Below are 118,260 nucleotides of genomic sequence, written 5' to 3'. Positions count from 1 at the left end.
CTCCTCTCTGCTTATAGTAGAGATGGGGGATCTGTGTCACAAAGACACAGGCAACCCCTTCCTTCCACTTGACAGACTTGTAGATGCAATGAAATCAATTTCCTACTTGTCTATATAAAAGTCACTTCTCCAGAACTCTGGTAGTATCTGAATGTGTCATGGATCATAAATCTTATTATCACAACCCGCCAGCTACTACTGCTAGCCATAGCCAAACCTTTTATGTTAATTGCTTGTTCCTGAAACACCTCCAGTAGTTTATCATCCATTTTCTTTCCCATTCAAATGCCCTCTTCTCATCCTCAAACACCTTTACAACTGTCGGTGAGGGAAAGGTCCCAGACAGGTGTTGTGGGAGGAGCTGTGTAGCCCCAAAGGGGGCTGGTGGGCAAGCGGATGTAAGGCGGGAGAGGGCGTTTCCCAGGGCTGTTGCTGCAGCCAGCCAAAGCCTTTAGGAAGGAGAAGAGAGCAAGGGGTGTTGTTGCCCGCTAGGGCCCATGGTGTGGTGTCAACTGGCCATAGGCAGTCTCCTGTTGCTCCATGCAGTGTACAGCCCTGCCTCTTTCTTTGTTAGTATAGTGGTGAGTATCCCCCCCTGTCACTTGGGAGACTGGGGTTCAATTCCCTGATGGGGAGAGCACTACCTTTTGAATGAGGAGAAAGAAATGCCTTGCCCAGCCAGCACATTCCTCATCTTCTCCTTCTCTGGTGACTTCCGCTCACACTTCCCGCCTTGGTGCTGATTTTCGCCTCCAGAGAGACAATTAGCCCACAAGGCCACCCCTGCCCTAGCAAAAGCCTCTGCATCACCTCCCGCCACTGGGCCCAGCTTCAAGACCTGCACGTCAGGGCACGCTTCAGAGTCACAAAGGGAAATACTGTGGCCAAGGGCATGAGGACCATCGCCCAGCCTAACGTGTGGCAGCTGGTGAAAGGGCGAGGAAGAGAGAAAAGCGGACAGGCAGCAGGCTGGCCTCCTGTCTTTTTTCCTTTTGTTACGATTTTAACGGGGACAGGAATGGAGAGACTTGAGAAATAGCTGCGGTCGTAGGTGAGGTCGGCGGCCGACCCCAGAGCGCAGAAATGGGCAGTTCCCACTCAGCTGCTGTGTCACCCAGCGACTGGCCGTGATCTTATAGTGGTGAGGAGTTTGCACTGTGGCCGCAGCAGCCTGCCTTGGAATCCGAGTCACGTCTTTGCTTTTTGGTGGGGGATCTCCTGACACAAGCCCAGTGGCTCAGCCTGATTGCGTCCATTTGCAAAGAGAGCCAAGAGCTGGTGCCTACTTTCCGCTTGGTAAAGGAACGTCAATGAGGTAAATCCATCAGGAAAAGAGTAATGGGGATGAGTAATGGGAAGTTTCCCTGGGCGCCAATGTCTGGAAGCAGCGTGTTCCATCCTGGAAAGGGCTGAGTTTGGACTGCGCGGCCACCGCGTGCTGAAGGGAAGGATCTGCGGGCCTGAAAAGCTACGGTCCTCGAGAGGGGCTTCTGAAGCCAAAGGGAGCTTGGGTGAGTTTGTGATGGTGTGAGTTTGAGGAGCGTCTGGAGCGTGGAATGGGGAGGGTAGAAAGAATCGGTTGTGAGAGGAAGGAGGTGCTGAGCAGCCCGTCGGTGAGGGAAAGGTCTCAGGCAGGTATTGTGGGAGGAGCTGTGTAGCCCCAAAGGGGGCCTGCTGGACAAGCGGATGTAAGGCGGGAGAGGGCTTTTGCCAGGGCTGTTGCTGCAGCCAGCCAAAGCCTTTAGGAAGGAGAAGAGAGCAAGGGGTGTTGTTGCCCACTAGGGCCCACAGTGTGGTGTCAACTGGCCATAGGTGGTCTCCCGTGGCTCCATGCAGTGCACAGCCCTGCCTCTTTCCTTGTTAGTATAGTGGTGAGTATCCCTATGTGTCATGTGGGAGACTAGGGTTCAATTCCCTGACAGGGAAAGTACTACCTTTTGAATGAGGAGAAAGAAAGGCCTTGCCCAGCCAGCACATTTCTCATCTCCTCCTTCTCTGGCGACTTCCACTCACACTTCCCACCTTGGTGCTGATTTTCACCTCCAGAGAGACAACTAGTCCGCAAGGCCACCCCTGCCCTAGCAAAAGCCTCTACATCACCTCCGGCCACTGGGCCCAACTTCAAGACCTGCACGTCAGGGCACGCTTCAGAGTCACAAAGGGAAATACTGTGGCCAAGGTCATGAGGACCATCGCCCAGCCTAACATGATGGCAGCTGGAGAAGGGGTGCCCTTTTTCAAGGATTACCCATGCAGGCACCATTGTGTGGCAAACATGGAGCCCACTCAGATCTCAGCTGCAGTTTTGACCTTTGTAAATACCTTGCACATTATCCAGCAGTATGTTCAGTACCTGCAAAACCGGGTGAGGAAGTAACGGCAGTGCGATTACTGTACTGATGAGGACATGGACACAGACGTTCCTAGATACATGGCATGTGGTGATTGGGAGATCATGGTGGCATTGGGCCAGGTTCATGCTGTGGAGTGCCGATTCTAGGCCCGAGAAACAAGCACAGACTGGTGGGACCGCGTAGTGTTGCAGGTCTGGGATGATTCCCAGTGGCTGCAAAACTTTTGTATGCGTAGGGCCACTTTCATGGAACTTTGTGACTTGCTGTCTCCTGCCCTGAAGCACAAAGACACCAAAATGAGAGCAACTCTCACCCTTGAGAAGTGAGTGGCCATAGCACTGTGGAAGCTTGCAACGCCCAACAGCTACCAGTCAGTCGGGAATCAGTTTGGAGTGGGCAAATCTACTGTAGGGGCTGCTCTGCTGCAAGTAGCCAACGCAGTCATTGAGCAGCTGCTATCAAGGATAGTGACTTTGGGAAATATGCAGACCACTGTGGATGGCTTTAATGCACTGGGGTTCCCTAACTGCGGCAGAGCGATAGACGGAATGCATATCCCCATCTTGGCCCCAGCACACTGTGGCAGCCAGTACATAAACCACAAGGGGTACTTTCCCATGGTGCTGCAAGCACTGGTGGATCACAGGCAGGACCGGTGCTAAGGGTTTGAGCGCCCTAGGCTGATGGCAATTTCGGCGCCCCATGCGCTGGTCCCGCGGCTCCGGTAGAGCTGCCGCAGTGGTGCCTGCGGAGGGTCCAGTGCTCCGCGGCTCCAGTGGAGCTGCCGCAGTGGTGTCTGCGGGAGGTCCACCGGAGCCGTGCGAGGAGCCGACCGTCTGCAGGCACGACTGTGGCAGCTCCACCGGAGCCGCGGACCAGCGAACCCTCCGCAGGCACCACTGTGGCAGCTCCACCGGAGCCGCCTGCCGCCACCTCCAGCAAAACGGCGCCCACCAATTATTCTGGCGCCCTAGGCGATTGCCTAGGCTGCCTAAATGGTAGTGCCGGCCCTGATCACAAGGGACGTTTCACCAACATCAGCGTGGGATGGCCGGGAAAGGTGCACGATGCTTTCATCTTCAGGAACTCTGGTCTGTTTGAATAGCTGCAGGAAGGGACTTACTTCCCAGACCAGAAAATTACTGTTGGCGATGTTGAAATGCCTATAATTATCCTCGGGGACCCAGCCTACCCCTTAATGCCATGGCTCATGAAGCCATACACAGGCACCCTGGACAGTAGTAAGGAGCAGTTCAACTATAGGCTGAGCAAGTGCAGAATGGTGGTAGAATGTGCTTTTGGACATTTGAAATGCTGCTGGCGCAGTTTACTGGCTCGCTTAGATCTCAGCACAACCAATATTCCAATTGTAATTGCGGCTTGTTGTGTGCTCCACAGTATCTGTGAGAGTAAGGAGGAGATTTTTATGGTGGGGTGGGAGGTTGAGGCAACTCACCTGGCTGCCAATTTCGCACAGCCAGACAACAGGGCGATTAGAAGAGCACAGCAGGGCGTGCTGCGCATCAGAGAAGCTTTGGAAGCTAGTTTCATGACTCACCAGGATATGGTATGACAGTTGTGTTTGTTTCTCTTGAAGTTACCCACACCCTATATATATGAAAGGAAATAAAGTCAAAATTGTTTAAAAACTGTTCTTTATTATTTGATGCACATCATATTGAGAGAAATTAGAAGGTAGATTGGGGGTGGGGGTTGGGTTAGGGGGGTGGAAGAGGAGGGAAGGACAAGTCCAGAAACCAAAAGTTCTCATATGCCAGCTTTCTGGTGCTTGGGCGATCCTCTGGGGTTGAGTGTGTGGGTCCCCGTAGCCTCCCCCCTCGTGTTCTTGAGCGTCTGGGTGAGAAGGCTATAGAACTTGGGGAGGAGGGAGTTTGATTATACAGGGACTGCAGCAGAAATCTGTGGTCTTGCTGCCTTTCCTGCATTAGATCCACCATACAGCAGAGCATGTCAGGTTCTCCCCCATGAGCTTGACCATAGCGTCCTGCCTGCTTTCATTGCGTGCCTCCCTCCTCTCTTCATGTTCCTGTAATGCTTTAAGGGACTCCGCAATTGTTTGCCTCCATGCATTCAGCTGGGCCCTATCAGTGTGGGAGGCCTGCATGAGCTCGGCGAACATGTTGTCCCGAGTTCACTTTTTCTACCTTCTAATCTGGACCAGCCTCTGGGACGGAGTAGATAGGGGCCGCGTTGAAACATTTGCACCTGCGGGAGGAGAAAAAGAGAGGGTAGTATTTTTAAAAATACATTGCAGAGAACAAAGGGAGCACTTTGCTATGAGTAAGTCATCACACAGGGCCAGGGCAACAGAATTCATCTTACAGGCAGCCCCTAGGCAGGAGCACGCAGGATTCTGCTGCTTCTATATTCATGTCAATGCTCTCAAACTGCTGGGCCCCCTTTCCCACAGCAAGCAACGCCTAGTGGGTTTGCCATATAAAAGGAGGGCCTGCGGGCTCTCTGGGATGATCACTGCACACAACAACGCCCACTCCCGACCAGGTGGCTCCGGTCAGGCTCAGAGCAGAGATGAGCCATTTACTCTAAACGCGAACAATCCAGCACAGCTGGGTTTCCCCCCCACTGCGTGGCTCCAATCAGGCTCTCACTTACCAGAAGTACCATCTCCAGAGTCATGGAACAGGAGCCCGCCTTGGGAGTGAGGGGAGGCTATTGGCTCCAGCGTTAAGATTAGTTCCTGGCTACGGGGGGGAAAAAGGATTCCCCACTTGCCACCTGTGCACTGTCCTCCTCCTCCTCTTCATCCTCCAACGTCTCTTCCTCCTCGCTCTGTGCAACTCCTTCCTTTCAGGTGTCCATGGACAGTGGTGGGGTAAGGTGGCATCACCACCCATAATTGCATGGAGCTCATAGTAAAAGTGGAATGTATGGGGCTGTGACCCAGAGCACTCGTTTGCCTCCCTGACTTTTTGGTACACTTGCCTGAGCTCCTTGATTTTTGTACGACGCTGCTCTGTGTCCCTGGAGTAGCCTCTTTCCGTCATGGCCCTGGAGACTATAGCGTAGGTACTTGCGTTCCTTTTTTTGGAACGTAGTTCTGCCATAACAGACACGTCTCCCCAACATGTGATGAGATCCAGTACCTCCCGTTCAGACCATGTTGGGGCTCGTCTGCCAATCTGGGACTGCGTGATCGCCTGTGATGGTGGACTCTGCATGGTCGCCTGTGATGGTGGATTGTGCTGATGGTCAGCTGTGCTGCTGGTGACCAAAGGAAATGAAATTCAAAAGTTCCCAAGGCTTTTCCTGTCCACCTGGTTAGTGCATTAGAGTTGAGGGTGTTGACCAGAGCAGTCACAAGGGAGCATTCTGGGATAGCTCCTGGAGGCCAATAACGTTGAATTGTGTCCACAATACCTTTAACCTGGGATTGCAATCTCGATTTAAGCGCTACTCCACTTGCCAAGGTGGAGTACAGAAATCGAATTAAAGTACCCTTTAAATTGAAAAAAAAAAATTTGGTCATGTGGATGGAATCTTTTTTTTTTCAAAATAACTTGGCTAATTCCGAAATAACAGGCTAGTGTAGACCAGGCCTAAGTACTGGCCCTGCTTAGCTGATGGATCACAGCACTTGGTGGTGCGGCTGTAGGCGTTCACACTTTAAGGACTTAATCCTGCAAATATTTATGCAGATGAGGTGACCCAATTTTATCCATGTGAGCAGTCTTACTGACCTCAGTGGGAACACTGGAAGGAGCAAAGCAATGCTCATATGCAAGCACTGGCCTGAGCTAGCCTTTTGCCTCTGCATATTTAACACTTTAAATCTACACATTTTATTTTGAAGGTTATCTTTTCATTTTCGTCATTTATTTTTGATCTATTTCCACTCCATGTTCTGTATGGTTCAAAGACATTTTGTTTTTAAAAAATCCTCTTAGTCATCACCTTACCTTTCTAGGGTCTTTCCACCTGAAGGATGCAAAAGATTTTACAGATTGAATATAGCAGATATTCCTCTGCCCCTGAAATGCAGCCCTTGCTGGGCTGGCATCCTATGGCCTGTCTGTGTTATTGAGATTGCCGTGTATGTGTGTGCTAGGGTGACTCGAGAAGAAGTGTGAAAAATCAAGAGGGGAGGGTAATAGGGTCCTATACACAGGGCCGGCTCCCGGCACCAGCTTATCAAACAGGTGCTTGGGGTGGCAACTCGGGAGCGGCGCGGCACTTTTAGGTATTCTGCGTCAATTCGGCGGAAGGTCGTTCACTCCCGCTCGGAGCGAAGGACCTCCTGCTGAATTGCCGCAGATCACAATCGCGGCTTTTTTTTTGTTTGTTTTTTTTTGGCTGCTTGGAGCGGCAAAACTCTTAATTTGTGCTGAGGCAGCCATGGCACCTCTTGGCTTTGCAGTTCAGAACCCCAGCACCTCTGGGTTTGCCCAATCAGTTATTACAGTACAAAAATTGAGCCCCCGCACCTCTTTCATTACAAATTAAACACTGATCCTATAGAGGGCAAAGCCCCTAAAAAAGGGATGGTCCTTTTAAAATCGGGACACCTGGTCTGTGTGTGTGACACCAAATTGTTGACCAGATTCAGTGGCCTGTGTTGTCAGCAGGTTGAAGTCCGGAAGGCGATTGGAATCACGTTATTCTCAGAACGGTGTGACTGTAGCTGTGCAGTGAAACCGGGCCCAGACAGCACCCTGCAGCGCCGGTAACCTCCTGGCCAGAGACGCTGCTCCGCCGCGGCTCGTAGCCCGAGCGCCCTGCACCGGCCGGGCTCAGGAAGTGACATCGCCGAGCGGTGCATGCTGGATCGTGCTTCGCACAGCCCGCTCCCGGGCAGCAGAAGCGCGGCGGCGGGGGCGGCATGACAGCCCGGTGCCAGTGAGCGGCGGCCCCGCAGGCTGGAGCCTCCCCGGCGGCGGCAGGTGAGGACGCGGGCCGGGGGCAGGCGCAGCTCGGCCCGCGCGCGGCAGGTGCGATCGCGGCGCAGCCCGGCCCCGGGGGAGCGCGGGCTGAGCGCTGCCCGCACGTGCCGGGCGCGGGGCCAGCTGCTGCCGCCGCGGGCTGCTCAGCCCCGGCCGGTGGGGAGAGACCGGCTCGCGCAGCGGCCAGGCCGGCAGGGGGCAGTGGCACCAGCCCGCGGAGGCTCGTTGCTCTCTCGTGGGACGTGGCTTTCTGCTGTAGCCCGCCCGGCGCTGAGCTGCCCGGGGCCCTGCGCCAGCCCCGCAGCGCGTCTCTTACTGGCAGCTCCTGCTTAACGAGCCGCCGCGCCGCCTGCGGTGGAAGGAGCAGGAGCCTGTGCCTGACTTTCCGGGGGCACCACCGTAAGTTCCCGTGATGGCTTGTTCTTCATGGCTAGGCGCAGAGGGGTTAACGGAGAGGAGAGGGTGGATTGCTGGAGAATGATGGTAGCCTAACTTCACGCTGGCCACAAGCCATACTCACTCTCCTAGGCTAGGCAATGCAGAGGACGTGTGGTGTGCAGGGAGCTATTTTGAGATCAAGCTAATAAAATGCAAGCAAATCGCTGGGCTGGATGGGCTTCTCCATGTCCCTTACAGCATCTTTCCTTGAAGTATCTCAGAGTGCTTCATAGACCAGCCTCACAACACTCTGTGAGGCAGCTGTGTTGTTATGCCCATTTTACAGATGGGTAAACTGCAGCACAGCCAAGTTGAGTGGTCATGCAGGCCATGAGTCATAAGCAGAGCTAGGCATAGATCTCATGCTTAATTTTATAATGAAAGAGGTTTTGGGCTCAAACAATTAGGTGCCAGGGCTCAAGAAATTTTTTTACTTTCATAACTGACAGGGCAAGCCCAGAGGTGCTGGGCCTATGAACTGCCAAGGCTAGAGGTGCCAGTGCTCAGCCATGATGCAAATTAAGCACTGCATAGATCCCCGTTGTCTTTCAGTTCCTTGCTCACACTACTGGCAATACTGAATTGAGGAGTTTGGCCAGTACCTGGTACGGTTTTGTTCCTGCCTAAGAGGGTAACTTTCTGATTAGATGTTAGTCTGGTATGTTGTGTGCAAAAAACGGTGTCCTGTTTATAACTATGGAAAGGATTGTGATATTAGATCAGTCCAATGACCTTGCTGATCTATTATTCTGTGTCTCTGATAGCAGCCAAATCTAGATGTTTCAGAGGAAGGCTTAAACTCCCCATAATGCCTCTGACTTTGCATTATTATACCACAAAGGAGGAAGCTTGTTTCTGACCTCATACATCTCCCTCTGAAGGTCTGCTTCTCAGCATCTCTCTGGAGCAAAGTAGTGCAAGACAGGGACTGAAGGCCACCAGACCTCCTTCCCCCCCGTTCATGCCACCTATGGCCTCTGGTATAGGATACGCCTGCTAGACTCTAACAGATGATCTCAGCTGAATGTCCCCATAGAAAGGTGGAATTCACATGGGTTGTTTGTGATGCTTTAATTAATGTCTGTAAATCACTTTGATCTTTCCTGCAGTTACTTTTCGATGTATCCCAATAGATAATCCCTCTGACATGCTTAGGAGAGGTAATTTTCTTTTCCCAGTGTTGGAAGCATGTTACTTTTATAAAAGGCTCTCTTGTTGTCAAACACTGACATTTTCTGTACTTGAATCTCTCCTTTATGCTCACCCACACATGGCACCTATCCTCATATCATCTATGTGCTGGACAACAATTACAGGGAGTACGTGCATTCCATAAAGGGACTCTCTCCTCGGTCACATCATGGTCTCATTTCCCACCCCCCCATGCTCCCCTTCTGGTCATTAAAAAGCAGTTTTTACAAAGGACAGATAGCTTTCAAGATTTTTCACAGTCTACATTGTGACAGAATTATATCCTACTTGTGTGATGCTTGCTGTTCTGTAATTGATGTGTGGATGACAATCAGATGGCTGGGTTTTTCAGAAAGCTGATGGGGAAATGAGAGCTCATCCAATTTCCACACCATTACCACCCTGTGTGATAAGGACTGGCTCCCGCAGGGCTTAAAGGAAAGCTCCATGATTCAACCGTACCACACATGAGCCTTTTAAGGTGCTGCTGATTTCCCTCAAGTGAACCCAAGCCACTAAAATTAAATATGCTGGGGCCAGCTCCGTAGCTGGCATAAATCATGGTGGCTCCATCAACTTCAATTGGAGTGATGCCAATTAACACCATGTGATGATCTGCCCCAGAATATTCAATCAATCTAATCTGCATTTTAAGGGACCATTGAGGTCATTGTATTTAATTATTCCATACCTGTGTTACTAATAATATCTTGTGCTGTTCAGATGTAAAGAAGTGAGAATATCTTGTATAGTTTCCACCACTGATGCTGTTTGTTTTTTTACATTTTGTTCAGCTCGGACACGTCACCTAAATCAATCCATTTCACTGAAGAGGTTTGTGGTTAAAGCAGAGGGCTAGCAAGAGACTTGATGATTCAATTCACTTCTTTGCCACAGACTCTCTGTAGACCTGGGGCGAGTGATTTAATTTCTCTGCCCACTTCCTTATGTGTGTGTATATTTTAAATTCAAGTGGGGATAATGATACATCTCTAACTCCTGGGATGGTTGTGAGAATAAATCCCTAACTGCTTGTTAGGAGCTCAGATAGAGGTAGATTGCAGATTTTCTTCTCATGTACTAGCCAGATGCTGTGGATTTTGAGTTACTGCAGGAGACTATTTAAAGCTTACTGCCCCCCTCTAATTGAATTGAAAATGGTAACCATTCTCACAGCCAGGCTATTCATACTGGCTTTTTAAACACAATCTAAATTGGGAGAGTCAAGTGACCAATTCAGACAAATGGATTTTCTGCTGAACCAACCAGCTGGACAGAGCTGGCAGAGAATATTAGTGGCAACTGCTTCCCCTCTGAAACATCATAGGCCTTTGCTTCCCAACCTTCTCTCTGCCTGAGGTTGTGGCAACAACTCTGCTTCAGCAAAGATTGTTTCAGTGAGAGGTGGGGAATGTGTGTTTCAAATTTCTCCCTCTCATATGATCCCTAAGATGATGAAGACTGAGGCAAGGATTCCAACTTCCAAGTGGATTTTTTTCCTAGAGAAAACACAGAAGAGCATCACCTGAAAATTTCTGCCCCAAGCCCTGTAAACCAGTGGCCTGGTCTGGGTAGGAAACATGTCCACAGAATTCTAACCAACTTGAAACACAGGTTAGCTAATGTGATTTTAAAGTCCTTGGAACTGCAAGCTCCAGGTGGCCTAAACCATTTTCAGAGCCTGCTGGAGGTGGTAGCTCAGTACAAATGGTTCAGATCACCTGGATCCTGGTCTACAATACAGCTCCATAGATTTCAAGGCCAGAAGGAACCATTGTGATCATCCAGTCTGACCTGATTTATGAGACAGGCCATAACAATTCTCCAAAACAATTCCTAGAGCAGATCTTTTAGAAAAGCATAAGATCTTGATTTAAGATGACCAGTGGTGAAGAATCCATCACAACCCTTGTGTAATGGGGTCAGCACATACCTCTCATGAGCACCCCCTCTGGTTGGCTGTGTCCACGGTCTTTAAACCAATCCCAGCTCTGCCATTAGGCCATAGCCCTAGGGCTTCCTCCCTGGGGACAATGTTTTTGCCTTCTTAGTCTGTTTTGGCCCTAGTCTTCAGTTGGGCCTCCGGAGAGTTCAGTCCCCTTCTAGGGGTTTACTAATATCCAATTGTAGGCCTTTCCCCAGTGGCCTGTAGCAGGAGGGCAGCCGTCACCAGTGCCTTACCCTTAGCTCAGGGCTCTTCTAAACTCAGGACCAGTAGCCAGCCAGGAGCACTTGCTTCGCCAGTCCCTATTAGCACTGGGCTGTCCATTGTGCGGTAGTTCCCTCAGCCATCCACCCTCCTCCATCTCTAGCAAGGAATTACTCTGTTTCTGGCTGCGCTGTAGCTCCTTTTTATAGGGCCCTCCTGGGCCCTGATTGGTGCTTCCCCTGCAGCCACTCTAGCCTGCTTCAAGGACCTCTCCACTGCTCCTTACCTGGGAGGAGTGTGGCAAGACCCTGAAGCCTCCAGCTGGGGGCCTCTGGGCCTAGTTCACCCAGTCACATCTTGGTAAATTGTTCCAATGGTTAATTACACCCACGGTTAAAAATTTACACCTTATTTCCAGCCTGAATTTGTCTCACTTCAACTTCCAGCCATTGGATTGTGTTATACTTTTCTCTGTTAGAAGAGCCTGTTATTAAATATTTTTCCCCCGTGTAGGTACTTAATCTTCTCTTTCTTAAGCTAAATAGATTGAGTCTATCTATGAGTGACTCTATCACTAGATAAGACATGTTTTCTAATCCTTTAATAATTCTTGTGGCTCTTCTCAGAGCCCTCTCCAATCTATCAACATAAAAGTGAATTGTGAACACCAAACCTGGACACAGTATTCCAGCAGTGGTCGCACCAGTGCCAAATACGGAGGTAAAATAACCTCTCTATTTCAAATCGAGATTCCCCTGTTTATGCATCCTGGGATCGCATTAACTCTTTTGGCCTCAGCATCATACTGGGAGATGATGCTCAGTTGATTATCCACTATGATCCCCAAATCTTTTTCAGAGTCACTGCTTCCCAGGATAGAGTCCCCCATCATCTCGCTATAGCCTACATTCTTTGTTTCTAGATGTGCACATTTAGCCATACTAAAATGCTTATTGTTTGCTTGTGGCCAGTTTACCAAGCAATCCAGATTGCTCTGTATCAGTGAGCTGTCCTCTTAATTATTTACCACTCCCTCAATTTTTGTGTTATCTGCAAACTTTGTCAGTGACGATTTTACGTATTCTCACAGTAAATAGCATAGAGCCAAGAACTGATCGCCACAAAACTCTACAAGAAACACATCTTCTCAATGAAAGAACAGGAGTACTTGTGGCACCTTAGAGACTAAAACATTTATTTCAGCATAAGCTTTTGTGGACTACAGCAGCTGTAGCCCACGAAAGCTTATGCTGAAATAAATGTGTTAGTCTTTAAGGTGCCACAAGTACTCCTGTTCTTTTTGCGGATACAGACTAACACGGCTGCTACTCTGAAATCTTCTCAATGATGATTCCCCATTTACAGTTATATTTTGAAACTCCTTGATTATCCAGCTTTTAATCCATTGAATGTTTGCAGTGTTAATTTTATATTATTCTAGTTTTTCTTCAAAATGCCAGTATCAAGTTAAAAACCTTATAAAAGTGTAAGTACATTATATCAACACTATTTTAATCTTTATCAACCAAATTTGTAATGTCATCAAAAAAGATATCAAGTTAGTGTGACAGGATCCATTTTCCATAAACCTGTCTTGATTTTCATTAATAGTATTGCCCTCCTTTAATTCTTTGAGTCCTGAACCAGCTGCTCCATTATCTTTCCTGGATTGATGTCAGAAAGACAGACCTATAATTACTTCGGTCATCCTGTTTACCCTTTTAAAATATTGGCACTTTAGCTTTCTTCCAGTCGTCTGGAACTTCCCCAGTATTCCAAGGCTTACTGGAAAAATCAACATTAACAGTCCAGAGAGGTCCGCAACCAGCTCTTTTAAAACTGTTGGATAAAACCTGCTGGTATAAAAATGTTTAACTTTAGTAACTGCTGTTTAACATCCTCTTGAGATACTAGTGGAAAGGAAATAGTGTTATCATCACCATGATGAGACTATATCATCTGCTTTTTTCCCGAATTCAGAACAGAAATATTTATTGAAGACTTCTGCCTTTTCTGCAGTGTTGTTGATAATTCTACCAATTCCATCTAGTAATGGACCAAAAGCATTATTAGGATTCTTTTTGTTCCTAATATATTTTAAAAACTCCTTATTGTCCTCAACTCTACATTAAGTTCTGCTTGTATCCCATTGCTTCCCTTATCAATTTTCTACAATTCATAGCTTATGGTTTATATTAATTATTATGCAATTTCCTTTTTCTTCCATTTGTTATCTATTATTTTTTAATTTTTTAAAGCTGTTTTCACTTCCCCTCTAAACCAGGTCGATTTTTTTTTTAACTAATATGGCCTTCCTCCTTACTTGTAGCTTTTTGGGCATCTAGTAAAGTATTCTTAAATAATTCCCAATTATCATTCAAATTTTTCTGATTAAATTCTTCCTCTCGGCTGATTTGGTTCATAATAAAGTTTTCAGCTTTGTGAAATTGGCCACTTTTAACACTGATTTAGTGAACCAATTTTAGAACCTGTTAGAATTTTGGAGGGTAAATTCCCCAGCATAGAACAGATACGTGTGTGCACATGTCACTCAGACAGATTTAACGGGGTTTATTAGGCTGGAAACGCAAATGCAAAGACTTAAGCCATCTAGCATGTGGGACTGGTGTTCTTTAAACAACAGCTCTTTACGTGGTAGTCTTAAAGGTCAGAAGTCCATTGAGAGTGTTCAGGAGCAAGAAGGCCTGCTGGCAAATGGCAGCACTGCTCACCCTCTTGTTACGGGCAGTGAGCAGCTCCAGCTTTCGTCAGGTTCTCTGAGGGCCAGTCCTCACTATGAAATGTAACCATGTCTCAGCACAGTTGTTGGCAGGCTTATTAGCTGACCTGGGGCTGAATGCCTGTAGACAAGTTCAGCCCCAGGTCAGCGAATGTTATGGCCAACAGCCATGTTCAGACATGGTTACCTTTTGCGCTGGAGATCTGCCCAAATGCTCTGACTCCTCTGAGGCTCTCGTGTCATTTTGTTTCTCTGGACAGGCGAAATGAGCGTATCTGCTACAGGATGAGCAGGACTTCAACCTACTTGAGCAAGTAATCTCCCCCGTTGTCAGTGCAGCTCCCTAGTCCTGGCTGATTCACACTTATCTGAACCAGGTGGATCTGGGCTCTTTGTAGTCTCATGTTCACAGGAGAATTGAACCTGAGCAGGTGGGATCACAGCAGTGTGAGCTGTAACTGTGCAATGTGTCCCCACTAGCCTCCTGTTTCACTGGACCAGTGTGATGAGGTTGGGCAATTTGGCCTCTGGCTCCCTGCTTCTCTTTCCCCCTTGTTTCTCCCCTCAGATAGCTGATGAATTGCTCCCAGACCCCATCAACTCCTCTGTTGCCTATGTCTGCATCTGCTTACATCTCTCCCCGGCAGTGCCTGCCTGTCCGTTGGTTCAGCACTGATGACTCTCCACTGCCCCAGAGCGGGCTGCTGCACACTCTCTATTTCCCTGTCCTCCCTTCAGACGGCCAGTGTCTCTTCATACTGTGCCCCACTTAAAAGGAGTCTGTGGTTTTGGAGACCCTTGTGAAGAAACAGTCACCACAGATTCTGCCCAAGACTTCTTAGCAGCAAAAGGTGGAGGGCCCAGAATAGCCACCTTGGGCAGCAGAAGGAGGCAGTTACAGGCAGGAATTTTTCCCATCCCCTTTCCAGATTGCTGCTGGCAGCCTGGTCGTTCACTGTACAGTCTGGGCTGGGAGCTCCCAATGGACTGACTAGCTGCTACAGACCTCTCCACCCAGATCCCTCTGACATCTCAGCCATGGTCAGTCTGCTCCTTATGGTTGTAGCATCACATGGGAGCAGACAAGGTTGTTAATATAATAATAATAGAGATATACCTATTTCCTAGAACTGGAAGGGACCCCAAAGGGTTCTTGAGTCCAGCCCCCTGCCTGCACTAGCAGGACCAAGTACTGATTTTGCCTCAGATCCCTAAGTGGCCCCCTCAAGGATTGAACTCATAACCCTGGGTTTAGCAGGCTAATGCTCAAACCACTGAGCTAGCCCTCCCCGCAGGGGCAGGTTTGTGGGGGAGGGGCCTTGGAGGGCATTTTCCCCCCTTCAAACTGCAGTGCCTTATCCAGAGTGGGGCAGTCCCGAGGGCAGCTCCCCACACACACGCACACACACACACTTCCTTCTCTCCCACAGTCCCTCTAGACCCCACTCCCTGGACAGGTTGTTGGCTAAGGACACACACAGAGTCGCACACAAACAGGTGTCTGGATCCCAAGTGACAGCTGATGAGCTTTCAGTCCACAGGATGTTCTTTTTCCTCCGATCCAAAACCCGTAAGGAGAATCACAGAGCGTGAGCAGCTGCCTCTGGCTTGGTGGAATTTGCAGCTCTGCTTTGGCCCTCGCTCTCATTTGCAGGAGGCTCTGCAAATGCTCTGTTTGAGCCCATAGCTTTGATCTCCACTGTAAATTTTTCACAAGGGCTAGGCTCTTTGTTGTGCATTGCTTAGTATTGTGCCTAAAACAGTGCATCTACTTTTCACTGGGACCAGAACATTTCTCCTTTGCTCAGCTCCTAAATTGGAGAGAGCCCATGACATTCTCAGGGTTTGTGGAGAAAGCACCTTACATTTTATTATACTGGATGTGATCACTTTGATACTTTAGCGCCTGCAAGAGCTGCCCTTGCCCATAGAGGTCTCAGAAATATAGCAAAAAGCATGCATTTGATTGCAGCCATCAGTTTGTCTGCTCTGTAACTCTCCCTCATGCTGCGCTCAGCGTCTCTGAACCTGGTAGTCTGGCGTGGTGGGACTCTGACTCCTATGGGAGAGCGGTTTACCTGATGATTCATGTTCTGGGATTTGCAGCTACCAGTGCAGATCCCCTGTTTCAGTTGGACAAATTACCTGTTCGGAAAGAATTGACTTGCAGTGTTTGTTACATTGCAATAAAAACTTCAGTCCTGTCAACTGTCAGCCTTTGTCCCTGGAGGGAACGGCCCAGAGGGGGGTGGTTTGGGTGGCTCTGCTGCTCTCCATAATGTTCTTTTCCCTTGGAGAAGCAGACTAGACTCTTGAGAGTGCTCTCAATCCCAGCACCTAAATAACCAGGGACTGCTTTTCTTTGTAGACCTTATCTATCCTGATATGTGCCAAGAAATCTGTGCCCGGAGAGAAGGCACATGTTGACTTATATGTGGACCTCTCTGACCCTCCTTGACGTCTCTCTCATCCCCCACATGAGGGATTACTGAAAATCTAGCACTCCAGGCAGGACCACTTCTACCTGATCTGGTGACATTCTCTATTCTTGTTCAGGGACTGGATCTTCCAGGCAGAGCGAGTTCTGTTATGCAGATCCTACAGTGCCTGTCTTTACTTACCACATACACTAGTGCCATGGTTCTTAACTGGGGGTCCACAGGCTGTTTTCAGGGGGGCTGAAGTCTGGAGCCTTGGTGTCCCCGGGGGGGCTAAAGCTGGGAGCTGCGGGGAGGAAGCCTGGAGCCATGAGCCCTCGAGTCCCCCATGAGACTGAAGCCAGGAGCTGCAGGAGCTTAAACCAAGCCATGGTGTCTGCCGTGGGGCTAAAACCACAAGTGCTGGTGCCCCTGGGGCTGAAGCCAGGAGCTGTGGCACTCCCTGTAGGGCTGAAGCCGGAAGACCAGGGGCAGATTTGAGGAGGAGGGGCCTTGGAGGGCATTGTCCCCCCCCTTCAAACTGCAGTGCCTTATCCAGAGTGGGGCAATCCAGAGAGCAGCCCCTGCACCCCCCCATACACATACACACTTCTTTCTCTCCCTCAGTTTCCCTAGACCCTGTCCCCTGGCCAGGTTGGAGGCTGGAGCTGGGTTCTGCTGCTGCTGGTCACCAGAGTTGTGGCTGCTTCTCAGCTCCCAGCCCCCTTTGACTTCTTGGGCAGCTGGTAAGACCTGCCCAGGCACGGATCCCGGCTCCAGGGCCAGCAGAGCCCTCATGAGCAGCGACTGCAACAAAGCAACAAGGTGTGCCCGCCCAGCACACAGCTCCAACTGCTCCTCTCTCTGCACCCTGAGCTACATGCCTCACTGCACACAGCTCCTAGCTACCGCCTGCCTGCACATGGCTCCGAGCCACCCCATGAGTTACCCCCGGCCTGCACACAGCTCCTAGCTACTCCCTGCCTGCACACAGCTCCTAGCTACCCCCTGAGCTACCCCCTGCCTGCACACAGCTCCTAGCTACCCACTGCCTGCACACAGTTCCTAGCTACCCCCTGAGCTGCCCCCTGCCTGCACACAGCTCCTAGCTACCCCCTGCCTGCACACAGCTCCTAGCTACCCCCTGAGCAACTCCCTGCCTGCACACAGCTCCTAGCCACCCCCTGAGCTACCCCCTGCCTGCACACAGCTCCTAGCCACCCCCTGAGCTACCCCCTGCCTGCACACAGCTCCTAGCTACCCCCCTGAGCAACTCCCTGCCTGCACACAGCTCCTAGCTACCGCCTGCCTGCACACAGTTCCTAGCCACCCCCTGAGCAACTCCCTGCCTGCACACAGCTCCTAGCTACCCCCTGAGCTACCCCCTGCCTGCACACAGCTCCTAGCCACCCCCTGAACAGCCCCCTGCCTACACACAGCTCCTAGCCACCCCCTGAACAGCCCCCGGCCTGCACACAGCTCCTAGCCACCCCCTGAACAGCCCCCTGCCTGCACACAGCTCCTAGCCACCCCCTGAACAGCCCCCTGCCTGCACACAGCTCCTAGCTACCCCCTGAGCTACCCCCTGCCTGCACACAGTTCCTAGCTACCCCCTGAGCTACCCCCTGCCTGCGCACAGCTCCTAGCAACCCCCTGCCTGCACACAGCTCCCAGCTACCCTGCTCTCTGAGCTACCCCCTGCCTGCACACAGCTCCCAGCTACCCTGCTCTCTGAGCTACCCCCTGCCTGCACATAGCAATTAGGTACCGCTCTCCAGGCACCCTGAGTTATACACCTCACTGCACACAGCTCCTAGCTACCCCCTGAACAACCCCCTGCCTGCACGCAGCTCCTAGCTACTCCTCTCCATGCACCTTGTGCTACATGCCTCAGTGCACACAGCTCCTAGGCCCTAGCTACCCCTTTCCCTGCCCCCTCAGCAGTTTTCAAACTTTTTGAGCTGTCCCCCCCCCCTTTGAATTATAATTGTTGGTTGTACCTCCCTACCCTCTGAACCCTGCTCAGGCGATTAAGTGAGGGGAGATCCTAACAGGTTGGCATGGAATAGATAATACCCCAAAGGAGCTAATGCCGAGGCAGGAACGGGAGTGCCACCCTGCAGTGAAATATAGAACTGTTTGGGCTGGAAGTTCTTAGGAGAGTGGCTTTAGGCAGTAGCATAGAACACGGTTGCTAAAGGCAAGTTTGAAGAGTAGGTTAAGCGGCGTTCAGACTTCATTGAGAATAACCGGATTTGGTGAACGGGGTCAGAGCCCTGTCCCATATAGTCTGATATCCCTGTTTCTTGTGCTGGGCAGTTCCTGATGGATCCTGGCCACCATCCTGTTTCTGCCAGTGACTATTGGATGAAACGTAAGAGGCAGTGGCAGCCCTGCCTCCCCCTATTTATGTACCTGTTGTGCAGTGGGGAGAAGACAGGGAAATGGATATAAGACTGTTGAGAAAGGAGCCTCTTCAACAGGAACCCCTGTCATCTGTCCTGGAGATGCTGTTTGGCTCCAGATGTCAGAGGGTTGTGTGGCGTGTGGCGCTGGGATGTGTGGGGAGGTTTGTGCATCTTATCCAGCTCATGAAGTCTTTCTTGTTGTTTTGTTCTGATCCAGGACATCAGCCATGGCTCTGTTCCGGGTCTGCACCTTTCTCTTCACGCTGATGTTGTCCAGGAGCAGCTCTTCAGACACAGAGAAACAGAGCATAGACTCTGGGTTGGAAATCTGTATCCTTCTCTCCAGGCTGCACTTGGGCAGTGAGTGAGGGCGGGCGGGGGGAGAACTGCAAGAGCAGTTGACGGGTATTAGAAGGATTAAGCACCGAAGAGGGAAAGGAGTTATCGAGGGGATCTCAGGGTTAGAATTATGGATAATGACGTAAAAGTGAACTAATGCAGAATATTTAATGAATATTGGGACCTATTTCCTCACTGTGAGATCTAACACACTGGGGAACAGTCCCCAGGGGCAGTGGTGGGAACCACATTAACTGAGTCAGGTAGAGCTGGGCTGAGACGGGGAATTGCAAAGACCAAGCTTGTGTTAGCCAGGTAATAGGAGATGAACTAGATGACCCTGACTCTGATTTCTCTGATTATGGGATAGCATCAGACCTGCTGAGCTGCCACGTCTTCCTTCATTCAGTAGGGAGGATTTATCTAGCCTCAGTAGTTTGCTTATATAAGACCCATTTCGCTTCATTCTTTTATCCTTGGTTAGCGCAGAGGCAGACTCTCAGCTTGGTGCAGAGTAGGTACAGACTGCATTCTAGACAAGAGTTTGAGCCACAGTGTGGTGACCTGTCCTGTGCTCCAGGGAGAAAAGCACAGTGACCCGTAATACACTTCCAGATACTCTCAGTGAGATTCTTGCAGGAATTGTCAGGGTTTGTCCTGTCTTAATCCATATGAATTCTCCAAAAATAATCCAAAATCTCCCGCAGGCCTGGGATCAAAGCCAAAAGGTCCTATTCCTTCCAGGTCTTAGAGATCAGCCGGGCAATTCTCTTACCGGTCAGCACACACCACCCAGTCGCTGTTGATTACTTCTTCAGCAGGTAAACGGACTGAACTTTTCAGCCAGATCATGCACTGATATAGCTTGGTGCTGCTCCATTGACTTCCCTGGAGCTATGCTAGCATACACTGCTCTTCACTGGAGTGTGACAATCTGAAATGCTGTCCTTTAAGTGAACCCTCCAGGAACCAGTCAAAATAATTGCCTAGTTGAAGTGACTTTTAGCTTAGAACTTTAACCAAGTTTGCATGGGGCTATCTTACCATGATTGCCTGACACTGTTGCTGTTGGTGAGGAGCTGCTTTGTACATGGTTTCACTCAGCCTGGTCTATATCTCTTCTGTGTTTGTCATTCTTACTGGGCATCAGCAGCTGACATGGATCCTTCCTGTCTGTACCAGCCTCCCCTGGTGAAGGGTTAATGAGATTGCTGTTGCAGGATGCTCAAAGCCCCTGGTGTATTGCAGGAGAGGCTGGGAATTGACATGAGTTCAGAGTGGTTGTTCCCAGACTGCCAATCATATCAGTGGGTTGTAAATGTTAAGCTCGATGTAAGTGCTTAGTATTTATTAAATGCCCCAAGGGGGTTGTTGGCAGATGTCTGTGTTGCAGGGTTGTTAAAAGCCTGCTCCTGTTTCCCATCTCTGAACTGCTGGAGCAGATAGGCTCAGTCACTTATACGCTGCCCTCAGACACCGTGGAGGCCCCATAAATGATTGGTTGTACTGGCCTGGGTGGTCTCTCTTCTGGAGCGCTGCACGGGTGAGTGCATCTCAGCTGGAAATCATTGAGTTTGGAGTTGTGGGAGGGAAAAACTGTTACAAGCCCATAACATGAATTGTGGGGCTGAGCCCAGCTCTGGGAAAGAGGGAAGTGGCCAGTTTGTGGGAGACTATGCAGGGCGGGGTGGGGGTTCCTAATGGTGTATCTACATTGCCTTTGGGAGTGAATCTCCCATTCCAGGTCCACAAATGTGTGCTGGCAGGGCTTGTGCTAGTGCACTAAAAATAGCTGTGTAGATGCTGCAGTGATGTTGCAGCTCGGGCTCTCAAGCATAGGAGAGCGAGGAGGTTCTGCACAGCTGTTTTGAGCACAATAACACGAGCCCTGCCAACACAACTGTGTGCACCCGGCCTGGGAGGCTCGATCCCAGATGCAATGTAGACGTAACCTCGGATGGCTCAGTGTTGAACGCTGTGGTGCTGTCAAGAGGCAGGGCCTGGTCCAGCACTAAAGTCTGGGCAGTGGGCATGATCCTTGACAGAGCTGCAGATAAGAAGCTGTTTGAGGTGAAGCGCAAGGACCAGATGAACGCGCTGAAGAATCTGATTGAGCTCAACGATGTGAACCAACAATATAAAATCATTGACATCATGCTCAAGGGACTCTTCAAAGTGAGCGTCACCCACTAACTGCTGCCTCCATCCCTCCGGGGCTTTGGGTGACGCTGGGTGCTCTTTGGGAGCCCTCCCAATATCCCATGTTCCTACGGGCATGTCCCAGCCCAGAGCACCACCGTGGGAATGTGACAACGGGAGTGGGGGCAGGAGGAGAGAAGAAGGGGGTTGATAAGAATGAGCAGTGGGGTTGGGAACTGGACCCAAGGTCACTATGGGCATGAGAGGGCGGGGCTATGTTTTAAAACAGGGTGGGAGAGTCGGGGCAGACTGCACCACCAAGCTGCCGCAGCAACAAAAAGGAAGAGGGGGAGTGAGAGGAGCCTGGAGCTGGCAGGACACCTGGGACAGGCAGGAGGAACATCAGATCTGGGAGGCAGATGGATTCACGGAGTTCACTTTCTGACTGTTCAGGTGCTAGAGGACTCCCGGGCGGTCCTTATAGCTGCAGATGTGCCTCCAGATGGGCCCTTCCCTCAGGATGAGAAGCTAAAGGATGGTAGGACTTCCTCTCCTTTGAATCCCAGTTTCCACTTCCAATGCTCTTTCATATTTCTCTCTCCCTCTCAGTTGCCTTTTCAAATGGGCTCAGTGCAGGGGTAACGGGGGAAATTCGATGGCCTGTGTTGTCCAGGAAGTCTGACTAGATGATCTAACGGTCCCTGCTGGCCTTAAAAATCCATGAAACCGTTACCACCTCTCTGGTCAGTCCATGCTGGGAACCCTTTCTCATCCACTTGGCTCTTTGTCCTGCTTCCTTCGTCATTGTTGCCAGTATCTAGAAGATCCTGGGATGGGAGTGGAGCCAGGGGACTCTGCCAGTGATCTGTGAAGCAGAACAGAATCTGGCTGTTTCTTCTGCATGGCTGATGAAAAGTAAGCACTTGGCATTCTGTCCAGTGTGCTGAACAAGGAGGACACTGGAGACCAAAACAATTGATTGGGCCACCTCATCTGGTATCCTGTCTTCAACAGTGTTCAATGCTGAATGCTTCAGAGGGAGGTGTAAAACCTCCCATAATGCATCTCTTTGTGCAATGCTATACAGAATGCGAAGGAAGAAATGTCTTCCTGACCCCAGCTAATGATTAGTTTATGACCTGAAGCATGAGGACTGAGAGCCCTTACATAGTAGAGGAACACAAGAACCTCTATCAATTATCCTCTTTCTAAGCAGTTGCTGGCCAGTAATGGTTTCAGAAGAGAAAATCGCTTCAAGGATGGAGGCTGAGGAGGGTTGTATTTTACCCTGTCCAAAGCCTATGGGCCAGAATCTACGATGGCTGGAGGGTTGATTTATGAGGGAAACAAAGACCATCAGACAACTCCCACTCAGAGAGAGATGCACAGATTGGTATCTGAGGGATCAATTCAGCCCTGTGGGATGACTGAATTATCTTTAAGAATTTGGCTAAATGATGGCAGGTGGGGGGGTGAGGGGAGGCCATGCAAACCTTCTAAAGTACCTGTAGGCTGGAAATGGCAAGCAGAGAGGGAAGGTGAACCAAGGGGGTTTGTAACTCTGACTTAAAAGCAAGAAATTGACCAAGGGAAAAGTTGGGCTGAGTATAAAAAACCACTTCCTAACACCTAGGTCTATAATACAGGAGAGCAGTCTCCCAAGGGGAATGAGGGCTGGAGGCCATATCACTTGAGTTATTTAAAATTAGACTAGACAAGGCCCCTGGAGTTGGTAGTGTAAGGAATAACCCTGCACTGGCCAAGTCTGAGGAGGGTGGAGAAGATGCTGCCTGTTGGGCCTCTTCCATCCCTCATCTCTGTCAATAGGAAAGCTCAGTCTTCTGCCGTGTTTATTAGCCCCCTGCTGAACCAGACCCAGCCAGGGGTGCCCACTCGTTGGGACGTCTGCTGATTGGAGCAGACGTAGACAATTAGAAGTCTCCAGTCACCCAGGGCTTGCTGTGTTTGAGGACATGGCCTGCACGTCACCACTTAAACTGGGATTGTCATGGAGTCCTTTTGGCAGCTTGAGAGGCGTGTTTTCCCCTGGGCCTGGCCACGCAAGTAGGGGCCACACCGAGAGTTTCTTGACTGGAAGGCGATCTCTGCTGGCTTACATGCAGAAGGAAGTGGACATGTGCATGTGCAACAAGACCCTCTGCTGACTGTCCCTGTGACTCTGCCCCCTAGCCTATTCCCATGTGGTGGAGAACACGGCTTTCTTTGGAGACGTGGTTCTGCGCTTCCCCAAAATCGTCCACCATTACTTTGACCGCAACTCCAACTGGAACAACCTGGTCCGCTGGGGCATCAGCTTCTGCAACCAGACGGGCGTGTTTGATCAGGGACCTCACTCCCAAGTGCTTGGACTGGTAAGGTTTGCGCTTATCATCCTGACTCCCAGCATGGCCGGCCCCCCTGGAGGCCGGGGACAGGCCGAAGGGAGGAGGGGATGACTGCGGTTATTGGACTGGAGAAATGGGGAGAGAAGGGAACTGAGAGAAGAGAGTCGAGAGTGGGAGAGATGGGACTGGAGGAGAGGGAGAAATAAGAAAGGTGGGGCAGGGCATGGAGCAGTAGGGTGAGAGATGCTGCTCTCCAGCACTGACTTCCTTTTGATCCACAGATGGCTCAGGAGCTGGGAATTAGTGAGAAATCTCCGGATTACCAGAATCCCTTTAAAACTGACCATTCTGAGGTAAGATGGCAAAACCACGAGTCAGTCCCTTTGCATGTTTCCTCCTCCAACTTTATCCCCTGCTGTCAGGGTTCCTCCTCACTCTGAAGTACAGATGTGGGGACCCCATGAAAGACCCCTTAAATTTATATTCCACTAGTTTAAGTTAAAAACTTCCCCAAAGTGCAAATTCTTTTCCTTGTCCTTGGATCTTAGTGCTGCCACCATGAAGTGATTTAAACAACCATTCAGGGAGGGGCCACTTGGAGCCCAATCCCCCTCAGAATATCCCCCCAAGTCCCTTCACCCCCTTTCCTGGGGAGGCTTAAGAATAATGTACCAACCAGTAGGTTAACAAAGTGAGCACAGACCAAATCCTTGGTTTTTAGGACACTGAAAATCAATCAGGCTCTTAGAAGAATAATTTTATTAAAAAAAAAAAGTAAAAGAATCACACCTGCAAGATCAGGATGGAAGGTAACTTTACAGGGTAAATAAAAAGATTTAAAACACAGAGGATTCCCCTCTGACTCTGCTTCCCAGTTACAAAACAGGAATAAAATTACCTCTTAGCATAGGGAAAATTCACGAGCTAAAACAAAAGATAATCTAACACATTTCCTTGCTATTACTTACAATTTCTGTTTTTTTAAATGTGTCAGTTCAGGATCTTTTTAGGAGCTGGGTTACCAGCTTGGTCTCTCTCTTTGTCCCAAGAGCGAACAAAACAAAAAAAAAAAGCACAAACAAAACCTCCCCCCCCCCCACCCAATTGAAAGTATCTTCTTTTCCCATTGGTCCTTCTGGTCAGGTGCCAACTAAGTTAATTGAACTGATTATCCCCTTACAGATAAGTGATCTTGTACCTCTGGCTAGGAGGGATTTGATGTTACTGCATACATAAAGGTGGTTACCCTTTATATTTATGACACCTGCACTAAAGGCAGCTGGTTTAGGAATGGAAAGGCCAGACTTTCGGGGCTGTTGATGCCTGGGGTAGAGGTAGGGGACGATTCTAAGTTCATGCTTAGTGTTGTCCATGATGGCTGCACCATTTGGTGAGCAATCTGATCATGCTTTTCCCTTCCTCTCTCCCCCGACCCATGGAGCAGTGCCAGCGACCCCTCCCTAGAGGGTCTCAATGCTCTAGCTCCAGAGAGTCAATTCCTTTTGCTGCTCAATGCATGAGATGCACGGCAGTGCGGGAAAGGTGGGTCCATGCACTCTGCCATTTATCTCCCCCTTTGCCCTCAAAGGGCCCGCATCAGGGCCTGTCTGTCCTGTTGGACACAGCTCTTCCTGGACCCTGGTGCTGTGTCCAGATTGACTGCTGAGTCCTGGTCTTTCAACACAATCCCCCCATGGGAAAGCTCTCCATAGCTATTGGCACACAGCGGGTCTGGCAGAGAATGATCATGTGGCAGCAAGGCAAGAAGCCATCCCTGCTACCAACGGGCCCTGCTGCCTTCGCAAACCCACCTCTCTCCCTTCTGTCTGATAGTCTACATTTGGCCCCAGCACAGCGTCAGAGTTCTGCAGTCTGTGTGGCTAGGAGAGTCGGGACTCTGAGCTCATGGGACTGCCTTGGGCAAGTTACATAATTTCTCTATTCCTGAATGTCCCCATTGATAAGATGGGGGCAGTCGTACCTGCCTCACAGAAGTAATTGGGCCTGATTTGCCTCTTGCTTAGCGTCTGATCTAAAGCCCACGGGAGTCATCAGGAGTCTGTTCATGGGCTTTGGATCACCTGCTTTCTCCACTGACATCAGTAAGGCTACAACTGGCAGAAGGGAGTGGAGACTCTCCCCACTTTACGGATAAAGAGACTTAATTAATTAACATTGTCAGGCTTCCTGAGACTGCTAAGGCACTGAGATTGCTTTTCCTGTCTGCACCCCTGTGGCCTGCGGAGCTGAGCTCCTTCTTGCGCTCTCAGTTTTTCCCCAGTGCAGACACGTTCCAGAAGGCCCTGCGAGAGGAGGAGAAACGGAGAAAGAAAGAAGAGAAACGGAAGGAGATCCGCAAGGGGCCCCGCATCTCGCGCTCGCAGTCGGAGTTATAGCGCTGGCACCTGCCTCGTCACTGAGACCCCTGCTGGCGGGAGATGCTGCGCCTGGAAGCAGAATGTCCTACTCCCTCAGCAGCCTCAGGAGAAGGCTGGGCGGGTCACCTTTAATTTGTTTAATGGTTTTTGTTTTCCTTTTTTCTGTGGTGTATCAGACAAGGACTGGATTGAATCCTGAGAAGGGACTGGACGCAGCTCCTGGATATAACCCCCCATGGGGAAGCTCTCCATAGTCATTGGCATACGGAGGGTCCGGCAGAGAACATCCATTGGATGCATGCACTGTAGGGCTTTGCTGATACTAACAATGAGACTGCATGGAGGCAGGGAGGGATTAGAGTGGTACCCGCTCCCCTGGAACCACAGTGCAGGATACACGGCATAGTTATACTGGGCAGGTCTATGTTGCAAGCTGCGTAGTTATACCGGTCAGAGGGAAAGCATGGAAGGGCGTGTGGTTAGACCAGATACCCACAGCCCTTGGGAACCTTCAGTTACTGGAGAAATGCAATGTATCACTGAACATGCTCCCGTCCCCCTGGAAATGGGGGGCAGGTGGTGTAACTCAGCAGCTCCAACGGCGATGGCGCTTTTGTATAGTTCAATTAGCCAGCTAGTCCCTCCCCTGCCACTTATACCAAATCCTGCATTATCGGAACCTCCATCCACCAATCGTATCTCTCCTTTCTAATGGCTGTTTTATTAAAAAAACATAATTTTAAATCTCAACAGACCATTGGCTGATTTGGATTGGAGAGAGCCAACAGGGGTGAACCTCCACCCATGTAGTGGGATGCAGCCCGCTTTCCCAGGGCTGCAGGGGGAAGGTTGTGGGTTTTTTGTGGGGGGAGGGTGAAGGACAGGGGGTCTGCTGTGCTTGCAAGGACAGACTGAGCGGGCTCCAGAGAATGTAATGTCACCGTAAGACCTCCCAGCAAAGGATCTGGAGTAGACTCAGCCTGAACTGCCACCCCTCCTCCCCCCACAAAAAAAGTCTCCTTATGCTGGTGGCTTGCATGAGCTGAGCTTGTGGTTTCTGGTCTCAGCTCAGTTCCTGGCAAACAGGTGCCCACATGACAATCACCATAGCCACTGGCACTCAGTGGGAGCCTTGACAGAAAGACCAAGGATCGAATAAGCTATGGAGGCAGAACTCCTCTTCCTCACCTTCCCCCTAGAGAATCCCACTTGTTCCAGATTTGAGACACGTTGTTGGGGGGATGTGAAGCCCGTGCTGTGACTACCTTTACGGTAGCTGTTTTGGGGCTAAAGAGGGGACCTCAAACTCCGTGGATCCCAGTTTGGCACTTTCAGTCTCACTAAATTCACCTAGTGCTTTGGGTTGTGGATTTTTTTAATTACCTTTATTTTGCTGTGTTAAAATGAAAAGATACCCACCTACTAGATCACCGTGGCAGGATGACCTGCCACTACATAAACAGTGGGAAGAAAGAGTTGATGATCATGTGTTCTGTCAAAAATGGATTCTTTCCATTGGACCAAGCAACCGACTGTAGATGTAATCGTCCATTCAGAGTTATTGTGAGTGCACTGTTACTGACCTGCTGCCTTACCGGCTCAGAGCAACAAGCCTTCTCTTTTGCATGTGCTGCTATTCCATACAAACATGTTCTTGTAAGTGTACTAGAAATATGCTGGTTTCTGACTAATGTTCATTTTAACTGTCATCAGTAAGGTAAAGGTTAGTGATCCAGCCTTGGGCTCAGTGCAGCTAACGCTGTAGTCCAGATCCAGAGCTGGCTGCCAGTTAAATGAATTGGATGGATCTCATCCAAGTCCCCAGTGGATGTTTGCATGTGAGCCAAATTGCGTGGAGGTTTTGTATCAAGTGGTGCTCACTGCACAGGGGCTCACGACTGGAACAGCTGGGATGCTGCAAGTTGGGATTGATGGCCATTGGCACAGCTGTGCATGAGTAGGCTGTGCAGCATTCGCCTGGCTCCAGCTGGCGCTGTCAACCCCTCGCTGTCTTGAGCACGAGAACTCAAATTTACTCTCTCAAGATTTGTTTTTGATGTATTTTCAGTCGCTGATCGAATCGCACAGCCCTAGCTGGTTCTTGCTGGGGGATTATCCTTCTGTGGGGAATAAGGGACTCTGTCAGGGGACTCTGTCAGGGGACGCTGTAGTCTGACTTGCTGCCTTCAGGCTATTTTGTGTGACCAGAGATGGGAAATGTTGTTTATTTTTAAATGAAGAGCCAGTTACATTTGTTTTGCTCCTTGGACATGCATTGAAAGGGGAAGCCGTTTTTTTTCTTGAATAAATCAGAATTTTTAAAATCAAACCATTGTATCTTGTTAGTGTTTCAGTGGGAGCTGTTTTGAATCGGGACATGCCTGGGGGTGTCTCTGGGGTGGGAATAGGTATAGGGGCTGTTGAGAACCTCCCGCATTTTAGAGGCTGGATTGGTGCTGAGATACTATCAGAAGAGTTCCCTTGATTCTATCTTGTTACCTGCTAAATTAGTTACTGTAGCACGTTAAAGATGAATCTTCCTCTAAAATGTACTGTGTCTGTATTCCAAAGATTCTGTTCCACAACCACCACCTTCAGATTGACACAAATACCCATGGGATGTCTCATTTAACATACGCAGTACTATAGCTTCGAGCTTTTTAATGGTACTCTCTTCCCACACTCCACCAACCTTCCTTGGCATCTAGAGCCCAATTTTCAAAGGTATTTAGGGGCCTAGTGGGATTTTCAAAATACCCAAGCAGGCTAGTCACCTAACTCCTATTGGTTTCAGTGGGAGTCAGGGACCTGACCTGCTAAGGTGCTTTTGAAAATCCCATTAGTGCCTACCACTTGCATCTTTAAGCACTAAATACATTCTAATATCTGGCCTCTTGTGGCTGCCGTGCTAGATCAGACTAGTGGTCCATCCCCTATGGCTATCCCATCTCCTGTTATGCACCCTCAGACTTCTCGTGGGGAAGACATACAACCCACAGGGCCTGCACTTACCCCTGCTCCTTGCTTGCGTCTCATGCAGTTGGGGAGAGATTTGTTGCTTGCATCTCTCCTTGTTCTCTTCTCGTACGTATACCTTTGCTCCCTCTCCCAAAGAAAAGATGGGGCTCCAGGAACCAAGGTTCAGGTATTATTTTGTACTGCAGTCGTGGATCAGGACCCCATTGTGCTAGGCATTGTACAAACAGAAGAAAAAAGATGGTCCCTACCCCTAAGATTCTTAGATTGTAAGCTAAGACAAGAGATGATGGGTAAAGAGAGAGGGAGGGGAATACCGGGAAACAATAAGACAATACTGATCAGCATGACGGGAGGGGTTCTCAGCTCACCAGAAGAGAGAGTTTCCAAGAGGGAGCTGGAGGTGGACAGTGAGGTGACCTTGCAGATGTTTATGGGGCTCTGGTCCCAAGTGTGAGGGGCAACACAGGCGAGAGCAAGGATGTGAATGTTTGAAAATGAAACAAGCGGACAATGAAGGCTAGAAGAATGGAAACAGGAGCTGACATCTCAGTAGTGAATGAGAGGCGATAGCGAGGCTGGGGGTATGCTATAAAGGTATCGTGATGGTGCCCAGCTGCTGTAGCACCTTGGGTTATGATTGCCTCAGAGCTCACAAGTGAAATAAGACTATGCTGGATCACTATTAGCCTGATTTGTCAGAGGTGCTGAATACCCTCAACTGGCACTGATTCAATGTAATCTACTGGAGCTCAGCACCTCTGAAATCCAGGTCCTCTATGGTTGGGACCAGGCAAACAAAGCAGCTATTGGAAGTGGTGCTCTCTTCCGTGCGCTTGGTACTGATCTTGTGTCCCAGCATAGTGCTTTGGTTGTGCTGCTGGAGGCACCACCTTTTGAATGGATAATGAAATGGAGACCTGAGTGCGGGGTCACTGAAGATCTGATAACACTCTTGCAAAAGCAGGGATACAAATCCCTGGTCAAATTTCAATTTGAGATAATTTGTTTGCTTCTCAAGCCACTCCTGCTGAGTGGGAAACAGGTGGCCAGATCCTTCAGAGCCTGGGTGTGAGGGGGATGGAGGAAGACTCTCCCATGTGAGGTGGGCCACTGCTTGCAGTCCCCTCCAGAGTCTGTAATGCAGCAAAGATGAAGGATTTGATACAACAGACAGCTTCATGTGTGCCAGCCCTCTGAATGACAGCTCTTCCCACAGCCAAGCTTATGGCCAGCTAGTTCTATTGCTTGCTTCTACTATCATAGATGGAGATGGAAGGGGGCAGGAAGGCCTGACAGAGTATTTGCTTACCAAGAAGGTATGTAGGCTACAAAGCAATGAGCAGGACCAACAGTCAGCAATGATGGCACAGCCCCCCATTCTTGAATCTCAGCTGGCTAGTTGTGATCCTGTCAGCTATTCCACAGTTCCCGCAGTCTCCGCTGCCCATTGGAATTTGGGTTAGGCTCCCAGTGCCTGATACAGACAAAAACGTTGTCGTGGGTGGTTTTGGGTACATGTCATCAGTCCTCCCTCCCTCCGTGAAAGCAATGGCAGACAATTGTTTTGCGCCTTTTTTCCTGAGTTACCCATGCAGATGCCATACCATGGCAAGCATGGAGCCCGCTCAGCTCACCATCACCGCTGCTGTTGTGGGCAAGTCTGCTGTGGGGACTTCTGTAATCCAACTAGCCAATGCAATCATTGACATTCTGTTATCAAGGGTAGTGACTCTTGGAAACGTGCGGGCCTTTTTAGATTTTAGGTGCATCATATTCCTGTCCTTTGTCGCTGGTGAAGAAGTCCTGCAGCCGTACATTCCAGTCCAGTCGGTGCTGTAACACCCCATAGCACTTCTGTGGTTGACGCATGTAACAGCTCCAGGGCTCTTGCTCTTTTGCCTTGGTCGAGTTATCTTGCCCTATCCAGACCTCCAAGCATTCGACACAGAAGCACCTGCAGCAGCTGGCATTGCTACACAGCAGCAGCTCCTTGCCTTCACAGCAGACAGTGCAATAGGACTGCTAACCGTCGTCATCCACCACTTCTGCTGCAACTCTGCTCTCCTGCTCCCCAGCGACGAGGTCGGGGGGGTCCGTACTGGTCCTCTTGGGTGCTGCTGGCAGCAGACGGTGCAGTAGGACTGGTAACCATCCTCGTTGGACATGTAGCTTGGCTGGGGGTTCTGGGAACACCTTCCTTGCCCGGCTCCTAGCAACCCCAAGGGCATGGCGTACGGCTCCATTACTTCCCCTGCAACTCTGCTCTTCTGCTCCCCAGTGATGAGCTCAGGGGATCTGTTCATGAAGCCTGGAGAATAGTAAGGAGCAGTTCAACTATAGGCTGAGCAAGTGCAGAATGGTGGTAGAATGTGCCTTTGGACATTTAAAAGCACGCTGGCGCTGTTGGTCAGACCTCAGCGCAACCATCATTCCCATTGTTACTGCTGCTTGCTGCGTGCTTCATAATATCTGAGAGAGTAAGGGGGAGATGTTTATGGTGGGGTGGGAGGTTGAGGTAAATTGCTTGGCATCCGATTTTGAGCAGCCAAACACCAGGGTGATTAGAAGAGCACAGCAAGACGTGCTGCACATCAGAGAGGCTTTGAAAACCAGTTTCATGACTGGCCAGGCTTCGATGTGACAGTTGTGCGTGTTTCTCCTTGATGCAAACCTGCCCCCTTTGTTGATTTTAATTCCCTGTAAGCCAGCCACCCTCCCACCTTCGAAATAAAGTAACTATTGTTTTGCAATCATGCATTCTTTATTAATGAATTTTAAAAAAATGAGATAATGGACAAGGTAGCCTGGGTGAGGTGGGGGAGGAGGGAAGGACAAGGTCACATTGCTTATTGTAGCCACACTAAAAATCAAACTGTTTGAATGACAGCCTTCTGTTGCTTGGGCCATCCTCTGGAGTGGAGTGGCTGGGTGCTGAGAGCCTCCTCACCCCCGTGTTCTTGGGCATCTGGGTGAGGAGGCTATGGAACATGGGGAGGAGGGTAGGCGGTTGTACAGTGGATGCAGCAGGGGTCTGTGCTCTTATTGGCTTTCCTGCAGCTCCAATGGATGCTTCATCATGTCCGTTTGCTCCCCCATTAGCCTCAGCATTGTGTCTTGCCTCCGCTCTTCGCACATGCTCAGTTCTTTCCTGGCCTCTGCCACCAAGTGCCTCCATGCATTAAGCTGTGCCCTATCAGTGTGGGAGGACTGCATGAGCTTGGAAAACATGTCATTGCGAGTGCGTTTTTTTCCCCCTTCTAATCTGTGATAATCTCAGGGACGGAAATGATAGGGGGAGTGTAGAAACATTCTACGCTCTACGATTCTCGAGGGCCTGCATGGTCACCTGTGCAGCTGAGTTCGCCACACTTACCAAACAGGAAATTAAATTCAAAAGTTCCTGGGGCTTTTCCTGTGCACCTGGCTAGTGCATCAGAGTTCAAAGTGCTGTCCAGAGTGGTCATAATGGAGCACGCTGGGATAGCTCCAGGAGGCCAATACCATCGATTTTCATCTGCACTACCCCAAATTTCAACCCAGCAAAGTCGATTTTAGCGCTACTCCCCTTGCTGGAAGTCGATTTTAAGAGCCCTTTAGGTGGACGGAATGGGGTTGGTTGTGTGGATGCATTCATTATAAAATTGATCTAACACGGCTAAATTCTACCTAACTCTGTAGTGTAGACCAGGCATCTGTATCTGACTTTCCACCAACGTTTGCTCAGAGGATGCCATGAGCAGCATTCCACAAATCATTACACCTATTCTGTCAGTGGAATCCAATCTCTTATGGGTTGGTAACTGGTTACAAGATAGGAAACAAAGGGTAGGTATAAATGGTCAATTTTCAGAATGGGGATAGGTAAATAGTGGTATCCCCCAAGGGTCTGTACGGGGACCAGTCCTATTCAACATATTCATAAATGATCTGAAAAAAAGGGGTAAACAATGAAGTGGCAAAATTTGTAGATGCTTCAAAATTACTCAAGTCCCAGGCAGACTGTGAAAAGCTACAAAAGGCTCTCTCAAAACTGGGTGACTGGGCAACAAAATGGCACGTGAAATTCAATGTTGATAAATGCAAAGTAATGCACTTTGGAAAACATAATCCCAACTATACATATCAAATGATGGGGCCTAAATTAGCTTTTACCACTCAAGAAAGAGATATTAGAGTCATTGTAAATAGTTCTCTGAAAACATCCACTCAATGTGCAGTAAAAAGAAAATGTGCAGTGGCAGTCAAAAAAGCGAACAGAATGTTGGGAATCATTGAGGGATAGATAAAACAAAATATCATATTGCCTCTATATAAATCCATGGTACAACCACATCTTGAGTACGGGTGCAGATGTGATTATCCCATCTCAAAAAAGATATATTGGAATTGGGAAAGGTTCAGAAAAGGGCAACAAAAATCATTAGGGGTATGGAGTGTCTGCCATATGGGGAGAGATTAATAAGACTGGGACTTTTCAGCTTGGAAAAGAGACGACTAAGTGGGGATATGATAGAGGTCTATAAAATCATGACTGGTTTGGAAGAAGTAAAAAAAGGAAGTGTTATTTACTCCTTCTCTTTACACAAGAACTAGGGGTCACCAAATGAAATTAATAGGCAGCAGGTTTAAAACAAACAAAAGGAAGTATTTTTTCACACAACACAGTCAACCTGTGGAACTCCTTGCCAGAGGATGTTGTGAAGGCCAAGACCATAACAGGGTTAAAAAAAGAACTAGATAAATTCATGGATAGGTCCCTCAATGGCTATTAGCCAGGATGGGCAGGGATGGTGTCCCTAGCTTCTGTTTGCCAGAAGCTGGGACTGGGCAACAGGGAATGGATCACTTGATGATTACCTGTTCATTCCCTCTGGGGCAACTGGCATTGGCCACTTTCAGAAGACAGTATACTGGGCAGATGGACCTTTGGTCTGACCCAGTATGGCCGGTCTTATGTTCTTTTTGCCTCCTGGGACGCGATGCAGAGGAGTTGGGAAGACAGATGAGAAGGAGCAGTTGCAAATGACTGAGTAGAGGATCACCCTTTAAATTCAGCTCCTCTGTCTTAGAGGATCTCATTTTTGCATAGCTACTCATGTTACAGATTGGTTGCTCCACTCTGCAAGGGAAGGGGTTTGCCTGGTAAGATTTCTGTCTCCTTGCTCTGGTCAAACATGGTCCGTGGTCCATCTGCACTGCTGAGAATCCATGGGTAGGAATTCATTTTGGAAATGTCTCCATTCACTTGTCTTGTGCTAACAGCTCGTCTTGCAGGATTAAATTTCAGCTGCGTCATATACAGGGAATGGGGTGGCTGTGCCACCTAGTGGTGTGATCACCTCACATCTTATACTAAGCAGAGTTGGGTCTGGTTTGGAAAGTAGTTGGATGGGAGACCTCCCAGGAAAATCCAGGGTGCTGCAGGAAGTATTATTTGTAACTGATGGTGGTCATCTTTTAGGGTCTACACTAGACCAGTGCCCCAGAATAGTGCTAGAAGAGCAGTGTTGTGGTTGTCTTTCAGATGGCACACAAACAGAGAGGCTCTAAATTCTAATGATCATCAGAACTCTAAACAGAGCCCGTGGCACTTGCAATAAACGTAGGGGTGTCAGCCAGAACATTGGGGCTACATTTTAATTGAGAAGTTACATTCTGCGGATCAAAGCTCCCCCTGAAATTTCAATTGGACGCTTTTGTCTTCATGCCTTGTCCTGAACTGTTGTGGAAAGCTGCTGTTAAATGCCTGCTCTATTTCACTTCTAATTATTGTTATTATTTTTCCATATAGTGCTATAAGCTTATGCAGCACTTTACTTCTAGATCTATGTTTTCTACCCCACAGAACTGACTCTCGAACTATGACCAACACAAGGCACAGGCATCGATTCAGGACGGGGAGGATGTGGGGATTATTAATGAGGAAAAGAGGGAGGAGAGATGGGTGGACAAAGATTTGGAGGAGGATACTTGACAGATGCCGATGGAGATAATAGGAAAGAAGGATATAGAGCTGGGGGAGGGGGAAATGCAGAAAAAAGGAACAGTAAAGAAAGAGGACTGGGAAGAGTGTGGTGGGTGGGTGGGTGGGGAGTTGCTAAGGGAAAGTGAGAGCAGAGGTGTAGGTGGGGAATTACATAAGGCCTTGCATATTAACATGAGCTTGAATTAGATGTGTTGAGGCAGGAAGCCACAAGCATATGAAGGCATCGCTATGGAGCAGAAGGAGACGAAGATGACATTACTAGTGGTATTTTGGACAGGTTGAAGAGGAGAAGGTTACAACAATAAGGGCAAGAACCGACCCTGGTTTTAATGGTGGGAACAGGAAGGAAAGGGTGGATTCAGGTGATAATTAAGAGGAAAAAGAAACAGGACTTAGTGAGAGCCTAAGTGGTGGGTGTGTTCCTGGGAACATGAGGAAAAAAGCAGGTTAGAAAAGATCGGAGGCAGTGAACTGAATGTGGTTAGACTCCACAGAAAAAGGGGTCTTAGCAAAGATGATCCAGCATGAGAGCGCTGAATTAGATAGAAGAGGAGCTGTGACAGAAGGGAACAAGGGATGACTGGAGAGCCAGGAGAATGGAGTGATTCATAATACAAAGGCTGCAGTGAGCCTGGAAAGAGGTTTTTAACTATATAGAGAATGTGTGTATTTCAGGACCTATGGGAGGCTCATGTGGAATGCACCATGACCTGGTGAGGCAAAGGCAGCTGCATGAAGCTGGTTTAACATTAACCAGCTAGAGGGCCTAATCTTCTTCTTATTTTACTCTAGTGAAACCCCAACGTACTATTGCCAGCCCCAGACATTCAAAGATCATGAGTCAGGTCCCAAAAAATCATGGAGATTATTTTTTTTTAAATTCTCATGATTTTAAAGCCAATAATTAAATTTGATTTCTGGTTTCTGAGACTTTAGGAGGACAGGTGCCAGCTTCCTCATTTCCCTCAGAAGGGAAAGATCCTTGCTTTGCCCCAGGCCCTGCCCCACCCCTAGCCCCAAGGCCCCACCCCTGTTCCTCCTCCTCTTCTCTAGCATCTTCTGCACACTGCTATTTGGGAGGCATGGGGTGGGAGGAGGAGCTGATTAGCAGGGCCTCCAGTGGGTACTGAACCCCCACTATTTTTTTCCCAAGGGTTCTCTAAACTCAGAGTACCCATTGAGTCAGCACCTATGCACTCAGGTCACATTTGCAATATTTTCTCTGCTACCAGGAGGGCTAGAAATGTACTCTTTTTATATGAAAGCTGAGAGTCTCACATAATCACTTGCCTCCAGGCTCTGCGGCAGTAAGTAAAACACCAAATATTAGGAGACTCATTATAAAAATCGAGAAAATTGGCAACAACAAGACCTCTGACTTCACTAGAATTACTCTTCTTTTCGGGTAGTTTTCATTGCTGCATTAACTTGGGTGATTGGCACCTGAATTAGCCTAGCCCGGGCATGAGCAGCCATGCTGAAAAACCATATCCAAGCTACTATGTCCATACTGGTGCTGCACTGTGGTAGCTCTTGCCATGAGGGCATGCAACTGGGCCAAAATTACCCTGTTGTCATCAGAGCCAGCTTTAGGCCGATTCCCCGGAATTGGGCCTCGTGCATAAGAGGTCCTCATGCCTCGGCGTCTTTTAAATTTTTTTTACTCATCTGGCAGCAGTCCAGGTCTTCAGCAGCGGAGGGTACTTCAGTACCATGGAAGACCCGGAGTGAGCGAAGCACCCTCCACCGCTGAAGTGCTGCCAAAGACCCAGACCACCGCCAGGTATTCAAATCGGGCCCCGCAGTTCTAAAGCTGGCCCTGGTTGTCATTATATTGGGGGCCTGACTTGAGATTTCTGAATACTTCAGATTGGCAATACATCCATGCCTCTTGTCTGCCTCGCCATTGCCCCGTCCACCCCTTCACCTTCCCTGTCCCTTGCCATCACCACACCTGCTGTCCCCCACCTCCCTTGCCATCACCACACGTGCGTGCTGCCTGCTCCCTCCCCATCATCGCACCCGGCTCATCCCCCTCGCTATCACCACCCCCACTGCCCTCCCTAGGCCACTGTTACCACCCCCTGCTCCTGTCACCACAACCACTGCCCACCCTAGGCCACTGTTACCACCCCCTCCTCCTGTCACCACACCCACCCTAGGCCACTGTTACCACCCCCTCCTCCTGTCACCACACCCACCCTAGGCCACTGTTACCACCCCCTCCTCCTGTCACCACACCCACTGCCCACCCTAGGCCACTTCGCCCTAGTCCTTCTTAGCTACTCCTGTCTCTTTAAATCCTACTTCGGGCCAATGACTAATCAGCGTTCTGTCTCCGCCCCCTAATGAATATTCCACCAGGGAAAGGGAGCAGGGTTCGGCCCCGAATGCTAATCGCAGCTGCTGATCGCTGACGCGCAATCACACCACGAGCCGCCTCGCCCGCTGATTGGCCGGCGGAAACCTGGTCTCATTGACAACAAGCCGAGGAAACGCGCGGCCCTGGCTCTTGGCAGGCAGGTGGGGGCGGGGCTAGCCCAACATGGTGGCGGCACCGGCGGGTGCCGGGAGCCTGGGCTGAGGCGGTGCCCGGCCGGGGGCGGGCCCGTGTGCGGAGCCGGGATGGAGAGCCGCGAGCTGGGCATGGAGGCCATGGAGACCCTGACCGAGCTGGGGGACGAGCTCACGCTGGGGGACATCGACGGTGAGAGCAGGGAGTCCGCAAGGCAGGGAGCCCGGGCTGTGCCCGCCCCTCTGGGGGGGGTGCCCGGGGGCACCGACATAGGGGAGCCCCCCGCTGTGCCCTCCCCTCTGGGGGGGGTGCCCGGGGGCACCGACATAGGGGAGCCCCCCCGCTGTGCCCTCCCCTCTGGGGGGGGTGCCCGGGGGCACCGACATAGGGGAGCCCCCCCGCTGTGCCCTCCCCTCTGGGGGGGGTGCCCGGGGGCACCGACATAGGGGAGTCCCCCCGCTGTGCCCTCCCCTCTGGGGGGGGTGCCCGGGGGGCACCGACATAGGGGAGCCCCCCCGCTGTGCCCTCCCCTCTGGGGGGGGTGCCCGGGGGCACCGACATAGGGGAGCCCCCCCGCTGTGCCCTCCCCTCTGGGGGGGGTGCCCGGGGGCACCGACATAGGGGAGCCTGGGCTGTGCCTGCCCTTCTGGGGGGGGTGCCCGGGGGCACCGACATATGGGAGCCCCTGCTGTGCCTGCCTCCTTGGGGGGTGCCTGGGCTGTGCCCACCCCTCAGGGGGAGGGTGCCTGGGGGCACTGACATATGGAAGCCCTGGCTATATCTGACCCTCTGGGGGAGTACCTGGAGGCACTGGCATAGGGGAGCCCCAGCTGTGCCTGCCTCCATGGGGGGTGCCCAGGGGCACTGACATAGGGGAGTCTGGGCTCTGCCTGCCCCTCTGGAGTGTGCCTGGGGGTGGTGCACACACTGCATAAATCACCTGTGGAACTCATTGCTAGTGGATGTTGTGACGGCCAAAAGTGTAAGGTGGTTTAAAAAGAACTAGGTAAGTTAATGGAGGATAGGCCCATCAGTGCTTATTAGGCAGGATGGACAAGGGTGTAAACCCATGCATTGGGTGACCCTGAACCTCTGACTGCCAGAAGCTGGGACTGGATGACAGGGATGGATCACTCCGTAATTGCCTTGTTCTATATGTCTCTTGGTGCTCTGGTACCGGCTGCTGTCAGAAGACAGGCTGCTGGTCTAGATGGATCAATGGTCTGACCCAGCATGGTATCTCTTTTGTTCTTACATGGTAGGTGCAGGGGGGGGGGCACTGACATATGCCCAGGCTGTGCCCAGCTCACTGGGGGGATACCAGGGGGCACTACCATGTGTGTGGAGAGAGATGCTGATGTGTGATTGGGCTGTGGTTGCCTCTAGTGGTGGCCTCAGCATGTATGATTTCAAGTTTTGCCCACTCTCCTCTAAAGTATGTAGTGGGTGTATGGCCAGCTTGTGGCCTTCCTTTCTCTGATGGTGAGAGTGATGTGTGTGGCAGCTTATGCCTGTGTCTTCCTCCACAGAGTAGCTGGCCAGGGAATGAAATGTGTGGGGTTCACTAAGGCACATGTGGCCATTCTCTGGCCATCCACTCTGGGGTGTGTAGCATAGGTGTGACATATATGTGGTAAGCTTGTGATCACCTGCACAGTATCTAGGGGGGCAAAATCATTCATTAGACTTGCAGTGTGTGAGATAAAACTTGCTCCTTTAGATATGTCACTTTCTCTTATGATATGTGTATGATGTGAGGTCCCCCCTGTAGTCCTGGATACATGTGCCTGCCTAGACAACATGTATGTGCCCACCTAGGAATGTCTGCCTGTTATAGATATGAGTCATGTGTGGTGAAACTGTCCCCATCCCACCCCAGGCAAGCATGCAACATGTGTGTCCTATTCACTGGTCTTCCCATGATGTGCCTGCAGCATCTTGTGTGCCTCCCTGTGAAACAGCACTGACATGGTATGGCTAGCATGGTAGCTGCACCCTAGAAACCTGCCTTCTGTTAGCATCAAGGGACTTCCTTGGGGATAAAGGTGTGCCTGCTTGCTTCCTTCCTGTATCCCTGCTGACTACATTGTTGTATTATGGGTGTGTAGATTGTCTCTCAAAGCGGCATGTATACCACTCTGGCAGTTTAAGACATTTAAGAGTTTACAGTGTGGAATTCTATCTAAAAATGTTGCTACTTTGATGTGTGGGAGCAGTCCTGTCACTTGAGGAACAATCTTGTTTAACTTGTACCCATTGTGTTTTTTTTAATGTTTTTAGAGGAACTGACTCACTATGGGTGGTGCTTAGATACTCTGGTGGTGTGTGGTATAAGAACTTATATGGAAGATATTAGAATAGTGCCCTTTCATTCTAGGACAGGTGCTTAGTCCCAGGTCTAGTAGGTTCCGTCCCTTTTTGCTAGTTCTTGCTTTTAGCTTCTTGCCAGTACTACCCTGCAGTAATAGGGATTAAAAATATCTATCTTAGAATCAAAGAAATTAGCGATGGAATACCCCAGTGAAGTCACATCTTCTTTCTCCCAGCACCACCTTTGTTAATATCAAGGCTTGGCTGTTTTCAACAGCATATTCCCCAGGGCTTTTTCAAAATCAGTTTCAAATGACTCAGGTGATTAAGTTTCCACTAACTGCTATGAGAGGTTATTCTACAGAACATGTACCTTACTATTAGAAAAGTTTTCCATTTGTTCAGTTTCATCCTGTTGCCCCTTGTTACATCTCTTTGGATCACTCTAAACATTTCCATCTCTTCCTTACTGTTTATACTCTTCATGTTTGTAGAGAACTCGAGTGGTGGGGCAGTGCCAGAGAGGAAGGGAATCTACTTTCCAACAACTTAGGGCAACCAAAATCTTAGCTTGAACAAATGAGAGCTGATTACTTATTGCTTGACAGACAGCTCTTGTTAACTCCCCAGGGGCTGAAAAAGAAAACTGACCTGCAGAAGACAGTGGAGATTTGCCAACCTGGCCTGCTGTTGGGCTGACTGCCTTTTCTTGCTTTGCTCACCAGTTGTGCCCTTGGGTGCATGTGGCTGAGGCAGTGGGTGTCTAATGGGTGCAACACAGGCTTGAGTCAAATGTCCTTGAATAATAACTGCATCTGATTTGCAGTGTAGCCTTGGGAAAATCAGTTATTTCTCTCTGCTTCCCAGTCTGTAAAATGGGGATCATATTCTTACCCTACAGGATTGTGATAAGACTTAATTACAGTAATTAATGGTTGTGATGTACACTGAAGATTTAGTGTTACTCCATGTGAGTATAAATAATGTATGGTCTCCCCGTGGAGCTGCATGGGATGCAACTTGCAGCTTGGACCCTGAGGCAAGACGCATTTTCTAATCAGTCTGTAGTCAGATGTTCTGGTTGCACTCATGATTAAGTGCAGTTCAAAGCAAAGGAGAAGCTTATCATGGAAGGAGGGAAAGGAAGCCCAGGAGCCTTGCTTCCTTCAACAAATTGTGGTTCTAGGTGTTAAGCCACTGATTTCCACGAGCTCAGTGGTTTGACTTTCTTTAAAATTTGGCAACAATGGTGCTGTTTAATGTTAATTTTGTTGTATTTAATAGAAATCATTTAAATAGATTATTTAAAATTAAATTTGACATTGGCAGATTTATTTTTAAAAATAAAGCTATATTTATTTAAATAGAAAAACCAAATTCCAGACACTATCCAAGAAGGAGAGAGAACTATAATTGAAGCGTTGGAGTAGTTCTTTGCATTTGTTTAATTGATAAAGAGCTCAGCTTCTTCACTGATGTGATTTTGATATTAAATCATAGGTGGACTCAATGTCACAACGTTTTGTTGACATTTTACTGATACTGGGTTGCGTAGAACTGTGTTCTGTAGTAACTTGTCTTGTTCCTCCTTAGTGGTGCACTCCTTTCAAACACAGAAGGGCCTATATAATCTTTGCAAAATAGGTTCATCATTTAGTTGCTAGCTGTTGGCAGCCTTCCATATTTCTGAAATCTTATTTTCTGGCCTATGCCGTTTGTGTGGTTATTTTGCAGGTTTCCTCTCTCCTTCTTTGCTTTGGCAAATAGGTTTTAGGAAGGAGAGTTGTCATCTGGCTTTGTGTTTCTTACAATTCTTTGTATTTTATTCTCCTTATTAAACTTTTGCTAGCAAAGCTATATAGTTTTTGGAAAACGTGTTTGTTCCATATGCAGCCTAATGTCCTGAAATTCATCCTTTGGGGTTTTTCTGTTTTTGACTTTTTGGTCAAATTCAGGTTAAATAACACTTGGTTACTGATAAAAATGGGATTGGACTTGTTGATGAAGCAATATATTAAAAAAAAAAAAAAAAAGACTTCCTAAGATTCCAAGTCAGTAGCTTCAGAATTGTGAATAAATGCTCTTTAATATAAAATAGTTGGAAATCAGCTCCTAAATAGGAACTACTGTGCCAGAACAAAACCTTGTCCAGTGTAGACCTGTCTCCTGCCTCTAATAATAGCCACTGATGGATTCTTCAGAGGAAACTGAAAAGTCTTGTTGTGTAAGACTGTAGTGATAAGCATGGTGGGTATTTTATTCCTGACCCCAGCGAGTGATCAGTTTGACAGGTTGTGTGGATAAATATCTTTTGTCACTTTATCCACGTTAGCACTGCTGTAGCTCTTCTCCTTATTTACAAATGTTTAATTCTCTTGACATTTTCCTATATGCTTCAGTAGTATTTTGTGACAGGTTCATTGGATGCTGCACAAAAATGTATGTCCTTCATTCATCAGGCCAAAACTGCAGTTAGTTTTAGTAGTCTTTTGCTCCATCTGGTAGCTGTTTCCCTCAGATAGTTGATGTGCAGATGGAAAGTAAATTATTGGGCCTCTTGCAGCCAAAGTAACAGCAACTTATTCCCAGTGTGTAACTAGGCTGAGAGGGGAAAAGTAATCCGTTTGGGCCTCCTAGACTTGACGGTTTTTTTCTTTAAAATAGATTATCCTCACTCTTGAGGAATTATCCCATCAATTTACTGATACGCCCATTGGGTAGAAGTGAGAAAGATTAATATGGTATAAGGCATAGAGGATGCAAAGATGTGGGATAATATTTACTTGCTTTTCTGCCATGGAGGCTGTGAAAATGAATTAGTTAATACGTACGTGGCATTTAGGAGTGAAGTCTTATATAAATGTGGAGTATTAAGAGCTCTTCTGCTGTGTCTGTACAAACTGAGCCAACCTCTTATGAAAAACTGTTTTTTCTCCTCTCTACAGCCCTACCTAGCCACCAAGGCAGCCTTATGGGCTTGTTGCACTCTGCAGGATAAAACGGAAGGATCCCTAGGTTAGATCCTTTTAGGGAGCAGCGATGCTTTCATTTCTAACGTCTTATTCTTTGTTTTCATTGTTAATGGATCAATCCTTGCATTAAATTAGCGGTTGCTGTAGAACTCTAGCCTGGTTAGAAGGGACATGTATTGCAGGACATCATGAGGCATGTTTGATTTTTTTTTTTTAGTGGTGTTTGTTTAAAAAATAATCTAAGAACTAAATGTGGGCATTGCTTCCTCTCATCAAAACCCTGTAGGATGATGGGTCTGCTAGGTTTTTGTCTTTTCCTTAGGTTTAAACTTTAACTGAAGCTGAATTCTTGTCCAAATTTCCCCACTTCTGAGGAGCTTATTGAGACAGCTACCATTTATTCCCTTATGCTTCCCTAAAAGCTTGGTGGGAAAGTAACTGTTGGGTGGGGCTCTGCAATTGTTTTGTTCCTATATGACATCTGATTGTCTCGGAAGGTAGCTGTGTTAAAAAAGTGGGTTTTGTAATATCTGTGCTCTTTTTGGAGATGTCTTTATTAATTCTTGTTTGCGTGGGAGTTGCGGAACAGGCTGCCATCAGACTCAGCATGGGTAGGTGCTGTTGCAGACTCTTCTTCTGCAGCTCTTCCTCATCTCACTCCTGACTTGCAACCTCCTCCCCACCACTGTTCCAGATGTGACCCCTTGCTGTCTGCAAATACTACTAAGTGTGTGTCATGTAGCTTCTCTCCTATTCCAGTCCTGGATCATCTTGAACCTCTGCCCCCTCCCTCCCACGCTCACATAAGCTTCTGAGTTCTGACCTAATGATGGTGGAGGAATGGAGCAGCATGAAGGTAACACTTACAAATTTTTCTTATTCTTTTCAGAGATGCTGCAGTTCGTCAGCAACCAGGTGGGGGAGTTTCCGGATCTGTTTTCAGAGCAGTTATGTGGCACCTTCCAGAGCAGTGGTGGAGGTAGCACTGGTGGAACCTTGGACCATCCTCTGCAGAGCTCATACAGCCAGGCACAGCTGCAGTCCTTCTCATCCACAGCCGCCTCTCCCCAGCTCCAGGCTGTGCAAGTCAAAGTGCCCCAGGCAACAGCACCTGCCCCTCAGCGGTCTGCACCCCTCCTTCAGCCTCGTCCCCAGCTCCAGCCCCAGCTCCAACAACAGACTGTGATGATTACTCCAACTTTCAGCTCTGCTCCCCAGACCAGGTTCATTCAGCAACCGCTAATATACCAGAATGCAGCCACGAGTTTTCAAGGTAGTGCCTGCGGGCTCAGAACACTGTTTTTTGTATTGTAGTCACGAAAAAAAGCTACTTTTCAAAGAAAACTTCGTCATGATGGCTCCGGAGGATGCTGTTTGCCCAATAATTCTAATTAATGACCTGGTCTTTGGGAAATCACTGGTACTGCATGAAGAGTTTCAATCTAAATGAAGGGTACTTTCACTCAAATTCAATGGGCAAGACAGGAAAACTCTAGTGCAGGGGTGTCTAGCTCTTTTCGTATGATCTACTTGTGACTCATTTATACTTGCTCGCCTCAAACGTGGCCCCACAATCCTTTGCATTGGCTTCTTGGGGGGGCTTTGTAAATGGTACTTTAGAAATTGTCATAGTTCACGTTTGTAGTGCTTCTAGCTATGGGAGCAAAGGATAAACCCAGGGCCTGAACTCTCATTTTCTTCCACATGGCAGTGTGTTTTGCCGCTAGAAGGTTGGACTGTCTTCCCACTGTGACACTGCATCCAGGGCAATAAGATAAGGGACTAAGGCCTGTGGTACGAGGGTTCAGGTACTCACAGTTAATGTGTTTGGTGAGTAGGGGCACTTCCTAGAAGGTTCAATTGGAAATCATCTGACCTTAATGTCTGGGAGCCCTCATCATGGACCAGGACTCCCCTGGGTAGGTGCTGTACAGACACAGAACAAAAAGCCCCTGCCCCAAGGGGCTAAACTAATAAAAATGAGCTCTCATTAAGGACAGTCATAGTTCTCTATTGCTGAAGCATCGGATTCTGTTCTCATTTCAGGTGCTAAGAGCTGATGCAAGGGATAAGTCACAGAGAGTACTAATGGCAGCATTGTAGGGAAGGCCGGGCCAGAGACTGTGGTATAATGAAAACGTTCAGCAGACAAAAGGGTACCCAACCGCTTCCTCCCATGCTCTTGCCGTTTAGCTGCTCCCAGCTGGTCCCCAGTGCACCCCAGATTCTTTTGTACTAGGCCCAGTGCCATCAAGGGAATTTGTATGATAGTTCACAAGGTATTGGTGGTGCCATGAGTTACCTACTCAGCCATTTACAATCTTCCTGGGTTTATAGCCCCCAGACTGAGAGTCTCTCTGCTGTGCTGTCCCTCACGTCTTTTTCTTCTTTTCAGTGCTTCAGCCTCAAGTTCAGAGCCTCGTGACATCCTCCCAAGTTCAACCAGTCACCATCCAGCAGCAGGTGCAGACTGTGCAGGCTCAGAGAGTGTTCACACAGGCTGCCAATGGCACCATCCAAACACTAACTCCTGCCACAGTCCAGACAGTAGCTGCTCCTCAGGTCCAGCAAGTTCCGGTAAGTAAAAATGTGGAATATGCAAAGAAGAGAGTGCCTTGTGCCCTCAGCAAATGCAGTGTGGAGGGCACAATTGGCAGAACTCCCCAGGATCCATCGGCAGGGGCCGGCACCAGCGAAGGAAGCAGGTGCTTGGCGCAGCCAGTGGAAAGGGGCGGCATGTTTGGGTCTTCGGTGGCAATTCAGCGGCGGATTCCTCAATCCCTCTTGGAGTGAAGAACTTGTTGCTGAATTGCTGCTGAAGAATTAAGTGGCGCGGTAGAGGTGCTGACGAAATGCCGCTGATCGTGGCTTTTTTTTTTGCTTTTCCACTTTGCCAATTGGGGCGGCAAAAAAGCTGGAGGTGGCCCTGTCCCTCGAGGGTGATATTGCAGGAACCGGCTTAGTTGCTTGACTGATCCAGGAATGGGGTGTGGCAGGTGGGGCTGGCTGAGGCTCAGTTGCTTAATTGGTGCTGGGCTTAGTCGGGGATCCTGAGTTGTTGGATATGGAAAGTGATTCTAACAAATCTTTCTACTTTCCAAAAACATTTTGCTTTATTTAACCCAGGCAAAATTGCTCCTTACTGTGAACATACCACTTCGAATGTTTTGGACTTCACCCTCAGCAAGTTTGCAGATGACGCTGAACTGGGAGGAGTGGTAGATTTGCTGGAGGGCAGGGATAGGATACAGAGGGACCTAGACAAATTAGAGGAATGGGCCAAAAGAAATCTGAGGTTCAACAAGGGCAAGTGCAGAGTCCTGCACTTAGAATGGAAGAATCCTATGCACTGCTACAGACTAGGGACCGAGTGGCTAGGCAGCAGTTCTGCAGAAAAAGGACCTAGGAGTTACAGTGGATGAGAAACTGGATATGAGTCAACAATGTGCCCTTGTTGCCAAGAAGGCTAACGGCATTTTGGGCTGTATAAGTAGGGGCATTGCCAGCAGATTGAGGGATGTGATCATTCCCCTGTGTTTGACATTGGTGAGGCCACATCTGAAGTACTGTCTAGTTTTGGACCCCACACTGCAAGAAGGATGTGGAGAAATTGGAAAGAGTCCAGCGAAGGGCAACAAAAATTATTAGGGGGTTGGAGCACGTGACTTATGAGGAGAGGTTGAGGGAACTGGGATTGTTTAGTCTGCAGAAGAAAAGAATGAGGGGGGATTTGATAGCTGCTTTCAACTGCCTGAAAGGGGGTTCCAAAGAGGATGGATCTAGACTGTTCTCAGTGGTACCAGATGACAGAATAGGGAGTAATGGTCTCAAGTTGCAGTGGGGGAGATTTAGGTTGGATATTAGGGAAAACTTTTTCACTAGGAAGATGGTGAAGCACTGGAATGGGTTACCTAGGGAGATTGTGGAATCTCCTTCCTTAGAGATTTTTAAGGTCAGGCTTGACAAAGCCCTGGCTGGGATATTTAGTTGGGGATTGGTCCTGCTTTGAGCAGGGAGTTGGACTAGATGACCTCTTGAGGTCCCTTCCAACCCTGATAGTCATAGAATATCTGTCATGTCACATAGCACAATTAAATGTAGCACTGGGCAAACTTCACAGGTTTGTTTGACTAAGCATCAGAAGTCTGGCTGCATAGTTATAGTTATCCTGTGTGTCTGGTTTGGCTGACCAAAGCAACTTAGACTGGAAATCTCGTGCTAGCAGTCTTTTATGGTAGATTTCTAATTGTTCCTACTTTGGTTAGGCTGCCAATAACCTGTGTGCTTTTTCTATTCCTGTTAGAATTTCACCAATGCAGCTATTAGAGCATTTTCCACTGTGAACGTCTGCCATATGGAACATCATCCAGTATTTCTCTGCTGCTTCATCTCCTATCAAATCTCTTTTGAAAATATACCCACAGGAGTAAAGGGATCTGTTTTCTCCCTTTGCTATAATGTGAAGTGCTTCACCGTAGGGTATACACTCTGTATGAAAGATTACTGAGGTTAAGCCAAACAGTAACGTGTCCCTTATTGTCCTACCCAAGATCAGGAATGGCGAAGTAGCTGCAAAAATGGAAAAGCAAGGAAGAATATTTTAGGGTAAAGGGTAACCAGCCTTTACCGTTGGCTTCAGTTTGAGTGAAGTTTGGGTTAACTGATTATTTCAGCCAAATGAGGTAAAACCTGACCTTAATTTTCAGGCCATAGGTGAGAATGATGGAATCCTAGAAATGTAGGGCTGGAAGAGACCTCCTGAGGTCATTGAATCCAGCCCCCTGCAGGGCCAAGTACATCTAGACCATCCTGGACAGGTATCTGTACAACCTGTTCTTAAACTTCCCATGATGAGGATTCCACAACCTCCCTTGGAAACCTACTACAGAGCTTAATTACCTTTATAGTTAGAAAGTTTTTCTTAGTATGTAATGTAAATCTCCCTTGCTGCAGATTAAGCCCATTACTACTTGTCCTACTTTCAGAGGACATGGAGAACAATTGACCACCATCCTCTTTATAACAGCACTTAACTTACTTGAAGGCTGTTATCAGGATCTCCTCAGTCATCTTTTCTCAATACTAAATGTGCCCGGTTTTTGAACCTTTCCTCATAGGTCAAGTTTTCTAAACCTTTTATCATTTTTGTTGCTCTCCTCTGGACTTTGTCCACATCTTTCCTAAAGTATGGCACCCAGAGCTGAGTGCAGTACTCAAGTTGAGACCTCACCACTGCCAAGTAGAGCAGAACAGTTACCAAATGCTATTAGACTTTCACAATTGCACCACATTGACTCCTATTCCATTATGTGATCCATTATACCTTCCAGATCCTTATCAGAAGTACTACCACCCAGTAGTTGTGCATTTGATATTTTCCTTCAGTGTAATAATTTGCACTTGTTTTTATTGAATTTCATCTTGTTGATTTCAAAACAACTATCTAATTTGTCAGGGTTGATTTGAACTCTAATCCTGTATGCCAAAAGCATTTGCAGCCACTTCCACCTTGGTGTCATCTGCAGATTTTATAAGTATACTTTATACACCATTATCCAAGTCATTAATTGAAAATACTGAATTGTATTGGACTCAGGACTGACCCCTGTGGGATCCCACTAGGTACAACTCTTTGTTTTCACTCCAAATGGTTGATAACTACTTTCTGAGTACAGTCTTACAACCTGATGTGTGCCCACATTAGAGTAATTTTCCCTAGTTTGCTCATGAGAATGTAATGTTGGACTGTGTCAAGTGCCTTACTAAAATCAAGCCATACCATGTCTACAGTTTTCCCTTATCTTAGTCCAGTAACCCTGTCAAAGAAGGAAATTAGGTTGGTTTGGCATGATTTGTTCTTAACAAATCCATGCTGGGTATACTTATAACCCTATTGTCCTTTAGATGCTTACACAGTAATTTTTAATAATTTGTTCTAGATCTTGCCAGGGATCAGTTAGGCTGACTGATCTATAATTCCCCAAGACCTCTTTGTTCCTCTTTTTAATGATAGGTACTATGTTTGTCCTTCTCCAGTCCACTGGGATCTCACTCATACTCCATGAATTCTTGGAGATGGTTGGTAACTGTTCAGAAATTGATTCAGCCAGTTCCTTAAGGACAGTAGGATTAATTTCATCAGGCCCTGCTGACTTGAACACATCTAACTTGTCTAAATATTCTTGAGCCTGTTCTTTCCCTATTTTGGTTTGCTTTCCTTCCCCCTTGTTGTCAATATTATGTTGAGTATCTGTTCACCATTAACTTTGTAGTGAAGATTGAAGCAAAATAGGCATTAAACTCCTCCGCTTTCTTGGTGTCATCACTTATTAGCTCTCCTTCCCTGTTAAGAAGAGGACCTATGTTTTCTTCTGTCTCTTGCTCCTACTGTGTCTGAAGAACCTCTTCTTACTCCCTTTTATGTTCCTTGCTAGTGGAATTCATTTCATGTCTTGACCATTCTGATTTTGTCTCTACATGCCTGTACTTTCTTTGTACTCTTCCTTAGCACTTTGTCCACATTCCAGATTTTTTAGGATTCCTTTTTGATTTTTCAGGTAATTAAAGAGCTCCTGGTGGGCCATATTGGCCTCTCACTATTCTTCCTATCTTTCCTTTGCATTGGGATAGTTTGCAGTTGTGACTTTAATATTGTCTCCGTGAGAAACTGCCGTATCACTTGAACTCCTTTATCCCTTAGATTGTCTTCCCATGGGACCTTACCTAATAGTTCTGAGTCTGTTAAAATCTGCTTCTTTCAAGTCCATTGTCCTTGTTCTGCTGCTGTCATTCCTTCCTTTCCTTAGACTCATGAATCTCTCATTTCATGATCACTTTTCACCCAAATTACCTTACACTTTAATCCCACAATCAAACCCTCCCTATTGCCGAGAATCAAATCTAAAATGGATGCCCCTGTTATGTCCTCCACTTTCTGAAATAAAAAGTTGTCCCTAGTAAGTTCCAGGAACTTACTAGAGATTTTGTGTGTTGCTGTATTACTTTTAACTACCCAGACATATTGGAAAAGACCTCCATTACTGTCAGGCTTGTGTTTTGGAGATACGTTTGTTCACCACCACCATTGCATCTTCCTGACTTGGTGATCTATAATACCCCCAGCAATGCTGTGTTCAAACCAGCATTTGAATGGCTGCCAGAGGCTGTCTAGCCCTGTTAAGTACTGAGTGCTCACTCCAGTAAAATAGGGTACGTTCCCACGGGAGCCAGTTATAGGTGCAGCCACTGCAGAGGGGAGACTTAAACCCACCCTTTTAGTTTTGCATGTTAATTTCCCCATAGAAATAGCCACTGGTTTTCAAGTCATGTCTGTCTTGTTCCTTCCTTTCCCGTCTTCCAGCCTTGCGTACAGGTTGTCTCATTGTGGAGTTTGCGTTGGCTTCTGGCATTCGGAGAAAGTCCTGGTGGTGTGGAGTGAGGGAAATAGGGTTTCCAGACCTTGGGCTTTTGCTGCTTACCAACTCTTTATGCAGTCGGATAGGTCTGTTATGTGACAGGTTTGTGGTTACTGGAGACAGAGCTGTATTTCCTGATGTTCACCTGCTGTGTTCCCATATTCTGTAATCCCTAGGTCCTGGTCCAGCCTCAGATCATAAAGACAGATTCTCTTGTCTTGACAACTTTGAAGGCAGATGGTAATCCAGTTATGGCTGCAGTTCATAATCCAGCCCTGACTACACTGACCACCCCTATTCAGACAGCGGCGCTGCAGGTACCGGTATGAACCTTTCCTCTAAGTTGTTGCCTCTCTTTTGTTAAGTGTTTTGGTGCTCTCCATGAGTGACAGTGGGAGGGAGTTGGAGTGCTGCCCTGGTCATGCCTGAGATGAGGAGTAGCCTCTCTCTCCCACCAAGGCTACATATGCAGTTTGTGCTTTTTTGGCAGTGTCTGCTGACCAGAGAGCAAAGATCAAAGGTAGACTCCTGTTTACCTCTTTGCTGCATTAGCCAGAGACGAACATGACCTGATAATCCACTGCCATTTTAAAGCTAATTGGAACAGGAGAGCACTCATAATTACAAGGTAGCAAACTTAAAATAGCTCAAAGAAACCTTAATGCATACTCTGTGAAACTTGCTACTACTAGATATTATTGAGGCAGATGGCATGGTAAATTTCAAAAACAGATGTCTATATGAACAGCATCCTCAGGGACACTTAACTGTAGCAGCAGCAAAGACTCCTGTGGCACCTTATAGACTAACAGACGTTTTGGAGCATGCGCTTTCGTGGGTGAATACCCACTTCCTCAGATGCATGTAGTGGAAATTTCCAGGGACAGTTCAGTCAGGGAGGATGAGGCCCTGTTCTAGCAGTTGAGGTGTGAAAACCAAGGGAGGAGAAACTGGTTTTGTAGTTGGCAAGCCATTCACAGTCTGTGTTTAATCCTGAGCTGATGGTGTCAAATTTACAGATGAACTGAAGCTCAGCAGTTTCTCTTTGAAGTCTGGTCCTGAAGTTTTTTTGCTGCAGGATGGCCACCTTAAGGTCTGCTATAGTGTGGCCAGGGAGGTTGAAGTGTTCTACAGGATTTTGTATATTGCCATTCCTAATATCTGATTTGTGTCCGTTTATCCTTTTCCGTAGCGACTGTCCAGTTTGGCCAATGCCCCTCTGCTATGTACATCGGCCAGACTGGACAGTCGCTACGGAAAAGGATTAATGGACACAAATCAGATATTAGGAATGGCAATATACAAAATCCTGTAGAACACTTCAACCTCCCTGGCCACACTATAGCAGACCTTAAAGTGGCCATCCTGCAGCAAAAAAACTTCAGGACCAGACTTCAAAGAGAAACCGCTGAGCCTCAACTGCTAGAACAGGGCCTCATCCTCCCTGACTGAACTACCTCATTATCTCTAGCTTGCCTGCATATATATATACCTGCCCCTGGAAACTTCCACTACATGCATCTGAGGAAGTGGGTATTCACCCACGAAAGCTCATGCTCCAAAACGTCTGTTAGTCTATAAGGTGCCACAGGATTCTTTGCTGCTTTTACAGATCCAGACTAACACTGCTAACCCTCTGATACTTAACTGTAGTAGCGATTACAGGAACTGTCAGGCATGCTTCATGGCATACACAGATCACTGACTCTCAAAGAAAATCTCCTGGAAAGGTTCTAGTATTGCATAGACTGGTTCATGATGGGAGGGTTTCTTTTTCTCCCAAAGCATCCATAATTGGAGACAAATTTACAAGCCTAGATTAACCATTGGCTTATTCTGGCATGGTAGCTAGGCTTATTGGGTAGTTGTGAGCAAACTGTAAATAGAATTGTCAAAATATTGGCTCCCTTTTAAAAAAGGAGTTGCTATCCTAGCTTGCAAAGACCATCTGGCCAAGCAGCTCAAAGATTTGAAGAGGTAGTGGGATAGAAGCCTTGGGCGATACTTGTTAGCTGGTGGAATTATGCGTTTTTTTTCACTTCCCCCATAAAGGGATTCTCAAAGAGCTTTATTTCTCATTGTGTAAAGGTAGCTTTGGAGATCCATTGGTTAGTACAAAGGATTTTGGGAGCCAGCAGGATCCTGGGTTTGTTTTTCACATGTTCAAATGAGTGACTCAACACTGGTGAGAAGTCTTAGGTCAGCAATCCTGGAGAATGAAGTACTTTCTCTCCATATAGATATTGACATGGCTGATGGTATTGCCCTAAAATGTGTCTTATCCTCGACTTGGGGTGTGTATTGAGGTGAGGGAGTGTATTTCCTTGGTCTCTGTAACCCTTTTATTTCCTAATTCCACACTTCATTTTTCAGACTCCTTTTTCTCATGTGGCACATATATCATGTGTAACTTGGCTGTTACTAGTAATGCTGTGTGTTCTCTGCCTTTTTAGACCTTGGTTGGCAGTAATGGGACCATTTTGACCACGATGCCCATGATGATGGGACAGGAAAAGATGCCCATCAAACAGGTGCCTGGTGGGGTCAAGCAGCTGGAACCGCCCAAAGAAGGAGAGAGGAGGACGACCCATAACATCATTGAGAAGCGGTATCGGTCATCTATAAATGACAAGATCATTGAGCTGAAGGACCTGGTCATGGGAACAGATGCTAAGGTAAAGAGATGAAAGCTGCTGTCATTAAGCTTGTGTGGTCTGCAGCCATCTCACCTCCAGATATGTTATATAATGGTAGACTGCCAAGGAAAACGCATGACTAAGAATACTTCTGGCTCTGTGTTCCACGGTGATGCTCGGGGTACTGTTGCTGGAGACTGAGGTAACAAAACACATGACCTAACCTGTCTTTGTGGTTAAAGATCCTCTGGGCCTTTTGTAAGAGTTGTGTTAAATAACTCTCTGGTCAGATTCCAACCTGGCTAACTACAGTGTTACACCGTTCCCTAGTAGTTTCAATAGGGTATTCTTTGCTTCCTTTCTTAACTGTACTGTGCTGTTAAGTAGCTGCCTGGAAGTGGCTGTATTTCCATGATGGGTAAATGAATCCTATAAACTGTCTCAAAAGAGCTTTGGAATGAAAGTTGTAGAAATATAAAACTATTTTTTAGACGGAACTGGGCAATTTGATTCCTTGTTGGTTTGGTTTGTGAGAACTACTATTTGTTCAAATGCTAAAGGCGTGCTGTGAAAGGCTTTGCTACCGTAATAAGACCTGAGTTCAGGGTTGTGCCCTTTCATTCATGCTATTTGCTGACATCACTGTTGCGGATCAGGGAGCTGCAATTCTTAACATTGCTTCTGGTGTTAGTGAGGTCATCAGCTGTTGCCTGGGGAAATGAGAAACTTGATTTTTGAAAAAAAAGTGATACACAGTGCTTCCATAGCTCTTTGTGTCCGGTTCCATGTTCTTTACAAGCTAAACCTAGCAGCATCCCCTAGGAGGCAAATGTTTTCACTCTACAAATGAAGGTGTATTAGGAAGTCTGAGGCACGAAGAAGTTACGGGACTGGCTCAGGATCTCCTAGTGAGCCAGTGGAAGAGTGAGAAATGGTTGTCGTGTTAACCCCTAAAAGCATGTTCCTCCTGAAAAGACCCCTTTTTACTTATTAGCTATGCACTTTGTATCTTTTCTGTTTAAGGCTAGACCTGAATTCTGTAACTCTGATTGGGGTTCTTAAACTGTTTGTAATGTTTGTTTCCCATAAATATTCACCCCTGTGGTTCTCAGACACAGTAACTCCCCCTCTAGTTAGCAAGCCACTCTGCACTTTAAAAAAGGTAATCTTTCCTGACCTCAGCACTGACACTTTCAGTGGCTGTGTTGGTGCTACTGGATGGTCATTTTCCCACCCTCTCTGTATATCACATGGTGAAGAGGGTGGCACAGTTCAGGGTGGATGGGCCTCTGGTTATGTGATTGCTCTTATAAACTGCTTTCCATATGTTTTGCTTCCATGCAGATGCACAAATCTGGAGTACTGAGGAAGGCTATTGATTACATTAAATACCTACAGCAGGTCAACCATAAGCTGAGACAGGAGAACATGGTTCTGAAGCTGGCTAATCAGAAAAACAGTAAGTTATCAGAGCCAGGCAGGAGTGGGTCAGGAAGCAGGAGCATGTGCTTCCTCCTGCCCATTTGCACCAGTGGTGAAAGATTGCATGTGAAATCACATCAGTGTTGACCCATATATCTGAGCAGAGTGGGCAGGGAACAGGGCATGGTCGAGAGGTGTGTAGTAAATGGAATCTCTGATCTTTGCAGAGCTGCTGAAGGGCATTGACCTGAGCAGTCTCGTGGACAACGATGTGGACCTGAAGATGGATGACTTCAACCAAAACGTTCTCTTGATGTCTCCCCCGGCCTCTGACTCGGGGTCCCAGGAGGGCTTCTCCCCCTATTCCATTGACTCTGAGCCGGGAAGCCCGCTCCTGGATGATGCAAAGGTAATCGTAGTTAAAAGGAGAGCAAGGTGGGTAGCCTCTCCATGGGTACATCATGGCCAGGACTTTAGATCCTTGTGAGTCTCAACAGTGCCAACTGCTTGTCATTCAGGAGCAATGCTGACAGAGCTCTGAAGGGTAGGGCTGCAGGGAACGGAGAGGTTCTGTAGGGCAAGGAATGGTGTGGGAGGAAAAGCAGATTGTCATAAAGGATGCAAGATACTCTCCCTGGACGGGACATGATTCTCACCTAAAAGAGCTCTACTTCAGGGGGAGTGCCAAGTGTTTGCTCTTGTTTGTTTGTATTGCAGTGGCACATACAGGCTCCAATCAAGCCAGGCTGCATCATGCTAAGCTCTGTACAGATTATATGTAGTAAAAGACCCTGCCTCAAAGAGTTTTTAGTCTTGAAGACAAGACACATGACATGGATGAAAAAGGAGATGAAGGAAGGGAGGATGGGTTAATAGTAATAGCATGTATTTACACAAACTAGCTGTGCGCCTAATTTCTACAGGCAATAAGCCTATGAGTAGTTGCAATATTAACTCACCACCTGCCTAGTTATTATCAGATAGAAGGATAGGCGTCACAATCAAGGTGGGCAAGGTGGCTATGTGTGGCTTTGATGGAAGCTTAGTGCTGGTTTCAAATAAGGAATCCAAGAAACTGAAACAATGGGGGCCAGAGTGAAGGTTAGTCACTTTGCTGCTCCAGGCCCCTCTTACTGCGCCAGGAAAGGCCACCCCAGAGTTCTTGGTGTCATTAGTCAAATATGTTGAAACTCATGCTCTCACATCATGCGTATGTGCATGCACATGTATACACACACCCACTTGCTGTTTTATAGTGTGTTTTAAAGTTATGTCTCTTCCTGCTCTTCCTCTCCATTCCTGCCCTTTGTGAAGGTTAAAGACGAACCTGACTCTCCCCCTGTGGCCCTTGGCATGGTGGATCGCTCTCGAATACTTCTCTGTGCTCTCACATTCCTCTGCCTCTCCTTCAACCCTCTGACATCCCTCCTTGATAGCCGAGGGATGCCCGAGTCAAACAGCCCTGTACATCATGGCTCTGGAAGGAATGTGCTGGCCATCGAGTCAGGTAACCTTTTAAAAACAGACTTTCAGAGTGCATCCAGCCTCCTTTGTTTACGAAGTATTGTAGTAGTGAGCTAGAACCCTGGCAGAGGGGAAGGTCAGAGACCTGAATAGACTAGTGAGTGCTTTGGCATGATTCGTACTAACAAGAGGAAAACTAGGGGTGGTAAAATCAAATCCAGTGGGCTACCAGAAGGTAACTATACACAGTCCATCACCACAAGCTAACCTGGTAGGACAGATGCTGTGGAGTTTTGAACTAGGTCACTTTTTTCTATTTCTATAAGGGTGAACTTTCTAATGAAGTTCAAAGAGCTATTTCTCTGGTCATTTTTCATAATTTACAAATAAAGTTGTTTGTGAAAATCAGTGCAGAAATCGTGGCTCCTGCCACAATGTTAACTTGGCCATGCTTCCCAGACTGTGTGGTTTATGGTGTGTGTTCAACAGCCTACACAGATGTGTTAAATTACACTTTTAACAAGGACCAGGAAGTCTATAGTGACTTCTGCAGTTTCCTGACTTGTAATTATGCAGCCGTCATGCTGCACTAGCTTACCTTTGTGCATTTAACTAATATCTTACTGTGTCCCTTTCAGGCATCAAGCATCTTGGGATGCCCAGTTCTTCACTAGAGCCACTTGCGCTGACCTCCCCTCAAGGGAAAGTTTAGGGTTTTTAATTAATTTGTGGAATGAGATTATTTTAACGTTGCAAGCTTCTGTGTCAGTGTTCAGATGTCAAGAAATCAATAACTACAGTCAGTTGAAGAAAATCAAATCTTTCCAAGATTCAGGATGTGTTAAATGGGGTCACAGTGACGTTGCCTGCTGAGCTTGTGCTATCCAGGCTGACTTCTCTGTATTTCTCTTTCTGCCAGGTGCTGGCGGCTGGTTTGGCTGGATGATGCCCACTTTGCTGCTGTGGCTGATGAATGGTGTAATTGTCCTGAGTGTGTGTATAAAGCTCCTTGTGCATGGGGAGCCAGTGACCCGGCTGCACTCCCGCTCATCTGTGATGTTCTGGCGGCATCGCAAGCAGGCTGACCTGGATTTGGCAAGGGTAAAGCAACTCCTCACTATGCAGAGCAAATCCTGCCCTTCCTCCAGTGAATCCTTTGGTGGTCCTTATGGCTGGCACTTGGGAGAATGCCAGCATTTCTAGGGTTAACCTTCCTGGGCAGTGTGAAGTGGAAAACAAGGAGAGAATTGGTGCCAGATAAGACACCAGTCTACACAAGACATCAAACAACTAAACATGTACGGCACAGACAGCAGCGCTGTAAATCTCTCATCTACAGCCCCTGCGTCGTGCCTTGCAGGGCAGCCTCTGTGGGGGAGAGGGGAGTTCAGTCTTCATTCACGCTCAGTCCTAGGCAGCAACGACATTCCTCAGCGCACAGAACTGCTCAGGATGCTGCTCCTGGGCTGAAGAGGCTGTGGGAGAGCTCTGAGGGAATCGCAGAACCATAAGCAGGCAGACAGAGCGGGCTGCTTTGGGAGAGTGCTGTGCTGAGCAGAGCTGGGGGCTGACATGGGGGAGGGGTATCCCACTCCCTCTTCCTCAGGATATGTCAGTCAACCTGCTCTCTCCCCTCCCCCAGACACACCACTCTCCTCTCCCTCCCACCACACACACCAGTTGAAAAAGAGGCTGATAATCTACTAGGATCTCCCTGGAATAATGCGATTGAGAAACCTGCATCATGTGATGCTGTATCTGCCCCATGATGCATTGTAAACCCTTCCCAAAGCACCCTGTGGCCAGTTGCACAGTGGGATAGCTACCCATAGTGCACTTCTCTCTGTGACGATGCAAGAGTTGCTAGCATGGATGCACTCTGCCGACATAGGAGCTAGTGCGGACATGCAATTTTAATTACAGCAGCATAACTTTTGCTGACAAAACTTAGTAGTGTAGACAAGTCCCTACACTGGCACTCAGCTGAGAGGTGTCAGATTGCTTGAGCCATGAAGACTTAACTCTCCTGGTTCCTGGAGGTGGGGCTCCAGGGCTTGGGAGGGGAATAGGGTGTAAATGGGTGTGGAGATGCATGGATATAGCTTGTGCTGCCTCTGCTCAGACTGTACGTGTTCTGAGGGTAAATAAACCTTGTGGTCTCAAGGGCTGTTAATGCAGCCCCGTTCAGCAGCTTAAATGGTCTTTGTTTAACCATTCACCATGCTTTTGCAGGGGGATTTTGCAGCTGCTGCATCAAATCTGCAGATCTGCCTGTCAGTTCTGGGCCGAGCGCTGCCTGCGTCCCGCTTGGACTTGGCCTGCAGCTTGTCCTGGAACGTTATCCGCTACAGTCTGCAGAAGCTGGGGCTGGTTCGCTGGCTACTGAAGAGGACTTCACAGCGACAGCGAGCAAGAGAAGCTGCTGCCGGTTTTGAGGATGAGGCCAAGACCAGTGCTCGGGATGCAGCTCTGGCATATCACAAGCTCCATCAGCTCCACATCACAGGTAAGGGCAGAGGTTGCAACAGAACTGTCTTCCCCTGACAGAATGAGGATGCTCGTAGCTGCCCTTTTCATTGGGTCCTTGGCAGGGCTCCTTGTCCTGCTCTCCCCAAATCTGGTACTTGCTCAAGGGGCAAGTTACACACAGACTGACTTGAAATGTCACAAAGGAACAGCACCATCCAGAAGAACGTCTCAGTAAGCGTCACCTCTCCTGGGGCAATAATATCATCTCTGGGGTGCTGTGATCTGTAAGGCACCTCCAGGGTTTTAGTTGGCATGATTGAACACTGTTATAGGGTCCTGTCCACACCACAAAATGGAAGTGTGTCGAGCTGAGTTGGGGGTTAACCATGTAGTACCTCATTGCTTTACTCAGTTGTAATTGTACCGTGGATGGGTTCCAGAATTCCCCGTGGCACATTTTGCAAGAGTAAAGCTCTTAGTAGGTGCCCTGGGCAAATTCCAGGTTGGTTACACCACCCTAAAATGTGTTGGTTTTCTTTTAAATAAAACCCTGGGGTTTCTCTGACTCTCCTCCCCTGAACTGCTGGATGGCAGTGCTGTATGCTGTTACACAGCTGATGCAGTCCACCTGGCAGGTTTCCGTGGTAAGTGATCCATGTACATTTGGCTTGAAAAAGAGGCCTTCCCAGGTGGCTACCAATAACTGCTATAGAATCTAAGCTTTCATTGAAATGATAAACATTGTTTCTAGCCCTTCTGGTTGTGAACAGAGGGACCGATGCCATGCTGTCTGCAGAAAGACAGCTTGGGAGTCTTTGCAGCTCTCAGAGCTTTCCCATGCAGCAGCAGATTGAGAACGGACCTGAATCTCTTCGGTGTTCACTGCTGTTAGTCCCTTGCATGGTGTCAAGTATCAGAGGGGTAGCCATCTTAGTCTGGATCTGTAAAAGCAGCAAAGAATCCTGTGGCACCTTACAGACTAACAGACGTTTTGGAGCATGAGCTTTCGTGGGTGAATAGCCACTTCCTCAGATGCATGTAGTGGAAATTTCCAGGGGGCAGGTATATATATGCTAGCAAGCAAGCTAGAGATAACGAGGTCAGTTCAATCAGAGAGGATGAGGCCCTGTTCTAGCAGTTGAGATGAGACCAACACCTACAAAATCTCCACCAAGCGTTCTCAAAACTACAATACCCGCACAAGGAAATAAGGAAACAGATCAACAGAGCCAGACGTGTACCCAGAAGCCGCCTACTGCAAGACAAACCCAAGAAAGAAACCAACAGGACTCCACCGGCCATCACATACAGTCCCCAGCTAAAACCTCTCCAACGCATCATCAGGGATCTACAACCCATCCTGGACAATGATCCCACACTTTCACAGGCCTTGGGTGGCAAGCCAGTCCTTGCCCACAGACAACCTGAAATATATTCTCACCAGTAACTGCACACCGCACCATAATAACTCTAGCTCAGGAACCAATCCATGCAACAAACCTTGATGCCAACTGTGCCCACATATCTACACCAGCGACACCATCACAGGACCTAACCAGATCAGCCACACCATCACTGGTTCATTCACCTGCACATCCACCAATGTAATATACGCCATCATATGGCAGCAATGCCCCTCTGCTATGTACATCGGCCAAACTGGACAGTCTCTATGGAAAAGGATAAATGGACACAAATCAGACATTAGGAATGGCAATATACAAAAACCTGTAGGGGAGCACTTCAACCTCCCTGGCCACACTATTGCAGACCTTAAGGTGGCCATCCTGCAGCAAAAAAACTTCGGGACCAGACTTCAAAGAGAAACTACTGAGCTTCAGTTCATCTGCAAATTTGACACCATCAGCTCAGGTTTGAACAAAGACTGTGAATGGCTTGCCAACTACAGAACCAGTTTCTCCTCTCTTGGTTTTCACACCTCAACTGCTAGAACAGGGCCTCATCCTCCCTGATTGAACTGACCTCGTTATCTCTAGCTTGCTTGCTAGCATATATATATATCTGCCCCTGGAAATTTCCACTACATGCATCTGAGGAAGTGGGTATTCACCCACGAAAGCTCATGCTCCAAAACGTCTGTTAGTCTATAAGGTGCCACAGGATTCTTTGCTGCTGCTACTGCTGTTAGTGGGGTTCCTGAGGGTCAAATTCACTCATGTCACTTAAGCAGGGGAAGTGGAAGCAGGTGCCGAGCTAATCGCTGGAAGAAGACCCTAATATCAGAGACGGAGGGAGGAGTAGATTAGCAGAGACCACCACCAACACACTCAGGCTTGTGTACACCTCTGAAGCTCTGCTTACATGTATGTACACACACATTGACGAGCCTTTGAGGATTGTTACGTGATGAGTGGAGTTTTCACCACTTCCTTTTGGTAGAATGATTCAGTCTAATAAACCACTGACACATCCTGATGTGTAGCCTAAGCTACCCTGTGCCAATTTTATCCCATTAACACTAGTTAAGCCAGCTTGGACCACCCTGAGCAATTCTCCACCCTTTTTGATCATGCTATTCAAATACCTGTGCAGTTCTGGGCCCCAAAGGAAGCTGGCTATTCCAGTGATCATGCGTGCAGCAGCACAAGACTCCATCTCATTCCTTCCATGGCTGTTTGACTCTTGGACAGCTGGGGTGGGGAAGCAGGGAAAGCACAGAGCTGTGGCTGCAGCTCAGAGTCCAGGGAGAGAAGTTCAGGTGCAGCTGCACTGTACACAGAGCACTGGGTCATGATGCCTATAACACGATAAACTTTTTCTGCCAAAATGGTCCAGTCTGTGTAGGATGCAGGCTGTGAGATGCACGGTAATTTTATTAGTTGCACTAGGATCTGTTTTACGTGGTGACTATATAGGAGAGGTGAATTCTTCTCCTTTCTCCCTGGCACAGGTAAACTTCCATCCAGCTCAGCCTACTCAGGTTTGCACATGGCCCTGTGCGCTGTGAATCTGGCTGAATGTGCAGAGGAGAAGATCCCACCCAGCATGATGGCAGAGATCCACCTGACTGCTGCTGTTGGCCTGAAAACCCGCTGCGGAGGCAAGCTGGGCTTCCTGGCGGTGAGTGAGTCCCACTGTTCTCCCCCTAGTGCCTCCCAGCAGATCTCTGAGCAGGGAAGGCCTGCGTATCTCCAGTCAGTCACTGTTTAGCCAAAGGGTGCATAGTTAGGTCTTAGAGGTTGTGACACTTCGGGGTTCAACCCAGACCAGTGAGGGGTTGTCACCACCTGCCCTGTGGCTCTGGGTGCTTTCAGTGCTATGCTGCCATGGCTCACAGCCTGACACAACAGCCAGCCTACAAGCATGCAGGTCACATACCCTGTCTTTTACCAGCCGGTTACTTTTTTCAGAGTGACCCCAACACCCTTCCAGTCCTGAATTTCCCCAAAACAATCTCCCTGTGACAATCTACTGGGGTTCCCAGAATTGAGTTACTATGTACCTCCTCTCAGCCTCAGCAAGTGAGAGCTTTGCTATAGCTAAGCTGTGTGACAGCTCCCTGATGCATCAGCTTGTCTGCCTTGCCAGCAAACTCTTCAGGACTCTGCCAGTCCAAAGCTTGCCTTCCCGGTAACAGTGAACCCCAACTCCTGAGTTCCACAGAGACATCTCCCCCTTTACTGAACGCTCTCAGAAGCTTCAGTTCGTTGCTCCTTTAGCAAGACAATACACTGCAGCTCATTAATTTAACTAGGGTTTGACAAACACTCTTATTTCAATCAGTGCACTGAAAAGGGTTATAGTAAAAGTAAATTGGAGTTTGTTTTACTGAAAGGACACGAGTTTAAGTGTTACCAAGTATATGGCACAAAGAGAGGGCTACAAGCAAACAGAAGTAAAAATACGCTTCTAAGACTAAAACTTAACTTCCACAAGTTACAATCCGTACCTAAACTCAGTTCCCAAAGACTTCAACCCCTTTGCTTGAAGGATCCGATGTTCTGTGTTTTCAAGAGCTCTGATGCCCTTGAAGCCCAAGGGATGGATAACTCAAATGCCTTTTTGCGCCCCACCCCTAATGTTCATTATCTCTGTTATCAAAAGGCGATAAGGCTTCCTGATGTTATTGCCTTCCTGTGCACTTCCCATCCCCCTGCTGATTTGTATGTCAGTGGGGCTTCCATTGTTTTGCTTCCACCTGCTTAAATTACACTGGAGACAGGTAGCTGCCTTTTCTCCTGTCTGGGAGAAAACTGGTTTCTCCCTTTGTTTGGTCACACACAGACTACAAAGCATAATAGCCACGAGTATCCATAATTCCTCATACAGTGTTAATAGACACATTGTGTAATATTAATCACCAGCATGACCTGCTTTCATAAAAGATGTTACTCTGCTTTTATAGTACAGTAATACTGTATACAATCAGCTGATTCAATTGCTTGTTCATTGAGGTTTAGACCCCTCTGTTTTCCCCCCGGTATGTCTGGCCCCTGATTTTTACAGTGGTACCCAACAATTCCACTGAATTGGAATTACCTTATGAACTGGCCTGTAATGAACCTTGCCCTTGTGGTCACTGAGCCATATGCATGATGTTTGCATGTGTCTCTCCCTCTTCTTGGCACCATTCTCCTTTCTCCTCAGGGTTATTTCTTAAATAAGGCCCAGAGCCTGTGTAGCTCAGAGCGGAGTGCCATTCCCGACTCCCTGCGCTGGCTATGTCACCCGCTGGGACAGAGGTTTTTTGTGGAACGGAGCTGGACAGTGAAATCTGCTACAAAGGAGAGTCTGTACTGTGCCCCGAGGAACCCAGGTAAGAGCCATTGTGTGTCTGACACCCGTGAATGCATGACCGTCCGCTTTGTTCTCCAGTCACATAACAGAGCAGCATTCCTTCAAGGTGTGGGGCTGAGTGACTGAGAGGTAAAACCATGGTCCTTTCTCTTGAACAGTATCATACCTATTCTTTTACATGGGTGAAGTGGCACTTCTGATTGGGATCTGTGGGCTGGCTATGCAGAGCTAGATCACTAATAATGAACAAACCAACAGAGGGGTGGAGAGTGACTATGAATATGTCAAAAGTTGGAATTTTTGGGATCTTTTAAGTCCCTGCACCGGTCCCTCAAGAACATCCCTCTTGCTGGCTCCTACTGTTTCTGTCTTGGAGTCTGCTTCCCTCCTCCAGCTGGTCTTGTTGTGTCTGGAGATGCTTGGGTTTGTGAATAAAAGAAGAGCAAGACTCTTGTTCTCTTCTTTCCAGCTGATCCCATTGCCCAGGTTCACCAGGCCTTCTGTGAGAATCTGTTGGAAAGAGCTGTGGATTCCCTCATGAAGCCTCAGTCCAGGAAAGGGGCCACGGGGCAGGAGGAGGAGGAGGAGACCTGGTAAGTTTCAGTGCTTAGGTTATTACTGTCTAGATGACAGGGACCCAATACTATGAGGCATCAAGGGCTGCATTCATAATTTACTAGGAGCCCTGAGGACAATAACTTGTAGCTAATAGGGTCCACTGACCAGCAGCAGGGATTGAACTCAGGATCTGCCAACCCCCTCCCCGGCCACTTGAATTTGAAGGAGAAATCTTAGCTATAACAGTTTTGGGCCCAGACACTTGGAGAGGGACCTGATGACATACTCCAGCTCCATGCCTAACGTTTGTTGGTATCTTGATAACTAAATAAAAAATGTTAGGTTGCATTTACCAGCCGTGTAAACCAAACCAAAATATATAGATGTGAGAGTGGCAGAACAGGCTTTGGCTGCAGTTATTGGTTTCTGTCTCCATATCCGAATGAAATGGAGGGAAAGCAAAGAGTTGCTTTTTATACTCTGAGCTGTCTAGTTTAGAACTGAACTACGGTCATGCCTTGTCCTAGACCAGTTCTAATTATGTTTCTCAAATCTGTGAAGTTCTGTAGTGATCTGCCAGAGTAATTGCCAGTTTGAGGAGAGCTACCTGAACGGGCTCTGATTGAGCTAGCATGCTAAAAACAGAATGGGAGCTGCAGTGGTGGGAGGGGCTAGCCACCTGGGTCTCAGTCAGGATCATTCTCAGGGTAGGAAACCCCTTGCATGCCATGTTCTTGCTCCATCAGAGCTGGCATGGCTATGTGTCCTCGAGCTGGACATTTAACACTCCCCTGCCCCCCCTCCCAGCTTCAAGTCCAGACAGACCCTGAGAGCAAACATCTCTGCAATTACACCAGAGGTTAATTCACTGCTCTGGGTGAATCCTAAACCTGGCCTCCCTTCCTCTGCCCAGCACAACCTGGATGGGTCTATCTACACTGCAGCTGGCTAGCTTCACTCGAGCTAGTGCACTAAAAAGAGAAGTGTGGCGGATGCGGCTCTGGTGCACGCTCATGCTAGCCACCTGAATCCAAGCCCTGGATCTGAGCTCAGGTGGCTAGTCTCAGTCTCTGCTGGAGCGGTGATGTCCACACTGCCCAAGCTAGCATGAGTCTATTTACCTGTGCAAGGAGGCACGTGCCCAGCTGCAGTGTAGACGTACTCAGCAGGGCTTCCTCTTGACCCTGTCGTATTCTTCCAGGCTGGGGGAAGGTTGCTCATAGTAAAGCAGCACTACTCAGAGCTTGAACTCTTGTATCTGCCCTCTAATTCACTAACCTAGTGGGTCAGTGGAGCTTATAAATGTGGCTCATCCAGGTTATATTGTCACACGCTGCAAATGTGGCATCTCATGCCTTGCTGCCTAGTGAATGTTGTTGTCTTGCTTGTGCTTGCAGCGAATTCTCCAGTGCTTTGGAGTTCCTGAAATTAGTCAACTCCTTTGTGGACTCAATGGGAAGCGGGACTCCACCTTTCAGTAGCAGTTCTGTGCTGAAGTCAGCCCTGGGTGAGTGTCATGTTCAAAGCCCCTCCATCTCTGGGAGTCTTAATGGTAGCCCAGCTTCTGAAGCACGCTTCATCTTTGGGTTTATTAACTACAAGAGAATCAGCCTCTGCTGATGTGCAGCCCCTTGTGGGCTGGGACAGAGCTATTCAGCAGCATTCCACCTACAGCAGCTCAGCTCCATGGAATAGAAACTCTTCACTCTGTCCACCTGAAGGTACCAGGGTTGTGATGGCTGTGTATGTTGCTGCAGTGCCCAAAATGTGTTAGGCATTTTCCAAGCCCTCGGAAGGACCACTCCTGCCCTCGAGAGCTTCCAGCTGTCAATGAGCAAACGGGCGCAGGGCACAGGGGTGCAGCATACAGACAGAAGTGCAGTGGGCAGGCCTCTTGTCCCCCAGGAACAGGATTGGCTAGTGATAGTCACTGAAGCTGGAAAGACCTTCAAGGCAAAGTGAGGTGATTCAGTAAACTCCACTCAGTCGGCGGGACGCAGTGCGCAAGCATTCTGTGTGCTGCTGGGGCAGCTGCTTTTTGGATGAGAGAGGAAAACAGATCTTCACAGCTTGTCGTCTGAAGATCCCATGCCCCTCTTTACTAGGTTAAGGGAGAGAGTGTGGCTAGGCCAACTACGTTCTGAAGGCCTAAAAGTCCCCTTGCAGTTTTGAGTGAGTACAGTGGTGTTCACTTCTTGTCCTAGTCTGTTGTGTAGCATTGTTGTGTGCTGTCAAGAAGTTGCAGCATTTCACCCTAGAAACAGCTGCATTTCAGTGCTGGGTGAAATAACATCTGTCCATACATTCCCTAAAGCTCTTCTGGATTCATCAAGGTGGAAGGCACTAGAAATATCTGGCATTATCCTTCTTGTCTGATCTTGGCACAAGTTTTTATGCTTTCCTTGGTTGCAGTGTTGTCTTACTGTTTCCATAGGCCCTGATTTGGTGTGCAGATGGTGGTCAGCGGCAATCGGCATGGCAATCAGTTGGCTCAGAGGGGACGATGCAGGCGTGAGGTCACGTTTCACAGAAGTGGAGCGGATGCCCAAATCCCTGGAGATGTCAGAGTGCGTGGGCCTTTTACCTTTTTCAAACCACCATATCTTTCCAGAAATGACTATATCAATGGCCCATTTGAAAGCAGGTGTTCTGTGGGGCAGGCATGTGTTGATACTTGTCCTGTGGGCTAACCCTATTGGTGCTACATCCGAAGGTAGTTGCAGTGTCACGCTGGGAGATTGCTTCAGTGCCGGCTGATGCAATGGCATGATGTGGAAACATCCAATGCGTAGGAGTGTTCATTGTCATGTTGATCAGTGCCTGTGTTGCAGATCTCTGGGCAGTGAGTTGGGGACATTCCCACAGGACTGTCCTCAACAGCCCTGTATGGGCTATCTAAACAAAAAATTGTGGGGGAAGGTTATCCTCATCTGGGTCCTTTCTCTCGAGTACCCTAGGCTGATGTCCTGTGTGAGGGGAAAGCATGTAAACCTTTCCTAGTAACACTGAAAGGAACATCAGTGCCCATCACTGAAAGCCCCTTCGTCCAGCTGCACGTGGGCTCCTGTAGACAGAAACTCAGGCTTGGTCTACACTACAAATGTATGTTGGTATAACTACGTTGCTCAGGTGTAGACAGTGCTATGGAGAGCTGCTTCTGTGGACATTGCTACCGCGTCTCGGGGAGGTGGATTACCTAGTCTGATGGGAGCAGCTCTCCTGTCAGTGTAGATAGTGTCTTTGCTAAGTGCTATGGCTGCACTGCTGAAAGTATAGACAAGCCCTACTAGCATGTGTACAGACACAGGCTTTGTTATTGGTTCCCCCCATGCCCTTGGATCTGCCAGTGCTGCATATGTGTCTGTACCAGTCTGCAGCTTCTCTGGGTTGGCAGTGCTCTTATGCCAGATTATGTGGTGTCTTTTGTGATCTGAACCAGTTGGGATGGGGAGAAGGCTGAGACCACTGAACTCATTTCCCTTGGGACTTAAGGTCAGTTCAGTAAAGGTCCTTGGAGACTAAAGGCTTGTTTGATTAGAACTGGAAGGTGCTTTAGAGCAGCTGCTGGAGAGGCCTGGACACAGCACTGTTTGAAAGCGTTGCCCTGTCTGTCTTTCAGGAATGCCCTGGTGAAAGCGATCTTCCATGTATGCAAAGCCATGCAGGCCTCCCTGTTGGGGAAGGCAGATGGGCAGCAGAGCTTCTTTGGTCACTGCGAGAGAGCCAGCAGCCACTTGTGGAACAGCCTTAACATGAGCAGTGGTGTCTCTAACACTGGCCTCAACAATGTAAGGGTCCTGTGTGCCCTCTGCTAGCTTGTGCTTCCTTCCTGATTCCTGCTCTGGCCCGCTCTGTTATTCCTGGGGGGCAGCTGTAGTGCATTGTAGTTGCATTGCATGTTCTGGCAGTACTTGTGCAATGTTTCTGCAGTGCAGTACAGAGGCACTTTCCATTTCTGCAGCACAGGTGGGCCCTCCGAAGGATGACTAGGATAACACCCTATCTCCCCTGCCTGGGAGCAGCAACGGGTGGGATTCAGGGAGCTTGGGTGGGGACACAGCCTCCATTTTCTATGTGCGGTAGAGCTCTCTATGGCCTGTAGCCTTCTACCTCTGGCAGGGATCTTGGTAGATCTCAGTAAGCTAGGGCGTGGTCAGTACTTGGATGGGAAGACTGCCAGGGAAGACACTGGTGCTGCTGATTCCATTTGGAACAGCTTCTTGGTGTATAACTAGTGTGTGTTTAAGGGTGGTGACACCATGGAGCTCTGAGGTGGGCTGGTGGCTCTGCCATAGCCATCTGCAAGCTGGCCAGCTTGTCACTATGCAGCTGTGGAGCGCACTTTGTTTTGATGTGGTTAATGGATCAAGCCAAATGTGCTCATCAAAATTTCCTTTCTGTGGTTCAGTGTAACAATACAGCAGGTTGTGGTGTGCTAAAGGAGGGCACATCAAGTGCTTGTTTGCTTTAGGCATGCTGTCCTGCAGTCTCTAACTTTAAGGCTCTCAGGTTACCCCCGCCTGGCTCGGGGGTAACTAACTCTCTGGGGCAGGATGACTCCAGGTGACTGGTCAAATGTGGAGCCTTTTGCCTCGAGGCTGGTGGTTTGAATCCAGCTCAGCTTGATAGTCACTAAAGGTTATTTTGGATTTTTGGTGTCTGGTCTGCAGTGTGTTTGGAGCTTTCCAGCCACTTCCTGCTGAGCCAGCACCACAACACCGTGTCAGCAGCACTCGCCCTCTAGAAATGGCCCCTTCTGGGCAGGGCCTGTCCCACTGTCCCTGTTCTGAAATGGAGTGGACTTTGGTCCGCAGAGCCATTGATTTGGGCACCTTTCGGGAGCAATCAATTCCCCTTCAGAATTGCTCAAGGCATTTAGCAAAGTGGTTCTGCTCAGGTGGGTCGGACACTCTGCCTGCTTGCAGCTAGAGGGCACTGCTGCTCCCAGCTATGGAGAATCCTGGCCACTCTGCAGGGGAAGGCTGTTGGCTCACTTTCCTTCTCCGTCCTCTCTTGTGGGGGCTCCTTGCAGATGATCCAGCTACTGACCTGTGACTTATTGCTCTCACTCCGCACCACACTGTGGCAGAAGCAGGCGAACTCCAGCCAGGCCCTGGGTGAGACCTACCACGCCTCGGCCTCTGAGCTGACGGGTTTCCAGCGAGACCTTGGCAGCTTGCGCAAACTGGCCCATGGCTTCAGGCCCGCTTATCGCAAGGTAAAGTCCTGCCTCTTTCCTCATCCTCATCTGCCTTCCCCTCAGTCTTACAGAGCAAGCAGTGCTTGTTTTCAGCCTGCTCTGCACAGCACCACACTTCCAAATAGTCGCCCCAAAGAAGCTTCGTCACTTGAGTTTGTAAATCTGAAGTGCAGAAGAGGACAGAATGGCCCGGGGCTGGAGATAGCGCGTGGAGTTCTCACATCTCCAAGAGCATTCAGTCTCTCCCCAGGCACTTAGTGGGTGAGAGCCACTCCCCTCCGGCTGGGTGGGGAACTGGCAATATCAGTCCTGTTCCCAATGGGCAAGTGTCTCTATTAGTTAATTGACCTCCTTTGTGGTATAGACTGCTGAGATTGCCAAGGAGAGGCTACCCCTCCTGTCCCTAGAGGTGACTGCAAGTTAGGATTGAGGCTATTGGTAGAGGGTAGGACAGGGAACCATGCCCTGTCTGTCCATGTTGCTCCTGCTCTGTGGCTAAATGGAGGATTTGGATTCTGTCATTTGGATGCTTTTCACTGATTGGACAAAGCACCAGGGAGCATCCTGTGAACACAGTCCTGTAGTGTCCTGAGGGGATGTGTGCACCATGTGGAAGGGATGGAGGTGAAGGCCTGGGGTTTCTTTCATCTATAATCCCTGTGATCTCCCAGCTCAGGCTGGGCCACTGGGGAGCCGGATGTGGGAAGAGTGTGCAATGTGGGACTCCGTTTTACCCGTGTGCTAAACAGTGACTGAGAAGTACGGGGCGAACCCTCGTGTCTCATCCGGGGTCCTCTCTCTTCCCACTCCACGTCTCTTGTCAGTGCAGGGTTACACCTTATGGTCTAACCTACAGAGCTTTATCCTGTCTGGTTCTAAATGTGTGTAAACAGTGTGTGTTAAACAACTGACCCCACTGGCCTGGTTCTCATGGCCAACTCTATTCCGGGGACATCAGACCTGTTCTCTGAGATAAGGAACCCTAGGGCTGGGGCCACACCTCTTCCATTTTCTGCCCTGGTTCCTGTGTTGCTGATGCCAGCCTCTTCCACCCAGCCCCTACATTGCCACGGTACAGGAGGGCAAGGAAACAGCTTTGCTTCTCACTCCTTTCTTGTCCCCATTTTGGGACCACTCAGTAGGGAGTGCCAGAGGCGAGGCGCAAGGGGAAACCATGTCCCTGCTTGTGAGCTGGGAGCTCTGTCTCACGTGCCGGCAGCATGGGATATGCAATATGGACATAGGATCTTCCCAGTGTGCGGCTGCCCATCATTGCCTTCTGCTCTCCTCCCCCAGGTATTCCTGCACGAGGCTACTGTGCGCTTGATGGCAGGCGCCAGCCCCACCCGCACTCACCAGCTGCTGGAGCACAGCTTGAGGCGACGCACCCCCCAGAGCGGCAAACAAGGTTGGTGTGGGAACAGGCTCCCTGTTGGGAGAGGGACCTGTAGCATTCTTTTGTGCTGTGGGCTCTTTGGCAAGCAGGGGGTTGTTTGGCAAGGCTTAGTGTCTGGAACTGAGCTGCCCGGCGTGGTGCGTGTTAGCAGTGACCTTGCTGAACGATGCAGGGGTTGGAGACAGGCTGCGGATCTGTTAGGTCTTCCTGAAATCTGTTGCTGAGCTGCTGGGATTTGTGGGGCTTTGGTGCTCTGGTTCAGGGAAATAGATCCCAGCGGAGCCTGGGATCCTTACACAGACTCCAGCAGAAGATGGCATCTCACTGGAGACTCCTATATTCTAGCAACGGAAACCAGGACCCAGAGCTTCAGGTCACAGGGCAAGCCTTAAAATGCTTCTTAAAAACCATCATTAAGCTGAATTTAAGGGGCATGAACTACCCTAATGAGCTACCCTCAGGGAAGCAGGGAATTCACAGATCAGGGTTAAGTTTAACGTGCTGATCTCCTAAAGAAAAGTCATCAGCTTAAAAAATAATAATCCTTTTAGCAAGCAAATGTCTTTGCTCAGATCACAGTGAACATTCAAGATTACTAATACTGGCACAAGTTAAATTTGGAACCGAGGGTCTGGCCCCTGGTTATAGATCCAGTCCATGTTTTCCCTGGGATCTGGGTGTTAACGCTGCAGACCTGGCCAAACTGCAGCTCGGGCCACCTCACCTTGCTGCCTTTAAAATAGCGCCCTGAAGGCTTCATCCCATCATACTCAGACATGGTGTATTGACCTCTGCGGCTGTCAGCTAGCTTGGAGAAGGCTGCATTTTATCGTGACCGACAGGATCCCCTGTACCGCATTTGGGCTAGAGCTATGCAAAGCTTGGTCGCAGTGATATTTCTTCTCCTGTACAGGTGAGCTGGACACGCTGCCAGGACAGAGAGAGCGAGCCACGGCGATTCTCCTGGCCTGCCGCCACCTCCCCCTCTCCTTCCTCTCGTCCCCGGGCCAGCGCGCAGTCCTGCTGGCAGAAGCAGCCCGCACGCTGGAGAAAGTGGGGGACAAGCGCTCCTGCAACGACTGCCAGCAAATGATCGTCAAACTGAGTGGGGGGACGGCTATCGCCGCCTCCTAGCCCAGGGTCCTTATGGCCAAAGTCAGCCTTGTGAGCCATCAGACTGGACTCTCCCCCCATTATAGTCCCTCTTTGGAGCAGACGGTTCTAGATTAGGGCCATGCAAGTGGAGTCACTTGGGCTGGGGAGGGCTCTGGACTAGCCCAGGGTTAGCTTTCCGAGCCATTGGCTGCGTTCAGGCCTGGTGGCAGGACTGGAATCTGGCTAGTGCTGTTCTAGTTTGTGTAACCAGGCTAGCAGCTGCTAACAGCTCCCCTACTCCCTTGCCCCTCGCTGGGGTTAGAGGCGATGCTGGGGTTAGAGGAGGGGTCAGCAAGCCCTGGGGACAGAAAAGTGCCATTTCCTGGTGCTGGGTGGGTCTGTGTTCCGGGGGCTTCTCACCTCTCCCAGACCCCTCGGGAGGGCAGAGGAGCCCCCCAGAATCCCCTCCGAGGCAAAACCAGCGTCTCAGGCAACTCTCTACCTGCAGGCTGGCTGCCCGCCTGCTCCGGGTTAGCTGGGATGGGGAGGGGAGAGCACTAGCTCTCTCTTCTCAAGGTGGGGCTCACTACACTGTTTTTATGGGACCCTTTTTCTATAGACTCTGCATGTGTGGGAAGCTCTGTGAGAGGGGTGGTGCTTGGAGCCAGCCCACCCCACCCAGGAAATCTCCCTGTGGGTTTTATACAGTTTTTTATAGCAATGTATGTGTCTTTACAAGATGTCAGGAATAGTTTGAGTAGATTTCTCTTATCAGTACCCCCTGCCCCATGTGCTTCTCCCCCCACCCCCACCCCCTGTCACAGAGCTACCTCCTGCCTCTGTTGGGGTTGGGGGAGGGCAGAGTTCTAGTTTAAATCCTCAGCAGCATCTATAGTGAGGGCACAAAGGTACCTTTCTCTGGGCTGCTCATGTGGTGAGGGACCTAGGATGTGCAGAGACCTGGGCTGAGGCGAAGGGAGAGAACTGTCTGCTGGGCCCCCTTCATTGGCACAGATGAAAACGGGTTTTTAAAAAGAGACGGTCTGATACTTCATTGCTCAAAATCCTGGACCTGGTGGTTTCTGCCTCCTCTCCCCCCCCCCCCCCACTCCAGGCCCCTTTGTCCTCACCTACACACCTGTCAGTCTGATCTGCATGGCAGGATGTGCCCCCTTGGGAGGGAGCTTACATAAACCTGGTGTCTGCCACGGTTTGGAGGATCCTGGAGCGGGCTGGGTCCTCTGTGTACTAATGCCAAGTCATGTGACTTTGAAAGAGGATGGGGTGGGGTAGTGACCCAGTTTTCCCTTCTGCTCCACCCTTCACATTGCCTCTGTCCAAAGACTGAAATCGTTCCTGTTCACGCCTGCAATGTGGAAGCTAGCGCTTGGCAGAAATGCATTGCTGCTGCTTTCCATGTGTATGTGCTCTGTGTGTGTGTAGCTGAACTATGCTGGTACTGGGTATAATCTTATCCCGAGCAGGTGCCTGCAGCCCTTCGTTACCCAGCATGGTGTCTCATTGCAGAAGCAGGACTCAAATTTTTGTTAAACCTGTCTAGATTTATTCGGTTTTCTGCAGCAACCACAGTTGGAGGTTCAGTTACTGCAAAGAAAAGGCTGTTACAATACATGTGGGACCTTCTGCCTCTGTTTTGCAGCAAGCTCCTGGTGAAGGCTTTCATATGCCACAGAACTAAACACTCTGGGAATGTTGTCCACCACTGCTTTGCTCAGATGTAAGCCTTACTGACGTAATTCAGCCTGCCATCACACCACACATTCAGGCTGGTTCTATACTCCCTGTTGTTGAACTGCAGGGCATTCTGCAGTGAAATGCCTCCCTCTGCCCCCACATCTCTCCCACCCCTTTTGGGGGGCATTTAATGGAAGAGTCATAATTGTAATCATTTCCTCAAAAGAAAACGTCCTTTGTGTCTTCCGAGCGTGTGGGTGGATGCGTTCAAAGGCTCCACTTGGAACTCCTGCTTCGCATTGGCGTCAGCAGCACATGATAAGTGGGACACTCAGGAGTGGTTTTCTTACCTCTGGTTTCTGGCTCCTGATATCTCGGTAGATCAGCGTATGTGAGATGTCCTACGTGTTGATCGTGTTGGCTGCTTCTGCGTTAAACGCACATGAGTACAATAACGTGGTGATATGAGTACCCTGTTAGTTTGGCACAAGAACAGATGCTGCTTTTTATGGCTCAGTACCACAGCTTCTTGGCTCTTCAAATGGGACAGAGATACAGCTTGTTTGTGGAGAGCCTAATGCCCACCCACTCCTTCAAGGCAGGATGAAACTAAGACCCTGGTTTCCAAACAAACTACTCGCATAAAGGCTTCTTGCTTTAAAGCCCTAGGCTTTTTAATCTCCCCAGGAATGTATCTACCCATGGCATCCTTCATGTCATTTCAAACCTACACTGGTCAGTCTGCAATGGCAACAGTAGTATACTAGGGAGGGGAGGAGTTCTGCACCCATCCCTGTTTGTCCAGGCACACATGGGAAGTGGTGACTCATCTCCTCCCCTGGTCACTTCATGTAAAGGTGAACAGAACCCTGTACTGGTGTGTTAGCTGGGGGAGGGGGATGGGTTCCTCGGAGATGTTGAGGGCAGTACTGATAGCTTAAGGACAGTGCAGGCTCCCCTTGTGCAAATGGTCCATGCATGATGTTTGTTCTTTACACCTGTGGCACTTCAGGTGTGAGGTTCCTTTCTGTGCCTGTTTATGTGCTGTTATTTATGGACCCGCTGTCTCTCTATTCCCCCCCCCAAATCTTTTTGCGTGTATACACTGTAATATTTGGGGCTTGGGGGGGGGGGAGGGCAAGTTTATGGATGAGAAAAACTGTCTATTTATCCAACGGATAGTAGGAGTAGGGACACTTCGCTGTAAAAGATATAGCTGGTGATGGCTCTAGGGAACCATTTCTGCTCTTTGAGAGGTGCCCAGTTATGTACCCTGTCCCAGTGCTAGAGAGCAACTGTTGCCTAATAAAGACCCATGGTACCACCTGGCCCTGTGTATGGTGTATTTATTAATAGTGTTCCTTCCTCTCTCCCCAATTCATGCTGCTTTTGGCGGTGGTAAGACTGAATAGCTTTTAAACTCAGCGGTGAAAGGGGTTGGACTAGAAATGGCCAAACCACCAAAGTTCTTAAAGGGGAGTCGCTTCATAGAAGTATCTGCAAGCCCCAGTGCTTATCTAAACATCTTGTCTGCTAAACTAGGCTGGAAATCTTGCTACGAAGGACTTTTTACTGCTCACCACACCAGGAATGTAAGCAGGAGCAGCATTTCCTGGTAGTTTGGGGTTCCTGCTTCTTGTGGAACCTGCCAGTACAGCACACCAGATTGCACTAGTGGTCCGTCTGGTCCAGGATCTTGTCTCTGCCTGTGGTCATCACCAACTGATTCGGGGTAGGTGTAAAACCCTGTAATGGACAATTATTGAAATAATATGCTCATAGGGGAAACTTTTGCTTCACTCCTGTTATTCCTGCTCTTTGATCCCTTGGTTTCTTTTATAGTCCCTTGTGAAGGGCTTCTGACAAAGCTTTTAAAAATCCAAATTAGAACAATGCCTTCTCCTTTATCCACTGTTTTGTCAAAGAATCCTAGTTGTTGAGGGCTGTACTTTCCTTTTTGGAAGCCCTGCGGGCTTGTCCCATCACATAAATCTACGGCTTCATTTTAACTTGTAATTATAGCTTTCAACCAGTTGTCCTGGTGGTCTGAAACTCCTAGGATCACCTCAGTGCTTAAGGTAGGCACAGAACTTGCTATAGTAGCTGATCTTAACAAGTGAATGTTTTTGTTTGCAGCTCAGCTACTTCAGTCTTAAATACCTTTTAAATACAGTGTGTATCCTCTGGAGCTCATGAATTGGTGGTCTTGAATCTAGCCATTGTTCTGGCTGCTGCTTCTTGGATATCTTGTGTTTCATCTTAGCCACATGAGGAGCAGTTTGGGATAGACATCTCTCCCAACCTCCTCTAAGTGTTGGACTGATGCAGAGAAATGCTTTAGTCTCTTTCTCCCTTTATGTTTTGGGAGTCAAGCAGATTGATCCCCAGGCTTCCTGCTTCAGAGAGAGAGAGGGGCACGCACACTTTTTTCTCATTTTAATGTCAGTTATTCTTCAAAATTCTCTTGTAACCCATCTGATTTCCCTTTTCCCTGCCATTGTTTGTTTGGTTATTGGCTTCACTAGGGCGGTATTTCCATTTTCTGAAAGCTGCTTGTTTGACTCAAATAACCTCTTGAAGCATGCCATTTAGCCATACTGGTTTTATTCTCATTGCCTTCCTACTTCCTTGTTTGGTTAAGGGTATGCCTAACTTCTGTCACTCCATTAGAGTTGCTGACCTAGCCTCCATGCAGACCCCAGGTGTCTTAATTTCCTTTTTGTGTCTTTGACTAGCTTCCTCATTTAAAAAAAAAAATGAAAAACTTCTAAAGCTGTGTCTGTGCTATGGTTTGTCTAATTCCTTCTCTAGGAGTGTTGCACTTAATTAAATAGGCCCAGATTCACATAGGTATTTAGTTTCCTAACTTCCAATGAAATCAATGAAAGTTAGCCTAAATGCCTTTGGGGAAGTGGGCCTTTGTGATCACTATTCCTTAGTGGGTTTGCTGTTTGTAAACCAACTCCTGTGTTAAGACCAACTCAAGAGTAACCTCTGCTCTTGGGTGCTTTAGAACTAGCTGTTGCAGAAACTGTTGGGAAATTGCTTTTCTAGCCTTCGGCTGGCTGGGAGCTTTAACCAGTTATGAGCAGCTCACTGGAGTTGTCCATTGTTATGTTTGACTTAGTTCCCTTGTCAATCAATTTTAACAGGGTGCACCTGCTATCCTTTTCCTGAGTAGGTAGTGATATAAGCCTCATAGCATGTTTGTGCTCTGTTGGGATCTGTACCCATGCAGCTACTACAGCATTTCCTTTCCCTCATGAACCTTATTTCATCAAGTGCTGGGGCCTCTCAGGACCTGTGTAAATGGAAAATGAGGGAGGGCCCTTAGGACAGTAGCTAACTTTTTTTCCCCCAAACATCGAAGAAGGAGCTAGTCTAGGTAAAAATCCAACCCAAGATTTCACCCAAAACTGAGTCATTTACTAGCTCTGCAGCTTTACGGCAGTTGACATCTGATTCTATTTGTACATACCTCAGGTGCGGCCTGTACATGTGCCCCTGTCAATGTGCCTCTTTCCTTCAGAAACCCCTTGTAGCTCCAATAGCAGTTTATTCTTGGGTGCTGATGTCGGTTGCACTGGTGCTGCATGGGTGGTGGAAAAAACTCCACACTAAAGCTGGACAGAGACCTCTTTGTTTCTTGCAGGTTTCTGAACTGCAGCCAGACATGGTAACAATTAGCATTTGCCCGCTCTAGGCTTTTCTCTTTCCCGGTGAAATGAGCTCCAGCCTAGTCCTTGGTTGTAACTCAGGACTTCCACTCTGAAATCTCTCAGTTGCAGGACCAGGCCCTAAGTGCTGTGCCCCTCTCCTGCAGCTGGGGCCATAAGGCAGTCCTGCTTGGAGGAGTCCCAAGTGCCCCCCCCTCAGCCAGAGGAGTCCTGGGCCAGCAGCAGCTGTGCCACACCTCCCCTCCCCAGATCCCAAGCGGCTGCAGGGAAAAGTCTCAGCAGGCTGCCTGTAGGAGCTACACAGCTGCCCCCACCACACCTGCCTGGGACCTTTTCCCTCACTGATGGGCTGCTCAGCACCTTCTTCCTCTCTGTCCTTTCTTTCTACCCTCCCCCTTCCCCATGCTCCTCAAAATCACGCCTTCACAAACTCACTCAAGGCCCCTTTGGCTTTCAAAGCGCCTCTTCAGGGCTGCAGCTTATCAGGCCGGTAGATCCTTTCAACGTGCGGGGGCCAGACACACCAAACTCACCCCTTTCCAGGAGGGAATAGGCTGCTTCCGGACATTGGTGCCCAGGAAGAATTCCTGTTACTCTTCCCTGCTATTTTTCTGATGGATTTACCTCATTGACATTCCTTTACCAAGCAGAAACTATGCACCAGCTGCTGGCTCTCTTGGCAAATGGACGCAATCAGGCTGAGCCACTCAGTGCTCGTCAGCAGATCCCCCACCCAAAAGCAATGCTGTGACTTGGATTTGAACTGCGGTTGCTGTGGCCATGGCAGAGTACTAACCACTATACAATCATTGCCAGCTTTCAGCTGATGAAGCAACAGAGGGGGAGATGCTCAGTTCTGTGCTCTCGAGGCGACCACCTACCTCACCTATGGCCACAGCTATTTCTCAAGTCTTGCTATTACTGTCACAGTTAAAATGGCAACAAAAGAAAAAAAGACAGGAGCCCAGCCTGCTGCCTGTCTCCTTTTCTCTTCCTCGCCCCTTCACCAGCTGCCACACGTTAGGCTGGGCGATGGTCCTCATGCCCTTGGCCAGAGTATTTCCCTTTGCGACTCTGAAGCGCACCCGAATGTGCAGGTCTTGAAGCTGGGCCCAGTGGCCGGAGGTGATGTAGAGGCTTTTGCTAGGACAGGGCAAGCAGGCAGCAGTCATCTTGTGGGCTAATTCTCTTTTGGAGATGAAAATCAGCACTGTGGTGGTGTGTGAATGGAGGTTGCTATAGAAGGAGGAGGTGAGGAAGGTGCATTCTTTTCTCCTCAGCCAAAAGGCAACATCCTCCCCATCAGATAATCAAATCCCCATCTCCCCCATGACAGCTGAGGATATTCACCGCTATACTAATAAGGAACAGGGCAGAACCTTTCCCTCCACAGAACTCTTACAGGCCAGCTGTGGCCAGCTTACACAGCATCAAGGGCCCCTTTGGGCAACACCACCCCTTGCTTGCTTCTCCTTGCCCTGGGCAACAGCCCTGGGAAAAGCCCTGTCCCTCCTCACATGCAGTTGCAGCTCATACTCACCAGAAGAAGCTTTTGATATGCCCTATGCAGGTTCCAGGGCTGCTGCTGATGTGGTATTTGCTACTCAGCTTCCTGGATCCATCAGTAATGCCCCTGGAGTCCAGAGAGGCTACTGATGAACTCAGGAAGCGAAATAAAACATACTGCCTCGTCAGCCACCCCAAAACCTGCATGGGACATAATAAAGCAAAAATTTTCTCCAAAAAACTCTGCAACCATGGATCCAGCGGTAGTAGCCTCCCCTAGCCTATTATACCCACCACCACTGAGGAAGGCTGAATGAGAGAGCTTCCTGAAAACAATCTTATGCAGTGTTATTGAATTCATCTTAAAGAGAAGATAGCTTTTAGCCATGTAACTCTGGTTATAAAAAGAATAGGCTCCCAATCTGATTACAATAAAAGCTATGGTGTGCATTAGCTGAAATGAGATTTAACCAATCAGCTTTCTATGGTGTTTTTCTGGTTCCAGGCTGTACCGCTTATACCTTGGCTCTGAACACACACATTCCCCATACCAAGCAGGGGTAAAAGTACCTCCCAGGTTTGAACGAGGGTAGAACACTTGTCCTTTGGGAGGTTCCAGTACTGGCCTGTGAGAATAACTCCTTTTCTGTTGCTATGGTAAAACACTGCTATGTTCTGATGCTGACAGTCTTACTATCTACTTAAGCCAAAACTTACTTCGGCTAATGCAAGGTGTTATGGGATACTTGGCATAAGTGAAAAGGGTTATAAGAAGCCACAGGTCAATTCAGACAAGCCTTGGGTCAAGCATGTGTGAGTATGAAAGTGGGTTAGGGCTGGGGTACTAATGCTTTTTTGCTTCCCTTGAGTGACGTGGGAGCAGTCCCAGCACTCACCACTGTTTTATTATATTATTAATAAAGCTTTAAAACTTAGACACTTGATGTGCTCCATCTCCTCCCTTAAAGATCCTGTGGCCTCAGCCTGATCACCTGATGCCCTGGACAGCTTGGTAACAGAAATCTGTCTCAGCGTCTATCCTGCAAAGCAATAGGGCTCATACCTAGAGTCCCAGCTTAACTCGAGCTCACGCCCTCCAGCACTGCAAGGTCCTGGAACCCTGGTTCTGAGCCCTGGGTTAGCACAATTGTAGATGCAAGGGGAGGAGGGGCTTAGGCTTAAACTCAGGCTCAAGCACAGGCTTATACTGCAGTGTAGACACACCCATAGAGCCAGATGCGTTGATTGGAATAAAAATAACTCAGCGTCACCCAGTTTATTCATGATTTAGGTCAGCAAGCAGGAAACCTTGATTTACATTTTTTGTGCTTATACTTTTTAGTTATTTTCCTAGAGAAAGGTTGACTTTTATTGTTTGGTAACCACTCACAGGGTAACAAGCCTTGTTACTGAGGAGGAAGTGGTAGATGTATTCTCTTGACTTTAGTAAAGCTTTTGATACTGTCTCTCTCTCTCTCATGACTTTCTCATAAACAAACCAGGGAAAACTAGCCCTACATGGAGCTCCTGTAAGGTGGGTGCATAACTGGCTGGAAAACTGTTCTCAAAGAGTAGTTATCAGTGATTCACAGTCAAGCTGGAAGAGCGTATTGAGTGCGGTCCGGTTCTGTTCAACATCTTCTTAAATGATGTAGATAATGGCATAGAGAATACACTTACAAAGTTTGTGGATGATCCCAAGCTTGGAGGGAATGCAACTGCTTTGGAGGATAGGATTGAAATTCAAAATGATCTGAATAAATGGTGTGATGTAAATAGGATGAAATTCAATATGGACAAATACAAAGTACTCCACTTAGGAAAGAACAATCAGTTGCAAGCATACAAAAAGGGAAATGACTGCCTAGGAAGGAGCACGGCAGAAAAGGATCTGGTGGGTTATAGTGCATGGATAGCTAAACAGTGTAACGCTGTTGCAAAAAAAAGTGAACATCATTCTGGGATGTAAGAGACACAGGAGAAGTAATTCTTCCACTCTGCTCTGTCCTGATAAGGCCTCAGCTGGAGTGTTGTGTCCAGTTCTGGGCACCACATTTCAGAAAAGATTTGACTTTCTCCAATTTGTCTGCAAGAGAAGAACAAAAATGATTAAAGTCTAGAAAACATGACCTATGACAATGAAAAATTGTTCAAATTCACCTCTGAGAATAGGATAAGAAGCAATGAGTTTATATTGCAGGAAGGGAGGTTTGAGTTGGACATTAGGAAAAACTTCCTAAGTGTCATGGTAGTTAAGCACTGGAACAAATTGCCTAGGGAGGTTGTGGAATCTGTCATTGGTGGTTTTTAAGAACAGGTTAGACAAACACCTGTCAAGTTATGGGTTAGTAGTTATTGGTGCTGCCTTGAGTGCAGGGGACTAGACTAGATGACCTCTCCAGGTCCCTTCCAGTCCCACTCTTGTGTTTTGTTTTAATATATTAATAATACATATATAAGCCCAGCATATATTGGTCAACACAGAGTACTTCTCTCTGCTGTAGTACGTAATCCACCAGGCATTTAGTTCAGCAGAGACCATCCCTAACACAAAGTATGGTAAAGGGGCCACTCTAAAAGAGCCTCCCTCCTGTTACAAGACAAACGCAGCAAGAGGGGGGAGGATCAAAGTTAATTATATTTGCTATGCCTGTGGCCACCAGAGGGCAGTAGAAATCTAGCAAAGTAGCAGCATGTGACCATGCAAAGGAAGGACTGCAGCTAGCTGGGAATTTTTCACCCACTAATTTTTTTTGTCAGTCGACACTGATTTGCTGGTTTCGATGAATTTCTCAACTTGAAAACATTTCGAATTTTTTTTGCAACTGTCTATTTAGTTTTGACATCTTTTAAAATGAAAAGCTCCAGTTGTCTAGTTAAAAACTACTTTTTGTGTATATATTTAAGCTAATTTACAGTACCATTAAACAGAAGTGATTAAATCAAACCGAAACACTTTTGACCCAAACCAATTTTTTTTTGGAGGGGGGGGTCAAGAAAATTTTTGAGCTCTTTATTTTTTTGTTTTGGTTCAGTGTGGGAAAGTTTTTTTTTTTTTTTTTTTTTTCCTTCAAAATCCCAGCTTTTGATGGAATGGGAAAAGTTTCCTACTCAGGTCTACTAAAGACTTCCAATGTTACTACCATGAATGGAAGACCTTGTGCTACATCTGATGGGTTTCTCTGGGGATGGTTTTGATGGACATAAGAATGCAGTAGTCCCTGGGTACCGGTGTGCTGATGAGTTGAGCGAATCTGGGCTTTTGCCCCTGCCCATTTCAGTGTTTCTGATTACTACAGTGCTGTACGTTGTAACAGGCATGTCTGAACGCCCTGAAGCAGTGACCAACTTGTTCTCAATGGATCAGTGATGATCTGCACAGCTGGGGTTGGAGCTGCACCAGCATGGAAGTCTGGTCTCCCTTGGGCTTTCTGAGCAGTAATGATCAGGACGCTAGCAAAGGCTTGGGAGGAGTGGAGGTGGTCTCCAAGGAGGCTGATGTAGCTGAGGCGTCTGTTATCGAGTGCAGAATAACTCTTCAACTGTGCAAGTTGAGTTCTAACTGGTAACTGCCCCGGGTCTACCCTCTGTGCTCTGATTGTGGACTCTCAAGTGAGGTAGGGTGGTGGCTAGTTAGATCTTGGTTGGGAGAGCTGTGCTGCAAGCCAAGTACTTCCTAAGCGGTGGTGGCAATTCATGCTCAGGCGCACTGAGGCAGGAGGTGGCTCATTCAGGGGCACTGCTCCCAGCGGTGCTGTGTGTCAGACGAGCTGGGACCCAGCCTCTGACCCTGGCTTGCCAGTAAAGATTTTATGGCACTTTCACCAGGCTGGTGTGTTAGTCCTGCAGAACTGGCCATTGGCCTCCTGCTCTGATAATTCCATTGTCTACCCAGAGCCCTTCAGCTAACCTCTCTTGGAGACCTCACTGCCTGCTTCAAACTGCTGTGCAGCGTCACTGCGCAGGGCAGGATGGCAGCCTGCTCCCCCAGAGGTGGCAGCATCTCGGGACGCCGGCCTACTCTGCACAGTGGATCGGGCACTGTGGGATGGAAAGTGCCATTGAACTGTAAGCTGTTCTCATTAAAAAATGATGGGAGGGTTCTTGTGGGATTCCACTGAGAGTCCCCCCACCCCTTTTCCCCCGCTCAGGAAGCGAAATCAGGTTGGCAGAGTGTCGCTCTTTGTTTGGAGAGTCTGTGCCTGTTCTGCTATTAAAGATTAATACTCCGGGGGGACTCCCTGGTGTGAGATGTTAGAATGAGGACAGGCTGCTCTGGGTGCTTGCCGTGCTCTGTCTTCGGTTCTGTTGCTGGGATTTTTTTTGGCGAGGGTGGGTGGGGGGTGATTCATTGCTGCGCCCGTGTCCCAGCTGTGCAGGAAACCACCAGCAAGGTGCAGCTGCCCTGATAGAGCTGATGGGGCAGGGGCCTGCTGTCACCCTCAGGGTAGCAGCTGCCTGGCAGCTGGTATGTGTGGGTGAGGGGCACGGAGCCGCCCCCGGGAGCCTGAACGCTGCACTGGCCCGGTGCCAAGGCCAGCCTTTGATTTCTGCCACCACGAATTGGCAGAGGACAAATAGGAGGGAGAAAAGACTGATTAGAGCAGCACATGTCTTCCCCATGGCTTCTTGCTCCTGAGACATGCGTTATATGGTGCGGTGCAATACCGATGCCTCTCACAAACTGTGGGGGTGGGGAGTTGAAGAATTTCCCTCCTGCTGGGGGCCTTTTCTCCATCAAAGGCTCCACAGCCCAGTGGGGGGAGCAGGGCTCTATTCCTGACCTGAGAGTGATTCACTGCATGACTGTTAGCACATAACTTCTTGCCTGCCACAAGTGGGTCTGACTGTCCCTTGCAGAGCACCTCAAAAGGCTCAGCCAGAGCCAGGGCAGGTGAAACAGGCAGGTGAAACGCTCCTAGGTGCTTTGTACCTGCCGTGGTTTATGAGGAAGCTGTTGTGCTAGAAGGGGCCCATGCAGCTGTCTCCTCCCTGAAAAACTGGTGTGTTAACAAAGGCAGGGGCAGCTGCTGCTTGGAGGGTGAGGAGTGAGGGACCCCAGGTCCATGGGACCAGCTAGGCTGTGGTGAGAGTGAGCTAGTGCCAGGCTGGCACTGGGTGTGAGCTGGGCTCAGGCTGTCCCTGGCAGAGGCAGGAGCTGGGTCTTAGATGCCTGTGATCTCAGGGGCCCAGGCAAGGGGCCCGCATGGCGGCAGGGCAGGGCGTGAGCAGGCGCTGGGCTGGCCATGGGGCAGGGTGTGAGCTGGTACTATAGCCAGGGGTTGGGCTCCAAGCTGGTGCTGGCCTCAGGGGTGAGCCAGGCCTGAGATGAACACATCCTGCTGTAGTCCATGTAGCTTTACATATGGCACCGAGCAGAGGCTGCGTCCTCCTACATTGCTAAGGATGGCTCCTGAGTCCAGTCAATCTGTCGCTGCTGTTGCCTCGCTGCTCCTGCTCCCCCCAGCTGGCTTCCTTGGAGCGGGAGATGGGGACTGTAAAGCACAAGGGGTTTTATACAGCATCAGAATAGCTGACTACGCTATTTGCAGCCAGCTGGCCCCTGGCCCCTGCATGCTGTTGTGTGCCTGGCTGCTGCTCAGACCTCATAGCAGGAACCTGCCCCCAGCCAATCAGCTGGAAACACCTTGCTCAGATTGATAGTGTCCAGGGGCCAGGTGTGGCCAAGGGCCCTGGAGGGCTAGGTGTGGGCATGGCTGAAGTGGGGCTATGTGATAAGTGTAGCTGCACCTGTGTGGCCCATAGACGTTAACGTCAGAAGGGCCCATTATGATCATCTAGTCTGACCACCTGCACAACTCAACCAGGACATACAAACTCTGCACTGATCTGTCCGTTCCCATTAGCAGCAAACCTGCGTTTTCTCTTCTCTAGGTTTGGAGCTTAAAGCTGCTGCAGCTTGAGCAAATGCTGGCTCCTACACATGGTCAGAGCTCCTTCGGAGGGGGTCTTATGTGGCCATGGCTGGCTGTGGTGTAGGGGTGGGGACTTTGAAGGCATCTGTTCAAGGGCGGCTGGCGCTGGCAGGAATGTATTTAAAATGCAGAGTGCTTTCCCTGTGAGCATTGCTCCATTTGTCACAAACGAAGAAAGAACAGACCCATCCCCTAGGGGACATGATTAATCCTGGGTGCCCCAAGTGGGTGGGAGCTCTCTCAGCTGAGCACGCGCTGCACTGGGGAAGCAGAGTTATGGGGTGTGTAAAGCAGCCGGTGCTGGGGGAAGTTGGGTGTTGATTGCCACCCAGACCCATAGTGCTCTTCTGGGCACAGCTCAAGGGGATGAGGCTTCGTGGTCCCACCGCCTTCTTCCGTCCCAGGGTTGAGATGAAGGTCCCATGCGCCCTTCTTCAACCTTTCTGCTGCTGGGAACAGCACAAGGCCCACGACTCCCTTGCCCTATGGAGGTCACGGGAGACCAGAGTGCAAATCTCTGTCTTAATCCATGCCACAATCTTTCTAATAGGCTGGGCATGCACCACCCTACCTGTACACAATGGGGGCGAGGGGGAGGCAGCGCAGGCTCTCAATGGGGACAGCTCTACCCTTAGTCACTGACATGGTCTCACTTCCCCACAGCAATCAGCGTGGGGGAAGTGTCCCAACCCCACCCACTGACCCAGCTCCATTACGCCTCAGCCTCAGGCTGCTCACGTGCTGCTGTGACAGGCTGGTGCCTGGTGCTGAGAGACGCTGAATGAAGCACAGCTGGGCTGAAGGGCTCCAGTAACTTATATGCGCCCCCCCCCCTCGCCAAGCCAGTAGGGTGGAGGGGAGGCTGTGTGGCCCTGTGTCACAAGCCCTTGTGGGGCAGGGAAGTCCTGTTCTGTCCCTTACTAAAGCCCACAAGGCTTCAATGTTGGTGTAGCTCTTCCTGGGCCTAAGGTCACGCCCAGTGGCTGAGTCCTTGGGCCTAAAGCTGTCAGAAGCAAAGGGGCAGCTGGATGTGTCTAGCTGAAAGAGAGGCCCTCAGAAATGCTGCAACCACCCCCCAACCTGGGAGTGCAGGTCTGCACATGCACAACAGCCACTGGACACACACGCTCAGTCTGGCAACAGGGGCACTTTTATTTCTGTAGGCAGGGGGGGCAGAAAGTGGGACTTACAAACAAAAATGACCCAGGGCTGGCAGAACACAAGGGTTGAGCCCCTGTGGCCGTGGCCCTGCCCCTCGTGCAGCCAGTGCCCTGGTTCTGCTCTGGCTGTCCATGGCCGGGCTGTCCTACCCAGCCCTCTCTCTCTTTGTCCCCTCACAGCCAGTTGCACGGCTCAGGCTCCTGGGGGTGGGGGTGGCATTTATTGCTAAAGGATCCAGTGGCTCAAAGGTCCCAGGGCTGGAATGAAGAGAATAGGGGGAGAGGAGCCTTTCCCCTTTGGGGCATCAGTCCAACCCCCAGCCCCCACTTGGCAGCTTTGCCAGCTGATTGCTGCGTGGTGGCTTTATTCCAGCATCTGCCAGAGGGGCCAGGTGGCTGCAGCGCTCTCTGCCTCACACACCTGGCAATTGGCACTGATTGGCCTCCTTGTTCGCAGCCTCAGCGAGGCCAAGAGCCAAATGGGCCTTGATGCGGCAAAGCCCTTTGGTTTACAAAAAAGGCCAGTTTGGGCTGGGAGGGAGAGTGTGGTGTGGTTGCCTGCGCTGCAGGGCTAAGCCCAGCCTCAACCACTGAAGGGTTTGGGCTGGCACAAGGCCTAAAGTCACTTAATATCCAGGCATCAGAAACAATATGGAAGCCCTAGTTCACCAAGGAAAGGAAGGTGGGCACCTGGCCTGTCCTCAGCATGAAGTGGGTATGCAGCCCTTGGTGGGGGTCTGCACTGGCTGTCATTGGGGGTGCACACCTCATCCAGGAGCAGACATGATGGGCCCACCACATGGGCTGGTGCCAGAGGAGGCAGCCCATGTTGCTAACAGGCTCCCGCCCCTCAGGATTGAGTAGAGGTCCATGCCTATTGGAAGCTGTTCAGTGCATTGTGCAAAGGGCATGCACTGAGTCCTCCCCACTGACGCCTGTGTCACCATGCAGCAACCAGAGCGCAGCAGGAAGGAAAACTGGCAGCTCTTTGTCAGCTCCTGCAGGATCCTAAACTTTGTGTGAAAGTCAAATTAGCAGGGGAGGAAGCAAGCCGGGACTATTAGAACATTTTTGTTCCATTTTTCTTCCCACTCGTTTCACTCTTGCCTTGTGGACAGATGAATGGTGGGGGGGAGTGATGGGGGTAAAAAGGTAACCCAGTGTGGCATGTTTACCTTTAGTAGCTGGCTAAGAGGTGTTTGTCATAAACAGATAGCTAAGGGTTAATGTCTCTTTCACTTACTTACAATTCTGAATAGATAAGAGACTGTAGCAGGGAGATTGGCAGAAGCCTGGTTGCACCTCTAGCCCCATCCAGGACCCAGAGAGAACAAAAACCAAACCCAAAACCCACAAACAAAGGCTTCCCTCCACAAGATTTGAAATTATCTTGTCTCCTGATTGGTCCTCTGGTCAGGTGTTTGCAGGTCACTGTTTATTAACCCTTTATAGGTGAAAGAGACATTAACCCTTAGCTATCTGTTTATGACAGTGTTGCTGCTCATCAGAGGAGCTGTCCTCTAGCTCAAGCATTAGTGGCTTATTATTCTGGTGCTGAAGGTCCTCAGTTCACACCTGACCTCAGCAGCATCACCTGTACCTACCCTGCAAGCTGTAGCCGTGGTTTGGCCCTGCCGATGGCCAAGCATGTGCTTCTTGCCCAGGTAGTAGAAATACAGCTGCAGAGAGGGACTGCTCAGGGGCATGGCCCCTTTACAGGGCTGGCACTCCGCCGGGTAGACATTAGCCACACACGTGGCTGTGGTACAAAGCCCTTTTGAAAAGGAATGGAGCAGAATTAAGGAAACAAAGATTGACAAGGGCAGCAAGTGAGTGACACAGACACGTGACTAGAAAAGCCCAGCCCCTGCAAAGGGACGAGCAATGTGGCCTTTTCCCCAGAGCAGCAGTGGCTTTTCAAACCTAGGCCAGGGGTGGGTCTCAACGGCTTGGGCACAAGGGAGATTGAGCACCTCCATGGTGGACCATGATGATTGGTTGAACATGGCCAGGGAGCCATGGGCTGACCCAGCCCGAGACCTCTGGATACAGTTCCATGGGGCTGGGCCGTGGCTGCTGGGTTGGGCTGTGACCCAGGTAGCCGGTGTGTGCAATAACAGCTGGTAGGGGTGTGACTGAAGCCCAGCAGCTCCAGCGCTAGCAGCAAGCCCAGTGGCCAGCTTGGCACTGCTGCTTGTTCTGGAACCTGTACAAGTGGAGAAGGGAACATGGCTGGGCCTGGGGCAGGGGTGTGGGGGAAAACGACACAAGGTTGAGGGGGAAGGAGTGAAGCGCATGACACCTATGGCCATCACACCCAGCGTGGTGGGAGAGGTCAGGCTCTGTTCTGGAGCCACAACCCCATCCCAAGCCCCACACACTCTACTGGGCTGTAACCTGGCAGGAGCAACCGTCAGGGCCTGGTGCTGGGCAGTAGCTGCAGCCAGAAAGGCTCCATGGAAAATGCGATGCAGCCAGGCCATGGAGCCTACCCACTGAGACAGCTTTGCACCCCTTTAAATCAGCATGCCCCCATCAGCCCCCACCTGAGCTGCCAAAGCCAGTGTTCAGCCTTGCCTCTGCTGGCAGAAATGTCCCACAGAAACTAAAAATAATGGTCAGCGCCTCCCCCCCTCCCTTGCAACCTCAGCCAGCAGTCACTGTTTACATAGGACCTATATTTTGCTATTCTGCATCCAGCAGGGGCAGCCCCGCATTCACCTACTGACCCACAGCCCTGGCCTGCGGGAGCTGAATGCAACAAGAACTGCTGGGTCAGCTAGGCCCTCATTTGAAACATTCAAAAATGGGTGTAAGAAAAATCCCCACCCCCACTCAGCGCTGGTGCCTAGCGTGTGCAGGGGAGAGAGCTGAGCTGGAAGTGAAGGGAAATGTCAAACTCCTTGTGAGCCCTTGCCAGCTGCCCTTTTGTACAGTTTGTTTATACTGGCATGACTGGTGGTTGTGTGCCCTTGTTTAAAACCCACATGGCGGGGCAGAGGGAGGGGACAGGTTACACGTGCGAACCCAATGGGCCTTAATGGTTATTGCAATTGCTTGTCTCACATCTCCCACCTGTTGTCCTTCCTCTCATGGGGCGGGGGGTGCCTTCTCCCTGGGTCCCCTCAACATTGACCGTTCTGGTACAAGTGTGATGTGATGGACAGGTGAACTGGAAACAACAGCCGTGCATCAATCACAGGGCAACATGCATGCCTGTTTCACCATGCACGTTATCCGCGTACTCTCAGGAGGTGTGGGCACCTGTGCTGGTGGGTATTTCCCCCACCTTCCTCGTCCCTCCTGACACCCAGCCTAATGCCACTAGCTATAACGGGGAAGCACCTCTGGTACTTTGCTAGCTGGTGGTCTGGGCTGGCAAGACCATTAGCCCCAGAGGCTGCTGGGACATAAAAAGAAAAGATGAAGGTTCTTTTTAGACAGTGACCTCAGTCTTGCTATTGGTGGAGAAGGGCCGCGAGGGCTGGACATAGTGGGTGGGTGTCTGGCTGAAGACCTCCGGCAGCTTCTCCACGCTGAACTGGCGCTTGTTGGCATAGATCTGTCGGCGGACATCAGGGGGGTGGTGATGGCTGGGATCCCAGCCTCCCTTGAAGGCAGGGCTGGCCACCAGTGGGTGGGCGTTGGTTTTCACCACTTTGGCCTTCTGCCCGGGTGTAGCCAAGCCAACCAAGGCGCAGCTGTCGTGCAGGGGAGGCACGTCGTTCTGATGCAGCCCCATGGGTGGGAAGGACAGAGGACCAGGCGGAGGCATGTCCACCATGGGAAACCGCTTGTAGAATTCTTCGGGTGCGCTCTCTGCAGGGGAAAACAAAGCAGAGGGCAGGAAGTCAGACAGACAGGGAACACACACGCCTGCCTGAGCTGCACAGGAGCCTTCCACCTCTCTGCCTGCCAGAATGGCTCTCCTCCATGCATGTCCTCACCTCTCCCCACCTGAGCTTCAGCTCTGCTGTGAGGGAAAGAACCTTAGCCATCTTAATCTCTGGCCTCTGCTCCATGAATGCAGCAGCTTCCCTTGCTCAGACTGACCCAGGTCCCTTTCCTTCACTGATGCCTGTGCTGAACCCCTACCCCTGAGCTAAGCTCTGCTCAAATTCAGCACACACGACACTTGCAGCCCCTGCCTCTCTCTCCAGGCCTGCAGAACAGCCAGAGCTGGGGGCTGTGCTGCTCTCCCTAACAGCAGCAATGGTGTCCCGTTTCCTTCCCTCTGGCCTTGGGGAAATCACAGTCAGGAGAGGGAGGAGCTGAAGCAAAGACAGAGGAAGCACCAGCTGGTGAAGCAGCCCTGTCCGGCACCTGGGCCCACGATGCAGTGGCAGCACATACCTACAGCCTTGAGCGTGGCATACTTGGTGTAGTCCGGAGCTTGGTGGGGCATGGTGCTCGTCATCTGCAGCCGGTTGCTGTGGGCATGTGGCAGCCCCATCTGGGAGGCGAGAGAGGTGCTGACCACAGCATTATTCAAGTGCATATTGTCTGGAAATGCAAAGAAAGATTCTGGGAGGGAAGTTTTAAGGGGTCAGAGAGTCAGAGTTTAAGGCCAGAGAGGACCATTAGATCATCTAACCTGTCCTCCTGTTCACCACAAGTCATTCCATTTCACCAGCTACCCCAGTACTGAGCCCAGGAACTTGTTCGTGGCTACAGCACAGCTTCCAGAGAGGCCTCCGGTATTGATCTAAAAGCAGCAAGAGCCTGAGAATTGACCACTTCCCTTGGTAGTTTGTCCCAATGGTTTCATCCCCCTCACTGATAAAAATCTGTGCCCTCATTTCAATCTGAATTTGTCTGGCTTCAGCGTCCAGCCATTGGTTCTTGTTACACCTTTCTCCACCACATTAAAGAGCCCATGTGTTCTCCCTGTGAAGGTGCTTGTGCACTAACCAAGTTACATCTTCTTTTGGCGAGACTATGCAGACGGCACTTGTTAAGTGGCTCACTGCAAGACATCTCCTCCCACCTGTCAATCCTCAGTTGTTGCTCTTTTCTGCACCTTCTCCAACTTTTAAACATTCTTTTTAAACTGCCCACCCCAGAACTGGATGCAGTATGCCAGAGTCAGTCTCACCAGGGACATACACAGAGGTAAAATCATCCCACCTCGTTTATACACCAAAGGAGCATAATAGCCCTTATAGCCACAGTATTGCACCGGGAGATCACGTGGACTCTTCCTTTTGCGAGTCTCTGATTTCCAGGATAGCGTGGCTGGCCTGCCTTCCTTGGTTCTAGTTATATATATTTGCATTTAGTTGCATAAAAATGCATTTTAATGTTAACAAGCTCACCCTTCCCCCAACCTGGCCTCAGGTTTGGATATGCCCTTCCCCAATGCGTCCCCACAGTCTTCCCTGAGCTGTCAGACATCTGTGCTAAGAGCAAACATCACCACCTGCCTAGTGGGATTGGACACCTCGGAGGATTGATCAGGGAACCTTCCATGGCTGTGGCTCTGGTGGCACTCTATCCTCAGATCAGGAGAGGCCAAAAGCCCTTTGTAACCGACAGCTGTTTGGTGGCTGGTGTGAAGGACGAGTTCCCATTCCATTGGGACACCCACAGCCCTGACACGGCCATTCCCAGAAGAACTAACTGGCCCCCTCAGCAGAGAGACCAGTGGCTGAATGGGCCACAGGACATGACCCAGACCTCCCGTCACTCATAGCAACAGTCCCTTGGTGCCAGGCTTGGTGTGGGCCATGGGAGTGCAAAGCTAGGAGAGTGGCTGCCTGTGTACCTGTTAGACTTCAGTCTCCAGGCTCTTGGTTGGATGACATTCCCCAGAAGTAACTTCAGCTCAAAGAGTTTCAATGCAAATTCCCCTTCTCCCCTTTAATAAGCGTCACTGGCAAATGAAAGAGAAAACAGAGTCCTCCCCATCTTCCCTGGGCAGAGCAGAGCTGAACCAAACTTAAAGGCCATTGGATTAGAAGCCGATTTCCCTGTGTTACACAGCTGGGGACCGCAGTGGTACCAGTGACTCCTGGCCCCACCAATCCTCCCATTGCTACCACACAGAGGAGTGCCAAGGGGACAGAATGGGATAGCGATCAGCCCATCCTTCAGTGGAGGAGAAACACTTCCCCACACCCGCCCCGAAAGCAGATCCCCTGTGGGGACATCCCCCCTCCACATGCTAGATGACCTCACCTGTCACCATTCACCCGCACTGGGACTAGCTCCAGCTCTGAGGGGGAAATCCCTGCTCTAGAAGGATGAGATATAGAATGGATCCCACCCACCCCAGGTACACTCTGGCAGTGCCGGCCACTGACCTGCACCGTATTCTGCAGTGCTTTGCATAGCCTAGCTTTAAAGAACCCAAGTGAAGGGACTTTCCCCAGCACCACAGGACTGTTCCACCATCTAACACACCTCACAGCTAGGACAGTTTTCCTCCCTCCTCCATGCTCCTAGCTGCTAGTCTGGGTGCAGCTAGTAACCCCCCATCCTTGGGGGCTCCTGCAGCTTGTCCTAGCCGGCTGACTGCACTGTGCTCTGACCTGTGAGCTGCAAACATACACTGACTGCTGCCAGGGCAAATGTCACTTCCGATCTTTCAGTGAAGCAAGCAGGGGACTGTCAGCCTGGAGGGGGAGCCTCCCCGCAGAGGCAGCAGGGAGCGCACTGGAGAAGGAGCAGAAGGCACAAATGCGACTTATGCAAGCCTTGAAATCTGCCACCCCACGGCAGGGGCAGACACAGCCGCCACACATCCAAATCAGGGTTGTGTTCCCCTGCACCAGCTGTTATTGGTGGGTACTGTCCCAGAACCAGCAGCGGAAGCATCAGGGCACCCAACTCTCCTGAGCCTCAACATACCCCTCACCGACAGCCTCTGCAACATCCATGAGAGCAGCAGCTACAGGGAGGGTGGAGAGAGGCACGACTCGCTTCCCAGGGACATGTTGACAAAAAGCAGTGACAGGGTCGCAAGTGGGAAATCCGGCCCCTTGAAGAGGAAGGAATTCCCCGTTTGAGAGCAGGGTTCTGGTGAATGAATTTCCAGGCACTGTATCCTCCCTGGGAACCCCTGATGCCAGCATGGTGCCCCCAGAACTTCTCATGACCAGTGCCCCATCATGCTGGGTTGACATTAGGAGAGGAGCTTAATGCCTGCCATACTCCCCATGACGAGCATTTTGGCCGGGGGCGCTATCTTGTCCTGGAGTCCACTGCGGGAGGTAGCGCCCCATGGGCGTCGGGCTGCCTTTCATGCTCTACTTTAAATAGAAAATAACAGAAACAAGGGAACAGATTCCCTCCCGTGCATGTTCTGCTACTGCCAGACACCTGCACCTCCATGTAAACTGCCCTGCTTGGTTTGCTCCACTTAGGACCCCCCCCAGCTCCCATCCTTCCACAGAAATGGAAGGAGCCCGGAAGACCCTCTGCTGCCCACACACCGGTCTCTTCCCAGCACAGCTGGGACTGTGAGGGGGATGGGAGGCGATGCTCTTACCTGTGCCATTTCTGGGGGAGCTCAGGGCAAGCCCGTCACCCATCTGGACCTGGATGCTGCCCACGTGACCGTCAGTCATGTGGTCCGAGGGGCCGTGGCCCGGCTGTTTCAGTAAGTCTGTGAGCGTTCTGGAGATGGCAGAAAGGAAAGCAGCAAAGCAGCGTCACATGAGAGGAGTCTCCACATCTCCCCGCCTCATGCACGTGTGACACAGACACTTGGTGCAGACATACTGTCACTCTGCCAATGCACCTCAGTTCAGACCCCAAGGGCAGGCCTACACTTCATATGCTGCATTGGTGCAGCTGCACTGCTGCAGCATTTTAGTGAAGATGGATCACACCGATGGAGGAGAGCTCTCCCGTCGGCATTGTTAAGCCACCTCCTGAGAGGCGGTAGCTGTGTTGGTGGGAGAAGCTGTCCTGCCATGATAGCGCTGTCTGCACCAGCACTCTAGGTTGGTGTAACTACGTCGCTCAAGGGGTTGATTAGTCACATTATATTGAAGTAATTCTGTAGTGTAGACCTCCTCACAGAAATCCTGGTTATTCCAGCCTAGGGCTCAATATAGCACTGCCAGTGCGCCTCCACTCTGCCCGTAGATTCCACTGCTATTCCAATGCTGGCCACTACATGGGTCTCCCAGTGCCTCTCACACAGCCGCTTTCCAGTCCTGCGCAATAATGGCCGAACAAACCAAAAGTCATGGTGGCCAAACACCAAACTCACCTGCCAACCGAAGTGGGATCTGAACTCTGTGCTAGCCAAGGATAGAAGGAAAGGCCAAGCCCCACCTAGCCACGCCCTCCCAGCATGCTCAGCCTTGTAGCATGATCCACTTACTCTTGAAAAGCATGACCACTGTGGGGCACTTGGTCAATATTACAAGGCAGGCCCCTGCCTCCTAGTAAATCATCAGTTGTTGCTAATGTTAAAGGGGGTGGGGTCGAGGGGGGCAGGAGAATGAACTAGTGAAATCTTTGTGTTCATCACACTGCCCTCTTCCACCTCATGCACATCCAGAAGCTGGAGAGACCCATTTGCATGACTAGATTAAAATAAAGAAAGACACGAGGCTTGGCCATGGTTATGGGCTTGGGGATACAATACCTAAAGGGTGTAAAAGCAGCGAGGGAAAGGAATTATTCCAAGTGAACAGAAGGTGTATAACTAGGTGTAATGGGGTGAAACAGAGGCAAAAAACTCAGGCTGAATAACAGGAGAGGTTTCCCAAGAGCTAGAACTACCAAAGTGTGGAATTGTCTGCTGAGGGAAGCAATGGAAACCCCAGGGCTTGAGTCATTTCAAACAAAAGTGGAGAAAGCCCTGCAGAAGAGACTGTAGGGAAAGATCCGGCATCAGCAGGGATGTGGATGAGCCAGATGTGACCTTTCTTGGCTGTTCTGTCCATTTTTAATCATCCTTTTATTAATAATGACATTAAAGAACATTACATAAGCATCATTTATTTAACATTCATGTCTGAAGACATCCCAGAAATTCCATGGTGCACGGAAGCTCCCAGAGCAACGTATACGCTCAGAAACCAGAACAGCGAGGGACAACAAGTTCCAGGATCAGATACCCATGGTGCTATTTGCATGAAAATTAGCATAAAACCCAAACCTATCCTGCCAGGAAAGACCAAGCAAGGAGCGTCCAGATAGATTTTTTTCTGCCTCCAATCCTTATGATCGTTCTCCTCCCCCTGCCCCCACTTTCCTTCTGAACACAGATTCACTGCTTTTACTCCATATTTATCACATATTCCACTGCGAATGCTTCTGTCGCAGCCTGGCCCTGTCCACCCGTCTGGACAGACACCAGTCTCTTGGGAGTGGACCCAACCACTGGATCCCACAAGCTCCTAAGCCAATCAGGTCTGGGCAGAGCCTGATCATTGGTCCTAGCTCTGGGATTCTCAGCCTCACTCCCAGGTATCTGTCTGTGACCCTGTGTGCCTAGGGCAGCCCTCACTGGAAATGCCAAGGTCAGGACAGGCTGCAAAAGGGAGAGCAGATACTCCCAAGACTGGTGGGTAACACTGAAGTTAAACTCCACAGCCAGTCACAAATGGTGCTTCTGCTCCACACACTGGTTATCAAGAAGCAAAAAGATAAATCTCACAGCCCCTTTTATTTCATTCCAGTTCTTTGGCTCCCAGTCAGCACATACGTCCAATAAAGTGAGAAATTATTTTAAACTTGGCTCATGTATACAAAATGTTCTTCTGACCCCAAAGGGTCAGTCGCGTTACCAGGTCAGTATGAGTTTGGATCTTACCCAAAATACCATGCTGTCAGCCAGTCCTTAAGCATCTAAAACTAAAGGCTTATTATAAATGTAAGCAGAGTCAGGATGAGCTCTACCCTGACACCTGGTGGTGAATTATGGGAAGTGTGGAAAGAATTTCAGAAAGCATGGAATCTCTGGCATTTGTATGGGCACACCCAGCATAGCCCAAGGCAGCCTGGGATGGTTATTTTGACAGCTCTGGGATCTCCAATTTCTTTGTTATTGGGGCAGGATAAATAAAGTGTTGCCACCTGATTATGTGAATGAGGAACTACGAAACTGCTTTATGACAGAGATGTCTCAATATAAATTAAGTGACACTTGCTAGACGAGGGACATGGGTTCCAAAACCCAGTGAAGGGAGAGAGGTTGGGGACTGGTCTGTGTACCTGATGGTATGGGCCCCTTTTGAGGGTCTGGAACACCAATTTCACATCCTCCTCTCTCCGCTGTTAAAAAGTAGAGCTAGTTCTGATTCCATTAGGAGTCCATCTAAAGGCTGCTGAGCTGAATTCGTGTTGGACCAATGGTGCACCACCACTGGAGCTCCCCTACTATGAGCTGAAATCACTAAGAGTTGAAATTACTAAAGAGCTGGAATTAACTGAGCTGAGAGCACTAAGTGCTGTGCTAACTAGTGGGGGAGCCTGAGGACCGGTCACTAAGTGGCTGGTGGATTGGAGCAGTTTGCAGCATGTTGGAGCAGCCCATGGAACAGTGAGCGGAGTGGAGCGGTTTGTGGGGATGGCTGGAGTGGCAGCACAGCTGGTGAGGTGGAGCTGGTCGTGGTGAAGGCTGCAGCAGAACTCCATGGAAAGGTGGAGCAGTTGGCCTTGGCCCATGTAAGGTGCCCCTTACCACTCTGTGTGGGCTCCACCACCCTGTGTGGGGTCCCCCCCATTTCCACCCAGGCTGAGGGGGTGTAAAACTCTACAGATAAACTTTTGAACTCTGGGGTGGCACTGACCAGAGACTTTTGGGTTGTTGGACTTTGGGGTGATTGGACTTAAGGCCCTAAGGGGGAAAGGACATTGCCAAATGTACTTGGAGGTGGGTTTTTGCTTATGGTTTGTGTTATAATCCTGTTTGTGGTGTTTCTCCAATGTGATGCCGCATTATTTCCCTCCTTTATTAAAAGGATTTTGCTACACTCAGACTCTGTGCTTGCGAGAGGGGAAGTATTGCCTCCTAGAGATGCCCAGGGGAGTGGTATGTAAGCATCCCAGGTCACCGGGTGGGGGCTCGAGCCGGTTATGCATTGTGTTATTGAAACAAACCCCCTGGATACTGAATCCGGCCCTGGTTGCTGCCAACTCAGAGGGGCAGAAGGGTTACATAAAGAAAAAAGAAAGAATAAGTAGCGAGATGTTAAATGGTAAAACAGACACATACAAACAAAGATTCAAAGTCCATATATCTGTTTCTTAGCAGTATTGGTGAGTTTGCTGGCTTGAATGTCCCTCTGGACACATCCACAGCTTTGTTCAGAGCTTCCTGTGTAGGAAGGTTACTCCAGAGGTAAGAAACAGGAATGAAGACAAGAGGCAGGACTGAAGACAAAATGGAGAAGATGAAGCTGCCTTTTATAGTCTTTTACCAGGCCACTTGTATTTCCTTTGTTTCGAACACAAGCTGCCCAGCACATGGCCTGTCTACAGGCACACCTCTGCATGTCTTGCAGAATCCCATGGTGTATCTCTGACCCTTTCAATGGGTTCATTGTGCAGCTGATGTCCCTTGATGGTCCATCAAGCAGACTAGGCAGTGCTAATGCCAATCTGTTTGGGGGTGTCATCCAGATGTACAGCACGAGTTTGAAATACAGATACTCCCTACATATCTATAACTCATAATAAAAAGGTGTTACAAACATATAAACAAAATTAGCATACAGTAACTACTCACTTAAAGTCATCCCGGTTAATGTTGTTTCATTGTTACGTTGCTGATCAATTAGGGAACATGCTTGGTTAAAGTTCTGCAATGCTCCCTTCTAACGTCGTTTGGCAGCCGCCTGCTTTGTCCACTGCTTGCAGGGAGAGCAGACCGGTGGAGCTAGCTGGTGGGGGCTTGGAACCAGGGTGGAGCCCCCTATCAGCTCTCCACCCCACTAAGTTCCCTGTGCAGCAGCTGCCCAGCAGGCTACCAAATGCAGCTGTCCCTCCCCCCACTGCCATGTGCTGCTCCTGGCCTCTGCCTTGGAGTTGCTCCCCGAGACTCCTGCTTGCTGTGGCAGGGGAAGGAACAGGAGGGCTAATGTCAGGGTGCCCCCCTCTCCCCTGCACCCTGCTTACCCCATCTTCCATAGAGCAGGGGAGACACATGACAGAGGGAGCTTCCAGGCAGCAGAAGCTTTCAGGGTCAACATGGCAAGCAAGCAAGCAAAGCACTAAAGAGTTACAGAGCTTTGCAAAATAAGAGTTCTGAGACATATCAATACCGAGTCTGCTCTCCCCCTTTCTGTGAGGCCAAGATCTGGTCAGCATCTCAGGAGAGGCAGAGTGCTTTCTGCCTTCTCTCTCTCTCTCCAGCCTGGTCTCCTGGCATGTGGCAGTGGCCAGCCCCCCTCACAGAGATCATCCTCCTCAAATACCATCTCTGACCCCTTGTGCCCATGTTCGCAGGCTGAGAATCTCCAGCCCCTTCCCCTTCTGGGCAGTGAGCTTGTGTTCCATGTGGATGGCCAATAGTTGTCAGACAGAGCTGATTACTCTAGTTTTGTTTTGTGATGGCTTCTCAGTCACAGTCTTTCAGCAAGGCTCCTCCCGCACTGCTCCTTGGAAGGGCAGTGTGTGAGATGCAGCATAATAACCTGGCCCTGGACAAGGTGAGACCCGGGCTCGGCTCCTAAAACAAAAGGATATCCTACTCCAAAATGGAGGTTACCATCCAAAATGGAGTTTGCAATTTGATACAGACATAGCCTACTTTGTCATAGCTTCTATACACGGGTCATTCCTGTATCACGTTTAAGTGTGTCTTGGCATCTGGACAAAGAACTCAGACTCAGTACTGAAGTACATAACCATGAACTTTACATTAGTTTCCCCTGCACTACAAAGGAATTCTCACAGCTTTCACCAAACTTCTAAAGTCCTGGACTAGCATTCACAGTGCTGAATGTAAAACCAGAGATGGATTCTCTGAGGCCAGTCCCTTTGTCAGTTGTTCCAGATCCCAGTCTGGAATATAGAAGGGCTGTTCCAAGACCTTTATGTTTCACTCCGGCCCGTCAGCGGCTGGTGAACATCATAAGCTAACTCTAATAGTAGCCACTGGGGACAGTGCTTAGAAAGCAATTGCCATTGGGTGATCATCTTGCATCATTCTCTGAGAATTTGCACCAACTGAGATCTTGGACTTTTTGTTAATCTCAGAATATTTCAGTGCTAGTCTTTTGATGGCAACCTTTGTTTAATTCCCCAACAGTTTTCTTTTGACAGCCATTGCTGTACCATTCTGTATTAGTCTCCAAGAGCATTCTGCCTGTGACAAATGAGAGATAGTTTGCTTAGGTTGACTAACATGGCCACGAATCTCCATAAGTGCTCCTTGATTTGGGGTCTTTCTATTTGCACGATTGACTCCACTTTTCTTGGGTCTAGTCTTTGTTGCTGAGTCCATGTCCCACATAACTGCCCTCACTCAGCCTGACCTGGCATTTGTTCCTGTTTGATCTCTGGCATGCTGCAGGATTGGTTTCATTCTAAATCAGCAGGTCATCAACAATAATTACTTCCATCCCATCCAGATCCTCAAAGATCTAGGACAGGACACATTAGTACAGCTCAGGGGCTGAGGCAATCCCAAAAGGAAGTAGCTTTAGCCCGCTTCCTCCCCCTTCCCCACAAACCCAAGAGGGATGTTAAAGGCATCACAGAGTTTTGGTTTGATTTGTATTTTGGTGTGAGGATTTGAACTGGGTTTTCTTTTATAAGAACTGATTCACATTCCTCCCCACTCTGTGCCCCTCCACCAAAAATACTAATTTTTCACCTTTTTACAGCCATAGCTATGAGTCAGTTTCAGCAGGCTGGAAACTGGTGGGCTAGGCTTTTATCTTTTGTCTCTGGCAGTGGAAGGACATCTCTGTCACTGAAGACCATACTACCCAAGGCAACTGGCTTCTTCTTCCTTTATCAGCACTCAAACGGGCCTCTTGCATCAGCAAGTTCAATGTTATTTGACCTACATTTTCTTGGTCCTCTTTGTGAAGTCTGGTAATTCTTTACACACGACTTTCCCCCTTGAAATAAAAAGAACATCAATACCAGCAATCCAAAGCAACCTTACAATATCAAAACTGTGTAGACAGCTCTCAATGCGAATTGATGCTATAATAAAAACAGAGTGCAAAGACCAACAGTAAGCAGCAACCCTATAAACACAATGAAAGTTTGCAAAGCTTTATGTGCATAAGCAACCCTATAACAACAAACAAAGCTCACAGTCTCACACAAACCTCCCCCACTCCCAGCCAACACAAAGAATATACCAGGAACTGCTACAATAGCCAAGAGAACTCTTAAATAGGGACAATGTCACAAACACGTTAAAGTATCCAAAAATATTAGATTTCACCAACTTCCAGAGTCACTGTCTAGAGCAATGGTTCTCAGTCAGGGGCACATGTACGCCTGGGGATACACGCAGGTCTTCCTGGGGGTACTGCAACTCATCTAGAGATTTGCCTAGTTTTACAACAGGCTACATAAAAAACCCTAGTGAAGTCAGTACAAACTAACATTTCATACAGACAATGACTTTTTTATACCTCTCTGTATACTATACACTGAAATGTAAGTACAAGATTTATATTCCAGTTGATTTATTTTATAATTATATGGTAAAAATGAGAAAGTCAGCAATTGTCAGTAACAGTGTTGCTGTGTTCTTATATCTGATTTTGTAAGCAAGTCATTTTTAAGTGAGGTGAAACTTGGGGGTGCGCGAGACAAATCAGACTCGTGAAAGGGGCACAGTAGTCTGGAAGAGTTGAGCAGCACTGCACTAGAGCAACCCCACAACAAATCTATGTGTGCCGTGCACTGTTAGTGTAACACCGAGGGGGTCATTAGCAGCAGGGCTTGGGTTTGGAACCTCTGGAGCTTAATGCACAAGCCTCTACTGCTTGAGCTAAGACCCAGGGCTGTTGAGCTTGCTATGGGGTGGGCTATCAACCTTTATGTGGCCTAACCACCACTGAGTGGGCATATCTTACACTAGCAAAAAAACCTACAATAGGCCATTGTGAATAGCCCAAACAACCAACCAATGAGAGTATGCAAACATTCCTGAGAATCCCTCCAATGACAGACTGGTGTGAGCACCCCCAGAAACCCATGTGCACAAACCAGTGCTCAGAAAAAACCCTACAGAAACAAAAGCGTCGCAGCCTATCACTTAGCAACAGCCCTCTGACAACAAACTTTCACTGCCCAGTGTTCTTCAGCAAACCTGAAACAATAGCCAGGCACATGCAATGATAGAAACATGTTAGTAAAGATGGAGAGATCAAGCTGGGGAGTCAGAGCCTGACAATCCAACCAAGCTCCCAGGTCTGACTAACCCCCAGCTTTTGGATACTTTGGATCCAACCCCAACTGCAGTTGAGGCCCATCTCTGGAGGGACCCACTGGTAATTCTTTTCCAACCCATCAGCAAGAGGACTCAGAGCAGGGGGAAGGAGACAGTGTGGCCATCCAAGAAGCAGAGCAGCAAATTAGTGATAGTCACGGGTGACGTTGCCCAAAGCCAGGATGAATTCTTCACCTCTGCACTCAGAGGGAAGCTGAAGGTCTCAGGCTTGTGACTGGCAAGGAGGAGCAGGGAAACCAGTGAATCACTGAATGAGTAGAAATGTGGCTGCTCAGTGGGGGTGCTGCAGGGTACCTACCTCAGGGCTGAGTTGGGTTACTGCACTGGCCTCCCACACTGACGTTCAAATCATTAGCTAAAGCAACACGTGAGATTAGCTTGGGAGTCTCAGCTTAGTCTCCAGTGGAACGGTGTCAGCATGACTTAGATTGTAAGCTCTTTAGGGCAGGGACTGTCCTGCTCTGTTTGTACAGTACCTGGCACACTGGAGTTGTGGTCCATAACTGGGACTCCTAGGCACTGCCCCCAATACAGATAATAAAACAGCCATCATCACCACCACATATGGACCACAAAATTAATCAAGAATGGCAATCAATCGCTGAAAAGAGGCCCACTACAGAGTGGTAGGATATGTTGTCGGTCAAGATCAAGGTGCATTGGCTAGACTGGGCCTGGAATAGCAGGGGGTGCTGACAGTAAGGACTGAGGAGACCTGGCAAAGCAGTGGGAGGAGGAGTGGGTTTGGCCCTTGGACTGAAATAGGGGGTGAGGTAGGTCAGAATCATGATATTGGAGCGTTATGAATGCGTTGTTGCTGCTAGACTATTATTTGTATTCTGGTAGCAAATAGCGGCCTATTGTGATAATTGGGCCTGCAAATTTACCCTAATTATAAGCTCAACTGTAAAAAGTGTGTGAAAGTTCCTAAGATGTCACAATAACCTGTCCCAACACATGCTGATGGGGGAAAAGGTATGAAACGCAGACAGAATGACTGGTGTACACAGACACAATAGCGCTACGGAATTAGTCCAACCAGAAAGGCCTACTGATATAACTCAAGGACTGTGTTAAGATCATGCTTGGCAAACAAGAAAGTATGGGTCCAGAATTCAATTAACCAAAACTGGTGGGTAAAACATTCAGCCGAATTGGTGAACAAAGTAAGAGGGGGATGGGCTATTCCACCCATCACTCCCTTTTTGGGTCCTTAAAGAAAGAAATTTAGTGTGGAGAAATATAGAAAAACAAAACAGACAGAGGCTATTGGAGTGAGCTTCCCCATGATGGCTGCCACCACCATCATCTTGTGTGACTCTTAATCTTAATCTTCGTCCTAATCCTGAGAGATGAACTGACCAGACCAGGCCAGAGAGAGGGACCCAGATGACAATCACCACCTCTACTGGCTCCAACTGAATCCCAAATGCCACCTGAATAAAAAGGAATTGAACAATAGCAACGACAATAGCTCCAGCTCATCTCAACTAACTTCTTCTCTTTTCCCCAAAAAGGACAGTTATTATCATCTTTGACATCACCTCAGAGACTGTCGAACAAGGGTGAGGGTTTCCTTCTAAAAAATCTGTCTAGCCGAAGAGAAAGGGAACAAGGGATGCTGTTAAAATGAAAGCCTCACTTAATACTTTACATCTCGGATGCTTTCACTGTTTTTGTCCCTTTAATAAAAGGTTACGATTTTCATTAATGTGTTTTCCATGGTACTAAGCAAGTAGATATCTGTGCACACCAAACCATGAACCTTGTTTAACACTCTTTAATGTTAGACAAGAACTATGTTACATTAACACCTTTGGCCCATTTATTCTATCTGAATGGACACAAGAGGCCCTGCCCAAGATCAGGGCCCCATTGTGTAGACCACGTGTGGGCAAACTTTTTGGCCCGAGGGCCACATCTCGGTATGGAAATTGTATGGTGGGCCATGAATGCTCACAAATTTTGGGGTTGGGGTCCAGGAGGGGCTGAGAGCTCTGGCTGGGGCTGCGGGCTCTGGTGTGGGGCCAGAAATGAGGAGTTCAGGGTGCGGGAGGGGACTCTGGGTTGGGGTAGGGGATTGGAGGGCAGGGTGTGTGCGTGAGGGCTCTGGCTAGGGGTGCAGGCTCTGGAGTGGGGTTGGGGATGAGGGGTTGGGGGTGCAGAAGGGTGCTCCAGGCGGGGACCCAAGGGTTCGGAGGGTGAGAGGGGGATCAGGGCTGGGGCTGTGGCTCAGGGGTGCAGGCTTCAGGCAGTGCTTTCCTCAGGCAGCTCCTGGAAGCAGCGGCATGTCCTCCCTCTGGCTCCTAAGTCCGTAGACACCGCTCCTGCAGCTCCCACTGGCCACAGATCCCAACCAATGGGAGCTCTGGGGGTGGCGCTTGGGGTGAGGGCACTGCATGGAGCCCCCTGACTGCCCCTAAACATAGGAGCCAGAGTGGGGACATGCCGCTGCTTCTGGGAGCTGCACGGAGCTGCAGGACAGGCGCTTGGAGCAGCTGGTGACACTGCTCCCCAGTGGGAGCTCGAGGACCGGATTAAATTGGCTGGTGGGCCGGATGTGGCCCGCGGGCTGTAGTTTGCCCACTCCTGGTGTAGACACAGCACACTAGGTCCAACTGAGCTAGCAAGCTAAACACAGAAATACAGCTACAGCGGCCTGGGCTGTCTGCCCCGAGAAGTCCCACCTGGGACCCTAGGTACTTCCTAAGGCAGCTGCACTGTCCTGCCGCCTGTGACCACCCTTCTATTATTAGTGTACTAGTTTGATCAAAGCTAGTGCACATGTGACTAACTGGACTGGAAATGACACCTCCAGCCCGTAGAGCCAGAGGTACCCTCTGAGACAGTCCCTGCTCCAAAGAGTTTATAATCGAAGGACTGGCAAGGGAAGCAGATTTGCCCCAGGCCACATTGCTAATCAGTGGCGGAGCCAGGCCGAGGTCTCCTGAGTAGCATATCCACTGCCTCCCAATTCACGTGACCATCTCCCTACCAATCAGACAGGTCCCTTCCCTGAGGCAACGGTACTGCTGTGCTGCACGATAGGAAATATGCTATTAGGGCAGATCTAAGGAGACATGACGGATGTCAAAGAGCCATAACCTTGTCTAGCATTCTCAAGCTAGCCCATATAGGGGCAATGGCTCAGCAACCGCTGTGAAACAATGGGACTAGGATTCCTGCTAAGACTTTCAGCTACACCAGAATGCACTAGCCGCAGAGCACCTCTGCTCTGTTCTTTTCACTGGCTGTAGGGGCTCCTCACTCTCTAGGCAGGTTTCAGAGATTCCCTTAATCCAGAGGGAGCAAGTTGCCATGGCCTCGGTGTCGAAATGTGTCAGAGTCCTGACTCCTCTACTGACTCATTCAGGTAAGTGTTCAGCTTAGCCAGAAAGGATTAAAAAGCTCATTTTTGTCCCTTCCCACCGGGACCTTGCTCTGCACATCAAACAAATGAGCAAAATTCTACCCCCTTTGCCCAGCTCCCCAACGCCCTGGGTCTGTTCTCTCTGTAAATGCCAGGGGCTAAATTCACACCTGGAAATAGCAGGCTGCCCCTTTTGGCCTTTGGAAAGGAGCAGAGGGGCAATATTTGGTGCACCCATCCCACACTTAAGGAGAGAGACAGACAGACAGAAGCAGGAGGTGGAGAGAGATAAAGAGAAAGGGCCCAATCCTGCTCTCACCCCAGGGCCAGTGAGGCACCACCCTTACTCCTGAGGGCATTCTGTGCCAAAAAAATTAAAAATTCTGCACCAAAAAAATAAAAAATCTGCGCACTATATTTTAAAATTCTGCAAATTCTATTTATCAAATAAATATGGAGGCTCCAGCATGGTATTGGTGAGCACAGGCCACTTAGTGCACAGAGCTGGGGATCACTGTTTAGCTGCCCAGGGGAGGTGGGAGGGGGCTTGCAGAGTTTCCTTCAGCTGGGGCAGAAATCTGGGGGTGGGTCTGACCTGGCCCCAGATGCTGTGCAAGGGAAGAGGAAGTCTGATCCTCCCCAGCCCAGTTGGGACTAGCAGATGAGCCCAGTGCAGGGTAGGAGCCACCAGCTGGGTCTTCCCCAGTCCTGCCCCCTGCCCCACAGTGATTTACCTCTCTTCCTGGGCCCCCAGAACATACTGTTGGGGAGGGTCGCATGACAGTTCTTGTGGCTTCCCTTTGCATCCTTGTCAGAAAGTCATTTTTCTGTAGGGAAGCAAAGAAATCTGTGGGGGACATAAATTCTGCACATGTGCAGTGGCACCGAATTCCCTCAGGAGTAAACTCCTCCACTGAGGTCAGTGGAGTTCACAGCAGCATCAGCCTGGTGCATGCAAGAGGGAAAGGATCTTCTAATACAGCACTTTAGTTTGTGGTGTGACCACTCCAATCTTGTCACGCATATCCCCCAATAGCCATTCAGGCCCCCTTCCCCTGCAGCTTCCACCCTTCTCGTCTACTGCTTGGTTGCATTAGGACAGATTTAAGGAGGTAAGATGAAAAGGAACTCCCTTTAATGTGATGGGGCAGCTGCTGCTTAGGTTTCTGCTCTTGCAGGAGGCTACGATGCTGCTGTCCTTACTCTCAGCGAGCAGCACCAACACCGCTAAGAGAGCTCCTAGCAGAACAGGGGCTTAGCCCACAGGAGGCAAGGTAGCAGGCTTGGGGATATTGATTGGAAGCTGTTAGGGGCACGGGCTGTATTTACTTCCGGGGCAGGTGTGATGCCCTTCCTCACACCAGAGAGTACCTTGCTCCATTGGCTTCAGGGGACCACCAAGGTGCAGGAAGGTACAAGAGCAAATAAAGGCAGCACAATCGGTCCCTCTGTTTCTGTACAGCACCGAGCACATCTTGATCCTGACTGGGGTCCCTGGGCACTATCATAATGCAAATAAGGAAATAATACATCTCCCCCAGCCCTGTACTTCTCTGTCAGTTTGTTCTCTCCCCTGAGATCTAGGACTTTACATGTCCTAGTGTAACCCTTCTGCCCCTCTGAGTTGGCAGCAACAAGGGCCGGGTTCAGTATCCAGGGGTTCCGTTTCAGTAACACAATGCATAACCGGCTCGAGCCCCCACCCAGTGACCTGGGACACTCATATACCACACCCCCCTGGGCGCCTCTAGGAGGCAATACTTCCCCTCTCGCAAGCACGGAGTCTGAGTGTAGCAAAATCCTTTTAATAAAGGAAGGAATCAATGCGGCATCCCACTGGAGAAACACCACAAACAGGGTTATAACACAAACCATAAACAAAAAAAACCCACCTCCAAGTACGTTTGGCACTGTCCTTTTTCCCCTTAGGGTTTTAAGTCCAATCACCCCAAAGTCCAACAACCCAAAAGTCTCTGGTCAATGCCACCCCAGAGTTCGAGAGTTTATCTGTAGAGGTCCCTCCCCCCAGCCTGAGTAGAAAGGGGCACCTTACGTGGTCCGGGGCCAACTGCCCTGCCTCTCCATGGGTTCTGCTTCTGCCTTCTCCACGAACTGCTCCGCTTTACCAGCCGCTCCACTCTGCTCCTCCAGCCGTCCTCAGAAACTGCTCCGCTCCACCAGCTGCTCTGCTCCATGAGCTGCTCTGCAAACTGCTCGGCTCCGCTCGCTCTGTGGGCCGCTCCACCCGTCCCACAGCTACTCCGCTCTGCCAGCCGCGCTGCTGCCACCAGCTGTCCCGTGATTCGCTCCAGCCGTCCCCGCAACTGCTCCACTCTGCCAGCTGCTCTGTTCCACAGTATATCTTCAGGCTCCCCCACTAGTTAGCACAGTACTCAGTGCTCTCAGCTCAGTTATTTCAGCTCTTTAGTGATTTCCACTCTTAGTGATCTCAGCTCTTAGTGGGGGAGCCCCAGTGCTAGTGCACCATTAGCCCAAAGTGAATTCAGCTCAGTAACCTGTATTTAGATTCTTGAGGGAATAAAAAAATCAACTCTGACATTCCACAGTGAAGAGAGGAGGGGGTGCAACTGGTGCTTCTGGCTCCACAAGGAGACTGCACCACCAGGCACAGATACCTATCCCCAGCCTCTCTCAATTCACTGGGGTTTTGGAACCCATGTCCCTTGTCTAGCAAGTACCACCCAACTGAGGGTGAGTCATTGTCACCAAGCAGTCCCACAGCTCAGCAGTCTGGGATAGGGTAGGCGTGCCTATGCAAATACACTCTCTGACATTCTTTCCACCAGATGTCAGGGTAGAGCTTATCCTGACTCTGCTTACACTAGGACCAACCCTTTCCTCGTAGCCTGCAACTTCTCCTGCCCTGCTCCATTCTCCCCAGATCTTGCTGCAGTTTGGTTCTGCCTCCTAGGGCTTTGTCCCCACTCTGACTATGCTTTCAGTCGCAAGTGCCATCGCAGCTGAATCCACACCAAAGAAACACTCGCCCCAGACAGGCGTAGAGCAGCCCCACAGAGCCCCGAGCGGGGCTGACTTTTATAGTGTCAGTTGATCAAAAAAGCTTCTAGAAGCTTATGACAGCAGGACTAGGCCACAATTCACTTACTGACGGGTGGAACTTCTGCCATTGTGACAGGGACCACCCTGGAAGTGCTCCAGGAACCATTGCATCAATATGAAGTGAGCCTGACTGGCCGCCATGATGCACGGCCAGTACATACCGTAAAGGGTACAAGGTGCGACCAGCCACCCTTTGCGCCAGCTACACAAAGAAAACAGTGATGTTCCATCACCCTGTGTGTTTGTGGCGAGCGCGAGCACGAGCACGGACCCAGCCCACTGGAATCTGGGCCTGCTGCATGCAGATTGAGACCAGGCATCGGGACACCTGCCTGGCCATCTATGCAACCAGAGAGAGGAGGTTGGCCAATGGAGACTCCTGTGACTGTGGGGCTTGTTTCCGATCCTCTGTCCGTTCACGTATCCGGGCGGAGTTCCTCTGGGCGGCATCCACTGGCTCTCTTGACGCCTTCGAGGAGCAGTGGGCTCTGTCCGGGGTTGTCTGCTCGGTGTCCCCGTCAGGCTCCCTTCTTATGACCCTCTGACCGCACTCCTATCCCTGTTCTTTTATTAGTTGTCCCCCAGAATCAGTTGGGTTCTGAGGTCCTGTAGATCCTCCCCTGAGGCTGGCGGGGAGGGATCCTTTAGCATTGGGCCGGCTTCCGCCCACCCAGTTCCTGGAATCCAATAGGTACAGGTAGGTTATTTGTCATTCACAGATGTATAGAAAAAAAATGCACCCTCTTCAACATGTGGGATTTAAAGACTTCTGCTGCAGCTCTTCACCCAGAAGCCTGATTCTCCTCTCACCTGAGTGTCGATCACATGGCACTCCACTGGGCAACACCAGTGTAAAACAAGACCAGTTAAAGCAGGAGCCATGGGGAGCCTCCACCAATAGCCTGCAGGGGCTGTGGTGAGGGTGCACAGATATGCTGAGTGTGTTTCCGATCACATGCTGCCTGTTTTTACAGTGATTGCAGCCCACATCCTCTCCAGAAAAGGCTACCCACAACCTCTGCCAAGCATGAGCCATGTGATCGTTGTTGCAGTCAGTGGCACTGTCTTCTAGAATCTGGACTAGATGACCTCCTGAGGTCCCTTCCAACCTTGATATTCTATGATCTCTTCAGACCCATGGACTGTCCTCTGCTTTCCTCGAGCAGCACAGACCTCATTGTACCAGAGTCAGGACTCTGACACGTTTTGACACTGAGGCCATTGCTCCCTCTACATCAAGATATTTCTGAAACCAGCACAGACCCTGTGCTACCTCTGCACAGACACTTCTTGCATCCTCTCCTGGCCCAGGCAGCTTACGCATCCATTGTTATCTTCCCCCTCTGGTGCGGTCTTGTTAGAAGCCATCTGTCTGGGCACAGGTTACCAGCTTCGACACTTTTTGCTGCTGGGGCTGCTGGCCTGCATCACCAGGCTGCCTGGATTTGTCATGGTTGCATTATTGCTTCTGTGCACTTGCATATGTTGTGAGACACGCCCCACTCCTGCCTCTGCATGCTCATAAGTCTCCAGTGCATTTCAGTGGAGAATGCTGGCGCGTAACATCTCCTCCCTGCTATTAGCACTGTATAAGTGCAGTTTTCCCCTTTCCAGGACATTTTGTGTCAAAAGAAACTATCAGGCTCATAGACAGTATATTTCATAATAAACTGGATAGAGCATACCTGTGCCACTGCCCTCTGCTGGAGAGTGTCAGAACTCCTCAAGTATGTGTCATAGAGCCTATGTTGCTAACAGAGAGAGTCTTTTAGCTCACGTGGTAGAAGCCAGAGGATGCAAGTTCTGCACCTGCTTTTGCTGTGAAGTTCAGAAAGGCCATGCGTGCTCAACACAGCAACAGCCATTCAGTGCTCTGGTAGGTGGCCAGAGATTAGCTACCATACTCCATACAGAGAATGGGCTGGTGTGGGGTCCTACTTTTGTCACATGGAAGAAGTGCAAAGGCATGCAAGAAAAACCTGCCTTTTCCCACTCCATATGGTCATGTCCAAAAATACGCAGCTTCTGGGGAAGAGATCTGTTCAGTAATGACCCACATATTTCAAAGTACAGTCCCATGTGATTGGAACGTATGTTTATGGGGAGCTAGACTCTGAGGGGGAGCAGAATACATTATCATCTTGGTTAAACAGGGACCACTGTGACTTGCACTAGCAAAGGGAAAAAAAACGAACGCTCAGATCTGGCACCACAGAATCCAGGCTACAAGGAAAAAACAGGTTTCCTCTGGTTAACACAATCTGCCAAGAGGACAGCTCACATGTTAACCCCTGATGGCAAGAAATGCAGGAGAATAAATGGAACCCAACCACACATGTCCTGAAGAAAGATCTGATGGTTCTCATTATTGGCCTAAGAAGATGTGATTCCCAACAGTGGGCTAAGCTTTTGGGGTACTGGTTTATCTGCATATCACTGTTAGGCACTACCAGTTTCATGGAAAGGCTCTCTCTCTCTTCCTGTTACCCACACACATGAAATGGGAAATTACCCCCCCTCCCTGACATCATATGACTAAACACAGCCCCAGGCATGGCCAGGACCAGACGAGGGAAAAGCACATGTTGCTGAGATTCCAACAGCTGGATCTGGCAGCCAACAGCTCCTTGGGCTCTCGCTGATGAGGTTGGTAGGGCACCAATTGAGTCTTAGTTCAAGCGTGTAGGTAGGCATTGCTGGGAGGGAGCTCACATTGCTGGCCAGATAGGAACTATAGCTAATGGCCACCAGACAATACTTTCCCTCCCCTCCTTTCTCATTGGTTTCTCTTGGAGAGAGCAGGGTTAGAACATCCCCCTTGCTCACACAACACATTCTTCATACCCCACCCCAGCCCCACCAAACTCTCCCATCACAGAAAAGGCAACAGGTCTTCTCGGTACACCCCAGCAGAGCTGAGAGAGGTGTGTTATGACAGGAGTCATCTCAGCATCCCTGGGGATGTAGCGTCCTTCCTCCAGTTGTCCCAGCCAGGAAAACAAGCGTGTGCATACGCGCACACATGCACTCTTGGACACGTGCACACCGCAAGAGTGCAGAGAGCTCCTCCCAGGAGCAGGCTAGTGGCAGAGGAGTTGGAGCGGAGGGAGACTGGAGGAGTTTGTATCGATTCGGTAGACCCGCCAGGCAAACGAGGAACAGGAAGGAGGTGGAAGGGATGGGGGCAGACAGAGAGACAAAGAGGACTAGGCTTCATCTCATAGATAGATTGAGACTTAATTGAACCTGGATTCACCAAAATGTTGGGCCTCCTAGTCCTGCCTGCTCCCAGATGGACACTTGACTTCTTCCTTAGCCCTCTGCCAGTCAGGCAGCCCCCAGCTCAGCAGGCAGCCGGCTACTAGCGATCACTGTGCATGGCACTGCTGTTTGCTATTCTCCTGGAAGAGTGAGTCCCCATGGAGCATGGGGCTGAATCTTGCCTTCATCTGTTCCTGTCATTGCCTCCTCAGCGCTCTCATTCCTCCTCCCCTATCCCAGCCCTGAGTGGCAGCTGCCTTTCAAGGGATTCTGTAATCACCCTGCCACCCACCCCAGCCTTCTCCTCTACACCCGCTGCTTGGCTGAGTCAGCCCTTGGGGGGGCGGAGCTTTCATGCCAGTGACTGGAAGGAGGTGGGGCTTCTCCCAGTGCTGACTCAGTGGCTGCCAGCAACGGGAGAGCAGAGGCTGCTACCCATTTGGACACCAAACGCAGGGCATTTAGCTGCTACAAAATTGTGTAACAAAGCAAGGGGGACGGGTGCTAAGGCCCCAGACATTTCAGGGGATGTAGATATTTTGAGATGCTCTCCTGATCATTATCTGTCCTGGGCAGGCATTTCCTTAGGCGCTGCCTTTTTAATAGACTCCCTAACACAGCCCCATATAACGGAGTCGTCACCAGATCTAACCCCTGGCCGACAATCCGCAAACTAAAACATGCCCCTCACAGATTAGAAACTCACCCAGGTGCTTGATGGAATCATGTCTATGCTCTGCCCCCTTTGTCCCCTCTCCCATTCCCCTCTGTCTATGCCTTTCCCCATCCCTCTTGTCCCTATTGTCTGCTCCCCCTTTGCTTTAGATCATCCAACTTCCTTACTTCTGCACAAGTGCTGTGTTCTGCGACCAAGGGATCTCTGGTGCTGCTGATCAGGAGGGAGATGACCTGGCAGAGCTGTGGTTGCCATCAGTCAGGGTAGGGGAAGGCTGGGCTAACAGGAGGTGCTGGAGATGAGGAGTCACGGGCACTGGCAGGGCTACATGTGGAGCCTCCATGGCTGGCTTAGAAGGGGCAGCTCGGGGGCAGCACTGAGGTGCATTGGCAGAACTCTGCATGGGAACCTTGCACCCTGCCTGGCTCCACTGGCTCTTTTTAGCACCTCACTGTGGAGCATAAAACTTGCTGAAAAAAATAAATCAGCCTCAGAGAGAAGCTGCTGCAAAAAAAGTAAAAGCAACAAATCTGTGTCGATTGTGCTGCTGCTGCTGCCCTTCCTCCCCACTGCCAACAGCCCTCCGTCCTGACCCCCAGCACTGCCAACGACCCTCCACTCCCAACCCCTCAGCACTGCTAATCCCCCCCAACCCTGACCCCCCAGCACTGACAACATCCCTCCATCTTGACCCCCAGCACTGCCAATGACCCTCCACTCCCTGCCCCCCAGCACTGCTAAATCCACCTGCCCTGACCTCCAGCACTGCCAACGCCCTCCGTTCTGACCCCCAGCACTGCCAATACCCTCCAATCCCGGCCTCCCAGCACTGCCACTGCCCCCCAACCCTGACCCCCAGCACCCGGCACTTCCCTCCCAGCCCCCCAGCACCACCAACGCCCTCCATTCCATCCCCCAGCACTGCCAACGCCCCCCCCCCCATCCTGACCTCCAGTACCTGGCACTCCACTCCCAGTCCTGCCCAGCACTGCCAACGCCCACCCACCCTGATCCCTAGCACCCAGCTACTCCACTCCCCACCTCCAGCACTGCGAACACCCCCCCACCCTGACCCCCAGTACCCAGCTATTCCACTCCCAGCCCCCCAGCACTGCCAGCGTGTCCACTCCCAGCACCCCAGCACTGCCAGCACCCCTCCATCCTGACCCCCATCACCCAGCTACTCCAGTGCTAGCCCCCCACCAAGTGCCGCACCAATGCCACTCCATCCTGGCATAAAGCATGCATTTTTATTGCAGGCCCTTTGCCAATGTGCCTCACCTCTGTCTGGCACCACTCCATGGTGTTCCAGCTGGGGGGGCCCTCTGCTGCCCTTGGAGCAACAGTCCCCATCAGCTGTGTGACAGCCCCTAGGAGACAATGTCAACACATAGGGCTTTGTCTACCAGGACCTAGGACAAAACCCCAACCAAACTCACCACGCTGGTGACCAAAGCCAGAGCCGAGATATATGAATAGCAAGAGGTTACATTACTGATTTCTTTTTCATAACAAAGTGCTGTACAGAATGAATGTTGGGGATCACTCACACGGCCAGGAAATGCAACCGTCTCTGGGGTAGAATGCCATGGCTATGCTCACCCAGCAGAACAACCAGCCACGCCATAGGCTGGGTAAATTAGGATAATTCTTTCCTTTGAAATGTGAGAAGGAATTTGGGAGGTGCAGCGCAGTTACCTAGGGTGGATTTGACTAAGATGCCAGTTTTAACCCCCATTCTCTGGCAAAAAGTGCTGTGGGGCCTTTAAAGACCACATGCCTGCTCCTCAGGATGGTTTACATTAAAGCCAGTGGAGGATCCGGCCCCCACGAGGGGGCAAGGTCGCATTTTCAGGCTTCCCCTGAGAGACGGCACCGATTCCATGATCCTAGCGTGGGACAGTTCAGAGTGCGGCGTCAGGGGACCGCTCCAAATGGCACAATACACCTGCTTTGTATCAGGTGCCCTGTGGCCAGCGATGGGCACTTGGTATAGCCCCAATCTGTGGCATCACAACATGCCAGCCAGCCCTAGAGACCTGGAGCACGGAAGTCAGGACTTTCCTAAGGAGTTTGCCTCTGGAGTCACTCTCCTTGGCTGCAGTTCGTTAGCGGCTCTCTCCCCACCTCTCACTCAACAGGGGTCAGTGGAGCAGTTGGTTGAAGGCACAAGGCTGAGCGAGTTCCCCCAGGCCATGCGAGCTGGACTTTCTGGCAGCCCCAGTGAGTCTGTCAGTGGGCGACACACTCTCGCCTTAAATCTGTCCCCCCCACCAAAGCACCATGGCACCTTGTTGGCTGCCCCCACCCCCCCAAGCTCCACTAGTGTCATGAGTCAGGTAATGTCTCATGTTCTCCTGTCCTGCCACAGCAGGAAGCTATGGGGAGGGCAGGCCATGGCATTTTAAGAAGCTGGCATCTCAGGTGCCACTGCCTCCCTGCACCTGCCTACACACACACACGCGCTGCTTTCATCATGGACAAGCCCCTGAACCATCCCCCGCCCTGACAGAAAACTGATAACAACTGAACGTGCTTGAAAGGACGTAGGGCCTCTGGGGGCCATTGATGGGGCAGAGTGGCGTGGCTGGGGGTGACATACCTCTGCCCCGATCTGGGACTGAACCTTCTCAGAGTGCTGCGGGGGGTGAGGGGAGTGAGACGTTTCGGGAGTGGGAGAGGGAGGCTGAGTGCAGAGAGCTAATAAAAAAGGAAGCGTATTTGTGTGTGTGTGTGTAGCGGGGACGGGTCGGGGGGACACGCAGAGGCGGTGCTAGCCCATTGGGGGCCCTAAGAAGAATATTTTGGGGGGCCCCCCCGGAACACATAATAAAAAGTGAATTGTCCCCCCGCAAGCTGCTTGGGGCCCTAAGCAATTCCTTAGTCGGCTTCTGGGAACACAACAAGAAGAACATTTATCTGAAGTGAAGAACTGACATATTAAGAGAGCGCGCACCAGAGAAGAAAGGAGAGAGCAGGCGGCACACAGGGAGAGAGGGAGAGAGGGAGGGACAGACAGCAATACAGAGACGATGAGAGAGTGAGAGAGAAGGAAAGAGGGAGAAAGCGGGTGCGGGGGTGGTGGTTGGGATCCTGTAACCTTCCTCGTCTCTGTTACTCTCTCACTGCTGGGAAGTTCAGCCCCTCGGACTTGCAGGGGTTGAGCACAGTCCCAGCAGTGCCATCCTGATCCCTCGTACCCCCACCCATCCCTTCAGCTGTCTGCCTACTCCCTCCTGGCACCCATATGGTAGCAAAACCACCCCGCTGGAGAGAGGAGAAGCCCTGGCTGAACTTTCTGCCCACAGCATGATCAAAACCAGCCTGGACAATGATGCGGTTCTCTGACAACCTGCTGGCAAGGAGGGGTGAGGGTCATATGGTAAACATACAGACATGTGCACGACGTACATACACACACACACCCTTTGACAGGACAGAAACTAATGAAGCTGCTCAGCGAGGTCTCTCTCAAAGCAGGATGCTGCAGGAAAGCTAAGACGTTCATTGTAAGTAATCGTCCTGTATAGAATCTAACTCTGAAATGCCCCCAAACAGATGGCAAAACTATGAGCCTTACATTCAGAATCACAGAAATCAGGGCTGGAGAAGACCGGTTAGAGTAGGACATGTCTTGTCCATCCCCTGAGGACTGTTCCCAGGATCTGACCAGTCCATTGTTAAATGACCCAAGTGATGGGGCTTCCATCCCCTCACCCCCTTTGGGGGACTATTCCATATCCCAGCAGGCCTCACTGGTAGGAGAGGGTTCCTGATCTCCAGCCTAAATTTCCCATTGCTCAGCTTCACCCAACAGCTCTGATTTCTACCCCCTCAACTCATTCCTCTCCTGCCTTGGTGTTTCAGACACCTGGATCCCCCATAAATTCTCTTCTCAGGGTCCAGAGCCACATCAAGGAGGGTTTGAGGGGTGGCAGGTCACTGTGGAGATCTGGGGTTGGACTGAGTCTTGCCCTCTGGAAGGGAAGGTGAAAATGCAGCCAAGAGTGAAGTCTGGAAGTATCATCTATCTGCTGTGGAGGGAGACAGAAGGAGCTGGGACAGAGACAGAGAGGAAAGGAAGGAGTAAGTCCCTTTTACCTGGACATGGTCATCTCCGTCGGGGGGCTCCGTGATTTCTCCAGGCCCAACTTGGTGAAGATGCCCACCAGCACCATGATGGCCACCACGCCACAGATGATATATACAATCATGTTGGTCTTGTCTCTGGTAGGATCCTCAGGGGTCTCATCCACCCGGGCCGGTGGCTGGCCTGTGTTGACCCAGTTGGGGGTGTCGTAATTGGAGCATCCACTTTGGTCCAGCCGCCCGTGCTTGAACTGGCAGCAAAAGCGGTACCCACAGGTCCCACAGCAGTACTGGTAGATCCCTGAGTTGCAATTGAATGGAGGGTCCCATTGCCCCATGACATCGTAGTAACCACGGCACCTGTCCCCACCTGGCACAGCCTCAGTGGGAGCCACCACGGTGTCCTCCAAGGTGGGAGCCCAGCTGGTGTTACCATGACTCTCCACCTGTCCCTCCAGCTCAGGATCCTGGGTGCTGGGCGCTCTGGTCCAAACCTGCCCTGGGTCCCACAGAACCAGGCAACAGACTCCGAAGATGTAACCCCGCTCCATCCATGCGCCACTCCCGCTTGCCATCGCAGTCGCCTCGTCAATGGGGATGGAGGCTGGGTAGCGCCTCGCCCGCCTCCTCAGGGGAGAAAAGCCCCTCTCCTCCGGAGACACAGCCAGGAGGGTGTTCAAAAATTCCCAGCCAGATGCTAGGACACAAGCCGTATCACTCCGTCAGCTGGCGGGAAAAGACGAGTCACCCTCGCCTCACTAAATGGCTCCCCCCAGCAAACCCCACAACTAGAATGAGCCACAGGCTGAGCCAAGGGCTTAGGGTGGGGTGTGGGGCAGGGGAAGGAAAAAAAAGGAGAAGAGGAAAATACTAAAGATAACAACAACAGTATGTGGAGTGTCAGCCTGGCATCAGGGCAACCTCTGAAATTCCTAGCGAGAGCCTGGGTGCAAGGAGGCAGGAGCTGCAGACCCCCCTCTGCTTCTCGTCCTTCAGGAGTGAATTTTGTATCTTTGTAGTGTCAGTCGAAAGGCTGCCCTGGAAACAGTGAGGGCTGTTCCCATCTCGGGGGCTCGAAGCTGGGAGAGGATCCTGGAGGCAGCCAGTGCAGCTCTGTCTCTCTCCCCCTTCCTCGGAGACACTGAGCTTTCTGAAAAAAACAACACACACACACACACAACCTTCACACCAGAGAGGGAGGGAGCGAGGGAGGGAGGGAGCAACTGAGAGAGCGGGAGGGAGACCAAGGAAGGGGAAAGAAGGCGAAATAGTCCTTATTCCTTCCTAAACCGAGTGGGCTCCTGTGCCACAATTGTCTGACAGTTACCAAAGGAAACCAGGGAAGAACCTTAGCCAAGTCCTCTAGCTGCACATCTACTGTCCTCCGTGCAGAGCCTTGGCTGGCAGCCAGAGCTAGGCTGTCACCAGGCCAGAGGGGATACAAGAGGACACTAGCGGCTCCTTGTCGACTGTAGCCACAGGCACTGGTGCACAAGTGGCATGAATAAGAGAGACACCCACAAACACACACCTGTCAAGGGAGGGATTGAAAGCGCCTGGACCTCTGCAGGACTACCCCCCGCTACACACACACACACTGCAGGGTTACCCCCCCCTACACACACACACACACACACACACACACACACACACACACACACACACACACACACACCCACACACTCTCTCTCTCTCTCTCTGCAGGGCTACCCTGCCCCTCCCCCCACACACACTCCCTCCTCTGGCAAAGCACTACCACCCTGTAAAAGCCCACTGCAGTGAGAGCCCCAGCCCTGCAGTAACCTGGTTTCAGGCCAGTATGTCTGGGCCCATGACTGCAGTGCATTTCCTAAGGCGATACCCATGCACCTGAAATTAGACCTTCCAACCATGTGGGCGGGTGCGGGAGGAGGGCACTGCTCTGAGGAGCTTGGAAGGCTAATATATGACACCGTTTATAAGAATAACCCTCTAGCGCGAGCTTTTGAGGCTTCAACTTGGGCAAAGCTCCCTATTGACTTCAGTGGGGAGTTTTGCCAGCGGGAGGACTGCAGGGTCAACATATCCCCCCAGCCTTGCCCATACAACAGGCCCTCAAACAGGAGTGCATGACATTAGGTTCCCAAGTCCAGATGTAGGCACCTAGATAAATGTGCTGCTTGCCATGAGTTCTGAGCACCCAATGAAGTGCTGAGTTCAGTGGGAGCTGCCGGGCGTTTCGAAAGCCAGGTCCCTTCTTTCGGAATCTATGTCCATACTGAGTCACCAAAGTAGAGGCCCTTGGTTTTGAAAATCTTGGCCCTAGTTAATGGGCCAAGGTGTCTGCGCTGGCTCCAGAGGTTGAGCATGTGGCATGTGGCATGGAGCCATCTGCCTCTACATGGTTCCAGTCCAGACTCAGGTGGCTGATGACCAAATGCCCTTTATTGGACGCTCTGTCAGCTCTCACATGGTGCCCACCACTCTGGGCTGAACACCTTCCAGCAACACATAAAGCAAATATATTAGCCTCTGGTGCAATGTGCACAAGCACCCCACACACCACCATGGATACCTGCAAGGAGCTCAAGTCACACATCCCAGCGTGAACAGCAAGGACAAGGAGGAGATGGAAGAGGACAATGGGGGCTGTGCAACCTGGGGGTGGTAATCCAGCTAGGTCACTTGCCAGGACCTGTTTAGGATGGCACTGCAGGCCAGTCAGTCCTGGCAGCTGAGCACAGGTGAGCCCGATGCAGGAGAAGGAGCCCGATGTAAGTGTGTAAATGTATTTCCCATTGCAGCGATGTACTGATGGCGCCCGTGACCTAGCAGGACACAGCTATGGACTTTTCAGGCACTTACTCATATTAGGAACGATGGAGAGAGGTGGCGTTGGCTGCTTCTCATTCCCCAGTACAGTGAGGTGGGGGCACGAGGAGCAGCTCATGCACACAGGGATGTCCCCTGAATCCTCCTGATAGATCTCCATGAAACTTCCCTGGAGCTACTCTGCAATCCCCTCCCGAAGGTTTCTAGGGACGGCAGCCTTATTTCTTCCTCTGCAGTAGGACATGTTCCCAAGCCGGTCACTTTGGCAGGCACCATTGCAGAGCACAGACTAGCAGCATACAGGCCTGGGCAGCTTTGGGACGCCTGCAGCAGCTGTGCTCTCTGTGCCTTTGTCACCATCAGGCGTGAGATAGCAGCTAAAACCATGACCATCTGTGGAAAATGGTGCCCATATTCAGTGCAGGGCCCTATATTCACAGTTTCATGCAACGGCGCAGTTCCCTCATTTTCCTCACCCTTGACAGGCCATTCTCACCATGGCTGGTGTTGTGAGTGGCACCATGCACAAGCACTCAGAAGCAGAACAACAATAAGCACGCCTTGTTTCAAATGGGGGACTGAGAAAAGGGAGTTCTCAGTCTTAACTTTCACTTTCCATTGTGA

The 118,260-nt window shown here is 49.7% G+C and overlaps 3 protein-coding genes across 7 annotated transcripts; 2 read left to right on the top strand and 1 right to left on the bottom strand.

Annotated features, from left to right (window-relative positions):
- The first annotated feature begins 7,154 nt into the window (after window positions 1–7,154).
- Window positions 7,155–28,146, top strand: CCDC134 (coiled-coil domain containing 134). Of its 2 annotated transcripts, none has more exons than XM_050954931.1 (7): window positions 7,155–7,273; window positions 18,834–18,946; window positions 21,009–21,130; window positions 21,548–21,632; window positions 23,285–23,466; window positions 23,721–23,792; window positions 25,710–28,146. In XM_050954931.1, exons 2-7 carry the CDS (start codon window positions 18,844–18,846, stop codon window positions 25,833–25,835), a joined length of 690 nt encoding a protein of 229 aa, XP_050810888.1. In that variant the 5' UTR covers window positions 7,155–7,273; window positions 18,834–18,843; the 3' UTR covers window positions 25,836–28,146. The 2 variants fall into 2 exon arrangements, with proteins under 2 accessions (XP_050810888.1, XP_050810877.1); XM_050954920.1 differs by lacking the exon at window positions 7,155–7,273 and adding an exon at window positions 7,525–7,672.
- Window positions 28,147–37,385: 9,239 nt separating this feature from the next.
- SREBF2 (sterol regulatory element binding transcription factor 2) lies at window positions 37,386–74,015 on the top strand. Of its 3 annotated transcripts, XM_050953913.1 has the most exons (20): window positions 37,386–37,489; window positions 43,469–43,852; window positions 44,975–45,156; window positions 50,171–50,317; window positions 52,448–52,669; window positions 53,975–54,089; window positions 54,280–54,461; window positions 55,367–55,559; window positions 56,436–56,617; window positions 57,749–58,022; window positions 60,897–61,066; window positions 62,594–62,762; window positions 63,213–63,336; window positions 64,699–64,809; window positions 64,904–65,022; window positions 65,736–65,868; window positions 66,921–67,089; window positions 68,334–68,519; window positions 69,798–69,909; window positions 70,811–74,015. In XM_050953913.1, the coding sequence occupies exons 1-20, from the start codon at window positions 37,408–37,410 to the stop codon at window positions 71,029–71,031; spliced, it is 3,477 nt and encodes a 1,158-aa protein (XP_050809870.1). In that variant the 5' UTR covers window positions 37,386–37,407; the 3' UTR covers window positions 71,032–74,015. The 3 variants fall into 3 exon arrangements, with proteins under 3 accessions (XP_050809870.1, XP_050809890.1, XP_050809880.1); XM_050953933.1 differs by lacking the exon at window positions 64,904–65,022 and having other exon boundaries at window positions 50,171–50,311; window positions 64,699–64,808; XM_050953923.1 differs by lacking the exon at window positions 64,904–65,022 and having other exon boundaries at window positions 64,699–64,808.
- Window positions 74,016–84,957: 10,942 nt separating this feature from the next.
- Window positions 84,958–116,093, bottom strand: SHISA8 (shisa family member 8). 2 transcript variants are annotated; one of them, XM_050954455.1, is made up of 4 exons: window positions 114,838–116,093; window positions 92,456–92,583; window positions 89,320–89,490; window positions 84,958–88,785 (listed from the first exon to the last, which is right to left on the bottom strand). In XM_050954455.1, the coding sequence occupies exons 1-4, from the start codon at window positions 115,398–115,400 to the stop codon at window positions 88,403–88,405; spliced, it is 1,245 nt and encodes a 414-aa protein (XP_050810412.1). In that variant the 5' UTR covers window positions 115,401–116,093; the 3' UTR covers window positions 84,958–88,402. The 2 variants fall into 2 exon arrangements, with proteins under 2 accessions (XP_050810412.1, XP_050810422.1); XM_050954465.1 differs by having other exon boundaries at window positions 89,320–89,469.
- Window positions 116,094–118,260: the final 2,167 nt, after the last annotated feature.

The sequence above is a fragment of the Gopherus flavomarginatus genome, chromosome 1, assembly GCF_025201925.1.
Source record: "Gopherus flavomarginatus isolate rGopFla2 chromosome 1, rGopFla2.mat.asm, whole genome shotgun sequence".
In the NCBI taxonomy this organism is placed as follows: domain Eukaryota; kingdom Metazoa; phylum Chordata; order Testudines; family Testudinidae; genus Gopherus; species Gopherus flavomarginatus.
This window is presented reverse-complemented; position numbering and strand designations above follow the sequence as displayed.

Coding starts and splice junctions, on each gene's coding strand:
- SREBF2 (XM_050953913.1), top strand. CDS start 37,408: ATGGAGAGCCGCGAGCTGGGCATGGAGGCCATGGAGACCCTGACCGAG. Junction 54,090..54,279: donor GCTGGCTAATCAGAAAAACA/GTAAGTTATCAG, acceptor TGATCTTTGCAG/AGCTGCTGAAGGGCATTGAC. Junction 67,090..68,333: donor CTAACACTGGCCTCAACAAT/GTAAGGGTCCTG, acceptor GGCTCCTTGCAG/ATGATCCAGCTACTGACCTG.
- SHISA8 (XM_050954455.1), bottom strand. CDS start 115,400: ATGGCAAGCGGGAGTGGCGCATGGATGGAGCGGGGTTACATCTTCGGA. Junction 89,491..92,455: donor CTCCCCCAGAAATGGCACAG/GTAAGAGCATCG, acceptor CTTCCCTCCCAG/AATCTTTCTTTGCATTTCCA. Junction 88,786..89,319: donor TGCCACGCTCAAGGCTGTAG/GTATGTGCTGCC, acceptor TTTCCCCTGCAG/AGAGCGCACCCGAAGAATTC.
- CCDC134 (XM_050954931.1), top strand. CDS start 18,844: ATGGCTCTGTTCCGGGTCTGCACCTTTCTCTTCACGCTGATGTTGTCC. Junction 23,467..23,720: donor ACTCCCAAGTGCTTGGACTG/GTAAGGTTTGCG, acceptor TTTGATCCACAG/ATGGCTCAGGAGCTGGGAAT. Junction 23,793..25,709: donor TTAAAACTGACCATTCTGAG/GTAAGATGGCAA, acceptor TTGCGCTCTCAG/TTTTTCCCCAGTGCAGACAC.